This window comes from Ovis canadensis, chromosome 4 (genome assembly GCF_042477335.2).
Source record: "Ovis canadensis isolate MfBH-ARS-UI-01 breed Bighorn chromosome 4, ARS-UI_OviCan_v2, whole genome shotgun sequence".
NCBI lineage: Eukaryota > Metazoa > Chordata > Mammalia > Artiodactyla > Bovidae > Ovis > Ovis canadensis.
Genome location: NC_091248.1, coordinates 79674745 through 79818923, shown reverse-complemented (window position 1 = coordinate 79818923; position 144179 = coordinate 79674745). Strand labels below are relative to the sequence as shown.

General features: G+C 39.8%; 1 protein-coding gene across 1 annotated transcript; it reads left to right on the top strand.

Annotated features, from left to right (window-relative positions):
- Positions 1-29840: 29840 nt before the first annotated feature.
- Positions 29841-120867, top strand: ITPRID1 (ITPR interacting domain containing 1). The gene is made up of 13 exons (XM_069588891.2): positions 29841-29982; positions 31259-31307; positions 31630-31673; positions 46375-46426; positions 48933-49019; positions 51017-51219; positions 54994-55568; positions 63243-63300; positions 111780-111862; positions 112446-113741; positions 118767-118894; positions 119885-119996; positions 120454-120867. Exons 1-13 carry the CDS (start codon positions 29841-29843, stop codon positions 120754-120756), a joined length of 3132 nt encoding a protein of 1043 aa, XP_069444992.1. The 3' UTR covers positions 120757-120867.
- The last annotated feature ends 23312 nt before the right edge of the window (positions 120868-144179 follow it).

The following is a 144179-nucleotide window of genomic DNA, read 5'->3' as shown; positions in this document are numbered from 1 at the left end:
GTCCAAGAACATACTCCTCACTGCTTAACAGGCCAGTAAATTAAGAGGTAAGTTGTTGGGGCAAAGGATTAATGATTTTATTAGAGAAAGCAGCAGGCAGAGAAGGTGGTAGACTATTGAACCATCCCACCTGGGTTAGAAGTCAGGCTTCTTTTATACTAAAGGTGTGGCTGGTTATCTCAGACCTCTTGGTGCCCGCCAGACTCTGGAGGAGATGTGATAATTGTTCTTGCAGTTGTCGACATACATCTGATCATAACATTGCTGTAAACCTTCAAAAAGATGAGTGTTATTTTCTGTTATGCAACTTATCATCTTTATATGTATATGAAAAGAGTTATGCAATGCAGTAGACCTGGGTTCGATTCCTGGTTGAGAAGATTCCCTGGAGGAGGGCATAGCAACCCACTCCAGTATTCTTGCCTGGAGAATCCCCATGGACAGAGGAGCCTGGCAGGCTACAGTCCATAGGGTCGCAAAGATTCTTACATGACTGAGCAACTAAGCACATGCTGCTGCTGCTAAGTCGCTTCAGTCGTGTCCGACTCTGTGCAACCCCAGAGACGGCAGCCCACCAGGCTCCCCGTCCCTGGGATTCTCCAGGCAAGAACACTGGAGTGGGTTGCCATTTCCTTCTCCAATGCATGAAAGTGAAAAGTGAAAGTGAAGTCGCTCAGTCATGTCCGACCCTCAGAGACCCCATGGACTGTAGCCTATCAGGCTCCTCCGTCTACAGGATTTTCCAGGCAAGAGTACTGGAGTGGGCTGCCATTGCCTTCTCTGGACTAAGCACATACATGCCTTTAAATGTCAAGGCTGGAAGGCAGAGCTTTGAGAAAGTGTTGCTATAGGCAACATTAGTTTACTGTTTGATGAAATAAAGGTGCAGAGGCAGTATGACTAAGCATAGGCAACGGAGCACAAAGGTTAGAACTAAAGGAATAGATCAATATGGAGTCAGATTTGTTTTCTGTTACACATACACATTTAGAATTGCTGTGTCTTCTGGAGAATTTGGCTTCCCCAGTGGCTCAGTGGTAAAGCATCCACCTGCAATGCAGGAGATGCAGGTTCAATCCCTGGGTCGGGAAGATCCCTTGGAGGAAGGCAACCCACTCTAGTATTATTGCCTGGAAAATCCCATGGACAGAGGAGTCCAGTGGGCTACAGTCTATGGGGGTCACAAAGAGTCGGACACAACTGAGAACACACACGACCGACAACAACCAACTGGAGAATTTATACCTTTGTCATCACATAATGCCAAATTTAATCCCTGCTAATCTTCCTTTTCTAAAGTCAGCTTTGTTTGTAATGAATGTAACTAATCCAGTTTTGTTTTGATTATTGTGGTGTATGTTTCTCCATCCCCTTTACTTTTAATCTATTTGAGTGTTTGTATTTAAAAAGGATTTTTAATAAACATCAAATTTGGAGTTTTTTTAACCATTTTTTGAACCCACTCTGACAATCTGTCTTTTAATTACTGTATTTCAAGCAATTACATTTAAAGTGATTATTGATATAATTGGAATAATGTCTCCATGTTAGGCCTACTGTGTTTGCAATTGTTTTCTATTGTATTTGTGATTTGTTTCTTTTTTCCCCCTCTGTTATTTTTGTTGTTGTTGTTCTGGTTTTACTGTCAGCTTCTATGGCTCTATTCTCTTTTCTCTCTTAGCATGCCCTGTATACTTATTTGAAAACATACTGTGTGGTTTCCATAGTGTTTCTACTACTCATTTTTAACTAATCTAAGTTAAATGTATTCTTCATTTTTGTTATAATATTTGTTATTTCTAGACTTTCTTTATATTTTTCTTAGATTCCCTTTCTCTGCTTATATTACCCATCTTTTCTTGCATGATGTATACTTTTTCCATTAAACCTTTAACAATATTAGTTATGTTACATTTCTCATCTGATAATGCCAATATCTGTGTCATAGTTGAGTTTGGATCTGATAATTGTTTCACCTCTTTATACAGTATTTTCTCTTGCTTTGTAAATTTTTGTTGTTGAAAGTCACACATGTTGAATAAGGTAATAAGAACCGAAGCAAATGGCCTTTATTATAAGAATTTATGCTAATCTGACCAGAGATTGGTTTATATTAAATGTCAGCCATGGCTATGGATGCCAGAGGCTTTCAAATTCCTCTAGTGTCCTGGTTTTTATCTCCCATCTTCATCTTAACTTTGGTTTTCCCCAAGTACTCCTCAGAAAGAGAGAGAAAGAGAAGAGAGGGAAAAAGAGATTATAGATCTTTCAGCTGTAATCCACTACTATTATATCAGAACTCTGCTGGTGTGTGAGTAGAATGTGGGAAAGAGAATGCATTCTGCAATCTTTTGATTAGATCTCAGTGTTTTAGTGGGCCTCTAAAACACTGAGGCTGAGCTCAGTGGTTGGGGTTGAGACTTTCACAAATGTTTCTCCAGTCATATAGCTTCTTCCCTCCTGCCCTATTGTCATGCCTGGAAGAAGCATTCCCAATCTATTTCCTTGAAGTACTGCCCCCAACTGACCATGCTTTTTCTTAAATGAGACAAGAAATCTAAAGCGGTCTGTAATAGGAGGAATGTTCTTCCACAACTGGGGTAAGGTTCTGGCAAAACATTTTCTCTTGGAGAACAGCACTTTGTTATGGAGAAGGATCTGGTCATATTAATATTTCACAATCATTACTCTTGCCCTATGTCTCCTAAAGCCATGAGAGTCTCTTCCTTACATCTTCATTGTGAGGACCTATTGGGTTTCCTGAAAGTAAAGCTCTCAAAAATGGGAGAGATTCTCCTGGACTTCATTCTTGAAAGATCTTAGATGCTGCCCAAGTGTGCCATATTTACTCTGTTCGTAGTGTGGAATAGTAGAGCTTTTTACTTACTAACTCTATGAGGTTTTCTGACGTAAGTGGTAGCTGTAATTGTGTTGGTTCTTCTTGAACCACTGAGGAGCCCTTTGGATTAAAACAGCTTGGATCCATTAGCATAGGCAATACTGAGTAGTTTCTGGGTTAACAGATCCATGAAAGGGAAGTGACAAAGAACAGTCTAGGAAGTACATGTTAGTAATATAGTAACTATTCAGTAATGCCAAAATTGTTAAGTACCCACGACAGTGTATAGACAAGATGAGTACACTCACTGTTTTCAGTGAGATGTCGCGGGATATTAGATATTCTGTTTCCTAATCAAGGGGCTTCCCATGTGGTGCTAATAGTAAAGAGCCCGCCTGCCACTGCAGGAGACATAAGAGGTGCAGGTTTGATTCCTGGGTCGGGAAGATCCCCTGGAGGAGGAGAAGGCAGCCCACTCCAGTATTCTTGCCTGGACAATCCCACAGAGAAGCCTGGCGGATACCAATACATAGGATCGCCTAGAGTTGGACACGACTGAAGCAACCTTGCATGAACACACTTCCAATCCAAAGTGTGGTAGCGAAAGCAGAAAAGTCAGTGCCCACTACAACTGTCAAGGAATCCTGTTCAGTTTATCAGACATTTACTGAGCAGTTATTTCCTATGAACAAAGTAACTGGGAATACTGTCCAGCTACCTGAACTGTCCTAGATAACTTACCCCGAATATCACTCATTTGCATTCTGAGAACATTTTATACCTCAATTACAGCAATGAGCAGTTCACAATATATGCTACTGTTTTGAGTCTTGGCTAGTGGTCTCATTTCAGGATTAAAGATTAGAGAACTGCCTCCTTTTTGTTACTTTTCTATATAGTCAGATTTAATGTAATCATTGTTAAAAAGCAATTTCAGTTCCTTATTGACTTTTAGCTACTCTGTAGAGTGTGTAATCTAAGTCGTAAGAATGTATATTTTCCCCCATGGGGATCAGTAAAGAGAGGTAGTAAAGAAAGTTTTTTGTTGCCAGTACTAATGCAGCCCATAAACTTTAAAAATATATCTTGAATTGCTCTGCTTCTAAAAAACTTTATTCACCTATCCTCTGTTATCTTAGGTTATTTTACATGGTATTATAATTTTTGTTTATGACTCTATTTCCATCCTAAAATAGAGTCCCTTAATTCAAGGAGAATATCTCATTTTTATATCTATAGTACCTAGAAGAATGCCAGCCCAGAGATCCTGTGCAATAAATACTCATTGAGATGAAATTAAAATGAGTGAGATTCTGGTTCAATTTGAAATTCAGCCTAGATTTCATGACTGAGCTCTAGACCTATGTATCCAAATTGCCTGCACAGTTATTACTATTACAATCATCATTATAAATACAAGCTCAGTGCATCTAATGGCAATTGTATTCAGTCTATAGGCCATTTTTAAGGCATTATTGCTGTGAACCCTACTACATTTCTGTAAGGGGAGCATCTGTAAAATACATATCTATATTTTACTGATGAGAATATTCAGATTCAGAAATTAAGACCTGCCCAGTGTCTCATAGGTAGTAAATACCGGAGCCAGAGCTGAACTAAGCACCTGTGACTCTAAGTCTTAAGCAATTTATGTCTTTCCTTTGTCCTACAGAGTTTTTTCAGTCTCAATGCTCTTGAAGTTTGGGACTGAACAGTTCTTTGTATTACAACACGCACAACACTATCCTTGGCCTCTGCCCATGAGACAATAGTAGCATCCTTCATCCCACTGTGACAACTACAGATGTCTTCAGACATTGTCAAAGGTCCCCTTGGGGGCAAAGTCAGTTCCATTCGAGAATCAGAGGTCTAATAGCAGGCACATGATGATAGGTGCTCCGTGACAAGCATAAGCAAAATGAAAATAATATCGGGGAGTCCCATTTCTGGTGGAGACAGCATTTGATTTGGATCTTTACTAGAAAGACTGAATTGACCAGGGTTTGTTGTGATAAGAATAAATACCAATATTTGTGCACATGCAAGGTGTGACAAACCTAACTCAAAGGGTTAAATTACAGTATAAGCATAATTAGAGATCTCAGTAAGTAAAGTGCCATTTTAACGTCCATCTACTGGAAACTGAGAGTTATTTGGAACATGGAGCTATTTGGGGTCAGTTAATCTCATGATATGCATTTAGCATCTCAATTTATCATATTATCTACTAAAGATTATAGGAAAGAATTACCTCTCATTTATTTTTGTAGCTTATTAACCTATAAATCATCCTAATCATCATTTAGTTGAAGGGTACATGGAGCTTGTATTTTCTAGTACGTTTCTGGCTCATTGGGAATATTCAGAAAACATTGAGCCTGAGTGTCTTTGCATCAATGTAAATGGAAGGAAAGCCTACCTTTAGCTCTCATCTGTGTTTAGCTAGGGTTCTTGGACCTGCTGAGAAACTCTTGCAACACACATGGTAACCAGTTCTCTGACTTAAATTGCTGGACACAGAATAACTGGGCTAAATCTACTTCCTTTTTATTTAAAATAATTGGAAAACCAAGAAAGATTCTGACAGCTCTGGAAAAAAAAAATGCTCTCTTTTTCTGAACTAACCATTTGGAAAGTATATAGGAGCAATTTTTTTTGAGTGCTTAGAATATATTGTTAATCATATGGATTTGGAAGTCAGATAGGTTTAACTTTGCCTGACTCCTGGCTCTATTCATTATGACTTGTGTGACTGGGGACAAGTTGTTTAATATCTGTGAACATCAGTTTACTCATCTATGAAGTATAAATAATAATAACTTACACCAGGTAAGAAAATGTACAACTTTTAGTGTGGGATTTGGCACAAGTCAATGATAAAGGAGAGCTATCATTATCATCGTCTTATTTTTGTCACCATGGTTATGTACAGAATTCCTATATGGGAAGGACTCAGCTGAAATGAGAATGGGTATACCTTTGAATTCGTGCTGACATAATCCTTTTTAGAGGATCAGAAACACTCAATTAGTCCTAGTAAAGAATGTGGGTCTGATGAGATTCTAGGGAGGCTGAAGCTCTATCTCCGTCTCCCAGGGTGTGTCTCTGATCATTAAAAACCATCACCACCATCATCACTAACGTGTTCTCTGTAAGAGACATTTTCACAGGATATAAGTGGAAAAAGTAAAAGTGGGAACATTCCCAAAGAGCTGAAAACATACTAGAAAACACAAGCTCCATGTACAGTTCAACAATCAATATATCTTTTAATGTTTAGTAATAGAGGGTGAGTATTTGTGAGTAGAAGAGCAATGTCAAGAAGCACCAATCAGGAGAAAAGATGCACTAACCAGAAACGATGATTCTGAAATGCTGCCCTTTCGGACTCGCTACATCAGAGTTGCTTTGGAGAATTTAAAAGGGCAGATTTTCTCATCCCATCCCAGACCTACTGACTAAAATCTCTGGCACTAGAGACTTCCATGCACATTCAGGTTTGAGAACCCTTGAATCAAAAGTCTCAAATCTCTGTCCTGTCTCCCTTTAATATTCAATAGTTCAAACCCATTAGACATTTCAGCAATACAACTGACTCTAATCTACACTTATCAAGCAGCCTGATGATTATAGTTTGGCTTCTCACGTAGATCAAAGGTTTCAGTTCTCCAGCGCTTACAAGCCCACTTCCGATTTTGACACTCTTCTCGGTTTGGACCTCCTCTCACTCTGCACTCCTTCCTGTAGTGAACTCACCTGTCACTTTGGCTTCAATTAGAAGCTTTTTTGTGACTGAAGACGCACGTGAACGCAGACTTCATTACTGAACACTAGACTCATGTAGTTCAAACTGCATACTGATACTTTTCTTTGGTGTTTCCACAGGAACCCCAAACTCTACATTTGCAAAACAAAACACGCTAGATCCGTTTATAAACGTAAACGTCCTTCTGTAATCCCTGCTCACTATGTGAAATGACGCTGACCAGTTGACCAAGTTGGAAATCTGAGAAAAATCTTTGACCACTGTCTTTCCTCACTTTGTAGGACAGTTAATAAGACCTGCTGATTTTTTTTTTTTTCCTCCCACACGGTTCTAAAGTAACTCATGTCTTTATCTCTAACTCTGGGCCATGGCTGTGGTCATTAATATTTCTCACCTGGTCCCCAGCCTCATATCTTCATTCATGTTCCTTCCATTCATTCCATTCTCCATATCAAAACAAGAGGAACTTTTTATAATATAAATCTGATCGTGTCACTTCTCCACTACTCTCAGAATTAAGTGCAAACCTCTTAATAGAGTGCAAAATCCTTTATGATTTGGACACTCCTTTTCTCATCAGTATCACTTGACATTGACTCTATATGTTATTCAGTTGTTGTTGTCGTTCAGTCGCTAAGTTATGTCCAATTCTTTATGACCCCATGGACTGCAGTAGCCATACTTAGACTCTTGCAACTCTTCAATGATACTATTTTCTCTCTTGCCCCCAGACCGTTGCATATGCTGTTCCCTTTCCCTGGATCACCCTCCATCTCCCCTTACCGTGCAGAGTATAGGGGCTTGCATTTATTTACTGACACCCTTAAGAGGACTACTCCAGACAAATGGGACTATAAATGAATTCATTTAATTGGAGAGACATTAAACCTGTATCTCTTCTTTTAGCCTATTTTCCTAGGATGACATCTCAATGGTAGAAGAATTTAGGTAAGAAATTCCTGACACCTTCATTCTAATGTCTAATATATCAAAAAATCATTTTGTGATACTGTCAAATGACGTAGTTTTCTGGGTCTCACTTCCCCTGTCCCTGCCATTGTGTTACAGGATTTCCAAAGAGATCAAAGCTATGAGAATGATATATTTATTGAAAATACAGAAAATTCATGACATTAACTTTGTCAATCTCACTTTTTCCCCTACCCTCATCTCCCTACTAATTGGAACACCCCCTTTTGCTTCACTTCTTGTGAATACTGACTTGTATTCTCCCCTAGAATCAAGCTTAGACTCTATATTTTCCAGGATGGTTTTTTCCAAACCCTCAATGATGAGCTGAGGGTTCTAACTATGAGATCCCATAAAACCCTATGCTTTTACCCCTCTAAACTTAGTAACTCAATTGTCATTTTGATTTACTTTATTGCCTACTTCCTTAGACAGTGAGCTGATTCAGCTTTAACTATTTCTTTTTACTAAGGAAGATATTATTCGCATGCTGGGAAACAGAACTGGAAGGAAAGTGTTTATTTGGAAAACTGTTCTTAGAGTAGCAGTGTACTGGCTATCAATTTCCCACTGTTTCACATATTTTGATATAGTCTATGATATCTTCTCTTGTGTTGTTGGAAGAGGGTGTTTGCTATGACCAGTGCATTCTCTTGGCAAAATTCTATTAGCCTTTGCCCTGCTTCATTCCGTACTCCAAGACCAAATTTGCCTGTTACTCCAGGTGTTTTTTGACTTCCTAGTTTTGCATTCCAGTCCCCTATAATGAAAAGAACATCTTTTGGGGGTGTGAGTTCTAAAAGGTCTTGTAGGTCTTCATAGAACTGTTCAATTTCAGCTTCTTCAGCATTCCTTGTTGAGGCATAGGCTTGGATTACCATAATATTGGATGGTTTGCCTTGGAAACGAACAGAGATCATTCTGTCGTTTTTGAGATTGCATCCAAATACTGCATTTCAGACTCTTTTGTTGACCATGATGGCTATTCCATTTCTTCTAAGGGATTCCTGCCCACAGTAGTAGATATAATGGTCATATGAGCTAAATTCACCCATTCCAGTCCATTTTAGTTTGCTGATTCCTAGAATGTTGACGTTCACTCTTGCCATCTCCTGTTGACCACTTCCAAATTGCAAAGAAATAGAGGAAAACAACAGAATGGGAAAGACTAGAGATCTTTTCAAGAAAATTAGAGATCCCATGGGAAAATGTGGGCTCAAAAAAGGACAGAACTGGTATGGACCTAACAGAAGCAGAAGATATTAAGAAGAGGTGGCAAGAATACACAGAAGAACTGTACAAAAAAGAGCTTCATGACCCAGATAATCATGATGGTGTGATCACTCACCTAGAGCCAGATATCCTGGAATGTGAAGTCAAAAGGACCTTAGAAAGCATCACTACAAACAAAGCTAGTGGAGGTGATGGAATTCCAGTAGAGCTATTTCAAATCCTGAAAGATGATGCTCTCAAAGTGCTGCACTCAATATGCCAGCAAATTTAGAAAACCCAGCAGTGGTCACAGGACTGGAAAAAGTCAGTTTTCATTCCAATCCCAAAGAAAGGCAATGCCAAAGAATGCTCAAACTACCGCACAATTGCACTCATCTCACACGCTAGTAAAGTAATGCTCAAAATTCTCCAAGCCAGGCTTCAGCAATATATGAACCGTGAACTCCCAGATGTTCAAGCTGGTTTTAGAAAAGGCAGAGGAACCAGAGATCAAATTGCCAACATTTGCTGGATTATTGAAAAGGCAAGAGAGTTCCAGAGAAACATCTATTTCTGCTTTATTGACTATGCCAAAGCCTTTGACTGTATGGATCACAATAAACTGTGGAAAATTCTGAAAGAGATGGGCATACCAGACCACCTGACCTGCCTCTTGAGAAACCTATATGCAGGTCAGGAAGCAACAGTTAGAACTGGACATGGAACAACAGACTGGTTCCAACTAGGAAAAGGAGTGCGTCAAGGATGCATATTGTCACCCTGCTTTTTTAACTTATACGCAGAGTACATCATGAGAAGCACTGGGTGGAAGAAGCACAAGCTGGAATCAAGATTGCCGGGAGAAATATCAAGAAACTCAGATATGCAGATGACACCACCCTTATGGCAGAAAGTGAAGAGGAACTAAAAAGCCTCTTGATGAAAGTGAAAGAGGAGAGTGAAAAAGTTGGCTTAAAGCTCAACATTTAGAAAATGAAGATCATGGCATCTGGTTCCATCACTTCATGGGAAATAGGTGAGGAAACAGTGGAAACAGTGTCAGACTTTATTTTTTGGGCTCCAAAATCACTGCAGATTGTGTTTGTAGCCATGAAATTAAAAGACGCTTACTCCTTAGAAGGAAAGTTATGAGCAAACTAGATAGTATATTCAAAAGCAGAAACATTACTTTGCCAACAAAGGTCCGTCTAGTCAAGGCTATGCTTTTTCCAGTGGTCATGTATGGATGGGAGAGTTGGACTGTGAAGAAAGCTGAGTGCCGAAGAATCAATGCTTTTGAACTGTGGTGTTGGAGAAGACTGTTGAGAGTCCCTTGGACTGCAAGGAGATCCAACCAGTCCATTCTAAAGGAGATCAGTCCTGGGTGTTCATTGGAAGAACTGATGTTAAAGCTGAAATTCCAATACTTTGGTCACCTCATGCGAAGAGTTGACTCATTGGAAAAGACTCTGATGCTGGGAGGGATTGGGGGCAGGAGGAGAAGGGGATGACAGAGGATGAGATGGCTGGATGGCATCACCGACTCGATGGACATGAGTTTGAATGAACTCCGGGAGTTGGTGATGTGTCTACAGGGAGGTCTGACGTGCTGCGATCGTGGGGTCACAAAGAGTCAGACATGACTGAGCGAGTGAACTGAACTGATGATATCTTATTTAAATATCAATAACCTCCGATATGCAGATGACACCACCCTTATGGCAGAAAGAGAAGGGTAACTAAAGAGCCCCTTGATGAAAGTGAAAGAGGAGAGTGAAAAAGCTGGCTTAAAACTCAACATTCAAAAAACTAAGATCATGGCATCCGGTCCCATCACTTCATGACAAATAGCTGGGGAAATATTGGAAACAGTGACAGACTTCATTTTCTTGGGCTCCAAAATTCATGCAAAAGATGCTTTAAAAAATTCAGTGATGCACACATAATTTTTCTGAATTAACTGTGCCTCTGAAAAGGAACTGATTTTCCCAGGACCATTTTAGTAGCAGCTTGGTTAAGATCCAGTCCTAGCCTCCTAATTTCTAATGCAGATTTCAACGCATTTTGTACTTCAACCTCCCAATAAGTTATCTACGTAAACAATCCATATATAACTAATGGCTAACTAAAATATGAGTAATTGACTATTTCTTTGTGGATGCAATTACATGTCTACTTTTTTTTATTTTTTATTTTTATTTTTTATTTTTTTTAGTTTTTTATTTTTTAAATTTTAATATCTTTAATTCTTACATGCATTCCCAAACATGAACCCCCCTCCCGCCTCCCTCCCCATAACATCTCTCTGGGTCATCCCCATGCACCAGCCCCAAGCATGCTGCATCCTGCGTCAGACATAGACTGGCGATTCAAATCTTACATGATAGTATACATGTTAGAATGTCATTCTCCCAAATCATCCCACCCTCTCCCTCTCCCTCTGAGTCCAAAGGTCCGTTATACACATCTGTGTTTTCTTCCCTGTCTTGCATACAGGGTCGTCATTGCCATCTTCCTAAATTCCATATATATGTGTTAGTATACTGTATTGGTGTTTTTCTTTCTGGCTTACTTCACTCTGTATAATCGGCTCCAGTTTCATCCATCTCATCAGAACTGATTCAAATGAATTCTTTTTATTTAAAAATCACTTATATTAAAATGAGAACTTAAAATATGGACTTCATTTTCCAAGTGTAGTTCTGGATATGATAGTTCAGTTACAGTATGCCTTGCAAGTTAGCCTTTGTCAAAGACTATGTTTCTGGTCTTCTTAGGGTTAAATGGGTTGTGGATGCCCACAGGAGAAAAAGGAGGCTGTGGTATTATCTCAGGTCTCTAGAGACTCCTGAGCTTCTGAGAGTAAATATCTCAGATGCTGGTGGTAGAGTGGTGAGAGAACCTAAAGAGACAAGGGTTTCTCCTAGGGTAGGTTTCAGACCAGTTTATAGGGGTGTTCAGATTCTACTCACTGATACTAGGAGCTCTGCAGAGGAACCTCACTAGCTGTCATAGAGGGACAGGGAAGACTCGATGAGGCCCTGTCACCTTATTCTGTAACCTCAGCACTTTCCTTACCATATTGGGGCTCCTGTTTGTTTGAAATTAAATGTAATTAGAAATGCACATGGTCTTTTCCATCCCTTAAAACTCTGCTAATGCAGCTTTTCAAAATGAAGAATATTTGCTAGCAGGCATGACTCAAGGATAGAATAATTTTTCGGGAATGCTTTTAGCATTATGTCCTTCACAAGAATGCATGCTGAATGTGACTGTGAAATTTAATTTTTTAAAATGAGGCTGGTAATGTGCTTATTTACCTTTCAATAATGAAATTGTCTGATCTTTCAACTAAAGTACTTCATAGATACTGAAATACCATGGAGGATAAGACGGACTGTTAGCCCTTAGAATTTGGTCCTCTTCTTTATGGGTTTGGGAGGATGTGTGTATATTTATGTTCTGTTTGCTCTGAAAATTTCCAGTAGAAGTTCTTGAGAATTGAACCTCTCCACCCAGAATATCAAGTTCCACTGTCCTCATTTCCAATGATGGTTTGCAATGCAAATCATCAGGTTGTTAACACTCAGTACCATAACCATGGTAACCAAATGAAGACAAGTTTGCTTTACTTCCTCAGTGAAGTCCTTTCCAGTCCTATATTCAGACTTGATGTCACTGCCAGCAGGTCAGAGGGCATTAAAGGGACAGCAAGAGGAGTCATAGAAATAAAAACGCAGCAGGAACCATTGTATCTATTCCCCACACACTCTTTTGAGTCCAGGACATCTTACTAATAGCTCCTTTTACTCACTAGTACTTTCTTGCTGCTTTCTTTCCTTAGAGGGGAGAGTAAAGAGAATCACTATGTATCTTTATCCCCACCTTGATCATGGATCTTGGCAAGCAGACTGTCCTGGCTTTCTATGACTATTTTTAAATAGGCACAAATAGAAACCTAGCTCACAGTCCTGTGGTCACAAAGACTAGTTAGTGTTAGAAGCTGTGATGCTCAAGGAGCCAGGAAAGCATCCAAAACCTCTCCAAACACTTTTTGAGAATGACTACAGCAAGTTAACTCCAAGGGCCACTTCTCTGCTGAGACTCCTTTCTTCTGGTATAGTAACTTTCATAATTTATTTGTTTCCAGCCTGTGGGGGAGGGGATATTAGTTCTCTGTTCTCATTTTCTCTCAGTAGGAATTAAAGGGCAGCTGTGGCATGTTCTGAAACTTTTTTTTTTTTTTTCACCTGCAGCTGTGTGACTGGGTAATTCCTGGGAAGAAAGACTATTAGCAATAAGGTAAGCAATCTAATTGGCATGGTTTCTGGCCTGGATGATTTCTGCATCCCAGGGACTTCCTGGGTGGCTGCCATTAACACACAAAGGTCTAAAACACAGGGGATGGGAATGCTCTAGGCTCAAAATGGTTACCTTATTCTCCTGTATCATGAATATTGTTTCAAGCATGTTCATAAGATAAGATACAGAAATTATATTTCCTTCCTTTTGTATCTGTTGTCTGCATCTTGGATCTTTTGTCATTTTTACTGATTCTTTTCTTCCTTACTATGGTGAAGGAAATTTAATACATTAGGATAAAGCCAAAACCCTTTGGCTTTTATCTAATCAGTGAATTCAGTGAATATGAAAACTGAGCCTAATGTGCTCAGGCCATGCAACCTTTTTTTGGTATGGGTGGAAACTGCTTTAGAAGTGAAAACTTCTTTTGCAAGAGTAGAGAAAGTTGATTCAGGGATAGGCTTGCCAGACACCCTGTTATGCTTCAATTTTAAATAAATAGCAATTTGTTTTGGTATGAATATGTCCTAAATAATGCAGGATCCATTCTTAGGCTAAACATTATTTATTTTTAATCTGAAATTTAAATGTGACAAAACACCTTGTATATTTAGTTGCTAAGCCAGACTATTTGATTTAGGGATGAAAACTGAAGACTTATAAGGACAAGAAAAGAGTATTCATTTTTCTTACTACAAACCTTTTGCTCTAAAATTTCATTGAAAGATCACCTAATTATCATTTTCTTGCTATGTATACTATATTAGGAAATGATTTACTATTGGGATTCAAACCTTAATAGGAACAAGGAACAGTCAAAAACAATCATAATGAGGCAGGTATTCTCACTATAATGAATTCTGAGAGTCTAATATGGTAACTCATTCTCCTTTTAGTTTTTATTTTTCTTGAATATTAGTAAGATTTATTACCTTTATATTTTTAGTCACTCATAGAGTTTCTGTTTCTGAACTGCCTGATTATTATACTGCTTCTACTTCCGTGTATATATCTTTTGATTTCTAATTGCATGCCATACGCTAATGTTATGAAAACTCTTAATGTCACATATACTGCAACTATTTTTGCATTTGGTAAACATTTTGACATGTCTGCTATGTTTGATAGAGTAAACTTTAGATTTTTATCTGGTCAAACCCATCATGATTTCCCTTCATTGCCTTTGGTTTCATTTCTCTCTAGACTTTTACCACCTTAAGATTAGGAAAATGTTCACCAATAGTTTATTCTAGGACTCTTATTATTTCAGTTTTCACATTAAATCCTTAATGCTATTGAGATTTATTTTGATGACTTGTTTAGGACTGTATTTTTCTTTTGTTCATTGCTTTTTAATTAATATTTAATTTAGAAACAATTGTATATTGATATACAATTGTAGAAAATAATACAAAGGCTTCCTGCATTAATGCAGAATCTTTTTAACAATGAATACATAACTTATTTCTGCATGTGCACATTTTATCCAGGAAGATTTTGTCTTCCAAACATAGTCAATGGGTACAAAGTTGTAATATCACGATCATTTCTTAAGTCCATTTATAATGAATAGGATCTGCTCCCTTTGCTCCATTCCCTGAGATTCAATGGTTATGATCATGGTGGGAAAGGAAGAATGATGATGATCTCTATGATATCAGAAGAGTAAAGAATACTGCTAGAATTTGCCTCAGTAAATAGTCTGGAAGGAAAGGGAATTTAGACACAGGAGCTGGCTTAAATCTTGATGTCTTCACTACCAGCTCATTTATGTAATTAAGATCTTTACCATCATGATACTTTTCTAATGAAATATGAAATATGCAATAGGATGCAACTTTTATTGTATAACAATGTATTTTTAAATTTGAGATGTATGCACCTGAGGATCTTAAAGCAAACTGTGAGACTTGTCATTTTGCAAAGGTATTAAGAAAGGCAGTGCTTCCCTGATGGCTCATGGTTAAGTATCCGCCCGCCAATGCAGGAGACATGGGTTTAATCCCTGGTCCAGGAAGAGCCCACATACATGGAGCAACTAAGCCCATGTGCCACAACTATTGGGCCTGTGTCAATAGCCCGCAACTACAGAGCTCATGCACTGCAACTGCTGAAGCCCACATGCCCAAGAGCCCATACTCCATAAGAAAAGCCACCACCGTAAGTCTGTGCACAGCCGCTAGAGAGCAGCCTCCACTCACCACAACTAGGGAAAGCCCACGCAGCACTGAAGACACATCACAGCCAGAAACAGATAAAATTGTATACATATAAAAACAAGGTAGATGGAAGGAAAGTGTGATAGAGCCCAACTGAAACTACTCTTCAGAGAAATAAACATCTGCGTTGGTCAGAGATCTCCAGAGAAATGAAATGGAAGAGAGACAGAGAGATAGACAGATATACAGATACAGACATAGATACCTGTAGAGACAGAAATATCTGTGTCTGCATCTATCCATCTATCTACCAAGACATTTGTTATAAGGAATTGGCTCACACAATAATGGAACCTAAGAAGTGCCATAATCTATTGTCTGCCAGTTGGAGAGCCAGGAAAACCGGTGGTGAGATTCCAACCAGAGTCAGAAGCTTGTGATACAAGAGTGCCAATGGTGTCAATCCCAGCTCCCGAGCAGGAGTAGACTCATGTCCCAACTCAATCAATCGGGCAGAGAGAAAGAATTTTTTCTTTGCCTTTTCTATTCAGGCCCTCCACAGATTGACTGATACTCATCCACAGTGTGGAGAACAATCTGCATTTCTGTATCTACTGAGTCCATTGCTAATAGTCTCTTTTGGAAACACCTTCACAGACACACCTAGAAATAATAATTAGCTGAATATTTGGGCATCTTGTGTCCCAGTGAAGACAACACATAAACTTAATCATCATAGCATCGGATAAGACAACACAAAATTTCAGTAAGTTAACACTGAAGAACATCTGTTTAATTGTTGCAAAGGCACAAGGTAATTGCCCTTTGGTAAAATTTATGTTATTATTGTTTACATGTATTTTAAACCACTTGTCTGCAATGCTTGCCTACCCATTATCCCAGCTTCAAGAGCCAGAAGTAATATTTTCGCTTCAAAAAAGCCTTTTCTTATGCCCCTAAATGAACATTTTCCTCTTTTAATTTTTGTGAACAGCTGTATTGTACTTCTTTTAAAGTGCATTTTCTGCTTCATGATATTTAGTTAATAAATACTATATTTCTTATAGTATAAGTTCCTCAAAATTTCTTTGTACACAGTAGATAGCAAAATATTAAATTGAATTAGTAGATGTCATTATTGAATTTAACTTACAGTTCATTTATATCATGTGCCTGTATGAGCAACTGCTAGTGTATAGCACCTCACCTGAAATGATGGAGACTACAAAGATGAGTAAGTCACAATTCCCATGATTTTGAGCAAAGACAGAGTCCAGGGTCAGAAGTATTAATTCATTCAGTAAGTGGTTATTGCTCATTATCTATTATCCATGCTCTAGACTAAATATCATGGATACAAAAATGAGTAAGTCATGGTCTTTGTTTCCCAGAAGTCCATTTATCTGAGTGGGAAAGGCAGCAATGTAAATAAACTGCTTAAAAGAAGTATGAAGAGTGCTACAGTAAGGAGTTACACAGGTTGGTGTGAGTTTCAGAAGCAGGCTGGGTTGGGAGTGGAGAGCGATATAAGAAAAATTCTGCACAATAAGTTCTGCTCGAACTCAATGAGATGGTACCCATTAAAGAGAAGGGGCAGAACTGTAGAAGGATGTGCACCCAGTGGGACCAGAGACAAGGGCACCTTTGAGAACAGCAAGTAATTCTGTGCAACCAGAATATAACGCACGTGAAGGAACCTAGATTGCAATGGTGTTGTAATGGAAGCCCCGAGGCAGAGCATAGGTGCCCTACCTGCTCTCATTCTCCCTCCCTAGGATGAGGCAAAGCAAATGTTGAGAAGACAAGAATAGAAGTGATGAAAAAAGAGGGAATCACTGAGAAATGAAGACCTCTTTGAAGTTGAAAAGGGATTGGCACAGACAGAGCTAGCTGGAGGTGAATGATTTGATCCAACTTTACCAGCCTCAAAGTCTTTTCAGGTTTCCGGGAAGCTGTGTATATCATTCTGGAAATAATAATCTTTTTATTATTTTCCCCAACAAAAGAGGAAAACTCCAAGTCCAAGAGAACTGACTTTGGGTTCCAACTTGGGCACAACTGCCTTGTCTTTAAATCCAACTTGCTCCTAAATGGCAGGAGTGAACACCCTTCGCATATTTCATGGTGGGAGGAAACCACCCACAGAACAAGTCATCCACAGACTGCTTGTTCCTCCCAACAGAGTGTTGACAGAACACTCTCTTCCCCAGGCTCTGCCTCTACTTCACTGAATCATTTGAAATCTTTACAAGTGTTTGTGGGACTTTAATACTTGGATAGGGAGGAAGAGCAGAAGGGCATTCCTGGCTTGGGTTTGTTGTTTGAGTTTTTGAGTGGTCTTCCAAACTTATGAGTAATAGAAACAATGTTTTATTCTTCTCACTTTTATAGTTTTGATGAATATAGCTTTAAAATATTTTAAAAATGTGAGCTCCATTGGTCAAATATCAGTCTATGCAGAGGCTAGAAACTGAGTAATCAACTTAGGAAATTATCTCATCTCATCCAATTCTCTCATATTATGCAAGAAAAAGTTACATTCCAAGAAAACTTGAAACTACATGTCCAATATCATACACAAATTAACTATCTGTTGGTTAATTATAATTTTTATTTTCCTGGTGACGAATTAATATCTTTCATCTGCTTGTTAGCTGTTGGAAGGCTCATAAGAGAACATTAAAAAAGGGATCTACTCACATAATTTTGGTCAAAATGGCAGAAAGGGGCATCAAGCGATGACAGAAAATTCTGCTTCAAAATGGTGATGTTATATGTATGTATGTGTGTATATGTGTATTTTGAAGTAGGAAATGGCAATTCACTGCAGTATTCTTGCCTGGACAACTCATGGACAGAGGAGCCTGGTGGGCTACAGTCCATAGGGTCACAAAATAGTCGGACATGACTGATCATGCACACACGTGCACATATGTATGCACATGAATATACATTTAAAACTTTATCACTTTTAAAATTCAGATCCATAATGCACTATTACCTGATCATGTATGCCTATTTCTGATAAGTTGTTTAACTGCTAAACCATTCTTAATGATTTCATAACCAGATTTTCTCTGATATTGTCAGTGCCTTGTTGGCAGTCATTCATTCATTCATTCAACAAACATACACTGAGTATCTTTTTCACATAATTTTGATTTGAGAGATAAAATCTCTGTCCTGAAGAAAAACTCAAGGTGGTTAAACTGATGTGCAAGCAGACTTATAAAACAATGTAAAGACTTTAACAGTATTTACACTATGGAATTAACAAGCAGCTATTAAGGCCACACTCTTATAGGGAGAGCATATAGATGGAGAGGATAAGAGGAAGATGAGGATTGAGGTAAAGCCCACTCAAAATTTAGAGGCTGGAAAGGAGAAAACCAGCGAAAGAGTTTGGAAAAAGCTTTGAGTGAGATAGGTAATTTGGGAAATTGTGGTTCTAAAAAACAAATGAAAAGATCGCTTCCGTTAAGAGGAAGGGGTCAACTGTACCAAGTGCTGCTGAAAATTCCAAAAGGATAAGAACCGATAGTTGACCATTATTAAGCTGATCTGAGTGCATTATAAAGAGAATGGGAGGTGTGGGTGGGGATCATTACCTGCGCTCCAAGCAAAACTACAAGTTTTGTTTCACATCAGGTTGATAGCTGTGAAGGTCTGAGATATAAGGACTCCTTTGCCTGTCTGTCTGCCTTTCTTAGTTTTAGTGGCTTGATGTGAGATGTGAAAGGAACAGAGAAATCAAGGAAGACTCACAAGTTCTTGGCCTGAGCAACTACTTGAATAGTGGTACTATTTACTGAAATGAGCACTGTAATAGAGGCAGATATGTGGGAGGGTTATGTAGGAGTCAAAGAAAGAGTGAAGAATTCAGTGTGGTACATAATAAGTTAAAGACGCCTATAAGTTTGAGTGGCAGTTTAAGTGGCGATGTCAAGTAACTGGGATACCCCATTCTGAGTCTCAAGAATCTTATTCTGAACCTATGGACCTGAAATCTGCATTTGGGAATCACCACCAGTTTTCCCTCACAGCTCAGTGGTAAAGAATATGCCTGCCAATGCAGAAGACTCAGTTTTGATCCCTGAGTCAGGAAGATCTCATGAAGTAAAAAATGGCAACCCACTCCAGTATGCTTGCCTGGGAAATCCCATGCACAGAGGAGCCTGGCAGTCTGCAGCCCATGGGGTCACAAAAGAGTCGGACACCTCTTAGCAGCTAAACAACAAAGCTGATTGAGCAGCAAACTAGAGTAAAGAGAGAAAGGGTCAATGGAGAGTTATTTTAAGATGGGAACATTATAGCATGTTGTAAACTGAAGAGGATGATCCAATAATTGTGCCCAGGCAAAGATGTGAGTTGAATAAAGGTGAGCGGGGATGCTTGAAATTGGAATTTTGATGTTTTTTTACAGTGATGAAGTATTAGAATCAAGTAGAGGAAAGTATTGTTGAAAGTGGGCATATTTCTTAAAATTGAAGTATAGTTTATAATGTTGTGTTAGTTTCAGCTGTACAGAAAAGTAATTCAGTTACACATGCATATACATCTATTATTTTCAGATTTCTTTCCATTATAAATTATTACAAAACAGTGAGTATAGTTCTCTATGCTATACAGTAGGTTTTTTTTGGTTATGTATTTTATATATAGTAGAGTATGTATTTAATCCCAAACTCCTAATTTATCCCTCCCCTTCTTTCCTCTTTGGTAACCATCAGTTCAGTTCAGTTCACTTCAGTTACTCAGTCATGTCCAACTCTCTGCGACCCCATGAACTGCAGCACGCCAGGCCTCCCTGTCCATCACCAACTCCCAGAGTTCACTCAGACTCACGTCTATCAAGTCAGTGATGCCATCCAGCCGTCTCATCCTCTGTCGTCCCCCTCTCCTCCTGCCCTCAATCCCTCCCAGCATCAGAGTCTTTTCCAATGAGTCTAGTCTTCGCATGAGGTGGCCAAAGTACTGGAGTTTCAGCTTTAGCATCATTCCTTCCAAAGAAATCCCAGGGCTGATCTCCTTCAGAATGGACTGGTTGGATCTCCTTGCAGTCCAAGGGACTCTCAAGAGTCTTCTCCAACACCACAGTTCAAAAGCATCAATTCTTCGGCGCTCAGCCTTCTTCACAGTCCAACTCTCACATCCATACATGACTACTGGAAAAACCATAGCCTTGACTAGATGGACCTTAGTCGGAAAAGTAATAGTTTGTTTTATATATCTATGGGTCTGTTTCTGTTTTGTATAGCAATTCATTTGTATCTTTTTTTTAAGATTTTACATATAAGCGTCATCATACCATATTATTTGTCTTTGTCTGCCTTCCTTCACCTAGTATGATAATCTCTAGGTCCATCCAGGTTGCTGCAAATGACATGATTTCATTTTTATGGCTGAGTAGTATTCCTTTGTATGTATACACCACATCTTCTTTATCCATTCATCTGTTGATAAACATTTAGGTTGCTTCCATGTCTTGGCTATTGTACATAGAGCTGCAGTGAACATTGGGGTGCATGTATCTTTTTGAATTATGGTTTTCTTCGGACATAAAAAGTGGGCCGATTATTGAACTGAGTGTTCAGATGTTGATGAGTCATCTAGATTGAAATGAAATCTTCCAGGAAGATGACGGAAACACCATCTTAAAATCTCAGTAAATGAGGGCAAATGTCCTAGATGTTTTCTTGTATTGTCTGATAGCATGCTCTTCAAAGGACAGAGGAATGATGATTACCTTTTTGAGAGCATAAGGATCTCTGGGGGCTTCCTTTTCAAACTTCTTATGAATGGCATTACAGCTGGAGAGGGGGCAAGTCTTCCTGGAGCCCATGGCTCTGTGTAGACTTCTCTTAAATCCTGCTATTAGGGAAGACATTACATATGGAGAATGGAGGAGAGCAAGGCGAGCTTGAGATCCTATGAATGCTTGAACAGAGGCTGTGGTAACAAGTATCCATAGAGAGACAGAGATCATGAGGTCCCTTGTGGAACCAGAGTACCTTGCGGCTGTTCACTCACTATGAAGTCTTCTTCTTGACCACAGGGCTTATTCAGAAGTGGTGGCCAAGGCTAGAGCAACAGCCTGTAATTATAACAACCTTGAAATTAAATTCATAGTTAAAGGAATTTCTGAACTCTGATATGAGCCTCTAACTAATCTCAGGGAAGTCTTCATACTCATGGTCATATAATTATGTTATCCTCATACTCGTCAAATACATCTTCTTCTCAACTATACAAACTAAGTAGTCTAAAGATGACATGCCTTATCTACAAACTAAGGGTGTCAAATTTATATCCTATGAGAAAAACTACTGCATTGATTGGTGATTCATCTTCTTGACAGTTCTTGCCAAAACAATGAGAGGCAACATAGAAAAGAGAAGAAAAAAGAAAAAAAAAACTGACCAATATGGAAAATGATTATTCTGTATACATTCTTCATTAAATTTTCCCAACAACCCTATAAAGTTATTATTTCACACTCATTACAAAGATGAGGAAATAGATTATTGGAGGAATTTGAAAATTTCCCCAAGGAAATGTCAGAAAAGTAGCAGAGCTGATTAAAATCTGGAGTTATCTGACCTGAAGCACTTGCTCTTTTAACCGCATAGAACGTGAACTGAGAATGCTGGCAACACCAAGTGCATGTTCCTTTCCCAAATAACCAAGCAACAGGTAATGCTTAAAAGATTATTTACTCTGGGTAAAGTGCTGTGCTGGGATCTCTGAGGAATAGAGAGATTATATATATAAAAAAAAAGAAAGCGCAGTTCTTATTCCCCAGTATCAACAACCAGTTTGACAAGGCAAGATATTTCCACAGAGGTGCACAAGTTAAGTAACTTCAGAGAATAAGAATGTAATCATTACTGCTGCTCTGAGGATCAGATTATCTTATTTCACTGTGTGCTGAAGGCTTCACAGTGAAAACAGCCTGTATGGTTACATTTGCTCAAGTGAAAGAAAATGTGATGTAAAACAACTGTATTAGTAACAAAGCCAATTTTTTCTCATTTTAACCATTAAAAAATTTTTGAAACCCTGATAACATTTCAGCACTTTTTTTTGTCTCTTCAATTTTGTGTTTTGTTTTGTTTTGTTTTGTTTTGCTTTGTTCTTGCAAAATAGACTTCTTGATGCATATATAGCATCCTCTTGTTTGCATGTCGTTTTGTTGTTGTTGTTGTTAAATTTGATAATATTAGGAATTTCCTGTGTTATATACATACAGATTAATGACATAGTAATCAGAATATAAAGCTTCCCTGTGGTTCAGCAGTAAAGAATCTTCCTGCCAATGCAGGAGACATAGGTTTGATCACTGGGTCAGGAAGACGACCTGGAGAAGGAAATAATAGCCCACTCCAGTATTCCTGGGGCTTCCCATGTAGCTCAGTTGGTAAAGAATCTGCCTGCAATGCAGGAGACCCGGATTCAATCCCTGGATTGGGAAGAACCCCTGGAGAAGGAAATGGCAACCCACCCCAGTATTCTTGCCTGGAGAATCCCACGGACAGAGGAGCCTGGCAGGCTACAGTCCATAGGGTCACAAGAGTCAGACATGTCTTAACGACTAAACCAATATTCTTACCTGGGAAATCCCATGGAGAGAGGAGCCTGGCAAGTTGCCCACCAAGGGGTCACAGAAGAGTGAGAGGACCTAGAAACTAAACAACAACAGTGATCAGAACACAAGGGATCTGAAAAGAGAGAAGGATCTCTCAAGCACAAAAGACAAAACAATTTGGAATGAGAATTCACTTTGGGTAAGTCAGAATTGGAAAGACCTAGGTTTCAAGTGGTCCTGGGGACACAGGGTTAACTAGGGGAGTCAGCAGAGGCCAATGCCATAACTTCTACCCTGTCAGTCCACTGGACTATTTGAGCCTGTAACTTAATCTGTGGGGCTTCCTGGGTGGCTCAGCAGTAAAGAATCTGCCTGCAATGCAGAATGCACAGATTCCATCCTTGGGTAGGGAAGACCCCCCGGAGGAGGAAATGGCAACCTACTCCAGTATTCTTGCCTGGGAAATCCCATGGACAGAGGAGCCTGGCAAGTTACAGTCCATAGGGTGGCAAAGGGCTGGACACGACTGAAGCAAATAAGCACATTGTGCCTGATCTGTGTCCTTTTCCAAGAGACTGTCCTGGGGGTCAAGCCAGCGGATGATGCCAAAGCAAGGTCATTCAAGCATCAGAGAATACATTTCCAGAAGCAGATTTGTTTACTAACTGGGAAGGCATCCACTAAAACAGAGGGAACAAAAGAATTTTTCTTTACAAACCAGTCCCTGACCCTTGCTTTTAGCAAGAGTTCCCACTTTCCGTGGCAAGCTTTTTCCTACTCTAAGGCCAAGTACAATTGAGCTGGCAGGGAGCATATCCTCACTGGCTGTGCAAGGCTGGTGGCTGAGGTCACACATGTCATTGTAGAAAGGAAATTGGGGGACGCAAGTATAAAGCAGCACCTTGATCTAAAGTTTTGATGATTTTTACAGTATTAGGTTTGAAAGAGTAGTCGATAGGTGAAAATTCTACCTTATAGGACAGAAGCAGCTATTTGAGGTCAGAGCTGCTAACCACCTCCTGTTCCCACTACAAAGCAAAATCTTTTTGCTACGCAGAAACTGACTTTCTGCTAGGTCAATGAAGGAGCAAGATTACTTGGGGAATCTTACTGTTTTGTCATACATTATTCTTTTCTTCAAACCCTGATCATTTACTGAGTCTATTTCATGAATGTTGTAGAGCATGATTTGGGGGGTTTCCTCCTTGTGAGATTTTGCGGTGTCAAAGTTGATGCTTTTATTATAATTCACACATACAAAATGCAATTGCCAGAGAGAACTCTTTTACTCAAAAGTTAAATAACTAAAATTAAATGTAGTTTCTAAATTTTATTTTGTCATATTATGAGTTCTAGTGTATGAAATAATTCTATAAAGTTTAGAAATATAATCACCTCTGTATCACTTCTGTCTTATGTTATCATTGAAATTTTTATAAACATTTATTTGCTCCCAGAAGACATTTCTAAAGTTAACCTTCCAAAATTAGCTGGCTAAAAGGCCCACCATTAATATAGATATTAACTGTCCAACCTTTGCCTTTATTTTTAATTAATTGAGATTTCTTAATAATTGCCTTTTAAACATAAAGTTAGCAGTCATCCCAAATAATAATTTGCAACAATTTATTATTGCAACAGTTCAGTTCAGTCGCTCAGTCGTGTCTGACTCTTTGCAACCCCATGAATCGCAGCACGCCAGGCCTCCCTGTCTATCACCAACTCCCGCAGTTCACTCAGACTCATGTCCATCAAGTTGGTGATGCCATCCAGCCATCTCATCCTCTGTCGTCCCCTTCTCCTCCTGCCCCCAATCCCTCCCAGCATCAGTCTTTTCCAATGAGTCAACTCTTCGCACGAGGTGGCCAGATTACTAGAATTTCAGCTTCAGCATCATTCCTTCCAAAGAAATCCCAGGGCTGATCTCCTTCAGAATGGACTGGTTGGATCTCCTTGCAGTCCAAGGGACTCTCAAGAGTCTTCTCCAACACCACAGTTCAAAAGCATCAATTCTTCTGCGCTCAGCCTTCTTCGCAGTCCAACTCTCACATCCATACATGACCACTGGAAAAACCATAGCCTTGACTAGACGGACCTCTGTTGGCAAAGTAATGTCTCTGCTTTTGAATATACTATCTAGGTTGGTCATAACTTTTCTTCCAAGGAGTAAGCATCTTTTAATTTCATGGTTGCAGTCACGATCTGCAGTGATTTTGGAGCCCCCAAAAATAAAGTCTGACACTGTTTCCACTGTTTCCCCATCTATTTCCCATGAAGTGATGGGACTGGATGCCATGATCGTCATTTTCTGAATGTTGAGCTTTAAGCCAACTTCTTCACTCTCCACTTTCACTTTCATCAAGAGGCTTTTTAGTTCCTCTTCACTTTCTGTCATAAGGGTAGTGTCATCTGCATATCTGAGGTTATTGATATTTCTCCCGGCAATCTTGATTCCAGCTTGTGTTTCTTCCAGTCCAGCATTTCTCATGATGTACTCTGCATATAAGTTAAATAATTGTATATTTATACAAGTGAACAACAGAATTTTAGTATATAAAGCATGTAAGAAGACTCTTATTGCCAGTTGCTCGTAGAATGCTAACCTGTAATTAAATAAAAATATTCAAATGTTTATAATAATCTGAACAACTTGATTTGTTAAAACGCTGATTAGGAATGATTGTCTCCATGTCATATTACCAGTAATTGTGCAGAAGTTTAGGGATTTAAGACATTATGCTGAAGTAGGTATTTGACTATTTAGTCATTTCTTTAAACTTGAAGAATAAACTAACACAATTTCAGGTAGATGCCTAGAAAGAATGTAGTCAAGTTTAATGGTTTTGTACTCTAGCTTTGTTACTTTAACTTTTTTAACATTTTGTTTTGTATTAGGGCATAGCCAATTAGTAATGTTGTGATAATTTCAGGTGAGCAGTGCAGGGGTTCAGCCATACATGTACATGTATCCTTTCTCCCCTAAATTCCCCTCCTTTCAGGCTGCCACATAACGTTGAGCAGAGGTCCATATGCTATACAGGAGATTCTCTGTTGGTTATCCATTTTAAATAGCGCAGTGTGTACATGACCATCCCAAACTCCCTAACTATCCCTTTCCCCATCCTTCCTCATCCCCAGCAACCATAAGTTCATCCTCTAAGTCTATGAATCTTTTTCTGTTTTGTAAGGAATTTCATTTGTATCATTTATTTTTTGATTCCACATATAAGGGATGTCATGCTATATTTCTCCTTCTCTGTCTTTCTTCACTCAGTGTGACACGGAGTGAAGGTCCATTCATGTTGCTGCTAATGGCATTGTTTCATTCTTTTTAAGGGCTGAGTAATAGTCCACTGTATACACATACCATATCTTCTTTATCCATTCCTCTGTCAATGGACATTTTGGCTGCTTTTATGCCTTGACTATTGTAAACAGTGCTGCAATGAATATTAGGGTGCAAATATACTTTTGGATTATGTTTTTTTTGCAGAAATATGCCCAGGAGTGGGATTACAGGGTCATGCTGCTGCTGCTAAGTCACTTCAGTCGTGCCCAACTCTGTGCGACCCCATAGATGGCAGCCTACCAGGCTCCCCTGTCCCTGGGATTCTCCAGACAAGAACACTGGAGTGAGGTGCCATTGCCTTCTCCAACAGTGTCATATGGTAGTTCTATTTTTAGTTTTTTAAGGAACTTCCATACTGTTCTCCATAGTGGCTGTACCAATTTACATTCCAATCAAAAAGTGTAAAAGGATTCCCTTCTCTTCACACCCTCTCTAGCATTTATTTTTTGTGGAATTTTTTTTTATGATAGCCATTCTGGCTGCTGTGAGGCTATATCTCAATTGTAGTTTTGATTTGCATTCCTCTAATAATTGACAATGCCAAACGTCTTTTCATGTGCCCATTTACCATCTGTATGTCTTATTTGGAGAAATGTCTATTTAGATCTTCTGCCTACTTTTTTGAGTGTTTTGTTTGTTTTGATGCTGTTACAAACAGCCTCATGAGCTGTTTGTAAATTTTGGAGACTAATCCCTTATCAGTCAGGGCTTCCCAGGCAGCGCTAGTGGTAAAGAACCTGCCTGCAAATGCAGGAGACATAAGCAACATGGGTCCTATCCCTGGGTGGGAAAGATCCCCTGGAGAAGGAAATGGCAACCCACTCCAGTATTCTTGCCTGGAGAATCCCATGGACAGGAGCCTGGCAGGCTACAGTCCATAGAGTCACAAAAAGTCAGACACAACTGAAGCGACTTAGCACAGCACAGCACAGCACCTTTATTGGTCACATCATTTGCAAATATTTTCTCCAAACCTGTGGGCTGTGTTTTTGTTTTGTTTATTGTTTCCTTTGCTGTGCAAAAGCTTTTGAGTTTAAGCAGGTCCTATTTGTTTATTTTTGTTTTTATTTCCATTATTCTGGGACACAGATTGAAAAAGATATGGCTGTGGTTTATGTCAGAAAGTGTTCTACCTATGTTTTTATCCAAGAGTTCTATAGTCTCCAGTCTCACATTTAGGGCTTTACTCCATTTTGAGCTTATTTTTGTGTATGGAGTTAAAGAATGATCTAATTTCATGTTTTTTACATGCAGCTGTCCAGTTTTCCCAGCACCATTTGTGGAAGAGACTGTCTTCCCAACAGTGTGTAGTCTTGCCTGCTTTGTCATATATTAATTGACCAGAGGTGCATGGGCTTATTTCTGGGTGTTCTATCTTGTTCCCTTAATCTATGTTTCTATTTTTGTGTCAGAACTATACTGTTTTAATGACAGTAAGTTTGTAGAAAATCTGAAGTCAGAGAGCCTGATTCCTCCAGTTCTGTTTTTCTTTCTTGAGATTGTGTTGGCTATTAAGGGTCTTTTGTGTCTCTCTACAAATTTTGAGATTTTTTTTTGTTTGTTTCTAGTTCTGTGAAAAATGCCATTGGTAATTTGATAGGGATTGTATTGAATCTGTAGATTGCCTTGGGTAGGATAGTCATTTTGACAATATTGATTCTTCTAATCCACAAACATGGTATATCTTTCCATCTGTTTATGTCTTCTTTGATTTCTTTCAGCAGCATCTTATATTTTTCAGAGTACAGGTCTTTTGCCACCTTAGGTAGGTTTATTCTTAGGTATTTTATTCTTTTTGAGGTAATGGTAAATGGAATCATTCTTGAATTTCACTTTCTGATCTTTTGTTGTTGGTATATAGAAATACAACAGGTTTCTGTGTATTAATTATATAACCTGCAACCTTACCAAATTCATTGATGAGTTCTAGCAGTTTTCTGGTAGCATTTTTAGGATCTTCCATATGTGATATCTTATAATCTACAAACAGTGACAGTTTAACTTCTTCTTTTCCAATTTGGATTCCTTTTACTTCTTTTTCTTCTCTGATTGCTGCACTTGCTATTTTAATTTTGTACATATTTATTTAGCACCTACTATCTGCTGATAATTCAAATACAGACAACCAGCTAGTAAAGGAGGCCCTTGTTCTCAATGTGCTGATAGTCTGGGGATTTTAAACAATTTACACAACTGCCCTAGGCTTCTGTCTCCTTTCTTACGATAGGAGATATTAGCAAAGGTCACAATGATGTTAATAAAGGCCAAATGAGATGATGGGGGCAGGCTATATTTCTTGTGGCATGTGCATGCTGCTGCTGCTGCTGCTCAGTCCTTCAGTCGTGTCCGACTTTGTGTGACCCCATAGACGGCAGCCCACCGGGCTCCCCCATCCCTGGGATTCTCCAGGCAAGAACACTGGAGTGGGTTGCCATTTCCTTCTCCAATGCATGAAAGTGAAAAGTGAAAGTGAAGTCGCTCAGTCGTGTCCGACTCCCAGCGACCCCATGGACTGCAGCCCACCAGGCTCCTCCGTCCATGGGATTTTCCAGGCAAGCGTACTGGAGTGGGGTGCCATTGCCTACTCCCATCATGTGCATAATATATTTATTAATATCCCAGTTGTTTCACTATCCTTTCGGGCAGATGAGCATGAATCAGCATGCTCAGTTGTGTCTGACTCTTTGCATCCCTGTGGACTGTAGCCCTCCAGGCTCCTCTGTCCATGGGATTCTCCAGACAAAAATAATGGAGTGGGTTGCCATGTCCTCCTCCACAGGATCTTCATGACCTAGGGATAGAACCTGTGTCTCCTGCATTGCAGGCAGATTCTTAACCATTTCAGCCATCAGGGAAGCCTCATACACAGTTTAATAGTCATGGGAGCGTGTTTGGAGTACAGAACCTGGGTTTAAATCCTGTTTGTTGTGTGACTTTGGGTATGCAATTAACCCCACTGCTCTTAAATTTACTACAAAATTGTGACAATTAGATTACTTCTTTCATTGACAAATTAAATAACAGATTATAGAATTCAGCATAGTATCCAGCACATAATAAAGATTCTGCTGAGGTTAAAGGTTATTAAAATTCAGTACAATTTACCCCCAGTTAAAAATAAGGGAATGCAGAGAAATTATACAATTTGTACAAGCCCACACAGTAAGTTGCAGAGATGAGATTTAGCCAGGTTGATCTATTGCCAACGCCCTTCTCATTTTTTACATTTTGGGTCTCTAAACAACATTATAAATGTAACTATTGGGCAGATTTGTAGGATACTTATTATGTTAATCAATGCTTTTAAATTTTCTCCTTGGGGGCACTCTCCAGTCCAGTTTCTTTGCTTCTCATACACTACCAAGACCACTAGATTGAATCTTCCAGAGTGTGGATGTGGCTGGATAAAGGGTGAGGCCGTTAGTCCCTGGCCTCCAGCTGTGTCTCCATTCAAAAAGAAACAGTTCTCACACTGAGGCAGGGAACTTGCTTGGATATGAGCCAGGCTCCCAGAAATTGTGAAGCTGGATCCACTCATTGGATTGTGAGCCCTCTGGTCCTCTCCGTCTTACTGAACCAAGCCTGGAAGCTGAACTCGTTGTGTCTCATTTGTTTGTGTATGTGTGTTTTTAATTAGCATGCTGAATTACTCTCTTATGATGGAGGAGAAGTCACACCGAGGCCGGGAAAAGAGCAGAAGAGACATCCTGAAGTCCACCAAGCGGACATGGGCTCCCCTGGATGAGCAGCTGCCCCCTGGCTCTGAGGAGGAGAGCCGCAGTCTCACCAACCCCCTGCTGGGTGAGAACAGGCCATCAGGGTTATTTGAAACCAACCAATTATGAGTGGTGAGGGATGGGGAGCTTTGGGCTGGGGGCAAATGATTTTGGAACAGGGACTTGAATGTTAAGATGCCAGTGTTGCTGGTATGATAACCAAAAACTTTCATGAAATGGGCACATCTGACTTCACCTACAGACACTTAAAATACAAACCTTCTTAATGGAAACAGACCAACTAAAGAATAAACTTGGCTTCCTTTCCACTCCAATGTCCCCTCATTCTAAGTCCCCTAGGACCCCAAAACTGTGGCGTTCATGCCAGAGATATGAGACTTCTTGCAGGACATCAAACATCTTATTGAAAGGCTCTTATTTGCAGAGCCTTGTACAAGGTGTTGCTACTAATTTTAATTGTTTAAAGAGTAATAAGTAAGAAAATATTTGTCCTTTCACTATGATTTCTTATTTGTTTGTTTATAATGTTACTGTTTGATGGCTTTTCTTCCTTGCCACCACCAATTTATTCTATCCCTTCACAGTAACTCAGTTGAAGACTAAGCATCTCCCATGTCCCCTTGGCCTTTTTGGTTCACCAGACACCTTGTGAGGGAGTAATTCAGGTATCTTAACTGCTTCTTAGGATAAAGTCAGAGAAAATAAGCCCAGAGTAACCTGTAACCAACTGGAAAGGAAACAAATATTTACAGGAAAAACTGCTTTTATAACCTTTCCTTTTTGCCTCTTGACTAGTTTGTTGAGCCAGTGACAAAGATCCACCTTAAAAGACTGATGCTTTTATAACACAGGGTGCCTTTGGCAATTCTGGAACTGTAGTGCAATTTGCCCCTGGAATGAATGCAAATTTACTTTCTAACCTGGCAGAGAACTCCTTGCAAATAAACATCACTGGCTAGCTGCCTTAGGTAAATGTGATTCAGTAAGGAGAGGCTCCACGTGATTTATATTCAACAAGAGAAAGGCAAAAATCTCCCATGCTTTTTCAGCCTTTGTATCACACCAGGTAATTTAAAAATTATTCTAACATCTCTTGCTCTTTTTTCCTTTCCACATTTTATTTCTCTTTAAGTTATAGTCTTTTGGCAAGTTTATACTTTATTCTCAGGAAAAGCCAATTATGGAGAACAGGAAGTTTTGCCTTGGGGGAAAAATGACTCTGCTTATAGAAACATGTGATTAAATACTAGGAAATGGACCTATTGGGTAGTGGCTAACTAATGGGTGATATCTCTTCACCCAGTTATATTTTGACTGACTGGTCTGTTTCTCATTTGTAGAAGATTCGAAACAAGAAATTATTCAACAGTGGCTGGACTCTGGATTCTTGTAAGTGTTTCTTTATTCCCTTGCACATCCTTCTTGCAAAGATCCATGAAAACATGTGGGTAACCCTTCTGGGACAAGGTGTGACATGTAGGAATTTTCATTTTAACTGGGTGTTTGAAGGACTAAACTTTTATTGCAAAAGTTATATATCCACTTAAAAGTACAAAATAGAATAATACTATTTCAGTTCCTAGCTGTTCACTGATTTCCTAAAGTCCTCTTGTCATAAAGCTTAGCTCTTCATTTATTCTGGTCTGTTTAATTAAAAAGTAATTCAGCATAATTTTGTTGTTTGACTCACAATGCTTTTGTTTCTTTATAGTGTCTCTGTAAATGAAAACTTTCAGCCCGCCGTCGACCACATTGGTAAGACAAGCAAACCCAGAAGCAGTTATGCTTTGTGGACCTGAGTAGGGGATGTATTAAAATGTTTGTTTGACTAAATCTTTTTAAAATGAGAATTACCAGAGGTTCCTAAAAATGAAACAGATCTTGGAAACCATTCAGCTCAATCACTTTGTGTAATAGGTAAGCCAAGTTCAGAAAGGATAGGTGTTCTCAAGCAGCAGATTGGGAACTGGAAACCAGAACTCTTACCCATATCGTTAGCTCAGACTCGTAACAGAAAACTCACTGGGTCTGTAAAGACATTTTGCAAGGATGTGATTATGGAAATGAAACTGTTTAATATTTCCTTACACTGTATTGTGTTTTTATTTCTAAATCTAGTTTCTACCCTTCAGTCTTAAAATTATATCTTCTCTTCCTAATGATGCATTTGTTCTCAAAAGGAATGAATGACTGAATTCTATAGCAAACAGTGTACATATCAAGTATGTATTTCCGAGGCAGAAAATGTGGCACACTTGTTACACTGAGATTTGATCAGAACATTATAAGAAGGAAAAGAAATTTATCTACAGGTCTCACAGTTTCCATCTTCACTAAATCAAATATGGTATTTCCTAAAATGTAAGACTCCTCAATTGTAAAATGCACCCACAAGTACCCCTCAGATAAGAAAACAAAACAACCATCCATGTCGATTATAACTAGGCATTATAATAGACCACACTGACTACCAGACACATCTTGATTTCATAGTTGTTAAAATGTGAAAAAAAGTGTGTTTTTAAAGTTGATGAAATGCCCTAAATAATGTATGTAAAAATGACATAAAACAAGAATTTAATGACTAGAGGGAGAAGTATTAGTGTAATTGTTACTTACTTGTCTGGGTTTAATTATTTCACTTTCTTCACTGCCATTTAAATTAAGATTGACCATTTGCTACAAGCCAGTTTAAATTTAAGAATTTTTACTTTAAAATCTAGGTACATCATTAAAATTTCCTCCTTCACCAAGCTTATTTTTTTTTAATATGAAAGTTTCATGATGCCAAAATCTTTAAAGATGCTTGCCAATAAGCTGAATTTAAGAACCTTTGTTATTGATAGTTCATTCTCAAGAAAAGACAAGAAGTTAAGAAATATAGCCAGCATGTCAGATCCCTCCGATATTTCATCTTTCCCAGTTTATAGTGGGAGGTCTGGCAACCAGTTCTGGGGTTGTCAATAAGTGTATTAGAAACTTCACTTCCCAGGAATTAAGACAAATCATGGACCTTCCTCCTCTGAATCAAGTCAATGAAATAAAGGCATGAGGTGAAGACCTGGAGGAAAGAAGGAGTAACAAAATGACTCTGAGATCAGACACACATGGTTTCTATTTCCCAGGGTCTTTATCTTTAGTAAGGTTTTTAATAATAATGGAATAGCTTCTTACAAGTTTAATTGAGCCTTCACTTTTACAAGGCCCTTCCTCATGTATCATATTTTAAGCTCAGTAACCTAGCAAGGCTGGTGTTCATCTATGTTTCGCAGGTGAAGAATCTGAGTGGTCAGGTGCCACAATTTTTAGTCACAGCTGGTTAGAGGTGGGCAGAGGAGCCTGCAGGCAGGCATCCTCTCAGCCCCTCTGTGTTTTCACCACAATGAGCTCAAGGCATCCCAAGTCTGAAGCCAAACACTGCACTAAGATGTGGAAACGACAACAGTAGTAGCAGAAATTGGGGACTTGAAGGTCATGAGGGGTGTTGCAGAGAGAAAACTATGGTGAAACCAGAAGCAGCTGAAGTAGAGAGAGGAAAGGAGTCTCTGCTGGAGCGAAAATCATAAAAAACTCCCACAATCCCACTATGATGTAGAGTGGTGCATTCATTCTTAAGGCAGCCATAAATAATTACTACAGACTTGGTGGCTACGTCAAGGCTGTATACTGTCACCCTGCTTATTTAACTTATATGCAGAGTACATCTTGAGAAATACTGGGCTGGAAGAAGCACAAGCTGGAATCAAGATTGCCAGGAGGAATATCAATAACCTCAGATATGCAGATGACACCACCCTTAAGGCAGAAAGTGAAGAGGAACTAAAGAGCCTCTTGATGAAAGTGAAAGGGAGTGAAAAAGTTGGCTTAAAGCTCAACATTCAGGAAACTAAGATCATGGCATCTGGTCCCATCGCTTCATGGGAAATAGATGGGGAAACAGTGGAAACAGTGTCAGACTTTATTTTTGGGGGCTCCAAAATCACTGTAGATGGCTAATGCAGCCATGAAATTAAAAGACATTTATTCCTTGGAAGGAAAGTTATGACCAATCTAGACAGCATATTAAAAAGCAGAGACATTACTTTGCCAACAAAGGTCCGTCTAGTCAAGGCTATGGTTTTTCCAGTAGTCATGTATGGATGTGAGAGTTGGACTGTGAAGAAAGCTGAGTGCCGAAGAATTGATGCTTTTGAACTGTGGTGTTGGAGAAGACTCTTGAGAGTCCTTTGGACTGCAAGGAAATCCAACCAGTCTATCCCAAAGGAGATCAGTCCTGGGTGTTCATTGGAAGGACTGATGCTGAAGCTGAAACCAATACTTTGACCACCTCATGCGAAGAGTTGACTCATTGGAAAAGACCTTGATGCTGGGAGGGATTGGGGGCAGGAGGAGAAGGGGACAATAGAGGATAAGATGGCTGGATGGCATCACCAACTCGATGGACATGAGTTTGGGTAAATTCCAGGAGATGGTGATGGACAGGGAGGCCTGGCATGCTGCAATTCATGGGGTCGCAAAGAGTCAGACACAACTGAGCGACTGAACTGAATTGAACTGAACTGGTGGCTTAAAAACAGAAATTCATTCTCTCACAGTTGTGAAGGCTGAAGGTCTGAAATCAAGTGTCAGCAAGGTTATTCTCTCTGAAGGCTCTAGGGAAGAGGCCTGCCTGGTCTCTTTCTCGTGGCTCCCATCAACCCTGGCATCCCTTTCATCCTTGCGTCCTCCGCCTCTGTCTTCACATGGCTGACTTTCCCCACTGAGTCTTCTCTTCTCTTAAGGACACCAGTCATTGGATTTAGGGTTTAAGTCTCACCTTTACCCAGTATGACCTCACCTTTACTAATTATATCTGCAAAGACCCTGTTTCCAGATAAAGGATATATTTTGAAGTGAGATTTCAAATTCTGAAGTGAAATTTCAAATACTGAAGTGAAATTTGGGTGGATACTACTCAACCAACTACAAGTAGAAATCATTCTATTTGCTTCTCTTAGTGATAATTCTGAGGCTTTCTTCATTAAAGTAGCAACAACATCCAAGTGCCTGCTCATCTTTCACATGACCCTGTACCTCCCATGGAAAGCATTCTAGTGGGCGTCAGATAAAATGACGAGGTGGAACAAGGTTTCAGTGGCCCTGTTGCTGATTTCCTCCTCTGTTTTGAGCTAGCCAAGGTCAGATCTTGGCTTCTCGTGGTGATTCTTTGGAATGATGCTCTGTGGTTCCCTAAATTCTAATTTTTATTCAGCTGGAATCTGGTTAGTCCATCTTGTTCACCACAGTTATGCTGGGTAAAGCCCCCTAACCCTTGGCAGTTCAGTATCTTCAGTAAAACTCAGAGGGGAAAGAAATTAATACATGTCAAGAGCACACAGGCTAGGTACTCTATATGCATATTATCTCATTTATCAGAACCATCTTCTGAGGTGGATATCATCATTATTAACTTTTGCAAAGAGGTAAATGAAGCTCAGGAAGGTTAAGTAACTTGCCCAAAGTAACCAGTCAGGAGGAAAGTGAGTTGAGATTTGAACATGGGTCTATCTGACTCTGTAGCCACGTGGCCTCTCTAGACTATAGTATAAATTACTGTCCATGTTATGCATGGATGCCCCTGGGAGTATCCTGGGAGGAAAGCTCTGCATCAGCATCCCTGCTGGAAAAGTCAAAGCATGAGCAGAGTGGGTCAGCTCCCTGGCAACCACTTCCCCTTCTAGCTCTTCTGACTCTTGTACCAGCTTTCAGGGCCATAGCTCAGTTCTCTTGAATTTAATTCTTTTAAAGTGGGACAATGCTAATTTTTAAATGTCAATCAGGTATCGGTAGAAATACAAATTGACCACATCTGGATCTTAAAATTAAAAAAAAAAAAAGATGACTCAAAGAATTTTCTGGCAAATCATAAGTCATTCTACCTTAACTCTAGAAATTTTAAATTATAAGAAACTAAGCTCTTAGAAAATTGACATGACTAAGAAACTAATGCTTAATAGTTGGAAAATTCTGTTTTTTTCCTGAGGCTCACTAGGTTTCTGATCTCTATACATTTCAGTCTCAAAAGTTATAGTAATGCTGATTATGAGTAATAATTATCATATATTGAGGGCTTATTGCATATTTGAAAACTATTATGACGTACTCCTCAAACAAGGTGATTGATTAATTTCATTAAATACTGAAGAAACAGATACTCAGTACAGTTGAGAGATTTTCCCAAAGCCACATAAAGCCGAAGAGGTGGAAACGTGATTTGAACTCAAGTCTGTTTGATTTCGAAGTTTATGCTCTTCTTACCAGAAACCAGTATACCACATACTGGTGTAAATCTATGGCCGTTAATTTTCTCCCTAGACTTTCCTTACTTCTGTGAGCCAAGTTTGGATAGAAAAAAAGGGATAATTCCTTAATTTGGATAGCAAAAAGGGATAGTTCCTTATTTCTATGAGCCAAGTTTGGATAGCAAAAAGGGATACTTCCTAAATAAAGCAATAAAACCTTATTTCATTTATACTTGAGGTGCATAAAGGTTTTTAAATTATTAACCAAAAGAAGTATAGAGGGAGATATAAAAAGTTATTCTGAAATTAATCTATAAATAACTCCTATAACTCAAATTTGCCTCAGGTTTCTCCAAGCCTGTGGGTAAACATTACATTACAATGAAATTAGTCTACCAGTTCTGAGAGATTACTGCCTCTATCTTGGTCCACAGGGTCTATTGAAAAGTATCTCCTGTAAATACTAGTATTTCTGGGAGCCAACAGAAGGTGCCTCATATATTTTTATGAAAGAGTTGACTTTCACTGACACTGCTTCTACTCTAACAGAATTTCCTGGGTGTCAACAAATGGACAGTTCATGTCTCATCACTTTCTGAGTGTCCGTTCTTGTGTTCCTCTGGTGCTCCAGTTCTTAGAGAATTTATGGAGACGCTCTTTTCTATTATACTGCATGTGTGGATCTAGGTAGCATTACTAATGTGCTGGGTCACACAAAACTCGTGATGGGAATCAACTTTCAGCTTCTTCCTGCAACCCATATCTTTCTTTGAGTCTTAGACTTAGTCTGGAGACCAGAGAACAAATATGCTATCAACTCCATTTCCATGCCCATAAGTACACAAAACTTCTGACAGATTCCCTTTTATTCCATTCTCCAGTTATTTAACAAATATGCATAGACTGCCTCCTACAAACTGGATACCCCATTAAGATTGGAGATACTGAAGAAAAAAGATGCAGTGGAGACAGACACATTAACAAATAAATATATAATATGCCAGGAGTATAGACAGTGAGGTTAAATGTCTCAGATAAAGTACCTTTCAGCAGCTGCCTGAATGAAGTGAAGGGTTGTGGCATTTGCTTATTTGTAAGATGAACTGTTCCAGGCACATGAGACAGAATGTGCAAAGGCCCTGGGATGGGAATGGTCTCTCTGTATTCTAAGAATAGCAAGCCTAAATAGTTGCAGCTAAGTGAGCAAGGAATACAGCAAAGAGCTATGAGTTAAAGAACTATTCAGAGGTCACATAATTTAGGGCTATATCCCTGTAAAAATCTTTCTTTTACTCAGAGGGAAAATGTTATACAAAAACATTTGTATAATGTTTTATACAAAGTAGTGGCATAGCCTTGGTTCTTTTTAACAGGACAGCTGTAGTGGCTACTTGGAAAATAAATTCTGTTGGAGAAAATGTGGAACCAGGGAGCCCTGTTAGCAGGCTAAGGAAATAACTTATGGAAAAGAAGATGAGGGCATAGACCAGGGCAATAGCAAATGCTGCAGAGAGTAGTGTTAGATTCTGGATATATTTGGAATGTAGGTAGGAGAGGATATGCTTGTGGATGTAGAATATAAAAGAGAGAAAGAAAAGCCAAGGATAATCGCAGTGAATTTTGCCCAAGCATTTGGGCAGGGTGCATGGTCATTTATTGCAATGGGAAGAACATAGAAGAATCAGGCTTGAGGTAAGAGATGCAATTTTAGGCATGCTATGATTCAAATACCTAATAGAAACCTAAAGAGATACTAATAAATAGGGGTTAGTGTTAGTTGCTCAGTCGTGTCCAACTCTGCGACCCCATGGACTGCAGCCCACCAGGCTCCTCTGTCCATGAGATTTTCCAGGCAAGCATACTGGAGCGGGTTGTGATTTCCTTCTCCAGGGGATCTTCCCAACCCGGGGATCGAATCCAGGTCTCCTGCACTGCAGGCAGATCCTTTACCGACTGAGCTACAAGGGAAGCCCAAAATAGGGATATATTAGTACAAATTGGAAATACAAATCTCGAGTTCAGGGGGAAAGTCCAGGAATTAATAGATAACTGTTTGGGTCTAGATGGTATATAGATGATGATAACCCAGAAGTTCAAATAAGCTCACCAAGCAAGTGCATAGAGACAGAGAAGAAGCCTGAGAGATACGGAAAAACCAGCAAGGGAGGAAGAGGAGGAGAAGGTCATGAAGTAAAATGAGGACAAAGAGAAAAGTGTCTGGAAGATGAATAGAGTTAAGGTGTCAAGGAGGGAATGATCAACAATGTCACTGTCACTAACGGGGTAGGTATAATGAGGAATGAGAATTGTTTGGCGATTAGGTCACTGGTGACCTTGAAAAGAGCTATTTCAGAGGAATAGTTGGGGAGAAAGGCTGGTCACACGACCTTCAAGTGAGAAATGGGAGTAGAGGAAGTAGAGACAGAAAAGTATTTGGAGGAGTGATGAGGCCAAAGGGAGCAGTGACTAAAACGATAGCTGGACGAGAGGTGGAGACAGAGAAGATGTTTTTTCTGGGGATGCCAGCTGCTACAGCCAGGTGTATCGGCTGACGGGGATGATCAGTGGCCAAGATGTACTGAGGTGATTGTGGCACTTTCCCTGGCTTCCCAGAGCCATCAGCAGAGCCTGGATCTCCCTCCAGGGCCTTGTCTCTTGAGGCTTTGAAGTCTCTTTCATTGAAACACTGCTTACCCAGGTTCACTTACTGATAGAAATCATTTGGGCTGCTCCTTTTATGAAAATTACCTAAAGGCCCTTGCTCCTTCTTTCCATGTGAATATTAAGAATTACCAAAAGTTGGACATCTGCCCATACTACTTACATCCTGAGTCTTTGCAAGGGATGGTTTTGTACTTTCTGCCCTGTCTTCTGACAAACATTAGGGCATATTAGCGGAATGGTCCCACAGTCTCCTTTTTATGTATCTTCAGGGAACCTCTGATCAGGACACATGGATAACTCACAGGAAAGAGCCTCATGGGCATCCTTCAGTTTCTTTTTCTTTTTCCTTTCTAAGAACCGCCATCAACGGGTGCAGACTAACTCCTCTTGGTCACCAACTTCACAAGCAAACAAGTCAGATTCTTGGCTTGGGCTCCATAAGGATCCACAGACCTTCCTTTAACCACAGACGCAGTAGGACATTCAGAGCCTCTTTGGGGTCACTGGTAGTGCTACAGGGGATCATGGTCATGGATGTTAAGGGGTCCTCTTCTTAGGCTGCTGACTCACCCTTACTCCCAGATTCCACTGGAAAACTGTATAAGAAAGCTTGGAGGGAGGAGCTGGTGTGTGGCAAATCCAGGGCCACACAGAGAACAAATCCAGCATCAGCTCTGTCTGCCTGTGGAGCACGCCATCCTGATGCTACCAGGGCAGACACGTACACCAAAAGCATGAGCTGACATGCAGTTTTATATGTCACATTCTTGTTAAATAACACATCCACACATAACTGCAAGTGAAAAATCTAGAGCCAACTTCAACAGCATGAGACAGGTTCTGTCAAAGTTCTGCTCAGTGCCGTAGATTACATGATAGGTACTTAATTCATTTGTCATTTTTACTATTTAGACATTTCTTCACTGTTTCTCAGAGAGCTCCCTGAAGAGTAAACCTATCCGTTTCCAGAGGAATTTTTTTATAATAAGAACTTGCTAAATCAAGTTCTAAATTTGTGATCTATATTATAGGAATAGGTTAAAGTAAATCCAGTGTAACATGATAGATGTTCCTTTGAAAACATTGTTAGAAAATGTGTTAGAGATGAACATATTGAAAAATGATGCTTTTCAAATGAAAGCATTCAAAGCAGAGAATTGTGCAAGGTGAACGGTGCAAAGATGTAGAATATATGATTCCTGCTCTCAAGTATGTTATTCTGACTTTTCAGGGCCATTACAGCATGAATATAACCTATACCAATTTTCTACAAGACTGTCTAGTCTTATCTCCTCTCATTACATCCCTAGTCCATTCTCTTTCTTCATCCAGTTCTTCCTTTTTTAAAGTCTTTCCTGTTCTGTTTACCTCTCATTCTTTTGAGATCTTACCCAAGTCCCATGTCCTCTGTAAGGCCCTTCCTGACATCTGCCCTAAGAGACTCAAACTGCCTTCTGAACACCAGTCACATCCATTGTGGGTTCTATGCTTATGACACTTGGTCTGTATTGCCTCAAATTAGTAAGATATGATTGGTCTTATTAACAAAACTGTAAAGATCACCAAGGCAAGAATCATCTCTAACACAGCTGATTTCTCTAAACCTAGTCAACAAAAAGCTATCTTAGTAAAAACTGGTCCATAAGAAAGATGATTCATTCACATTGGGAAATCTCCAAGAGAAGGTGAGACTTGAGCTCGTCAGTCAAAGAGGGGTATAGTTTTGAAAAACTGAGACAAAGCATGATCATGTCATTTCCTGGAACCAACAGGAGCTTGAACAAAGGCACAGAATGAGACGCAAACTGAATGTGTGCCGGAAAGCATGCAGAAGATGGTACAACTAGAGAGAAGGTCCCGCGCTAGGAGCAAAGGGGGACACTTTTCTGTCAGATAAGGTGTGATCAGTTTATAGATGCCTTAAAATCCAGAAAGACAGTATCACCCTTTCTTAGCACAGACGTGGCAAAGAAGTATCATCTCAGGTTCCAGGGAAAGGACGGGTAGTGCAGCGGGGGTCTGTGTTGAGTAGAACTTGAAGCCATATCTTTGTTCACCTAAATAGAGGGTCATGAGTAATAACTAATAACTCCACTGGTGTTGCATTGGGGAACGGAAGCAGGTGTTTCACATTTGCCGTCTCTATTGTAATGAGTTATGAACGGTTTCTGGGAAGAGAAATGGCAGATTCCAGTGCTCATCCTGGCAATGGGAAGAGGGTGCAGGCTTTGGGAAGAAGCTGACCTCAGGCTTGAGGTGATGAGGGCTTGGGCTGGGTGTCAGCAGAGGAATAGAGAAGAAGAGTCCACCTGTAAAATAAACAACTCTCTGGTTGAAGAGAAGCAAAGCATCACAACTAGCTTTAAAGTTCTGAGCATGAGGGTCAGGGAGAATGCCAGAGTCTCTTCTTTGTAAGAAGATAGTTTAATAAATTGCCAGCTGAGGCAAACAAACCCTTTTAACTGCCTCTACTATCTTGGTCATGCAGGAGTTAAATACACAGAAAGCTGCAGAATGTTATTATTTTAGAGCCCTGTGAAAATGTAAGTTGATTAGTCTATTGGACGATATTCCAAAGAACCAAATGTCTTCCATGAATCAGTCAGAAATGCTTAGGAAAACCAAAATAAAAAATGCTTTCCAAGCCAATAAAGGTGCTAATTAGTGCCTTCTGCATATCTCGCTACATCTTCTCCAGTAATACATTTTGCAGGGTTAAGTGCAGTGTCTGCTGCTTCAGATGGCAGAAGTCCACCTGACAGTAGGGAGGATGGCTGGAGACTCAAGTATCCGAAAGGGAATCAGAACTGGCATTTTAACCCAGGCAGCGCGATGTATTCAGTAGAGCAGGGAAATTTTTTTTTCTCACTTTAATTTTCCTTCAGATCAGCCCTTAGGAATCTTGAAAATAGGACCTAAATTGTTTCTTTGTTGCCTCCATGACTTTAGAGAGTAAAATCTGGTTTTAAAAACCTAACAAGAGTACTATCTTGGAAGGGCAAAGACATGGAGAAAATACAGAACCAAACACCCAGAGGAAGAAGCCAGCGTGGAACTGAGGAGGTCTAGCAGTAAAAAAAAAGGGCTTTCCAGGTGGCACTAGTGATAAAGAACTCGCCTGCCAATGCAGGAGACATAAGAGACAGATGATGAGTCCCCGGGTCAGGAAGATCCTCTGGAGGAAGGCATGGCAACCCACTCCAGTATTCTTGCCCCCAGTATTCATGGAGAATCCCATGGACAGAGAAGCCTGGTGGGCTACAATCCATAAGGTTGCAAAGCACTGGACACAACTGAAGGGACTTAGCATTTCCTCTGGAGGAGGAAATGGCAACCCACTCCAGTATTCTCCCCTGGAGAATCCCCTGGACAGAGGGGCCTGGCGGGCTACAGTCCATGGGATCATAAGAGTCGGACAGAACTCAGCAACTAAACCACCAGCAGCAGCAGGCTTATGTGGTGAACGCAGGCCCATCTGTTCTTCTACCTGCAGAAGCTTGAGGAACAGTTTGTTTGTAACAGGAGCAGTTTGTTTGTCCCATGATGACATTCCCTGGGTGTCATGCTCTGATTAGAGATCCCAGACTCCAGTGCTTCCAGAAGCCAGGCAGGTGAGTGCTAACGAACCAGGCAGACTAGGAGAGGCTGCAGAGAACTGCAGAGCATGTCACCTAACAGAGGCTGCCCTGAAGAGAGCTGCACTGGGGCTGCTGGACCTTCTGGGTCTCAATGAAAGTCTAGGAATCCCAGTGCTGCTGAGAACGAGACTACCAGCTTCTGGCTAATTATTGAAAACAGGCAAAAATGCAAGGGGCTAACCCTAACAAGCTTGTCTTCAGGCTCCAGGAAATTTATTTTATAAATCAATGAAACAAAACTAAAACCGAAAAGCCCTCAAACAGGCATAGAATAATAGTCTCATGCTATCCTGTGTGTTTCAACTGTCTGGGTCCAAACACTGGGAAGGCCAGTTGCTGCTTCCACAGTCACCACAGGAAATAAACACATAACAACACTAAAAATGCCCCTTGGTCTCCTAGGACACTGGGAGCCCTGAAGCAACATGGAAATAAAACCGGTGAAGCTAATTAATTTCTGATCATTGTATTATAATTTTAAAAATCAGGCTTATCTAGTGGGTTTAAATCTGAGCTTGGCAGCAGAGAAGTCTACGCCTCTGAATATATTGGATAGAGATTGATGTTTGTGTCATTTTAAACTAGATCAAGACAAAAGAGGATGATGAGTCTAACAAAAGATGTAAAAGCTGTATCTGAACATTAGTGAGAGTGGGGTTCGGGTAAGGGGAGTCAAACATCTCGCCCAGCCCCTACTCATCAGCAGTGTCTGGGCCTTAAAGGGACCATAAAGTGGAAGGAGAGAAAGCCTTTCCCCTGCTGATGCTATAACTGTGTGAGGCTTTCATGTGTGTGTCATCAAACCATAAGACTCCCCCATTGTGAACTAGCAGGTCCACTTTGCACATTCCCTAGAAAATATGTTATCATCTGGGGCCCCTTTTCCCCTGTGGGGCTGCCCTGGGTTTCCTGGCAACCAGATCAGTCCTGAAGCTGGACAGCAGAGCTGCGGTGTGTGATCCATGGAACGTGACCACTAAATCTGTGTGGACACTAGAATCCCATGAGGAAGCCCTGGGTGCAGGGACGTGGTAGTTTCTGGATGACTTGGATATTCTACGGGGCTACGGCTTTTGAAAACGCAACAAGGCTGTGCTAACTCTTTTCATCAATACCTGAAAACGGGTCATTTCCCCTCTGACAGTTTGAGCAATTTTCCATGACCACAATGTCAGGCCCCTGGTCTGGATGTACACGTTCATTCACAAGTTCCAGGAAATCCAGCTCAGTAGCCAACAACCAGAAAAGACTGATGTGGCGGCAAGAGTGGTGGCGCTGGCAGAATGTGAAGCCAGATATTCTAGAACTCTAGAATATTTTATGTGAGAAATGCTGCTCAGAAACTCCGGAATGCTCTGGATAAGCTAATGAGGCGCAAACGGAGCCTGACTTTGTAAGATACATGCAAAGCAATAGAGGAGAAGGGGGGGAGAGAAATAGAAAAAAAAATAATTGCTTAAAATGATAAATATTTATTTTAACCTTTCATTTTGGACAACCTATTATTTAATTCATCAAGTCATTACAACATGACTGCCAAAAATTATACCGTGCTTGCGTCTATAACATGATTAATAAAGCGGCAAATAGGCTTTCTCTCCATGTGACAACTTCAATCAACTGGCATTGGTTTTATGATCTGAGAAGCTCTGAGGCTGAATTCAGCGAGCAAGAGTCCAGCAGTGGATTAGCACTGCCTTCCAGGTGGCTCTATCAGGACTTCCCTGATAGCTCAGTTGGTAAAGAATCTGCCTGCAATGCAGGAGACCCCGGTTTGATTCCTGGGTCAGGATGATCCACTGGAGAAGGGATACACTACCCATTCCAATATTCTTGGGATTCCCTTGTGGCTCTGCTGGTAAAGAATCCGCCTGCAATGTGGGAGACCTGGGTTCAGTCCCTGGGTTGGGAAGATCCTTTGGAGAAGGGAAAGGCTACCCACTCCAATATTTCAGCCTGGAGAATTCCATGGACTGTATAGAAAAGAGTCGCAGAGTCAGACATGACTTTAACTTCACTTTACTTCCAGGTGGCGCTAGTGGTAAAGGACTCTCCTGCCTATCCAGGAGACACAAGAGACAAGGATTTAATCCCTGGGCCTGGAAGATCTCCTGGAGGAGGGCATGGCAACCCACTCCAGTATTCTTGCCTGCAGAATCCCATGGGCAGAGGAGCCTGGGTGCTACAGTCCATGGGATCACAAAGACTCAGACAGAACTGAAGTGGCTTAGCATGCACACACACCGAAGTGAGAGATGTGAACAGATGATGTTTTTCAAACTGTGGATCTTGGTGGTGACTCACAGGGTGAAAGGAGCTAAATGGTAATCCACTTTGTCCAGAACAACACTCCTTTTACATAATTAAATTACTGGAAATTTGTAAAAGAATTCCTCTGCTAAAACCCATATTTTTAAAACTATAAATATAAGAGACAAAAAAGACAAATTTGGATTCTATGTTCATTTCTAATTTGGTTCATAAGTTTGAGTCACATAAAAAATGTCACATAGTTGTTATTATAATGGTCGTTCACCTTGAAAGCGCGGACGTCTGCTACAGGGTTATCTCACGAAACAGGTTCTGAGTACTGCATCGGCCCCTGAATAGACCTCTCTGGCATCCGACATGTAGCTCTTCTATCTGTCCTCAGCATCACTAACCAGGCAAATGGACTTTCAGCATCACCTTTCTTACATGTACTTGTTTGCTGAAAAACTCTTTGTGGTTTTCCGTGTTCTGACACATACATATAAACTCTCCTTTCTGACTTTCAGGTAAGCTACAAGACAGTCTGTTGACAGTGTAGTGTCTTGAAACAATAGCAACAAACAAAAATAAATTGTTGCATCCTACTGACCATGGGAAATTCACTTAATCTGAGCCTCAGTTTGCTTCTCTGTTAAGTGGGCATGAATGATACTTGTTTCATGGATAAACTTTGTGCATGTAACCTGCTTAGCACATTGCTTCACAAAAAGATAATGTTAAATAAATAGTAACTTATTATTGTTATAATGAGCTTCCCAGGTGGCTCAGTGGTAAAGAATCCACCTGCCAATGCAAGAGATGCAGGAGACAAGGGTTCTATCCCTTGGAGTAGGAAGTGGCAACCCACTCCAGTATTCTTGCCTGCAAAATTCCATGGACAGAGAAGCCTGGTAGGCTGCAGTCCTTGGGGTCACAAAAAGAGTCAGACACGACTAAGCATGCACCACTTATTATTGCTATAATATATAATAAAGGTAATGATGAATTCCTGGATCTGCTATTTTTGACTGTGTGATCATGGGCTCATTACTCAACTTTCTGTGAGTCTCAATTTTCTTATGTGAAAGATAAGAATAGGTGCTAAATCATAAGACTGTTGTAAGGATTAGGTGGTACAGATTATTGGAAGATAATCCAGGTATGCTGGGTCCTTCATGTATTGTCTGTCCTTGCTCCTCAGTCTTAAGTACCAGGAGAGAATACCCCAAAATGTCCTGTGATCTAATCAGCTTAGCCCTATCACTATGTTTGGCCTTGCTATAGACCCTCTTCTTTCATGACAACACTTCTTCCATTTATCAAATTATTCCCATTCTTAAAAATCTAAGACATGTACTTCTTCCTCCATGAAACCTTTGCTGACTACTTCATTCACCACCGACTTCCCTCTTCACTGAGCAAGTACCCCATTTCCTCAAGGGCTTGTCATACAATTTAGCCATTAATTAGATTCTGTCTTGTTTGCTACAGAGATACCTTGTATCTCATGTTGATAACAATCTTGGATATGGAAATCAATCCCATGTTAGTTCAGCTGAGGGTGAGAAAAGTATTCCATGAGAAAACAAGGAAATTAAGCTCATGTCCTCTTTTCTGTTGCAGTTCCTTCTTCTGAAAAAGGAATGGTCCAAATGACTGTGAAAGACTACATGAGGTAGGTGGCGGGATGGTTGTTTCACTCCAGGGTTTTACTGACACATCTTTCATAAGTGAAATGGAAGTGAGGAGGTCTCTTAGTAATGCCATGGGTCTTGGCATCTTGGCCCTGGTTCAGCCAGAGTGCCTAGACTATTTTCACCAGCCTTGAGAAAAATAGAGGTTCTTTAATTGTCCTAAAGGCGTGAACAGATTAAATCAGTAGATGCTGACTTAGGGGGAAATTTAGTGAAAATATATTCCTAAATGGTATTCTACCAAAATTCAACTATTCATGAGAACTTGTTCATAAAATAGTTACATTCATATTTTCATTGTCATTGATTATCATGCTATTAACTAGACAATATTACATATAATTTCCAGTGCTAGGTAGAAAGCAGTTTGAGTTTCCTAGGACTCAAAATGGTCCCAACAGCAGCAGCAATATCACCTGTGAACTTAATAGAATTCCAAGTCACTTCAGCACACTGCATCAGAAAATTTGGACCTAAGGGTCAGAAATCAATGTTTTTTGTAAGGCTTTCAAATATTCTGAAGCACACTGTAGTTTAAGAACCAATGCAGACCATGTGCATTGGAGAACTGGGAACTCTGCCTCCTCTGCTCTAGTCACTCTTGCATTTTCCAGATCATTCAAACTAGTAGAAAACCAAATATTCAATACTGTATTCTTCCAACTCGTATCAATTCACACCTAAAGTGCTACTTGGGCATAATTTTTCCCTCTTAGAAGATTATATGTTTTTGCTACTCACTGAACCATGTAGAAATAGGGACCACAAAAATTCTTCAGGCAACTCCTTTTGTGGAAGAGGAAAATGAGAGCCAAGGCCAAGGATGCACCCAGGCTCTTCCAGCTTCCTTAGGACTGTGACTATATGTGGCTTCCCCTGGATCCAAGTCCAGGCCAGTGACTGGGAAGCTCTGCTGAACATTACAAAGTAAGGTATGAATCTCAAACACGGAGTGAAACAAAAATCACGGCAGGCCTAGGGCACACCGAGAGGAGGCAGGAAGTGAAAGGTATCTTCTGCCTGTCTTCCAAGAAAAGTGAAAGTGTTAGTCGCTCAGTCGTGTCCATCTCTTTATACCCCATGGACTGCAGCTTACCAGGCTCCTCTGTCCATGGGATTCTCCAGGCAAGAATACTGGGGTAAGAAGACATTCCCTTCTCCAGGGGATCTTCCCCATCCAAGGATCAAACCCACATCTCCTGCATTGCAGCGGGATTATATGCTGTCTGAGCCCATGCATTGGAGAAGGAAATGGCAGCCCACTTCAGTGTTCTTGCCTGGAGAATCCCAGGTACAGAGGAGCCTGGTGGGCTGCCATCTATGGGGTCGCACAGAGTCAGACACAACTGAAGCAACTTAGCAGCAGCAGCAGAGCCACCAGGGAAGCCCCTCCAAGGCTCCCAGAAAGCTCAATCATCTATTAAAACAGAATCTTTATTTTTCAGAAATGTGCACTTTCTCAGCCTTAGGGCAGAGAAGCAGTTAAACAAAGATAGGTAGTGCCCAGCTATTCTTACCAAACATGGACAGGACTAAGGCAAATTCAGGAGCCCATGTAAGATAATTTGGTCTCCTTGGGATAATTGATATCAACATTGTATTCTTCAATAAATTATATTTTTTGCCAACTTATATTATATTTGATGAAACTAGATGAATTATAGTGTATTGAAGCTATATAAAAGTGAACTATAACAGTTCTATTCTGTTTGGAAACACTTTCAAGTGAGTTGTACTGCCTATTAGGATAGAGAGACACGCATTTTCGCTTTTACCATAGAAAAGGGAAGCCCAGGTGGCTCAGTGGTAAAGGAGCCACATGCCAGTGAAGGAGACACAGGTTCAGTCCCTGGGTCAGGAAGATCCCTTGGAGGAGGAAATGGCAACCCACTCCAGTATTCTTGCCTGGAGAATCCCATGGATAGGGGAGTCTTGAGGGCTACAGTCTATGGGGTCTCAAAAGAGTCGGGAACAACTCAGCAAACTGAGCACACACACAGAATAAAGGAGTTTGCTAGTGTTGCACACGGATGACAGCCCCTGGGGAGTATTAACTATGCGATATGAAATCCTCCCCCATCATGGGAAGATGCTTCAGTGGCCTCTGAAAGAGGTGCTTACTATACCTCTTTCATCCCATAATCTTAACTTCTTCCTGAAAGTTAGTGCCTTGCAAAGCTGTATTCCTGAAAGGTTCCCCAATGATTTGCCATCTGTCAAAAGTGAGACATTCTGTCACCTTTGTAATGAGCACTAGCGGGCACCTAACACCTAAATTCTCACACCTTCTGTAACACAACGCTCTTGAAGAGAGGAGCAATTCCTCCGCTGCATGCAGTCTCTTCTTCGAAGATGTGGCTGTTATGAGATGATGAGAAATGAAGAGGAAATGCAAGTGTTTGCTCTGGAAGGGAAAGAGTCACAGTGATCTCCCAGGGGACTCTCTAAATCAACACATCTCATCAGTGGTATTTCCCCCAACTGCAGATCCCTGCATCAGTTTTCAGAAACTCCCACTCTCTCCAGAGGGACCAGTTTCAACTCTTGCCATTCTGCTGCCAGTATACCACAAAGGTATGTGATTTCCAGGCACTTTTTATCTGGAGAAATCGTTCTGTGCAACAGTGGGTTTCATGAAATTACAAACAGGCACTTGAGAAATACTTGTTGAATGAATCGGTGAGAGAATGAATAAAGGATTTCCAAACTCCAGCCTGCAAGAACAATGTGAAAGTCAGTGAAGTTGGACTAAATATCTGTCATTGGGGAAATGGCCAGATAAACTATTGGCTCACCCATTTTATGGAATTCTATATAGTGATAAAAGGAATAGACAGAGACAACTTTACTAACTTAGAATGATCTTTAAGTAATATTTTAAGAAGAAAAAATCAAGATGCAGAAAGATATATAGACTATGTTACTGTTTATAAAGCCAACAAGTGAAAACTATAAAGCATATATGTAACTACATTTAAAAAATGCCTAGGAGGATACACATAAATTCAGTAGGAAGGGAGTCAGGATTGGTAGGGGTAATAAACAAGGGAAGAGAGACCCTTATGTAAGATATTACAATTTATAACAAGGTGAGTGTATTTTATGTTTTTCTTACATGGGTAAATATACATTAAAAGAGTTAATGATGTAGAAAATATTTTTTAATGACAAACCAATCAATACCTATATTCCTGGCCATGAGAATGTGAGCCACTAGAAAACAAGATTATGTTATTTTTGCTCTTTTTTGTCCCCTGGGTGCCTAGCTGAGAACCTAGAACACGACAGACATTCAATAAATGTTTGTGTAAGTGAGTAAGATAAAAATTTGTAGATGAAGTCAATAAATAAAAAATTAAATCTTTCATTCAAAATTTAGATTTTTTTTGCAGGAGTTTTTTCTCCCTCAAATTTTTTTCTATATCATGATATCAAATGTTTGGCACCCACAGTTCACCAGTTCTTTGCAGTGATTAAAAGATCCAGCCTGAGCCATTTAAGCCCCACAGTAGCAGTTCTTGGCTTATCTTTTCTTCCTTGGTAGAATCAGGAGGCAAAGCACAAGATCTCTATGTCACATAAGAAAGTGTGAACTTGATGTTGGAACATGATGCTGTGTGGCCTGCCGACTGAGACTAGAGGTGGCTATTGTTGAATGTGTGGATGGCTAAATAAATGAATTATAGTTAATCCAATTTAAATGCTCTCATTATGAAAATAAAATTATCCAAGCTATCTCAAATAAGCTCCCTAGACTTGCATGTAAAGGTAAACAGAAACTTTTAAAGATGATCCTAGGAAAACCTGATTAAAAGTTCTGGTTCCCATGGAGTCCATGAGTTTTAAAGTCATTTGCATAGTCACTAAAAAGTTCAGTGATTAGAAAGTGAGGTGGTATATATAAATATAATTTCCATATAACTGAAGGGTATCATTTTAAGTGCCAACACTGAATAGAACAACTTGAAAAAATACTTCTTTTCAGACAAGTCCAAAAAAACACAGAACATATTTTAACCCCACCTAGGGACTTAAACTCATTATTTGTGATCAGTCTTGCAGTGTCCATTTAGTGATATCCTCAACAAATTTGTATGACTAAGGATGCCCCAGACTGATACTCTTTTTAATTATTATATTTTAATATTTAATAATTAAATATTCTTTCAAAATATCTCCCTTTTAAAATATTCTACTGTTTTCAGGATTTTTTTCCTTCTATTTCATATTGACATCATCTACCATTTTTTGTGGGTATCACTCCACTGATTCTGGTTTTTGTCCCACAATCTCCTTGCTCCATCTAATTTAACATTTCCATGTTGTGAAATGGAAAACCTGTTAAGTAAATTCATTGTAAAGTACAGACAAGCAGTCCCTGAGTGGGGGTAATGGACTATCCTTTGAGGAAGTATATATGAGCTCTAGTAAATACACCATCTGTTTTTGTCTATTCAGATTCCTCTTTTACTTAATATCTGGAAGACTGAGTGAGTGAAGTGACTAGGAAAAAAATGGCTTTTGGTTAAATGAACTGTTACTGGATAAAGATATTCATATTTTCACTGCAGCATTCCGGAATGGCTGGAATTTTGGGAAAAAGATCCAGTGGAGATTCTCTTGGATCTGGGGTTTGGTGCTAATGAGCCAGACATCTGCACTCGAATCCCAGCCAGATTCCTGGGTTGTGGCTCAGCAGCCAGAGGAATCAACATCCCTGTTTTTCTTGAAGCTCAAAAGCAGCGAATGGACACTGAGAACCCTAACTTGTACAGTAAGTGAGGACCACTTGGCATCAGAATCTCAGCAGTGGCTATGAGAAGTCAGATGAACCACAGTACTAAGAGGGAGGGATGGGCCAGGAGATCTGTGCAGTAGCAATCAACCCCCCAGAGCTCAGTGGCTTCAGACAGAAACAGGCTTATGTCTTGATAACTCTCCGTGTTCACTGGATTGCTATATACATGAGGGGGAATATGGGCTTCCCTGATGGCTCAGATGGTAAAGAATCTGCCTGCAATGTGGGAGCCTCAGTTTCAGTCCCTGGGTCAGGAAGATCCTCTGGAGAAGGAAATGGCTACCCACTCCAGTATTCTTGCCTGGAGAATCCTATGGACAGATGAGCCTGGCTGGCTACAGTCTATGAGGAGGAAGAGACATCTGTTCCATGATGTTTTCCTTATCCATGGACTTGACTCCACTGTCTGGAACATACTGGCTGGTGATAACAGGGAAAAGGTGGAAATAGAGAACCATTTGTTGTTGTTCAGTTGGTAAGTTGCATCCAACTCTTTGCTACCCTATCAACTGCAGCACACCTGGCACTAGGCCTTAAAGCCTCCTGCTCAGAACTTACACATATCAAGTGTGTTCAGATTTCATTGTCCAGAATAAATCATGTGGCCACGCTTAACTCCAAAAGGGTGACATTGTGCAATCCTACTACATGCAGAGAAGATAATACTATACTGGTAAATAGCACTAAGACAAACTGTAGCCACATACCCAGAGGTCAGAGAAACCAGAATCTGGCAAAGCTTATCATGGGTCACTAAGTGAAACCTTAATTTTCTCATCTATGAGGCTTAGAACACTCTTATTCCACCATGAGCTGTGATTGGTAGTTATAAATATGTCATATCTTCAGATCTGTGGATTAACTAGACTTCCCTGGTGACTCAGACAGTAAAGAATCTGCCTGCAATTCAGGAGACCCGGGTTCAATCCTGTTGCTGAGAAGATCCCCTGGAGAAAGGGATGTCTACCCACTCCAGAATTCTTGCCCAGAGAATTTCATGGACAGAGGAGCCTGGAGGGCTACAGTCCATGGAATCTCAAAGAGTAGGACATGACTGAGTGACTGATGCATGCTTAAATCTTATAGTTATCATGCACGCTACAATTTTTTTCCAACTGGTGGTCAGTAAAATATTACTGTCTAGGACACGACTGAGGTTATTCTTGGGGTTTGTGTACTGTGCTCAAACAATCTCGGAGAAAGATGGCTTGCTGTTAAACAAGTTTATTTACTACAAGATTTGTTTAATATGCTGAGTTGCACTCTCAGTTTCCTGGAGGGAGTGCAATACAGTGTTTTCAAAATCATTTCGTGTAGAACCTCTCTTAGAGGAGCCTTGAAGAATATCTCCTCCATGGAATAGTTCACAGAATTCTGGACTGGGAACATGCCAAGTTTCTATTAATGAAATAAACTCTTCTAAATAAATTCACTGAAAGAAAAGTCAAGAGAAATGAAGTGTTTCTCTCAAATAGATATGTGGAACAGAGGTTTTGCTTAGATTTTTCATCTGTTTCCTCTGTTTTCATATGGGTGAAATGGGTGTCAGAAATCTCAGCAATAACATTTTTTAAAAAGAGTATGCAAAACTGCAGGTGTTGCAGACTAATGGTTCTTTACCTTTAGAAGAAATTAATATCATTCTTTGTTGTCTCCTTCTCCAAGCTGCACAGAGATGCAAAATTCTTGATCTATTCTTTATTTGGGGAGAATAGCAACACTTACCGATATTTGAGGACTGTTTGAGCTGATCCATGAAGTAAATATTTCACAGATGAAATTGACACATGGATTATAGGGAAACGAGAAGTTGGCCCCTGATCCTGTAACTGCTGGCCCCCTCTTATTTCCACCACTTAGCCCTGTGCTAACAGTGCATGGTAACTATTCTCACTCAGCACTTACTAATAGACTTTCAACTCAAGAAAGCTGAGAAGATCAAATGCAAAATAAGCAATAATAAAATTAGTTGGTTGTCCCAAAGACAGAATGGAAAAGTATGTCTCATTCGAAGTCAGTACAAAAAGTTCAAACTTGAAGGATGAGACTGGTTCATTGTTCAGTGTACCCCAAAGCAAAACACACACACAAACAAAAATCCTCCGACACTTCACGCTGTTATGTTCTCTGAATTACCTGAACCAATTAAAATTGACAGGCTTTGTCTAAGTATTAAAATCTTCTATAGAATGGATGCTAACACAATCATAAAAAGTGGAATGATGATTCAATCATGTTCTTAAGCTTACAACTAAATTTAAGTGGGAAGTGTAATCAGAATGTTTCTGAAAACATCTGGAACCCAAGAGTTTCTCTAGGTCTCAACAGAATCATCATCCTCCATAAGAAGCCCATCATATTGGACTAGAGGGATGAATAGTCAGTATCTCCATTTTCAGGTGAAGGACACAAATAGGCACAATGATTTCCTAATGGAGAAGTCTGTACCATTGCTACGATAGTGCAAACAGAACAGAGAACAGTTTCTACACCAACGGGGCCTTTGACCACTGCTGAGCTATGCAACCCTGCATGTACCACTGGTGTTGAGAGAAGGTTCTGTAATTTAAAAAAAAAAAAAAGTGTTCCATTTCCATTACTGTGGTTTTATTATCTGGAGATACAAAAATATTTTTTACAATTTTTTTCTAAGGAGCCCCAAAATAGCCCTTGTTACATTAGATCTCTCTCATACTAATTAAGCCAGTTCTTACATATTGCCTGGATGAGTGAGGACAGATCATCCAGAAAAGCTTATAAGTTGAGGAGCTGGCTTGCTTGGGAAGGTAAATGGATTTTCACCTTAATGACTATCTTCTGTTAGAAGACTAAAGACAAATATTCCCTTTCTGAGCTGAGCACATTTGTAATTTTAGCTGATATCTATTTAGCATTGTGCTTTTCACAACAGATGTGAGAGACACATAAGACTGGTACTGTTACTTCATTCTCCAGATAAGAAACTGGCCGTTTATACGTGCCAGGCACAGGGCTAAACACCATGAATCTGTTAATTCATTTATTTGTGGTCATACTTCCAGTGATTGGTTGATCTGGAATTTGGATCCAGGCCTTCTGACTCCGTATGTCATGATGCTTCCATGCTCTCAGGTGAAGGGTGTAGAATTCAGTGCTCCCCGATCTTTTTGACACCAGGAACCAGTTTTGTGGAAGACAGTTTTTCCTCATACCAAGGCAGGGGAGGGGGATGGTTTCAGGATGATTCAAGCACATTATATTTATCGTGTACTTTATTTCTATTATTAATACCTCAGATCATCAGACATTAGATCCCAGAAGTTGGGGACCCCTGATGTAGCTGGAGATGATGGAGGTAATAATGATGATAGTGAGTGTCTCAAGCTATAGAAGAATCTTCACACTTACTTCATACGAAGGAAATGAGTTTATTCTTTGCCATTTACTTAAACACATGAGATTAATCTCAAGATTCAACCTTGTCTGTAGTTTTTATAGTTTAACACATAGGTATTATTTGCATCTATATAGTTATGCATATTCAACTAAATATAAAAGGTATTCGCTTTCCCTATAACACAGTGACACTTTGTTATATAGGGGAATCTTGTCCACAGTAACCAGTGATATATATACTAAGGGAAAACTTGAGTTTCAGAAATGTAAACTCCTTCCCATCTTGAAAATCAAGTGTGTTCATTCTCTTCAGTTTTTACTACATTAATGCAGTTTCACTGAAACTAAAATGTGTGTGTTTCTTTAATTATTCAGGTCGTTTCCGACAGCTAGAAATACTGGACCACGTGGCCAGTGCTTTCTCGTCTTTGCTGAACAATGTTAACATCCTGCAGAGCAAAGCTGAAGAGGAAGGTGAAGGGAGAGGTGTGCAAAGAACCTCAGTGAGTGAAGCCAAAGAACATCGAAGAAGAATAGGTGAACTTTTTAGGAAAGGTTCAAAGCAGAACATTAGAAAGGATTATAACCCGGGAGCATCAGAGTCACTGGAGACAATAGACAAATTTTCTATCGCCTCTACAGACCCAAGGGAGCGTGGAGCACAGGTATCAGCTGTGACAAAGGAATATGCCCGAAGTCATTTGTCTCCTTCGGCAGAGCATTGGTCTCCTCGAGCCTGTGACAGCTTAACACCTCATCATCCTCCCCAAGCTCTTCCGAGCAAACAGGGGCCTCAGTCATCCATGCTGACCAAGCAGGTTCCTCCTTCCTGTGTGGCTGAGGGGTCAGTCAAGGACAGAACTCGAAAGGAGAATTCAATTCAGACTAATAAACTCAAGAGCTTGTCCCGTCTTTCAGGCAAAGCACCAGACTCCTTCGAAATGGAAGAGGTCAGTGTGTTCACGTCTAAGTGAAGTAACTCTCTCCATGGCTTCTTTCACCTTCCAGCCCTCATGTAACCCTTTCATCTTTCAGCCCCTCAGCAGTACATGCTATCATTCCAAACTTCTATCTGGTCTAAGACATTTAAGGTCATTCTTGTTGCTTCGGTCAGAACTCAACTAGAGTGAAACCAGCCTTTGCTTTCTCCTATTTCTTTTCCTTTTCTTGCTCACAATTGAATTCACAGGTTATTTTTGGCTTTACTTTTCCTCAGTGTCTTATTATGTGTCTCAGTATGCTTTTATCTGCTCTCTAACTTTCCATGTTTCACCTTCTTTGAAGGTCAGTTCAACTACTTCCCACTCAGTGAAGCTTGCCCACCAATCCTCGTCTGCATTCTTACAGCCTTGGCAGGGAGAGATTGTTACAGTAAATATTCTGTGTGTGTGTGCGTGTGTGTGTGTGTGCATGTGTGTGGGTGTTGATGACATCTCCCCTGTTGGACTAAAATCTCCTTCAGGACAAGGTTTTATTCTCAAGAGAGTATGTCTTAAAAATACTTCCTCTGCAATGCCTATTGCAGAGCCTTGGACAAAAGAAGTAGGGACTTGGGTTTAATAGTATTTTGTTTGCTTGCTTTGGGATTTAATACTGACATAGCTTCATTCCCATTTCATACATATTCTTTGCCCCTTCATCCCATATTCATTCACACGTGCTAATTTTCATCATTTAGATGGCCTACCCAAATGTACTTCTAAGTCTTTTTACAGATATATACATATTTTTCACTCACTTCTCTGCTCTTTAATAATTACAAAGAAAGTAGAGAAGAGCAAGTCTTTCCCCCCTTTTCATGTAAATTGTTTGGAAGTGGGGTAGAATGTTTATATGGCAGTCCTAATGTCAGCCAGCTTTCTACAAGCCCTCTGAGTGTGAGACACTCTACCTGTGAGCCCATTGCACATGATGCTCTGGGGCACAGACTCTGCCCTCAAGGCAGCCGCAGTGCCAGGCAGGGATGGCCACAGAAACCAACAACATGGTGGGGGTGGAGACAGCTCTGTTGCCAAAGCGACAAGTTTGAACCTGCCATGGGGCAGAGACAACCAAGGAAACTGTAGGATGTTGAAACTTGACAATAACTTTAAAAGAAGACTGGGTTACGTGAATGAATATGCCTATTGGTAAGTCTCCCCATCCCACAGGGAGATAGAAATTGCCTCAGTTTATAACTGTTAATGATTCTAGTATCTATCTATATTTTTGTATGCATACATCTTATGTCAAAAATTATTTTAAGAACCTTAAAATATTAATCTCATTTTAAAACAGTAGCAGAGAGACTTCCCTGGTGGCCCAGTGGTTAAGACATTACCTTCCAATGCGGGAAATTGGGTTTGATCCCTGATTGGGAAGCTAAGATCCCATATGGCTCATGGCCACAAAACCAAAACATAAAACAGAAGTAATATGGTAACAAATTCAATAAAGATTTTTTAAATGGCCTGTATCAAAACATCTTTTAAAAAACCCCATAGCATAAAAATGAATACAAATTATAAACGGAGAAAAAAACAGCTTTGGTAAAATACCCTAATTTGAGTATAACTAAGATCACTCTGAAAAGAGTATGTTGTTTTATTTCATCTTGCAATACTTATTTAATTACCAAGCTAATAGTTAAATTACTATAAAGGAAATCAAGACAGTCTGCAAGTCGTTAGTCAGTCTGCTGCCTAATTCGTAGGATCTAAAAGGGAAATTTCACCAAACTCCAGCCTCTTTTTTTTTTTAATTTTTATTTTTACTTTATTTTGCGTTACAATACTGTATTGGTTTTGCCATACATTGACATGAATCCACCACGGGTGTACATGTGTTCCCAAACTTGAACCCACCTCCCACATCCCTCCCCATAACATCTCTCTGGGTCATCACCATGCACCAGCCCCAAGCATGCTGTATCCTGCGACGGACATAGACTGGCGATTCGATTCTTACATGATAGTATACCTGTTACAATGCCATTCTCCCAAATTATCCCACCCTTTCCCTCTCCCTCTGAGTCCAAAAGTCCGTTATACACATCTGTGTCTCCTTTGCTGTCCTGCATACAGGGTCGTCATTGCCATCTTCCTAAATTCCATATATATATGTGTTAGTATACTGTATTGGCGTTTTTCTTTCTGGCTTACTTCACTCTGTATAATCGGCTCCAGTTTCATCCATCTCATCAGAACTGATTCAAACGAATTCTTTTTAATGGCTGCGTAATACTCCATTGTGTATATGTACCACAGCTTTCTTATCCATTCATCTGCTGATGGACATCTAGGTTGTTTCCATGTCCTGGCTATTATAAACAGTGCTGCGATGAACGTTGGGGTACATGTGTCTCTTCAAAATCCATCCTCTTGACAAGCCCCATTACACTCTACTGTCCCCTTCCTAAGTTTCTTCTGCTTCAGACTAGATTGACTTAGAAAGAAACAAAATTCATTGTATATTATCTAGTGTGAGAGCACAGGCAGAAATGAATACCATCGTTGTCAACGTAAAGAATTAAGAAAAGAATGTTAGTCCCTGCATGCCATACTTTCAAATATTCATTTATGACAATTACTCAAGGAAAAGATATATATATATATAGATAGATAGATAGAGAAGTAGATATAAGTATATATAGGTATGGGAAGGGAGAACACACTAGGACACTAACAAAAGCCTAAATTAAAAAAAAAAACTCACATATTTTTTGGTAGATACTGGGAACTTGGTAAACATTTGTAGATGAGTAAAATTAATATTAGAAGTATTTGATAATATTAATTTAGTCTATGAGTGGCTTCTGTATAAAGACAGAATATCCTGTTGAACTTTGAAGCCAACTTTGTTTTTGATATTTCTGTAATATTTACCCAGATTTGTGTAAAAGGGTGTATGTATATGCAAAGCAGAGAGATCCTTCAAAATGATATTAAAAAACTCACTATTTGAATTTTGTTTTCTTAAAAAATATATCTAAAATACTACATCTTCATCACACAGGCTGGTAAAAAATATATTTGTTTCACTCAACACCAATATGTCATTAAATGAAGCTTGAGTAGATTGTAGCTTAAACAGGAGCTAATGCCAGATTTAATAGTCATTTTTAATGGCAAATTAAAAAATCTAATTATGAAAAATGTGTGCAAAATTGGCAGATTTTCATGGCATTTAAAACATGAGCCAATGTACTTAAATATCTACCTATCAGAATTGCAACTCTGATTAGCCAAATTGCCTCCAGATCAATCTTTGATGTTTTCATTAAAGTACTACTAGAGACTGAATATGGCAATATTTGGCTCACTTCTCAAAATTATGATTCCAACAAAGTTGTATGTAGATAATTTTAATGCAAAAATCAACATATTTTTGTGTTTAATTTTACCTAAACTAAGTCTGTTCCTTTCTTTCTTAATTCCCAAATATATGAAGAGAATTTAACACTTATGAAACTTCTGTAATTGTAGACTCTCTTAGGGTGCTTCTTTGTATCTGCAATATAACATCTTTAACCTTCCCTCTTGCTTATATACAAGGATACTTCTCTCTGGAACTCATGTGAGAATGTTACCCATATTATTAAATAATGCCAGTCAGCATCTTGTTTAGATGGGAAATGTTTCCAAAGCAATCATTATTTCTTTGTTTTATTTTTTTAATTTATTAGTAAGTTTGGCCCAGGTAGAATGACCCAGGAATATACCTGGTTTCCACTTGAAGTTATTGGGACTTTTTTTGTTGTTGTTCTTTTATTTAATAGATGAATAGATAATTTACATTGCATTAAGTGGATTTTCTCCAGGGTAATGCTTACAGCAAAACATTTTCTTATTATACTAAACAATGTACATGGTATACACTGGTTTGAGTTAAAAAACCAATAAAATTAGTGTTAAGACATATGTCTACTCGATTACAAGTGTAAAGTAACTTCTCTGAAAAAAGGATATGAAAGATTAAGTTCAGTTGCTCAGTTGTGTCCAACTCTTTGCAACCCCATGAATTGCAGCACGCCAGGCCTCCCTGTCCGTCACCAACTCCCAGAGTTCACTCAGACTCGTGTCCATCGAGTCAGTGATGCCATCCAGCCATCTCATACTCTGTCGTCCCCTTCTCCTCCTGCCCCCAATCCCTCCCCGCATCAGAGTCTTTTCCAATGAGTCAACTCTTTGCATGAGGTGGCCAAAGTACTGGAGTTTCAGCTTTAGCATCATTCCTTCCAAAGAAATCCCAGGGCTGATCTCCTTCAGAATGGACTGGTTGGATCTCCTTGCAGTCCAAGGGACTCTCAAGAGTCTTCTCCAACACCACAGTTCAAAAGCATCAATTCTTCTGCGCTCAGCCTTCTTCACAGTCCAACTCTCACATCCATACATGACTACTGGAAAAACCATAGCCTTGACTAGAAGGACCTTAGTCGGCCAAGTAATGTCTCTGCTTTTGAATATACTATCTAGGTTGCTCATAACTTTTCTTCCAAGGAGTAAGCGTCTTTTAATTTCATGGCTGCAGTCACCATCTGCAGTGATTTTGGAGCCCAAAAAAATAGTCTGGCACTGTTTCCACTGTTTCTCCATCTATTTCCCATGGAGTGATGGGACCGGATGCCATGATCTTCGTTTTCTGAATGTTGAGCTTTAAGCCAACTTTTTCACTCTCCTCTTTTACTTTCATCAAGAGGCTTTTTAGTTCCTCTTCACTTTCTGCTATAAGGGTGGTATCATCTGCATATCTGAGATAGAAAAGAAATGCAAAAAAGCAAAATGGCTGTCTGGGGAAGCCTTACAAATAGCTGTGAAAAGAAGAGAGGCGAAAAGCCAAGGAGAAAAGGAAAGCTATACGCATCAGAATGCAGAGTTCCAAAGAATAGCAAGAAGAGATAAGAAAGCCTTCTTCAGCGAACAGTGCAAAGAAATAGAGGAAAACAACAGAATGGGAAAGACTAGAGATCTCTTCAAGAAAATTAGAGATACCAAGGGAACATTTCATGCAAAGATGGGCTCGATAAAGGACAGAAATGGTATGGACCTAACAGAAGCAGAAGATATTAAGAAGAGGTGGCAAGAATACACGGAAGAACTGTACAAAAAGGATCTTCATGACCCGGATAATCACGATGGTGTGATCACTCATCTAGAGGCAGACATCCTGGAATGTGAAGTCAAGTGGGCCTTAGAAAGCATCACTACGAACACAGCTAGTGGAGGTGATGGAATTCCAGTTGAGCTATTTCAAATCCTGAAAGATGATGCTGTCAAAGTGCTGCACTCAATATGCCAACAAATTTGGAAAACTCAGCAGTGGCCGCAGGACTGGAAAAGGGCAGTTTTCATTCCAATCCCAAAGAAAGGCAATGCCAAAGAATGCTCGAACTACCACACAATTGCACTCATCTCACGTGCCAGTAAAGTAATGCTCAAAATTCTCCAAGCCAGGCTTCAGCAATATGTGAACCGTGAACTTCCTGATGTTCAAGCTGGTTTTAGAAAAGGCAAAGAAACCAGCGATCAAATTGCCAACATCCGCTGGATCATGGGAAAAGCAAGAGAGTTCCAGAAAAACATCTATTTCTGCTTATTGACTATGCCAAAGCCTTTCACTGTGAGGATCACAATAAACTGTGGAAAATTCTGAAAGAGATGGGGAATACCAGACCACCTAACCTGCCTCTTGAGAAATCTGTATGCAGGCCAGGAAGCAGCAGTTAGAACTGGACATGGAACAACAGACTGGTTTCAAATAAGAAAAGGAGTATGTCAAGGCTGTATGTTGTAACCCTGCTTATTTAACTTATAAGCAGAGTACATCACGAGAAATGCTGGACTGGAAGAAACACAAGCTGGAATCAAGATTGCCGGGAGAAATATCAATAACTTCAGATATGAAAGATTAAAACAGAAGGAATAAATATTTCTTCTTGCATTGCTGAGCCATTTTCTCATGTCCTATTTATTCATGGGTTAAAGGTAAACCACAATGTTTAAAATGTTCATATCATTTGATTCAGCCCTCGATATTCATAAATCAATCCCATATAAATAATATGAAATGTAGAAATAGATTTTAGCTGCTAAGTCATGTTGAACTGTTTTGCGACCCCATGTACTGTTGCCCGCCAGTTTCCTCTATCCATGGATTTTTCCAGACAAGAATATTGGAGTGTGTTGCTATTTCCTTCTCCAAGGGATCTTCCAGACCCAGGGATTGAACCCATGGCTTTTGTGTCTCTGCATCAGCAGGTGGATTAGATTTAGGTACAAGGATACTCATCTCAGCAGCAGTTCTGTTTGCAAAATTCAGAAAACATTCCATCATTAAGAGAAACATTAAGTAAATCAGTGTATCTCAAAATATAGCCTATTGTGTACTCATTAAAGGGGGTATTTTCAAAGAAATTTTATAATACGAGGGGAAAAGGTCCTTCCAAATTTTGAATGAAAAAATTTGAGTACATTACTCTATCCAGAATAAATGTAGAAAGCCTGCAAAGACACACTCCAAAATATTAACACTAACCATTTTTTAACCTTCTTTGACTTTTTATATTTATCAAGTTTCAGTAGTGAACTGTTATTATTTTTAAAGAAATAATTATTAGTTAGTTTTAGCAATGATTTATTCTCATTAAAGAGTAGTATTCATTAATTTCTTTTTTTATAAATTTATTTATTTTAATTGGAGGTTAATTACTTAACAATATTGTATTGGTTTTGCCATATATCAACATGAATCCACCACAGGTATACAAGAATTTTTAAAATAAATTCAACCTTGTTAATTTGGAAATCAGATTTTCTTTTAGCTTTCTAAGATTTACATAGCAACTGAGTTATGAATTTCCTAAATTGCTCTCTACAAATTTACCAAACTGTAAATAAATCTCTTAGAGAGCTAAAATTAAATATGGGAAATAACTTGCTTTATCCAAATATAGTTAATGCTCTTTAGGAGCAAAAAAAATAAAACCTTCCTAGCCTGGTGGGCTGCCGTCTATGGGGTCGCACAGAGTCAGACACGACTGAAGCGACTTAGCAGCAGCAGCAGCAGCAGCAGGTTAATAGTAATAATATTATGTAAGTTTAGCTCAAATGTCACATCTTCACATCTTTAGGCAGGGTCTCTATTCCTCTCACCCAGACATAATCTTTCTCTTTCCCCCCTCTTTTTTTCTTTTGAATAAAGCTTTATTGACATAAGAGACTTGATTGAATGGAGTAATGGATTCTGTAGCTATCAATGTGAAAACATTGTAAACATGCAAGTGCTTCCCAAATTTATTTGAACGTTTATCCCAATTCCAATTATTTATTTCTTTGATAACCTTTGGCCAAGCATGAGGTCAGGGATGGAACCCACACCTCCTATAGTGGAAGTGCTGCATCTTAACCACTGGACCACCTGGGAGGCCCCTCTTTCCCTCATCTTATCTCCCTTAGTTCTTTGAATCTTTGATGAGTGCCTTGTACATGTCACTTGCCTGCAGCAGCCTGCTAGCTTTTTGAAGTCAGATATTATGTTTAATCCTCTTAGTAGGAGCCAGTCGATATTCATTATATGTTGATTAAACAAATTAAGTGAATTTATTATGAAAGCATTTCTAATAAGGTTGATACATTTTGGTGTCACAGGTCCAGAGCTTTGAAGAAGAGACCAGCAATCCTGTTGACATGACTTCTGGAACCATAGGTAAGACTTCATCAAGGTGTACAACTTCATCTTTCAGAAAGAAAATGTAATGAACTAGTACTCAACTTTCTTAATATGTAGAGCTTAAATTATGTTTAGGAGATGCGATATGTACCATTACTACTACTTGCACCTACTACTATTAAACACTTACTAGCAATGTACGTGTACATTTCAAAATAATTACTACAGAAATGTTCAATATTCCTGGGGTGATATAGTTTGTGTTCAGTCTAGCAAAAACACTATATGACCTGAATAGGCTAGTGGAACGGATTTCACACAGAACTGGGACTGAGTGAATACGTTCTTACTCCTGCTGACAGTTGCCTGCTGTTGCACAAGTCATACCAATTTAGTGGACCTTAGTTTTTCCATCTGTGATAAAGAGAGAAGTGTAGATAATTTTAAGTTCTCTGCTGGCACTTATAATCTAAATTAAGTGATTCTACAACGGTCATATTATACTCTCAATGAAAACAAGTTGCCTAGATGTAACTTTCCAAGTCATCTCTTGGGTTGATGTTATATCATCCCAGACAACAGAGAAGGAAGTCTTTCTCTACTGCTGAGTCTTACGCTGCCATTCAGCCATCACTATGATTCAGCATTTCCATGATCCTATAACAGAACTAAAAGTAGACAGGGTTTAGTGAAGCAAAATAAAACAGATGAAGCTTGTGCATTTCCTGGAAGAAAATATGCAAATTTTAAATTTAATTTAGTATGGTGTCAAACACATCTTTTTCATTACAAAGTGTATGTATGGGCCTCATTTTGCTAAATGCTGTTTAGAAATTATGCATTAGTAATTATAGGGTCCTGCTGATTACATAAATTGTTATCCTGCTCTTCGAAGTAATTACCACCTAACCTACATTGAGGTTTATAAGACAGAAATAAGCATCTGTTTTCCATCTAATTGAATGATTCTCAGTGAAGCTGGAGGTCCCCTTGCTGATAAGAACTGCCTTCCTTGACATTCAATTAAGAGGTCTGCTGATACCATGTAAGTCACCTCAGTCATTCTGAAAAATGCTGAAAGTTAGGCAAAAGCACTAATCTACATTTAATCTCAGATTCAGAGAGCAAATTAAGATGGGTGAAAGTTAACCTAATGGAGAAAATATTAATTCTAGTAAAGCAAATGTGATTTTATTACTTTCAGAACCAATGTTGTTAACCCAAGAAAAATAGGGCTGAGAAGAAATAAGTAAAACTAGCTTGATTAATGGGGAAAGAGGAAGCTATTACTTATATATATATATATATATATATATATTATTACTTATATATATATATATATGGATTCAGTTCAGTTCAGTCACTCAGTCTTGTCCGACTCTTTGAGGCCCCATGAATTGCAGCACGCCAGACCTCCCTGTCCATCACCAACTCCCAGAGTTTACCCAAACTCATGCCTATCGAGTCGGTGATGCCATCCAGCCATCTCCTCTGTCGTCCCCTTCTCCTCCTGCTCCCAATCCCTCCCAGCATCAGGGTCTTTTCCAATGAGTCAACTCTTCGCATGAGGTAGCCAAAGTATTGAATGGATTATATGTACATAAATTGTATATGCACATATAATATATATATATATATGCACATATGAAATAATGAATATTGACACAAAGTTCAAAAGATTACTTTACACAAAAGATGAAGGCACATGGGCTGTTTGACCAATAGGATGTAGAAGAAGTGATGCTGTGCCTCTTCCATGCATAGCCCTTAATCCATCTGATTGCCTCCTGGCTCTTGAGATACCTGCTCTTGGAACATTTCTTCTGAGAACCTGGTCCTCATGCTGTGTGAAAAGTGCAACACATAGGTATGCCACATGTGTGACCACTTTGAATGAGTATCGCGTACACCGTCCTTGTTACCCAGTCCAGTCAGACTTTCAAATGGCTCCAGCCCAGATGCTATCTGACTGCAGCTGAGACAATCCAAGCAACAAATGCATAGCTGAGCTGAATCAGTCCATGGAACTGTGAAAGTAATAATAAATTGTAGTTTTAAGCCACATGTGTGAAAGTGAAAGTGTTTGTCCCTCAGTTGTGGCCAAGTCTTTGTGACCCCTTGGATTGTAACTCACCAGGCTCCTCTGTCCATGGAATTCCCCAGGCAAGAATTCTGGAGCAGGTTGCCATTTCCTTCTCCAGGGAGTCTTCCTGACCCAGAGACTGAACCTGGGACTCCCACATTGCAGGCAGATTCTTTACTGTCTGAGCCAACAGGGAAGCAACAATAAATTATAGTTTTAAGCCACACAGATACACACAAATAGATGAAGGCATGTAATGAACTCTTCAAATACCTTTAACACTTAAAGACATTTTATACTTCATCTACCCATGTACAATGCTCTGAACATTAGCAGAAAAAGTGTATTTAAGCATTTCCCTAAATAAATGAGCAAAACTTCTTAAGAAAGTTTAGGACCCAAGGCCACAAATGCACCATCCTCCCTTTATCACTGAAAAATTATCACTGGAATGACAAAGATTATAAATATAAGAAGGAAACAGATAACAGTGTAATTAGAACAAAATCATTCATATTCTAGAATCCTTGAAGAGTGTGTTTGAGATATATTGTGACTGAAGTTGCAGACAAATCTATATTAAGAGCTCACCTAGGTTTTAAAGAGTTAAGTGTACATGTTATAGTCATAATTTTCAAAAGAATCTAAGTTAACTCTCAAATTAGGCAAGGTATACCTTTCCTGTCGCTTTTTAATATCGGCAAACACAGAAAAATTACCACAATATCTAGTAGTTCACAATTACAGGCTATTTCAAGAAATGCCCACAAATGAAAGAATGACTACAAAGAATCGTTAAGAATCCTCAGAAATGAATCTCCTCAGTGAGATGTATGAAGACACTGCTTCTATGTAAGAGAACAACCTCTAGTAAGTGACCATTCGTTTCACGTAAAATACACAGTGTTTGGTCCTGTTTTTGGTAATGACTAAGCACCTCCGATGGCCAACCCTCCCACAGATAACTGAACTCTCAACAAAGCAACCTGAAGTCACTAGAGGGTGACCAGAAGCAGGCAGACTGCGCAGAAGGCTTCAACACTTGGGATAAAACAATGCCAGAGTGAATTTCCTGTTTTATTGTTTTGGTTTTTTTTCTTTTTTTAAGTCATTTAGCCTAAAGCAAGAGTTTATTTACACCGCTCTAAAACTTTTTATAGAAATTATCAGTCTCACTAGCTAGAAAACCCCACTCCAGTACTCTTGCCCAGAAAATCCCATGGATGGAGGAGCCTGGTGGGCTGCAGTCCATGGGGTCTCGAAGAGTCGGACACGACTGAGCGACTTCCCTTTCACTTTTCACTTTCATGCATTGGAGAAGGAAATGGCAACCCACTCCAATGTTCTTGCCTGGAGAATCCCAGGGACGGGGGAGCCTGGTGGGCTACCGTCTATGGGGTCGTACAGAGTCGGACACGACTGAAGCGACTTAGCAGCAGCAGCAGCAGCAGCTAGAAAAATCAGAAGACAGAGTTTAGGGCAGTAACAAAAATTGGAAAGTGAGGGGAGAAATCTCATAAAAGAAGAGTCTAGAGGACAATCTTCAGAGTCCAACTAGGAAATCTACTCACATCGTTAGTCAAACTAAACAGGCATGAGGAAGACTCTAAGAATCTCAGCTAAAGCTAAAAGACTGAAATTATTTTCCAATTGGACTTTGGTTCTAGCCAGTTTTCCTGACTGCTAAAACATCATATCATTTACAACTTCTGGGTACAATTTTTAAAGTTACTAGAAAATAGAAGAAAAAATAAGAAAATATAACTTATGCTCAAGAAATAGGCAATTAATGGAGACAAACTATGAGAAAACCAAGATGTTGGAATCAGCAGAAAAAGTATCTTAAAGAGCTTATTCTAATCATGCTGAAGGATGCAAAGAAAAAATGTGCTCACAATTAATGAAACAAGAGAAAATCCAAAAAGCAAAATAGAAATTATAATAAAAATGAAATGGAAATCCTATAAGTGAAAATCTATAATTTCTGAAATACAAAACTTACTGGATGGGCTAAACAGCTGATGAGCTTTATTTTAAATGAGAAAATAAAGACTTGGGAACTTGATACCAATAGAAAGTATCCAATAAACTGAAGAACAGGAGAAAAAAGACATTAAAAATTACAGGAAAAAAATTACCCGAGTCTTAGGAGCCTGTGGGACAACATCAAAAGTTCAAATATACATGAAATTGCAGTCAGAGAAGGAGAGAATGGAGAGAACTGGGCAGGAATAAAATCTGAAGAAGTAATTATGGAAAATTTCCCAAATTCACTCAAAGATTCACATTTACAGACTCAAGAAGCTCACCAATTCCCACGTATGAAAAGTACACAGAAAACTATACTTAGTGTCAAAATTATAAGGAGAAAATATTCAAACAGGGACATAAAAATTACATGGTGTATATAAGGGAATAAAATGTGAATGACTGAAAACTTTTCATTAGAAATGATGGAGATCAGCAGGCAGTAACTGTCAACCAGATTCTGTACACAGCAAAAATGTCCTTCCGGAAGGAAAATAAAGATAAAAGAAAGTTTAGAAAAAAAGAAAGCTAACCTTATCACCATACCTGTACTGTAAACAATGCTAAAGGAAGCTCTTCAGACTAATGATAGACAGTGAACTATGATGTTTATACCAAACACCAACATAATACCTATGACAATTTTAGCTTGGAGGATGGGGAGGCTGATAAATGGAACAATACAGCTCAGAGTTTTTACATCTTATGTGAAATGGTACGATATTAAATTTAAGTACACTGTGTAAATTTGAGGTTATAAAGCGACCATTTAAAAATATAGTTAAAGCAAAATGCTAACAGAAAAATTAAAATATAATTCAAAAAATACAATGAAGACAGTAGGTGACAGATTGAATACTATAGAAAAATAGCTGAATAAAAAGTAGGAGACATGTGTGAAAAATTGTTTAAGAGTAAAGTGGAAAAATGGAATGGATATAATAAACAAAATGTCAAGGAAGACAGATCCAAGGAGTGTATTATATAGACGTAACAGGTGGTTAGAACTGGACTCGTCCTGTCTTAGTTTTGACTGAGGTTCTAAAAAAGATAGATATCAGATACAAAGTCAGTATGTGACAAATTTATATATGCAACTTTTCTAAGGAAATTGTAGGACCCAATTACACAGCTTGTGAACCCACATGTATTTTAAGAGGGGCCAAATCACAGAGAGAGAAAAGACTGATGAAGATATTTCACTGGGAAACAGTAAGGTCCTGCTCTGTGCCCCTCCATCATTTGGAGGAGGACTGGAGATGCTACTCTGAGTGCCAAGCAGCAAGAGACCCCTGAAGGAGACCACTCACAGAGCACTTCCATTAAATTTAAGGAAGACAGTCACAGTGTGACAGGTACTGTCCTGGGTATTTCATGTGCATTACATCTTTTAATTCTCAAAATAACCACTGAGTTGGGCATTATTACTACTTCTAATTATTTGATGAAGAAACTGTAAGACAGAGATATTAAGTATCTTTCCATAGCCCCATAGTAAAAAGGGGTTCCAGGTTTCAAATTCAGGTCAGCTAGTACCAGAGTCTGTACTCTTAAATACTGTACCATACAACTTTGGAATGACTCCTCTGCGGTTGGAAGACACATGGTTGGTGCATGAGAATAATAACAACAGACTGTAAAACGGATTGTGACTCGGGGCTGAAAGCTGCTCAACAACCAGTCAAGAAGACAAGAGAAGAGTTGACCAGAATACTTTCTCAATTTCAAGATGAACAATTTTTCATTAAAATCAAGATATATTTTACAATTGATGGCAGGTCATAATTTAATTGGCAGATGACTCTTTTTCTTTTTCAGTAGTATATAAAAAATAGAAGTCTTAAAATTAATAGTATATAATGCCATTTGGTGGCAATGGGCATAGAGAAAAGTAAACGCCACCTGACCAAACTACAGACTGCAGTGAATCATGTTTACACAGCCATAGCAGTATCAACGCTGTGGATGGGTTTTCAGCTTTGAGAATCAACAAATAGGCAAACACGGAGGCTTAATTCTGGCGCATAACAAGTTGGAAATATCAAACTGAACATTTTGAAGGTAGAATTATATCTGTTGGGAAGCGGTCAATGAAAAGTCTGAAGACAAGGCGGAGGAAAGAATATGGACTTTCCTCTAAAAACAAAACAGATGGCACCTAACCTAGGTGACTGAGAAGTGGTTTCTATAAACATATGAGCAAGCTTAAAACCAGCAATGAATGGTGCCAAATTCTAGGTTTAGAAATTTTAGGGAGAAATTACCACTATCAGGACTACAAGGGCAGGGGAAAGAGTAGTGACTAACACCTAGGACGAAGAGTTACACAGAAAGCTGTGGCTCTTTTTAGAGGGAGGCAACCAAACGAAGGGTGACCCAGGAGGGAGGCAGGAGGGAAAATAAACACTCCAAACTCCTTCCTTTGCCGTTCTCCCATCTCCAGGGCCAAACTCAAGATGATAGCAGATATCAAGGAAGCTCATTGATTCAGTCCATATGGGACACACAGAGTAGGGTGGAAAAGAAAAGATACTAGACCTGGGGAAGCAAATAGAAAACATTAAGCACAGTGCACTAATGTCTTTACCTTAAGTCAAAATCTGGCAAGATACGGAATAAAGCTGGTAGACTGAGCAAGGAAAGTTTAGATAGGTGATAGGCAGATAGATAGTTATACACGTACACATGTAAGGACAGAGGGGGTGGAGTAGCAGTGTAAATTAGCTAAACCTTATCGTTTATAGTGGAATCAGAAGGACTTGGATTCACATTCTACCTATTTCCCTGCTTAAAATGGCTCTCCTAAAGCAAGTCAATCAAACTCCGTGCTTCAATTTCCTTAAAAGCAAACTAATAGCAATATAATTTATAGAGGTGTCGTGAAGATCAAATGAGTTAATCCATGTGAGGGAACTGGAATATGTTAAGCACTCAATAATATGTTATTGAAAATGAGTCAAAAATAGAGATGAAGTATACTATTTAGAAAGAAACTGTATAACGAAAAGAATCACACATAGAAAGTGTTAAAAGCAATTAAACTTTGGGGAATTTCATTATATGGTTTTGGGTACTATCTGATTTTTTTAAATGTGAAAGTCATGTATGCGTGCTTAGGTGCTCAGTTGTGTCTGACTCTTTGTGACCCCATGGATTGCAGCCCACTAGGTTCCTCTGGTCCATGGGGATTCTCCAGGCAAGAATACTGGACTGTTGCCATGCCTTCCTCCAGGGGATCTTCCCAACACAGGGATCAAACGCAGGTCTCTCACATTGCAGGTGGACTCTTTACCATCTGAGCCACCAGGGAAGCCCAAGAATCCTGGAATGGGTAGCCTATCCCTTCTCCAGGGGCTCTTCCTAACCGAGGAATCAAACTGGGGTCTCCTGCATTACAGACGCATTCTTTATCAGCTGAGCTACCAGGGAAGCCAATGTGTAAGTCGTACTTTGATTTAAATAAGCCAAGTACACAAATGAAGTGAGAACACCTAAATATCACAGTGAAATGTGTGAAGTACAAAGATAAGCTAGGGAAGGGTTTATCCACAAATTCTCAGACAGGAAAATACAGATTACTTACACAGTAAAAAATTTCTATGACATTAGCACCCTAAATAATAGATAGTAATAAACTAACATACATTTAATTTAGAAGCTAAAAAATGTGAACCTATTTTTTATACCCATTCATATGTTTTCTATATGCAAGAGCAACATAAAGTCATTGTCAAAGAAGGGCTTCCCTTCTAGGACAATGTTCTAACTGATTAAGATGTTACTCAAAATAATATACTCTAGAATAATTCACATACAGTATGGAAAAAATGAACTCAAGTTAAAACCAACTAAACATACCAAGTTAATTATTGATAAATTTTTGGAAAGACAAAAATTACAAAGTAACTTGGGATAAAAATAAAATCTACCATAATGTTTAGCTTAAATTCTATTTTGATCACAACAAACTATAGGGAAAGGTTGAAAATAGGATAAAAGAGAAATAAAGACAAATGCTATCAAGATTTATAATATTAAAATCTAATAAAGTATACTTCAAGGTAAGATAGAATTAAAAAGAGGATTTTAAAAATTAACCAAAACGATAAACCTCATTTAAGATTTAACAGTAATGAATCATGACATATCAAATAATTGACATATATAAAGACTGATTTTATAATTTGTGAAAAGCCCCTACAAATAAATTAGAATGACAATAAAATCATAGATTAATAAGGGAAGGAAATAAATAGGACATTCAGGGCAGAAATATACAAGCTCCATAAAAATGGTAAGTTCAATGTCTCCTATAACTAAAGAAACACAAATTTAGTCAATAATAATAACATGTGTTTTTTACCTATCATATTATCAAATATTAATATTTAAAGATTTGTTGGGTTTCCCAGGTAGTTCATTTGTAAAGAATCTGCCTGCCAATGCAGGAGATATGAGTACGATCCCTGTGCCAGGAAGATCCCTTGGAGAAGGAAATGGCAATCCACTCCAGTATTCTTGCCTGGAGAATCCCATAGACATGGGCTACAGTGAGTGCATGGAGTTGCAAAAGAGTTGGATATGACTTAGCAACTAAACAAAACAACAACAAATATTTATCAGTGCCTAATGATAGTAATGGCACCCCACTCCAGCACTCTTGCCTGGAAGGTCCCATGGACAGAGGAGCCTGGTGGGCCTCAGTCCAGGGGGTCGCTGGGAGTCAGACACGACTGAGTGACTTCACTTTCACTTTTCACTTTCATGCATTGGAGAAGGAAACGGCAACCCACTCCAGTATTCTTGCCTGGAGAATCCCAGGGACGGGGAAGCCTCATGGGCTGCCGTCTATGGGGTCGCACAGAGTCGGACACGACTGAGGCGACTTAGCAGCAGCAGCAATGATAGTAAAAATTTAAAACAAACACTCAATGTTGGTTGAAAGTTAAGTTGTCATTACTTAGAGTATAATCTGTTCATGTTGCACAGTTTTAAATGTATGTAACTTTCATGTGACTATTATAGTTCTGAAGCTTGACCTACCAATAGACTCAAATGTACACACAAGGATTTTTACTATAAAACTGTTTATAAGAACAAACAACTAGAGGCAGCCTAAATGCTGAAAATACGTTTGCATTAAATAATTATTGTACATCCTTATGTTAAAATCTGTGCAGATAGTGTTTTATTTAATGAGGCATGTGTTTATGTGTTGATACAGAGAGGTCTCTGAGATATACAGTTGTTAAAGGAGGGGGGAAGATATGTGCAAAGGAGTCTATATAAATACTTCTTTGCATTAAGACCATGTCTATTTCTATTGAGGGAGCAGAGCATGTGCGGGATGCTTCTGGAAGAATGCGTGAGGGACTGCCAATGGCAGTACCTTACCAGAAGGAAAACTAACATGTTTTAAATTAATTGGCATCTTTTATTATGTTACCATGTGCATATGTTATTTTCATAACACTACTTAGCAAAAGAACTCTGCAACACTATAGGAAATTGACACAATAAAAATGGGAGATTTTGTTTTATCAAAAATTATATATATTAAGGTATACAGCATGATAATTTGATGCACATGTACATGTGAAATAATTCCCATAGTCAAGCTAATTAACATATCATCTCTTCACATAATTAACTTTGTGTGTGTGTGTGTACTAAATGAACCTGAAGTCTCTCTTAGCAAATTTCTAATATTCAATATAGTATTATTGATGATACTCATCAGACTGTACCTTAGATCTCTAGACTTACTCCTCCAGCATAACTGCAGTTTTGTACGTTTCGACCAACATTTCCACTCTAATTGAGAGATTTTAATATTCTCATCTTTTAAGGTCAAGCATGAAGTAAAATATGAAAAAGATATTAACATTATAATTTATAATAAGCACTTAATAGCAAAATATTTAATTAAATATTCTTTGTCAATGTTCTTGGAATATTTATTAAGCTATCTAAGAAATAGTTATGTATTTGTTAGATATCTACAGGGGCTTCTCTTGTAGCTCAGTCGGTAAAGAATCTGCCTGAAATACAGGAGACCTGTGTTTGATTCCTGGGTCGAGAAGGTCCCCTGGAGAAAGAAATGGCAACCCACTCCAGCATTCTTGCCTGGAGAATCCCATGAACAGAGGAGCCTGGCAGACTACAGTCCATGGAGTCGCAGGAGTCAGACACGACCTAGCGACTAAACCACCACCAGCATCTATAAATCACATGGCAAGAGTATTTCATTGATATCGTATATACACACATACTCACAAATACTGTATAGACCACTGCCATAGACATAAATGCAGTAATGTCTGATTCAATAATAAAAGTATAAGTGACACTTTTCTCCAAACAAACAAAACTCCAGATCTAAGACTTGGGGACTAAGTCTTCCATCTTAAAGAAAAGTACAGAAAATGAAACGTTAAAACTATAAATTCACATAATTTGAATAATAATGGAGAACATTTCATATAAAATTGGAGAATTGGAACAAAAGCACTGATCTGAGGCTAATTCATAGTACTAATTGCTTTCACAATCAAACAATAAAAAACTAAAAGTAAGCATTTGTCTCAAGATATAATCATACAAGCAATAAGGTAAGCGTAATTAGAGATCAATGGACAGGTAGAAATGAGTAATGTGCGAAGCAAAGAACAAATGATTTGATAAGTGAAACCCAAACCCTAGTTTTAATTTTTGGGGGGAAAAAGAAAAAAGCAACACTGTCAAAAAAAATAAAAGAGAATAATGCATACAAACAAAATTAAATAATCTAAGTAAAATTAGAGAAAAGACACATGATCTCTCATATAAAAAATAAACTGTGTAATATGCAAACCCTTTTCTAAATTATGAAGATACACAAGTACTATTAGTGAGACTAAAACCACAGATAATTAACAAGGATGATATTTTAGGAAAAAATATATTTATATCATTAAATTTTATGCTAGTATTATTTACCAACACATATGAATACATACATATATATATGTGCATACATATATGTACATATATATATATATATATACATGTGTTGCTGCTGCTGCTGCTGCTGCTAAGTCGCTTCAGCCGTGTCCGACTCTGTGCAACCCCAGACACGGCAGCCCACCAGGCTCCCCCGTCCCTGGGATTCTCCAGGCAAGAACACTGGAGTGGGTTGCCATTTCCTTCTCCAATGAGTGAAAGTGAAAAGTGAAAGTGAAGTCACTCAGTCGTGTCTGACTCCTAGCGACCCCATGGACTTCAGCCTTCCAGGCTCCTCCGTCCACAGCATTTTCCAGGCAAGAGTACTGGAGTGAGGTGCCATTGCCTTCTCCAATATACATGTGTGTGTGTGTGTGTGTGTATATATATATATATATATATATATATATATATATATATATATATATATATAATTGGGCTTCCCTGGTGGCTCAGACAGTAAAGAATCTGCCTGCAATGCAGGAGACCTAGGTTCAATCTCTGGGTCAGGAAGATCCCCTGGAGAAGGGAATGGCTACCATTCTAGTATTCTTGCCTGGAAAATTCCATGGACAGAGGAGCCTGGTGCGCTATAGTCCATGCGGATGCAAAGAGATGGACATGACAGAGCAATTAACACTTACACTTTTCGTATATAAAATTAACAAAATAACCTAGCTACATAAACAATACATAGAGAGAAACAAAAAAATTAAGTTTATCTAAAAGTATCTCTTAGAATGGCCATGAACTGCAATCCTATAAAAAAAAATTATGTGATTTTCTGCACTTCAGATAATGTAAACATTTATAAATCTTTCCAGTTCCTTACAGACGTTTTAAAAACCTGATATCAAAATATGACTAAAATAATTCACAAAATTGATAAATTCTACCTGTGAATACACATGCAAAATATTTTAATAACATAGTGATGACTTAAGTTCAATAAAATATAAAAGAATACCAATCCTTGAACAACTCTCTTTTATTCTGAAATTTCTATAGTGTTTCAGCAATTGAAAAACTAATACAGCTTATCATTGACTACTATAATAAATTATGAAAATAAATATTACAACTTGATGAAAAAAAGTGTATGTTTATAAAATATTTCATTCTATCAACATAAATTTCAGATTGATGAAATTTAAGATAGACAATTAAATGCAAAAAAGAAAAGCAAATTATGAAAGGGCTAGAGGGAATTCTGTGGTGGTCCAATGGTTAGGGCTCTGAGCTTCCATTGCAAGAGACACAACTCTGACCTCTGGTTGGAGAACTAAGATCCCATATGCCTCATAACACTGCCAATAAATAAATAAATCCATTAAAAAAAATAAAAGGGTTACAAATAAATGTAGATGAATATTTACATCATTTGAAATAGAGAATGATTTTAAAAGCTTTACTTAATGGGGTATTGGGATTAACATATGTACACTGTGTTCAGTTGCTTCAGTCATGTCCGGCTCTTTGTGACCCCACGGACTGCAGCTTGTCAGGCCTCTCTGTCCATGGGATTTTCCAGGCAAGAATATTGGAGTAGGTTGCCATGCCCTCCTTCAGTGGATTTTCCCGACCCAAGAATTGAACTTGCATCTCCTGCATTGCAGAAGGGTTCTTTACCGCTGAGTTACAGGGGAAGCCCATATATATACCACTCTGTATAAAACAGATAACTAATGAGAACCTATTGCTTAACACAGGGAACTCTGCTTGATGTGTGGAGACCTAAATGGAAAGGAAATCTAAAAAAGGGTGGATATATGTATACATATAGCTAATTCATTTTTCTGTACAGCAGAAACTAACATAACAATGTAAAGCAACTATATACCAATAAAATTTTTAAAGTAATTAATTAATTCGAAATTTTGTTAAGTTTTACTTAAAATACAAGGACAATTAAATTAATAATTTTTTCTACCCAAAATGAAAACCTATATGTGAAAAACAACCATAAAGAATAAAAAGGTAAATGACAAGCTTGGAGCATATTTTCATCATAAAGAAAAAAGATTGTGATTTTTTACTATATAAATATTATTACATATCAAACATCCAACAATAATAATAATATCTTTCCATAAATTTAAAAATGGACCATCATCAGTAATGTCACTTAGAGCATATTCCATTAAAAGTTCCAAAAGCAAATAATCTCAAAATATGCAGGGAAGAAAATAACAAAATATAAAAGTAATTATTAAATGTCAGAGCAAAGAAATAAAAACTCTTTGCAAGGGAAGGAAAGTTTCTTAACCTAAGGTTATCTGTGAAATCTCGATAACAAATATCAATCCTAACAAAGAAACCTTAGAAGAAATTTCACTAAACCAGGAACAAAATCTGTTAACATTGCTTTTATTCAACATTGAACTAAAAGTCAAAGCAGAATGACAACACTATGAAGTAAGTAGTGTATAAGCTTAAAAACTCTTCACATTTGCAGGCAAGATGACTGTCTATATAGAAATCTCAAGGGAATAGATAGATGTATTATTAGAATAATAAGATTTATCAAGCTTATTGAATTCTAGAGCAAAAAGCAAAAATCAGTATTATTCCCATGCATCAGCAATAACCAAAGGAGATCATTAAAGGAAAAAAATAAGAATTTCTTTCATAATTTGACAAAAACAATAAGCCTATAAAAGTGCCTTGGAATATATCTAAATGAAGACTCAGAATATTTATTAAAAATTATACTTTATTACCATATTTCATAATGAAGACATAAATAAAAACAGAGTTATGTTCATGAATGGGAAAATTCAATGTCATAAATTAACTCTTTACCAATTAATCTAGAAATGTAACACAGCTTCAGTAAAATTTCTGATAGGGTTTTTGTAGGTAGGACTTGCAAAATTGTCCTAAAGTTCATATATACCAGTAAAGGGCAAAGAAAAGCTAAGATAATTATTAGGATCATGGAGGATGAATTTGCCCTATGGGCTTCCCTGATAGCTCAGTTGGTAAAGAATCTGCCTACAATGCAGGAGACCCCAGTTCGATTCCTGGGTCGGGAAATCCCCTGGAGAAGGGATAGGCTACCCACTCCAGTATTCTTGGGCTTTCCTTGTGGCTCAGCTGGTGAAGAATCCATCCACAATGCTGGAGACCTGGGTTTGATCCCTGGGTTGGGAAGATCCCTTGGAGAAGGGAAAGGCTACCTACTCCGATATTCTCGCCTGGAGAATTCCATGGACTGTATAGACCGTGGGGCCACAAAGGGTCCTATACGACTGAACGATTTTCACTTTCACAATTGTAATTGTCTCTGTGCCATTGCTAAAATAAAATGAATGACCAACAAAACAGATCAGAAACAGATCCGACCCCTATATACATGGAAATAATAAGTCAGACAGAGCTTTTCAAAATCAGTGGAGAAAGGATGAACTGAATTGGCCATTCATATGGAAAATATAGAAAATTAAACCCTTGGCTTGCCTTGGCTTGCCTCACGCTGCTGCTGCTGCTAAGTCACTTCAGTCATGTCCGACTCTGTGCGACCCCATAGATGGCAGCCCACCAGGCTCCACCGTCCCTGGGATTCTCCAGGCAAGAACCCTGGAGTGGGTTGCCATTTCCTTCTCCAATGCATGAAAGTGAAAAGTGAAAGTGAAGTCGCTCAGTCGTGTCCAACCCTCAGCGACCCCATGGACTGCAGCCTTCCAGGCTCCTCCATCCATGGGATTTTCCAGGCAGAAGTACTGGAGTGGGGTGCCATTGCCTACTCCGGGCTTGCCTCATACACAAAGATAAATCCCAAGTGGAACAAAGGTCTAAATGTGAAAGACAAAACTGGTACTTACAGAAGAATTTACAGAAGAAAATACAGAGGGTTACATTTATGACCTCACAATAAGAAACAATTTCCTCAACAGGACACTCAAAAAGTATATACTATATCACCCTATAAATAGAAACATTGATAACTGCTTCCTTATAATTACTATTGGCCCACCAAAGATAGCATAGCCAAAGTTCAAGGACCAGTCATGAAGTAGAAGATATTTGCAACTTATATACAACAAAATATTCATTCCCAGATTTAATAATGTCTAAAAGTCAATAAGAAAAAGGCAAATGACTAAACAAAAATGGACAAAGCATATAAATATATATTCACAGAAAAGTTGGCCAATAAAGAAAAAATGCTTCATCCCATTATAATCAGGAGTAGATAAATTTAAATAAGATATGTTTTTAGATCCAAAATATTGGCAAAATTTTTAGATTTTGATACTACTAAATGTTGATAAGCCTGTAGAGAAAGGGGAGGACATACCGCCAGTGAGATTATGAATTGGTACAAACATTTTGCAAAGCAGTTTTCAAAGCAGTTTAGCAAAATCTAGTAAAGTTTAAGACACAGAGTCTCTGATTCATCCATTTCATTTTTAGTAGATGCCCTAGAGTGATCTTCACATATATGCAGAAGAATGAAAGTATAAGAATATTTTTTTCGCAACACAAAGAATAAGAAACTGAAAACAATGTAAAGGCAATCAAATCAATAACAAGAATGTTAAAAGTAATATAGTCATATAGTACAATAATACACAGCAGTGATAATAAGCAAGTTATCCACACGGGAAAATATCACAAATATAAGGCGGAGGCAAACAAATCACAATTGGGTGTATAAATACATAAAAAAATATAGTGACCTTAGTAACATTCGTTATGTACTAGTGCATTTGAAATAAAAACATAAAAATATGCAAGGAAAAATTTAACACCAAATTCAGGATCTTGGTTAACTGACAAGCAAGGAAGGACTGAGGAAATGGAATCAGGACAAGATAAACCCAGGGCTTCCACCTTATCAGTGGTGTTTCCTTTAAAAGAAAAATCTGGATTATGAATAACTATGGCAAAATGTTTCACTTTAATAGACCTGAACGAGGGTTACAAGGAATAGACATTTGCTGTTATTTTTTTAAACCCTCGTGTTTGAAATATTTCCCAATGTGAGAAAATTTAACAAAAACCAAAGGTGGGACTTCGTTGGTGGCACAGTGGACAAGAATCCGCCTGCCAATCAGGAGACACAGGTTCAGGCCCTGGGCTGGGAAGATTCCACATACCACAGAGCAACTAAGCCCACGCACTACAAGTACTGAGCCTCAGTGCTGCAACTACTGAAGCCCAAGAGCCTAGAGCCTGTGCTCTGCAGCAAGAGGAGCCACCACCATGAGAAGCCCACACATCGCCACGAAGAGTAGCCCCGCTTGCCGAAACTACAGAAAGCCCAAGCAAAGCAGCAAAGACTCAGCACAGCCAAAAAAAAATTAATTAGTTAATTTAAAAAAAACCTAAAGGTTTCCGTAGGAATTTTGTTAGACAAAATAATGTAAATGAAGCCATTTTCAACCTCAGTAGTGATTTAAGAAATAGAAATTTAAATTACACTAAAATAGACATGTATGGACATGAGAGTTGGACTATAGAGAAAGCTGAGCACAGAAAAATTGATGCTTTTGAACTGTGGTGTTGGAGAAGACGCTTGAGAGTCCTTTGGACTGCAAGGAGATCCAACCAATCCATCCTAAAGGAGAGCAGTCCTGGGTGTTCATTGGAAGGACTGATGTTGAAGCTGAAACTCCAATACTTTGGCCACCCAATGCAAAGAGCTGACTCATTGGAAAAGACCCTGATGCTGGGAAAAATTGAGGGCAGGAAGAGAAGGGGATGACAGAGGATGAGATAGTTGGATGGAATCACCAACTCAATGGACATTAGTCTGGGTAAACTGCAGGAGGTGGTGATGGACAGGGAGGCCTGGCGTGTTGCAGTTCATAGGGTCACAAAGAGTAGGACATGACTGAGCAACTGAACTGAACTGAAAATAGACAAATGAGTTACTAAACTAATGGAGGTATAAGAAATCATAATGATCTAATATTGGCAAGAATACTCATTGTTTTCTGATGGCAATAAAACAATACATATCAGAAATAATGCAAATGGTTTACCTTCTAAGCTGTGTGTACTGTCTAGAATGTCATCCTAAAACAAGAAATGTGAAAAAATAGAACTAGTCTAGATATCCAACATAGAAAATAGTTTAAATAAATAATTCCGGGTGTCATGCAGTGATAAATTAGAATACAACTGGTATTTTATACCACAGTGGTTACAGACTTAGAGTTAGGAGACAAAAACAAATGTGGTAGTCACTCAGTTGTGTCCCATTCTTTGTGACCCCATGGACTGTAGCCCGCCAGGCCCATCTGTCCATGGCATTCACCAGACGAGAATATGGAGTGGCCAGCCATTCCCTTCACCAGGGGATCTTCCCACCCAGATCTCCCATATTATAGGCAGATTGCATGTTCCTACAGGAAAGTGAAAGAGAAGAATGAAAAAGCTGGCTTAAAACTCAACATTCAGCAAACAAAGATGATGGTATCCAGTCCCATCACTTCATGCTAAATAGATGGGAAAACAATAGAAACGGTGACAGACTTTATTTTTTGGATCTCCAAAATCACTGCAGATGATGACTGCAGCCATGAAATTAAAAGACGCTTGCTCCTTGGAAGAAAAGCTATGACCAACCTAGACAGCATATTAAAAAGCAGAGACATTACTTTGCTGACAAAGGTCTGTTTAGTCAAAGCTAAGGTTTTTCCAGTAGTCATATACGGATGTGAGATTTGGACCATAAAGAAAGCTGAGCGCCAAAGAATCAGTGCTTATGAACTGTGGTGTTGTTAGAGAAGACTCTTAAGAGAGTCCCTTGGACTGTAAGGAGATCCAACCAGTCCATCCTAAAGGAGATCAGTCCTGAATATTCATTGGATGGACTGATGCTGGAGCTGAAACTCCAATAGTTTGGCCACCTGATGTGAAGAACCGACTGATTGGAAAAGACCCTGATAGTGGGAAAGATTGAAGGCGGGAGGAGAAGGGGACGACGGAGGATGAGATGGTTGGATGGCATCAGTTTGACTAGGCTCCAGGAGTTGGTGAGGGACAGGGAGGCCTGATGTGCTGCAGTCCATGGGGTCACAAGAGTTGGACATGACTGAGGGACTGAATTGAACTGAACTGAACAGAAAAGTATCTCAATTTGCTCATATAAAATTATGTGTTTAAACCATAAAATGCACATAAAAATTACATATGAGATAAACTACAAGTGATAGTTTGGTGACTATCTCATGGTGATGAGTTTCAGGTAATATTTGTTTTCTGTACCTTTTTTACCTTTTATATCATACAAATTTAAATGCTTTAAGCAAGTTTCTAACCCTTAGCCCTCTGACAACAACAATAATAAAAAGTCAATCTATTGATCCATCAAGAGACAGAGAGGGAGAGATCACAGTACCAACAGTGGCAGTCTCTAGATGATAGAATTACATGTGGCTTTTCCTTCTTTTGCTCATCCATATTTTCTAATTTGACTATGCAGAATGATTATTCAACAAAGATAATCCTAAATGTTAATGTTTACAACTTAAATATATTGGGGGACTTAGAGAAAACTAAATTATTCATGTTTTGCTAGTAGAATTTTTGCTCCAAAGCAGATTTGGAAAAGGTAACTTTCATATCCTATATCCTGATTGGTCTTCGTTCTCATCAGTTACCACCAAACTAGAATCTGTCTATTCTCTCTCAGGTTTTCCCTTCCCTCTGGTCACCTCCTTTCCTTTCCTCTTTCTCTCCCTCTTCCCTTCCCCTTTTTCTCTCTCTTCCTCTACCTGTGTTATTTCTAAGAGGCTAGAATTCTAATTTAGAAATAAGCAAAAATGGCTCATTTTCTTCTTTAGGCAGACAAATTCCACAGTCCCTGCTATCTTCCTCTTTTTTTTTTTCCTCTACCAATAACCACTTCCCCTTGTTGTTATTGCCCTTGATGAATGACACCTCCACACTGAAGAATGTGGACGAAACGGCAACCACTTGCTCTCTTGTGCTAAACTGTGTTCTTCTTAGGAATAGGAATTTTGTCCTATTTACCCAGTATTCCCAAGCCTAGCACAGTGCCTGACCTGTTGTGGAATCCCACACATACATGTTGCCTCTCCACAATGGTCTTTACCATCCAGGCTTCTCCTGCTTGAGCCAAAAGAGTTTCCAGTTCTAATTCATGGAGACTTAATGTTGCAGCAGTGCCTTATGGGCAGAGTATAATGACTTATAATGTAATACATCTTAAAATGAAATACATGGTACTTTTAATGATTTGACTTGTATGGGTTTCAGTATTTTATATTAATATATCCAATTTGTACATTCTTTTTAAATGTATAAATTGTTCTTTCAATCTTTTCAAGTTGCATTTAGTACTAAGTAATGTAGACAATTTAATTTGCTTTTGTACACATTGCAGAAACATGTCTCAGAGAGCTGGTTTACCTGAATATATGTGGAATCAGTTGCTGAACTTTATATTCCAGTTAATTGCAATTACTATTAAGAAGCAGTTCCTTGTTAATTAACAATTACATCAACACACAGATTTTCAATGTCCCAACCCCACTCCAGTACTCTTGCCTGGAAAATCCTATGGATGGAGGAGTCTGGTGGGCTACAGTCCATGGGGTCGCTAAGAGTCAGACACAACTTCACTTTCACTTTTCACTTTCCTGCATTGGAGAAGGAAATGGCAACCCACTCCAGTGTCCTTGCCTGAAGAATCCCAGCGATGGGGGAGCCTGGTGGGCTGCTGTCTATGGGGTCACACAAAGTCGGACACGACTGAAGCGACTTAGCAAGCAGTTTTAATTACATTCCAATTCCAAAGAAAGGCAATGCCAAAGAATGCTCAAACTACCGCACAATTGCACTCATCTCACATGCTAGTAAAGTAATGCTCAAAATTTTCCAAGCCAGGCTTCAGCAATACGTGAACCGTGAACTTGCTGATGTTCAAGCTGGTTTTAGAAAAGGCAGAGGAACCAGAGATCAAATTGCCAACATCCGCTGGATCATGGAAAAAGCAAGAGTTCCAGAAAAACATCTATTTCTGCTTATTGACTATGCCAAAGCCTTTGACTGTGTGGATCACAATAAACTGTGGAAAATTCTGAAAGAGATGGGAATACCAGACCACCTGACCTGCCTCTTGAGAAACCTATATGCAGATCAGGAAGCAGCAGTTAGAACTGGACATGGAACAACAGACTGGTTCCAAATAGGAAAAGGTATACGTCAAGGCTGTATATTGTCACCCTGCTTATTTAACTTCTATACAGAGTATGAGAAACGCTGGACTGGAAGAAACACAAGCTGGAATCAAGATTGCCGGGAGAAATATCAATAACCTCAGATATGCAGATGACACCACCCTTATGGCAGAAATTGAAGAGGAACTAAAAAGCCTCTTGATGAAAGTGAAAGAGGAGAGTGAAAAGGTTGGCTTAAAGCTCAACATTCAGAAAACAAAGATCATGGCATCCTGTCCCAACACTTCATGGGAAATAGATGGGGAAACAGTGGAAACAGTGTCAGACTTTATTTTTCTGGGCTCCAACATTACTGCAGATGGTGATTGCAGCCATAAAATTAAAAGACACTTACTCCTTGGAAGAAAAGTTATGACCAACCTAGATAGTATATTCAAAAGCAGAGCCATTGCTTTGCCGACCAAGGTCCCTCTAGTCAAGGCTATGGTTTTTCCAGTAGTCATGTATAGATGAGAGAGTTGGACTGTGAAGAAGGCTGAGCACCAAAGAATTGATGCTTTTGAACTATGGTGTTGGAGAAGACTCTTGAGAGTCCCTTGGACTGCAAGGAGATCCAACCAGTCCATTCTGAAGGAGATCAGCCCTGGGATTTCTTTGGAAGGAATGATGCTGAAGCTGAAACTCCAGTGCTTTGGCCACCTCATGCGAAGAGTTGACTCATTGGAAAAGACTCTAGTGCTGGGAGGGATCGGGGGCAGGAGGGGAAGGGGACGACCGAGTATGAGATGGCTGGATGGTGTCACGGACTCGGTGGACGTGGGTCTGAAGGGACTTCAGGAGTTGGTGATGAACAGGGAGGCCTGGCGTGCTGCGATTCATGAGGTCACAGAGTCGGACACGACTGAGTGACTGAACTGAACTGAACTGATTGCAATTATCACACTATTCTTCCCTCTTTTAAAAAACGTTTATTTGCTTATTACTTATATTTGGCTGTCCTGGGTCTTTGTCGCTGTGCGGGCTTTTCTCTGGTTGCGCTGTGTGGGCTTCTCACTGCAGCGGCTTCTCTTGGTGCAGAGTACAGGCTCCAGGGCACATGGCTTCAGTACTTGCGGCTCCCGAGTCTAGAGCGCATGCTCAATAGTTGTGTCACATGAACTAGTTGCCCCAAGGCACGTGGATCTTCCTGGCCCAGAGATCAAACCCGCGTCTCCTGCATTGGCAGGTGGATTCTTTACCACTGAGCCACCAGGGAAGCCCCTATTCTTTCCTCTTTAGAAATAAGATGTCAAGAAATTAAGTACCTAGACTAAGCTTTTGGGAAGGACCAAAAGTCAAGGCAGGATCTTTTTAATTCAGATCTACTCCTCCTTCCATACTAAATTCATTCAACAAATATTCAGTGAGTACTTATACATACAAGAACCTGCTCTTGGTACTGGGGATACAAATGGAACCCAAAGAGAACTTAGTCTCATAGAGCTTTCAAATTGTGCTAAGTGTCAAAAGCAAAAAACAAAAAATGAATTGAAAGCTACTCACGTCCCAGCAACAGCCAAGCACAGATCTGAGTGCATTGATAAAGCATCATTTTAACTTCTTGGCAACATTTCAGGGCTGACTCTGTGTCAGGCACACTTCCAGGGACTTTCCATCAATTAATTCATGGACTCCTCCCTTGGAGGCAGATTCTGTCATTATCATTCCCATTACACAGATGGGTTAACTGATACAGAGAGACTGTGTGGCTGCCCACGGCCACACATCTCAGAGCCCCTGACTGTCTCTTATTTCTGGTTGCCTTCTAAATTGCCTTTGACAGAACCCCTGTGATGATAAGCTCTTAGTTCTTGCCTTAAATCCTAGTTCAGAAAGTCTACTGAAACAAAGTTGCTCAAGATAAAACTTAGATCATGACACTTGGAAGATATTGATTTCTATGATAACCTCCTATATGAGAACCAACTTTGGCATCCATACTTTCATACCTGGATTATTATCATTGTCTTCCCCAATGCTGTGATTTGCTAACTTGAAGGTAAAAATGGACCCTGTTGGCCCTGAGAAGAGGGGCTGGAGTGCCCATCTCTTTTGTTGTTTGCTTGGCTAGGTGGTCTTATCTTTTTGGTGGGGCTGGGGGCGGAATCAGTGCACAGGGAAGAGAATAGCCAGAATGGAGGGAACGGATTGCTGGCGACCGCCTGTTCACCAGACAGATTAGGATCAGGACACTGGTGCAGCACAAGTCTCAGTGGCTCTGTCCCTTGGCTCAGTCGCCTGGCCTCAATTTGAGTCCAATTGCTTAATTTTCTGCACACCCCATGAAAGCCAATTCCCATGCTGCTCTGTGTCTTCTTTATATTTCTCCATAATGCCGTCTCTGGCTGTTTAACTGCGGCAGGCTTTATGATAAGGGTTACTGTTTGTTTTTTTCTTCGTTGGCAGTAGGCAAAGACTTAATTTTAAGAGGCACACTCAAACTCAAACAGCCCTGAACGACTTACACAGAAAGCAGGGTGTTTTCTAGGCTTGTTTTTGAAATATTACAATTTTTTTATTAGGCAATTTTATCATTGTTATAAATAAGTAATTGTACTGGGGAGAAGGGATAATCCTTATTTAATTAAATTCATCTATACTCCCAGGTTGGCAGCAACAAGACATATGTGAGACTAATACCCACAGCCTGCCTCTTTGCATGTGCAATTAAAAATTCACTCTACAGTAGCACTGCCAGCTTCGTGTTGCTTTTGGCATTTACAAATTCTTTTATTTTGTGACTTTTTTTTTTACCATACACATATGCTGGAGCAGATGTTGCTTATTTGTTGTTTATTCAAATCTGTAGGCTCTGGCAGCTAACTCCATTGTTCTGTAATGAAGCTTTATTCACTGTCCTGTATTAGGACCCAGCGCCTGCACGAGAGGCTGCGTTAGCTCCCAGTAGGACACCACAGTTATTGCCCTTGTAGTTGGCTGTTTATAGTCGGAAGCTTGCAATGGGGAGAAAAATCAACAACAACAAAGGGCTGGGTGGTTACGTTCGGGATGAATGGAAAGGAACGGAACAGGCGGGAAGGTCACCCTGCATTACTCTGCTCCGTAGTTCTGCCTGGTGGCCTCGGCCTGGCATACAGGCTCATCTGTTGTGGGGATTTGGGGTCTGAGCCTGGGAAGCAGTCCCTCCCTGCTCTTTCTCTTCTTTTTCTTTCTTTTCATCTCTCTAGCTGTTTAATTTGTTCACAAGCAGGGTGTCTAGTGCATCTTCCCACCCCCTCCTCCACCCCCCTTCTTCCCAGCGCATACACATATTCATTAGCAGCCACGCTTAGTCCAGCACAAAACTCTTCCTTCCATATATCACACCCTCATCACATCCTTCCTCATCCACATACTGTTTCTGGCTGCCTGTGTCTTGGGGTAGCCACACTTCATAAAGTCGAGAATGTCAGGTCCACGTTGACCAAAATAAAGACCTGCTGATCCCTAGAGCTCCAATGCCAATTTGGAGACATTCGCCTTCTGGAAAACCCCTGTCTTGGCCAGGAGGCAATCAATCAGAGATGTAACCACCTCCATCTGGCACATTATGACATGGAACCTCACTATTAACACATTTGTGATTCATCTTGTCCCAACGAGTGGTGCCAGGGATCAAACCACATCCTCCCTCCCCGTGGCAGCTGGGAGCACTCTAGCTTCCCAGCATGCAGAGTTAACACATTGGCTCCTGTGACATCGCAAGTAACAATTCTTTTAATTATCACACCTTCCCTCCCCCTCCCCACCTACTCCACAGACATTTTGGCACCATGGGGATATTTTGCAGCCGGCAATCAGTACTTTTCTTAATTGACTGAGTATGTTCCAATAGCATGGAAGCTGTTATTATCCACTATCATATGAAAGGGGCAGTTGCTTGATGCTAAGTTCTGTAGCTATAACCCTACATTTGTTTGGGAGCTTTTACTTCCATAAGGATGCTCTAGTGTTCATTCACGCTTCCGTAAGGATGCTCTAATGTTCGTTAAAAAAAAAATTCATTTCTCCTAATTGTCCATACATTCATATGTCCTTAGGATTGAATTCAAGGTCTTTCCCATTCTGGCCTCAGTCTCAACTCCTTTCCCACAGCCCAGATTGCATATATTGGGGTTTCTCTGCATCCCCTAGCATTCCCCACTTCCAATTTTCTTTTCCACCTGCAAAAGTCATCCACACTTCAAGGTCTTAGTTCTGTTATTGCCTCTTCTATCGTCTCTTCCAAGAACCATATTCCCTGGAGTACTCCTTCTGTAGTGCTCCCATAAACTTTGATATGCCTTTGCCATAGGCCTGAACATAGTTTGCCTTGAATTGTAATTAGTTGGTGCAAAACATATGTCCCTAACTAAGCTTCTATTTATTTTGAGCATTCTTTGCCTACATCTCTGTAGCCATGTCTTGACTAGCGCTTGATATCACATCTGTGGAGTGGTTAGCATTGGAAATAAGTTTAAGGAATGGGGATAAACCTGTATTGAGTATTCTATGTGCTGAACATCACACACAGCACTTCACATTCTTAACTCACCCTTAAAACTACTATCGGAATAAGTGGATTTTACTCTCATTTTACAGATGAGGGAACTGAGTCTCAGAGAAGATAAGTAATTGGATCAAGATAACCTAACTATTGAATGGCTGAACTAGGATTCACAGATCTATCTGATTCAAAAACTTTTATTCCTGCCAAAACATTCCTCTATTTCCCTAGCAAAATCTTTAACATTATGTTAGAATAAAGATACAACCCTAATATTAAAATGTAGATAGAATTAGATTTATAATTCATGAAAGCACCACTCTCCTTCTAAGGAAATATTAAAATCAAAGTATATTAATATGATTGACATGATCCACACCAAAAAAGGGGGGGGGGCAAACCAAAGTTTATGAATTAACCAGGGTTAATTGAGTTTATTTAAATCCAGGCTTATTAATAATAATAATTAGTAGTAGTATCACTATATAAAATGTCATAGAACTGTGCTAGATGAAAATAAACAAGAGTATGCTCTTTGATACCCCTTTTAAAACTTAATTTTTTGTTTATCAAAACAAATGATACATTTTGGGGTGTTTTCAGAGGATAGCTTGTGTCATATATGAAACCAGCAATCATTTATTTAGACTGCTGCTGCTGCTACTAAGTCGCTTCAGTCATGTCCGACTCTGTGCGACCCCATAGATGGCAGCCCACCAGGCTCCGCCGTCCCTGGGATTCTCCAGGCAAGAACACTGCAGTGGGTTGCCATTTCCTTCTCCAATGCATGACAGTGAAAAGTGAAAGTGAAGTCGCTCAGTCGTGTCCGACTCTTAGCGACACCGTGGACTGCAGCCCACCAGGCTCCTCCGTCCATGGGACTTCCCAGGCAAGAGTACTGGAGTGGGGTGCCATTGTATGAGGTTGTTTTTAAAGAGAATTAGAAAATCAATCTTTCACAGGCCTTTTTTCTGAGCCTGGAAAGGTGATTATGGAAGGAATGGAGGGTGTAGCTAAGAGAAAATAAAAGAGAAAGAGGATACATTTCAGATTTTTTTTTTAAATCACATGATTTATGCCCTATTCTTGGGCTTCCCAGGTGACTCAGTGGGTAAAGAATCCACCTACAATGCAGGAGACATAAGAGATGTGGGTTTGATTCCCTGGGTCAGGAAGATCTCCTGGAGGAAGAAATGGCAACCCACTCCAGTATTCTTTCCTGGAGGATCCCATGGACACAGGAGCCTGGCAGGCTATAGTCTATAGGGTAGCAAAGAGATGGACGTGACTGAAGCAACTGGGCACATGCATATCCATGCCCTATTTGCCCCAGGTCAACCTCACCACCTTCCCCCACTCCTTTCACGGTCCCTTTAATTACTGACCAAGTCCTAGTATAAAACCATACAAGGTGAATATTGCATTAGGAAACTAGGCCATTAATAAGGGAGTTTGTGTTTTGCCAGAAGTCCAAGGTGGTGTGAAATCAATGTGAAGATCAATGGGTTGGGGGAGTGCATGGGGAAAAGCATAGCTTCCCACCTTCTTTTCAGGAATCTGTTGGGAAGAAGATCCCAGTTCCTGTCTTGTGTAGCAAACATTTGCCTGTATGATAAGCACAAAGCTCCAGAAGTTTGAGGAAATGAAAAGGAAACCGGTGCTAGAAGAGGCTTTGAATATTAGGGTTTTTCCTCTCATATCTGATCTTTTTTTCTAATTAATTTTTTTTTATTGAAGGATGATTGCTTTACAGAATTTTGTTGTTTTCTGTCAAACCTAAACGTGAATCAGCCATAGGTATACATATATCCCCTCCCTTTTGAAACTCCCTCCCACCTCCCTCCCCATCCCACTCTAGGTTGATACAGAGCCGCTATTTGAGTTTCCTGAGCCATACAGCAAATTCCCGTTGGCTAACTATGTATTTTGAGTGTTCACCCCACTTTGGAAAGAGAGTTGGCATTTTCCCCTCTTAGTCTTCCCTGGGAAAGTTGAAGCCAGAGGTGAGACTGGTTCTTCTCCCTAGGAAGAGAGGTTAGAGCGCGGCTCCAAGCCAGAGCAGCTGAGAATTTGATTGGTTTCTTCTGCTGCCAACTCTAGTCTGCTCTGATGCCCACACAGACTTCAACGATGATATCTGACATGGTCTATTTCCTTCAGCATGTGCAATTTGCCCACCTGCATGGCAATCACACAAGTTTAACCTTGGTTACGGTCTGATGCATTAACCGATAAGATTTAGTTACAGTTTATTTTTAAAAAGATAACATGCTACGAATCTATAAATATTCTACTTTCATTAAATGACTTTCTTTTAAAAATGTAGAGTCTACAAATTCAAAGCTCTGTTTCAATAACTACTGTTCCTATTGTATTAATAGATGATATTATTAGTGTAAATCCTTGCCTCCTGAACAATATGACTATTTCAAAAACCAACGTTTGCTCTTTGCTAACTGTGAAGTGAACAAATTATGATTTCCTAGCTGTCCAAAAGCCCTGAGATGCATACCCTGGTAATCTAGTGGGGGACCTGACACTTATTTGAAACTCAAAAAGTATTTATTTAATGGGTGAGTGAGACAACAAAGATTTCTCAAGAGGGCTGTATGTCTGCCTATGATGAAAAGACGAAATCAAGCCCCTTTGTAAATGTCTTCATAGTGCAATGACATGGCAAATGAGAGACAGAGAAACTCATGATGGCCAAGCTCTAAAGGCTTAAATAAAACCAAGGCCACTTAAATAAAATTTTGCAAACATAAGGCAGTGCAGTACCAAGGATTTCTGTTGACTTGACTTGATAATGATAAAAAGCTTTGAATTTAGAAGAATAAAAAAATGTTATGCCCATCAAACTATTACTTTCAAATATTAATATCAAATAATGCATCAGCTGGGGATTTCATCTGAAAAATTATAAATTTACATGGAGATATCAAATGAAAGAATGAACCAAAATATTTTTGACAAAGTACATCTTTTTCTGTTTATTTTCCTTCATACATATTACAACTCTTCCTATACTTTCCAATGCCTTAATATATTTTTTCACAAAATAAAATTTTACATCAGATAAACTAACAAATCTAATAAGTTCAGTTTACTCTTGGCAGCTACCCTGATGGTAATTTCTGTCCTTGGTTTCCTCTGGATAGAATGATTTCTAAGCTTGCTATGAAACTGTCATCCTCAGAGATTTTCCTTTACCTTTTTTTTAACCTCTACATCTTTTTTGGGTTAGATTATCCTTTTCCTGGAGCTCATTTCCTTCTTTGGGTACCCCCTTTTCTCAGAGAACCTCCTCTAGTGATTTCATTAGATAAAAAAGATGTTTAATCAGAAAACAAAGCTCTGTTCTCAGTGTGTCTTTCTAATCAACTGGATGGCACCCCTTAATGCCTGATGCCCAGTGGTCACTTTAGGATGTCTTAGTGTAACCACCTCTTTATGCTCTTTTCACTTCCTCTTGAAGGACCTCCACTAGTTTTTCTCATAGGGCAGGTATGCTAGTGACGCTGTTGTTCAGTTACTCAATTTTGTCTGACTCTTTGCAACTCTGTGGACTGCAGCACACCAGGCTTCCCTGTCCTTCACCATCTCCCGAGTTTGCTCAAACTCATGTCCATTGAGTCAGTGATGCCATCCACCCATCTCATCCTCTGTCGTCCCCTTGACTTCCTGCCTTCAATCTTTCCAAGCATCAGGGTCTTTTCCAATGAGTCAACTCTTCGTATCAAGGGGCCAAATTATTGGTTTCAGCTTCAGCATCAGTGAATATTCAGGGTTGATTTCCTTTAGGGTTGACTGATTTGATCTTCTTGCTGTCTAAGGGACTCTCAGGAGTCTTCTCTAGCACAACAGTTCAAAAATATCAGTTCTTCAGCATGCAGTCTTCTTTATGGTCCAGCTCTCAAATCCATACATGACTACTGGAAAAACTATAGCTTTGACTATGCAGACCTTTGTTGGCAGGGTAATGTCTCTGCTTTTTAATATGCTGTTTAGGTTTGTCATAGCTTTCCTTCCATGGAGCAACCATCTTTTAATTTCACTGTTGCAGTCACTGTCCACAGTGACTTTGGAGCCCAAGAAAAATAAAATCTGTCACTGCTTCTACCTTTTCCTCTTCTATTTGCCATGAAGTGATGGGATCAGATACTGTGATCTTAGTTTTTTTAATATTGAGTTTTAAGCCATATGTATGGCCTTCCAGATCCATAGGAATATATTGGAGGTTTTCAACATCTTCTGTGGATATTAGTCAGCTTCATGTTTGCCCCAAGTGGAATCACCATCTCAGGTAACTGCAATGTTAAACAATTATCGTTGGTTGTTTTTGACAGATACCCTGTTAATGTGACTTTTCCTCACTTAAGGATCTGTGAGTAAGATCAAATAAAAACAGCTTTACTGAATGGAGCTCTACCAGAGAGCTGCCAGCCAGGTCAACTAGTGACAATTCTCTAGGAAGGGGGCTTTTTTGGGAATTTCACCCTTTTTATGCTTCCTCTAGTAACTACTAAGGCTTCTGGTTTTCACAGCTCATTTGTTGCTGGTTTTCAAGGCTAATACAGACCTGGGGAAAATGATGAGATTAGGGTAAGTGAAAATGCCACAAAATTCATTATTCTTATTTATATCCAGGTTTTTTTTCCCCTTGAATAAATGCTCCTTAAGCTGTTACATAATTTCTAGAGTTCTGAAAAAGTTAATTTTGAAAAATTTTGCCAGTGTTCTTGTGCTTTTACATAGAAATGGGGTTTGAGAGTCTATTTTTCCATCACTCCAGAAGTACTTCTCTTTATGTCTTTGCAATAAAACAAGTCTCTTTACTATAGTTTTCACAAGATATTTGTAAAGAAAAAAATTGTATGGATTCGTTCTACCATTTTAGTCCAGAGTTTACGTTTTTTGAATTATTCTGTGACAGTGGATTGAAACATTTCTACTAGTAGAATATCAGGTAGTAAGATACACCAGAAGGAAAGATATTCTTGGTTAAGGCCATCCTTCTTTTAAATCCCCATATGATCAGCAGTCTGTTTTGTTTCAGTCTAAAGCCAGATTCAGTGGTTATGTTTATATTTATGTTGTATCTGCAACAGCATTCTGGACCTTCCTGAATTTGAGATAGCTTTTCAACAATGCAGATATAATTTTGAACTCTTCATTGCTTTTAGTGCAGTATAATGACATTAAGTTACATTTGGGTTATTCTTGCCATTGATAAGAGCTTCAGATTTGTCTAGTTCATAAGTTTTTCCTTACTGTTACCAGTACAATAGCTTAAGCAGTCAGGCTTATACACATTTTTTCAGATGCTAAATTATTTTGGCTCAGAGGATTTAAGTGACTGCTATAAACCAACTGACTAGTAGGCACCAAGGTTAGAAGTTGAATTCAGGTCATCTAAAGTCCCTTGGACTGCAAGGAGATCCAACCAGTCCATTCTGAAGGAGATCAGCCCTGGGTGTTCTTTGGAAGGGATGATGCTAAACCTGAAACTCCAATACTTTGGCCACTTCATGCGAACAGTTGACTCATTGGAAAAAAGTCTGATGCTGGGAGGGATTTGGGGGCAGGAGGAGAAGGGGACGACAGAGGATGAGATGGCTGGATGGCATCACTGACTCGATGGGCGTGAGTCTGAGTGAACTCCGGGAGTTGGCGATGGACAGGGAGGCCTGGCGTGTTGCGATACACGGGGTCGCAAAGAGTTGGACATGACTGAGTGACTGAACTGAACTGAATTGATGTTATAATTTAGAGACCTCTTCACTATATCATCCAATGTCCTCGACTCCAGGTATGATGGCCTTTCAGATTGTTATTTAGTCCAAACCATCCAGTGCTTAAAATACCTATGTAATCTCCAATATTTTCTTAAGCACCTAAAATGAGGAGGATGGATAAGTCATTTCATCAATATTTCCAATAAAATTATGCTTTATAAAGGAAGATTAGAGCTAGCAATCTTTGTTTTTCATGGAGAGCAGGGTGTGGAAGAAAAGAGAGATTCAACTTTAGCTCATTAGCTTATTTTTAACCTGCATGCAGGTTTGCAGATTTATACTTTTTCTAGTAATTTAACAAATATTTATTCAACACCTATTATGTGTTCAGAGCTATAAATAATACAAAGTCTCCACAAAAGGAAGAGATGACATACAATTAATAGATGTATACATCTCATCTTATAAATAAAACAATTTTCTGTTTTGTCAAATACTGTATGCCCAGATCCTTAGGACATACCCAGATCCTGATACATAATGAGTGTTCAATAAACATTTTTTTAAAGGTTATAAAAAAATAAAATGGAGTAATAGAGTATAGAGTGTTCTGGCACATTACATTAGGTGGTTAGGAAAGATTCTTTGAAGACAGGGAATTGGACATGTTTGTTATCTGATTTTAGAACAATCATTGCTCATTAAAAAAAAAAAAACCTATTTCAGAAACAAACACTGAGAAAACTCTTGACTCAGAAATTCCATTTATCCTTTCTCCTGCATTGCAGGTGGATTCTTTATCGCTGAACTACCAAGGAAGCCCCCTTCAGATCACAAGGAACCCTGGAATGTCATTTCTTATTCCCCAAAGTAGAATGCCAGGACCTCACTTCAGGTCCATTGCTAATGTTTTGTATCACCATCAGCCAAGGGACTAAACAGATATTTCTTTTTAAATATAAGCTGTAGGCTTATATTTAGTTTAGGTTAATTTTTATTAATTTTTATTAATTTTTATTAATTTCCTTAAGAAGCATTAGAGTGACTTCCAGAAAGTATATATTGTTTAGCAAAACTCTAGAAATTACCATAATCCAGAATTTAGCTCTTAGAAAATAAAGTGATACAGATTCATATGTTGCCAATATGTTCTCCTTTCTTCTTTGGACATGGGTACAAGACTGATTGGTGGAATACCAAAGATTTAATATGTGTGCTTTCATAGGAAAAGCATGAACATAAGGTCAGATCACATTGTTTGTGTGATCTATGGAAAGTTACTTAAGGTCCGCACACCCCAGTGTTTCCATTTTTTGATGGGCTGATGAGATCTAACCAAGTTGGGCAGTTGTAAGGGTCGGAAACAATATGTACAGAACATCACGAACAGTTGCTGCTAAGTCACTTCAGTCATGTCTGACTCTGTGCGACCCCATAGACGGCAGCCTACCAGGCTCCCCCGTCCCTAGGATTCTCCAGGCAAGAATACTGGAGTGGGTTACCGTTTCCTTCTCCAATGCATGAAAGTGAAAAGTGGAAGTGAAGTCCCTCAGTTGCGTCCGACTCTTAGCGACCCATGGACTTCAGCCCACCAGCCTCCTCCGTCCATGGGATTTTCCAGGCAAGAGTACTGGAGTGGGGTGCCATTGCCTTCTCCGTCATGAACAGTAGTGGCACACAATAAATAGTGGCTATTAGTACTGTTATTACTATGGATTCATCCTGAAAGTCATTTGTAAATACTCTTCTGTCATTTCTATGGACAAAGATATGTAGACATGCTAAGTGACTATCAAGAGACAGTCCTTAGCACTCTCTTAAGCAAAATGAGACATTAACTGATTAAAACAAATGGAAGTCTTCCCTTTGATTTTTATAAGCAAAGTATGTGTAATTACATAGACTTTCATTTTCAGATATGATCCAGATTATTACTAGTAATATGCTAAGTTACTAATTAAGGAATAATGCAAGCCGTGCATTAGAGTTTACTGAGAATTCTAATTCAGTTTTCTATAAAGAGGCCTAGCTGCTACACAGTGCTTTGACAATATTATAAGATACCTACTGTACATACAAACATGGAAATTATTATAATTCTTACAATTTTCAAAAATTATGGTTTGTTATCAATGTATGTTAGTTGAGATGGTAAAGAATCTGCTTGCAAAGCAATAGACCCAGGTTCAGTCCCTGGGTCAGAAAGATCCCCTGGAGAAGGGCATAGCAACCTACTTCAGAATTATTGCCTGGAGAATTCAAAGATAGAAGAGTCTGGTGGGCTAGTCCATGGGGTAGCAAAGAGTAAGACACAACTGAGTGACTATCAATATATTATTAATAGTAACAGTATCTTGAACTGATCAGGATTTTCAGTTGTGACTCTTTCTTGATTTTTGTAATGTAAATTATTGTCAATTTACTTTTTTCATTTATACTATTTATGATTAGCTCTTAATATCCTGCTGCTGCTGCTGCTGCTGCTGCTGCTAAGTCGCTTCAGTCATGTCCAACTCTGTGCGGCCCCATAGACAGCAGCCCACCAGGCTCCCCCATCCCTGGGATTCTCCAGGCAAGAACACTGGAGTGAATTGCCATTTCCTTCTCCAATGCAGGAAAGTGAAAAGTGAAAGTGAAGTCGCTCAGTCGTGTCCAACTCCTAGCGACCCCATGGACTGCAGCCTACCAGGTGCCTCCCTCCATGGCATTTTCCAGGCAAGAGTACTGGAGTGGGTTGCCATTGCCTTCTCCAACTTAACATCCTAGTTGTGAATATTTGTAAATTTGGCCTATTGCCTTCAATAATTAGATTTTTAACATTAGGCGCTAGCATTTGTTCATGAATCATTCCTACCATTTATATTAGATTAGGTTCCCCAGGACCAGTCTTTGTAAAAGGTTTGCGTTAGACTGATTTATTAGGAAGTATTCTTTGGAGAAGGAAATGGCAACCCACTCCAGTATTCTTGCCTAGAGAATCCCATGGACGGAGGAGCCTGGTGGGCCACGGTCCATGGGGTCGCAAAGAATCAGACACAACTGAGCAACTTCACTTCACTTATTCCCTGAAAAAACAGTAGAGGGATGTGAAGTACGACTGGGAACAGAAGAAGTGAATTCACTTTTTAACACACTCTTCCACACACTGATAAAGATCTAATTTTTTTCATCATCCCTGATTCCACAGGCACTATCTGTTATTTTAGCTTTGAAAAGAGCTATGACCTTAAATCACAAAGTAGATTCCCTAGATAGCTGGGAGAGTAGTTTTCATGTTTTTTCTTCTGATTTCCTCTGTGCCCAAAGCAAGAAACAGCATGAGAATCAGTACATGTGAATGAGACAAAAACCACAAGTCCAAAAAGATTTCTCAAATGCATATGTTGGCAGTGTAAAAACATTAGCTTGTCTTTTAAACAACTGTCAGACTCTCAAACCTTTCCTGCCTACCTTTTGCCTTTCCAAATCTGAGTACTTCATTAATAAAAAAGAATGATTTTAATCTTGGTAGTTTGCATATATAGTGTGTCTGTCCTGGTCACATTCCAATCTAGATAATTATATCTTCTCTTCCTCAAACTCCCTGTTGCTTATATTCCAAGTGGCATTCTTCTTTCCTTTTTAACCAAGGGCTTCCAGGCATCACCCTGAGATGGTAAACAGCTGGAGGGAGCTACCCCAGAGATAGCTGCACATCAGTGGCAATTGTGCTCATCCCAGTATAATTTATCTATCAACTTGTTCAATTTTTAAATTCCTTGGCCTGCTTCAGGGAGAAAAGCCTAGAGAAGGGAAAGTCCTATTGTTACTCCTATAACCTCAGTAGATTTGAAGCACTGCTCTAATTAAAATGGAGACAACACCAGCAATTAAAAAGTGATAGGCCTGTGCAGAGAGGATGATTAATATTGAGTTTTTCAATATCAAGTATTTCCTTGATAACCTATAATAAAATTAGCCTTAAGTTTTAGATGTCAAGGTATCATACCTCAATGCAACATTAAGCATTTCTAAGTTACACAAGAGGGGTGTTGAGATATAGCCAAATATCTTTAGTAATTTACTTAAAATCTATATCAACATAAAATCAAAACTATCTTGACTTTTGTGAATAACACTGCACTGTAAATGGAAAGAACAGAGTTCAGACAAATTATTTCAGAGGAAACATATTCTGATTGGTCTCCTCCATTAACAATCACTCTTTAGACAAGTCCCTTACCTTTCACATCATTCGATGCGCCGTTTCTAAAGAAAAAATATCGCTATATTCTCTTGTAATTTTCTGGTTTATGTTTTTGCCCCATTCCTGCTCTCACAATACTTTAGAGACAGTGCTTTACCTAAAATAAATTCAGTAAATTTGACTGACAAAGTGAACATTAAGTATTTGAATTTCAGATGAGAATATTTGACTTCAGAAGAAAGGCACTTAAACATACTTCTAACACAAGTCACTGCAGGAAAAGAAAATAAATTCCCTCTTTTATTTGTATGATAACAAGGGAAGGGCTTCCCAGGTATCTCAGTGGTAAAGAATCCACCTGCTAATGCAGGAGACACTAGAAACTTGGGTTCAATCTCTGGATCAGGAAGATCCCCTGGAGGAGGAAATGGCAACCCACTCCAGTATTCTTGCCTGGAAAACCCCATGGACAGAGGAGCCTAGCAGCCCATGGGGTCACAAAGAGTTAGATACAGCTTAGCAACTGAGCACATACATGTGTCAGGGGAATGGCAGGGGAAACAATTTCAGTAGTGTCATTATTCATTGATATTAGAGAAATTGTTCAGGCTCTTCAGACATTCCCTGGGATACTAAGGAAGGCTAGAGAAGACAGAAGCCAACTGGTTCACGTGCCTTTTTGGTACCCATTAGTGTCATGAGAGCAAAGACTTTGATGTCTGAATCCAGATCAAAGGTATAACCATGTCTCAAACCTAAGAACTTTTCAACTTTGTGTGTATCTCTCCAGTCACCACCCAGTTTGCCCCTGTTCCCAATGTAAACAATATCCCATAACAAATAATTAGGGTTGTCTATAGGAAAATAGAAAGAAGGCAAGTTTACATTATTCTTTGGGAGATCCTGCTCATGTCCTTTGCTTTTAATAAACAACACTACTAAAGAGATGTGGGTTTTGCTAACTCTTGGTACCCATGTTTCACAAATAGTTGTTTCTTTGTTGATCCGTAGCCTAATTCCAAGACAAAATGCCTCTGCAGAGTCTTTCCTTTTCCTTGGAGAAGGTAGAGATGATGCCAGAAAAGGCTTTGAGCCAAGAAAGTAAAAGGCAGTCAAAAAGGCCAAGGCAGATTTCAGGAACTTCCCTTCCTTAATTTGGTTACAATGTAGAACTCCATAATTAAAGTTGAGTATAAAGACTTGCCAACAATTATTTCTAATCTGTGAATGAGGAAACCAAGACTCATAAAAGTCAAGTAACTTGGTCAAGTTCACCCAGGTGGCAAGTGTTGGCTAACCCTAACCCAGATCTCTGTGACTCCAAATGGAGTGCCCTGCCCAAATTCTGTGTGGCAAATAACTTACTGGATGTAACTTTATTGCAAAATGAGTTTTTCTGATGCAGATTGAATTTTATTAGAAGCCAAAGCAGATAAAATGTTTTATCACATGTGTCATGATGGAGTGTTTGATGCAAAGCATTTCAATATTCATGCTGTTAGACCTGATTACTCACTATCTTGTAGTATGTCTGAGAGAGGAAATCCTCTCTACTCTTCTCCCTATTCACTTTCATCTTCTTATAATTTCTAAAATATATACCCTCATTATCTTTAATATGGATATATTATTAACCATAAATATCTTTAAAAATAGATTTAGACCTGCCTCCTCTTCTTTGTCTATAAATACGTGCAGGTTATCTTCTTCATGTCTTGGTAGGCTTTAGTGGAACATATTGAGCCAATATGTACTCAGATATTTAGGGGTAGGCATAAGTTTATAGTGATTTCAGGCAACCAAATTGTTGTCACTTACTGACTACATTTCTAGGCCGCCCCTCATACTTTACATATGAGGAGAGAAAGGCCCACAAGGTTAGTGACTCATTTTGAAGCCAGTGATGATTAGTGACAAATCCAGACCCAAGACTCTTCTAAATCAATTCTGAGTATTTTATGTTCAACCATGTGCAGCATGTTCCCCAATTATTCTTTTTTTAAATGATATCTGTAAAGGCAAATTTAAGCAGGTAATAGAATTTGATGGCAGGAAAAATGTCTGATTCTTTTCAATCCCCAAAATTTACCTTATGTGCCCAGTACAGAGCAAACATTCATGCTGCTGGGAAAACCAATGATCAAGTAGTTTTTTAAACAAAGCAACCTCTTCTTCAAACAGTTAAAAATTTGAGTAAGCTTTCCTTAGAATTTTTTTTAATATTTTCTTTATAAAGTTATTTTTATAAATGTTTAATTGAAAATAAAATGGTTTCACCTTAAATTCAAACATGACATATATTTCAGATTAAGTTACACTGGATGTATTAAGAAGGTTTTTAATTACATATACTTGGTGATGATAAAAAATCTTGAGTAAACTTTGTTAAGACTTCTTTATAGCAAAATCTGTAATTTTTCCAATGTTAAAAGGAACCCAAGTTTATTCTAAAATCAAAGAACAAACAGAAGTTCAAGTGGGTTGCAAACTTGGCAAAAACATGTACTACCAAGGAAAATAGAATTCAGCCTCAAAATCTGTTACTGCTGTATGTATCTTCTGGTTTTTCTTTTGTAAAAACAAAGGCCAGGAAAAAAAGACTCATAACATCACACAAAGCAATGGAAGTCACTTTGTGTAACAAAAGACATTAAAATTGCTTGCTTGAAATTAAGCCAGTTGTATAATTCCTTTTGAAAAGTCAATTCGAAATAGGCCATCTTGTGACCAGGCTTCCCAGATGGTGCAGTGGTAAAGAATCTGCCAGCCAATACAGGGTTCGATCCCTAGCTGGGGAAGATCCCAAGGAGGAGGAAATGGTAACCCACTCTAGTATTCTTGCCTAGAAAATCCAGTGACAGGGGAGCCTGGCATGGGGTTGCATGGAGTTGCAAAGAGCTGGACACTGAGCGTGCACACACACAGCTTATGACCACAATCATGCTTTAGGTTTGGGTGAAAGTGAAAGTGAAGTCACTCAGTCGTGTCTGACTCTTTGTGACCCGTGGGCTGTAGCCCACCAAGCTCCTCCATCCATGGGATTCTCCAAGCAAGAATACTGGAGTGGGTTGCCATTTCCTTTTCCAGGGGATTTTCCTGACCCAGGGATCGAACCCAGGTCTCCCACATTGCAGAAGGGAAGCAAAATCTCCCATAGAGACACAGAACTTCAGATTCAAAGATTTCAAAGGGAGGAAAGGAAGCCAGGTTGAAAGAAGAAGGGGGAGGAGGCAGTAGAGGGGAGGCGAAAGGGGTGGCCTTACAGACGTCTCCTGCCACCTACAGGTACCCAGGCGTTATGGGACTTTTCCCTGGGCCTCCAGAGAAGGGAGGACTGGAGCTCGGCCCTACCAGAAATCAGAACCAGAATTCGAGTTCTCTGCCAAGAGGAGATGACCAGTCTCCAATCCTCAGCTTAGGCTGAGGGCCCTTCAACCAGATTTCTCATCCAGGACTGGGGGACTAGAAAAACAGGGAAAGATAGGAAGGGTTAAGGAGAGGAAAGAGAGAGGGAAGGGGAGAGAGGTCAAAAAAGTCTCTTGTTCCTTACTGGTCGGGGCACTCTGGCCAGTCATCCTCATCAGGAGGAGACCAGGGACAAAAGGGTCCCAGTTGCGGCCACTGGATCTGGTCCATTGGCAGGCAAGCTGGCCCCTGAGTACCCTGAGTGGTCAGGATGTCAGTCTCAGTGAAGAAGAGTCCCCAGCAGAGTCACTATTTGTTGCAGGAAGGTGGACCCCTTCCAGGGCCCAAAACTGAGCTCTTGTCTAACACTCGGAAATGAATTGTCTGAGGAGACACATCTGCTGACAAAGCAAGAGATTTTATTGGGAAAGGGCACCCGGGTGGAGAGCAGTAGGGTAAGGAAACCCTGTAACCTTATTCTGAGCAATATGATTAATGACATTCCAATTATCTGGTGCTACTAGGTAGAAATAAGATTTTCTAATATACTTGTGTTTGCATTTTACTATTTATAGATTCGTGATTATCTTTCTTCTTTGCTATTATGCCTTCCTTTGCTATCATGAATATCACAAAAATACCTACAACAGCTTCATTTGATTTTTTCCCCCTGTGATAGGTATTCACAATTTCTGTTCTGAATAGTTTTTAGATTTGAATCTAAATAGTTTACTCATGTCAGTGAAATTATGCTTTAAGGGGGAAGACAGTGTTGCTGAAACCCCAGATAAAGGGACTTAGTTTCAAAAGTGTCCAAAGACTCTTGTGAGAAGGACATTTTTACTCTTAAAAGTCCGTCTAGTCAAGGCTATGGTTTTTCCAGTAGTCATGTATGGATGTGAGAGTTGGACTGTGAAGAAAGCTGAGCATTGAAGAACTGATGATTTTGAACTGTGGTGTTGGAGAAGACTCTTGAGAGTCCCTTGGACTGCAAGGAGATCCAACCAGTCCATCCTAAAGGAGATTAGTCCTGGGTGTTCTTTGGAAGGAATGATGCTAAAGCTGAAACTCCAGTACTTTGGCCATCTCATGCGAAGAGTTGACTCATTGGAAAAGACTCTGATGCTGGGAGGGATTGGGGTCAGGAGCAGAAGGGGACGACAGAGGATGAGACGGCTGGATGACATCACTGACTCGATGGACATGAGTCTGAGTGAACTCCGGGAGATGGTGATGGACAGGGAGGCCTGGCGTGCTGCAATTCATGGGGTCGCAAAGAGCTGGACACAACTGAGCGACTGAACTGAACTGAACTGAAGGGCTACTGACATCATCAGAGTTCATTCTCAGAACATTAGACTGTGAACTTCTGCAGAGGAGAGACACAATGTTATTTACATGGTATCCCCTAAATCTAGAACATTGCCTACCTCACAGTAAGCACTCAATAGATATTTCTGGAATGAATGAATAAATACAGCAAGCTATTTATTTTTTTCCTAGACAGTGGCTAGTCATCAGCTTTAAAATTACTTTATTTCATCGGTTAGGAGGCATGCCTTGTGAATTATGTGTTCCTAAAACATATGTTGAAAAAGATGTTCTAGTGTATTTTTATTGTTATTAAATTAAAAGACACTTTAGTAATTTTTCTTACCATCTATTTTACCCGTAATCTCTGCCTTGTCCACTAAACAAGTTCCTCACAGGCTGGACTGTGTCTTTCAACTCTCTTCATTCCATCAGTGCCTGGCACAGAGTAGCAAATTAGTAACATAGTTGTTAAATAAATGAATGGGAATACATAAAATAATTTTATCAGACTTTAAAATGACTTGGAAGTAATAAAAAATAATATTGATAGTGCAAAAATAAGAAAGTGATATGAAATACATTCTTTAGACAAACATCAAAATGAACAGGACAGAGAGGTGAAAGAGATTAAATATGACAGATATGGAGGTTAGTGTCCAGTCCTCTGTCGATCTTTTCTCCAAACTTGGGTGGGTTCAGGTCCCTAAAAACCCAAATCCCCTTTCTATTAAAAGGAAACTAATTAGGATTAAAATAAAAAGATACAATGTTATGTATTTTATACTAGATTTGCAAGCTATTTTTAGCTGTCTGGTTGATTGTACAGGATGTTACACTCAGACAAAAAGGCAATAACATATTCAAAAGAGCCTAACTGAAGAGATCTTTGAAAAAAAAACTATTTGCTGAGGTGAGCTGAATTCAGGGCACCTCTAAGATATGGGGAAGCACCCCTAGGTTAGCAATAGCAGAAAGCCGTGACCACTCCTAGGTCTGAAAATACAGTGGGAAAGAATCATGTTGCTGGAGCCTGGTAAAAGTGGAAGCCTTGGAAGGAAAACATCTTCCCTGGAGATTTCGTCATAAAGCAGTGCAGCTATTTTCAAATGGGTCCCTGCAGGAGGTGGTGGTAGATAGGTACTCAGTATTCTTTCTCCCTCCCTTCAGTCTCTACTGGCGTCTCCCACTTAGCACAAGTGAAAACCTGGAGTGCGTGCATGGGTGCTCAGTAACTTCAGTTCTGTCCAACTCTCTGCAACCCCATGGACTGTAGCCCACCAGGCTGCTCTGTCCATGGGATTCTCCAGGCAAGAATACTGGAGTGGGTTACTATGCCCTGCTCCAGGGGATCTTCCCAACCCAGGAATCAAACCTGCAACTCCTGCATTGCAGTAAGATACTTTAACCACTGAATCACCCTGGAAGCCCCAACCTGGAGTTTAGAAAGAGCAAAAAACTGGAGTAGTGACAATACAAGCCAGGGAGGGAAAACGGAGGGTAGCCAACACAACAACTGGATTCCCTGAGAGTTTCCCCTTTGTCCTCAGCACAGCCATAAGTTTTCCATCTGTCCCCTAGAATGCAGTTAGACAAAAATTGTAACCCTGATTCTTGATGAAAATTTTAGTTCTCCAGCTTGGTAAACCCAAACTTTTTTTTTTTCCCTTTCTCATCCTGGATTATTACTTTTTCGAAAATTATATTTTTAACAAAGAGTTTTTTCTTATAAGTGTAAGAAAATTAGACCTAATTTGGATTGTTGTTCAGTTGCTAAATTGTGTCCAACTCTTTGTGACCCCATGGACCATAGCCCACCAGGCTCCTCTGTCCATGGAATTCTCCAGGCAAGAATACTGGAATGGGTAGCCATTCTCTTCTCCGGCAGATCTTTCCAGCCCAGGGATCAAACCTGGGTCTCCTGCATTTACCATATGAGCTAGGGAAGCCCAAAACACACTATATGCCTTTGAATTATGGGAATGGGCTGCCATTTCCTTCTCCAGGGGATCTTCTCTACCCAGGAATCAAACCCAGGTCCCCCCCCTCCCCACTCATTGCAGGCAGATTCTTTACTATTTGAGCCACCAGGGAAACCTTTATGAATTACATGAAGGCAAAAAGCAGTCTAAGAAATTATAGTCCAACTAGCAAAAGAATAATCATTGAAAATTAATCATATTAATGATACTAACAAATATTGAGTGCCAGGCACTAGGCTAAGTATTTTACATTATCTCCTTAAATCCCCAATTATGTCTCTGAGAAAGCTATATATGATGCAGGTCAAAAGCAGTTCAGCTTAAATGTGAAATTATGTTCTTTATTAATACAATAATAGAATAGCAAACAGATTGTAACTTATGTTACAATTCTCATTGATTAGTATTAGCCTTTAATAATGTTGAACTGATAAATATTCTGAGGCTGAATCCCAGCTCATCAGAAAAGAACAGCATGGAATATTAGTGATGCTTATTTTTTAAATAAAAGAGAGAAAGAAGATTTGTATCAAGTACACCATGTGCGTATTACATCAATCACATTATAAAATTAGATAACATAAAATTATAAACAATAAGACCAAGTGCATATTTTATGAAATAGCTATAGATATAATAAATGAATCCAAGAAGGAAAAGATTGAAAGGTCATTAAAAAATTAACCACACTTAAAATAAAGAATCACAGAAAAGTTTAAAGAAAAATGAATGGGCAAAAATAGGCCAAAAAGTACACTAATACAAACCAAAAGAAAATGAAAATTCCAACATTATTATTATTAGAGTAGAATTCAAGTAGAAAAAAGTATATACTAAAACTAATGAAATAAGGCAAAAGCTATGACGAGAAGCAGAAACTTAATCTTTCTTTAGAGACTTCAGAATGAAAATAAATGATTTATTTGACTGATGACACTAGAAAATAAGTAAGAAAAAGAAAGTATTTCCATTAATTCAAGAAGTAGGAATTTTAAAATGTCAGTAGCTATTGTAGATATTAAAAGGTGTCAAAGAATTTCATCTTTTAAGATGCTCCATGATTAGTGGTTTTATGGCTGAGCACTTTTAAAAGTTTAAGGAAGTGATACCACTTAAACTTTCTAAGCTGATTAGAAAGCATAGAAAGAAAAAGAAAAAAGAGAAACCTATCTGGTGATTCTTTATACGAGTGGCACAATTATAATACCAAAATCTGAAAAAGAAATTCATGTGCTTACGAACACACACATGAACAAACACATTCACACACACAAATTATAAAGAATTTTTGATAAAGAAAAATTCACAGTACATTATGTGAAAAGAAGCAAAATATATACTGTATATGTTACGATTATTCCTTTATAAAACATATAGAGGAGACTCTTGAGAGTCCCTTCAACTGCAAGGAGATCCAACTAGTCCATCCTAAAGGAAATCAGTCCTGAATATTCATTGGAAGGACTGATTCTGAAGCTGAAACTCCAATACTTTGGCAACCTGATGCAAAGAACTGACTCATTGGAAAAGATCCTGATGCTGTGAAAGATCGAAGGCTGGGGAGAGAGGGATGACAGAGGATGAGACGGTTGGATGGCATCACCAAATCAATGGACATGAGTTTGAGCAAGTTCCAGGAGTTGGTGATGGACAGGGAAGCCTGCCGTGCTACAGTCCATGGGATCGTAAAGAGTCAGACACTACTGAATAACTGAACTGAACTGATACATGTGCACAAACAAAATATAATGGATTGAAATAGATATACATTACTTTCCTGAATGGTTAGATTAGATATAATTTTTATTTTCTTTTGTATGCTTTTTCACTTTCCAAATTTTTTTACCATTATGTATTACTTTTATAATGTTTCTATAATGGTATTAATCCGAAAAGATTATAGAGAAACAGCTCTTTTTATTGACAGCTCTTTTAATGATAAAGGAAGGTTAGTCTGAGTAAAGAACAAAGGAGAAATTGCTCAACGTGGAGCAGCAAACAAACAAACAAACAAAAAACAGAAAAAAAAAGGAGGAAGAGAAGGAGAGGGAGCGGAGAAGGGGGAAAAGGCAAAAGGAAAAGGAAGGATTCCCAGGTGCAAGAAAGAGATTAAAACAAAAATATCAGCGGGGTGCTAATGGAAGTTACCAAATCCTTAGGTATTGGGTTGGCCAAAGTGTGAGTTTTTCCCTAACACTTTATGGAAAACCCCTAACAAATGTTTTGGCCAACCCAATATAAATCTTCATATGATAAAACTCCTCTGCCTCCAGCCTTCTGGCATAGAAGGAAGAATTAAATCACTTCAAGTATATTTGCCACAATCACAAATATTCTCAACTTTTGTTCATTCTATACTCCAGTCAATATAAATATAAGCTCTCTGAAAGTGTTAGTCACTCAGTCATGTCCAATTCTTTGTGACCCCATGTACTGTAGCCCACCAGGCTCCTCTATCAGTGGGATTTTCCTGTCAAGAATACTGGAGTGGGTTGCCATTTCCTTCTCCAAGGGATCTTCCCAATCCAGGGATCGAACATGGGTCTCTTGTATTGCTGGAAGATTCTTTACCATCTGAGCTGTACTTTTGTTGATGTGTCTTTGGAGTTTCTAGAGCAGTGTAGGATCCTGCAAGATCCAGTGAACATTCATTAAATAAAAGAATGGAGCCTGCAATTGAGCACCGCTCAGGCCCTGTCTCATGGCCTGTTCTCATCAGAATGTTAACACAGACTTGGCCCACAGCAAGAGTGTGTTTCAAACCTGTAGATATCACAGAGCTTTCAGAATGAAGGTCAAAATCATCCTTGACAGGATGGAACCGTGGTCCCAGATTAGCTAGGTCAAATTTTGTAAGAATACAAAATAGGGACTAATCTCAGTACAACTCAACGTTGCAAACACAGTCTCTGACTAGACTAACCTTAGGCTGTGTGTGTAGAAATGAAATATCGAGAGGAGGGAAAGGCAGTCCTGCTCCACTCTGTACTGGTCAGACCATGTCTCAATCACTGAGTCTAGTTCTGGGTGCCCAGTTTTATAGCAAATATTTTTAAGTAAGTGCTTGTTAAGAAGTACAAAACACAAATGGCCTGGAGACCCTGCCCTCTGAGGGCTGATTTAAGGGGGTCTGAAGAGATTAAAGGTGAAGATCAAAGTCTGTACATGAGAGCTGCCTTGAGGAAAATGGGTCAAACACTTTCAGTATAACTCCACAGAGTGAACTCTGACTAACAAATGGAAAGTGCTAAAGTAAAGTTGGCTCAATATAAAGAGGTATTTTCTATAAGGTATGAGACACTCTGACTATACAGGAGTAGGTCTCTGTCACCACAAGTGGGCAAGCACCAGCTAGATGACCATCTATAAGGAATATTCTGGAAGGGACTCTTGCACTGAATGGTAGGTGGCACCATGAAGGCTTCCAACCTGGGGGACCGACTGGCCCATAGAGACTTGTTCTTTGCTTGTTCTACAAGTGAATTTTTATAAATGCCTTTGGGAGACAAAAACTCTGAAGTCCAAACCATCCACACTGCTCGCTATTGTCTTGAATCTTGCTGTTTCACATACTTTCTTGAACTGCTCAGCTTCCACGGGCATTTGAGTTTGCATCATCTGAAAGGCACAGTCCAGTTTGAAGATAATTTGCCTCTGAGATGCAACTTCACCATGGAGCTGTCATGGAATTGTCTACCATTGTGCAATGGAAGAGAAAAGAACTTAACAAAGAGATAGGTAAAGTAGAATAGATCCGTGAAGATGGGAACCCCAAGCAGCCTAAGGTTGAACCATTTCTTTTGCTCTGCACAACAAAGTGTACATCATACCTTGAAAGTGAACGTGAAAGTGAAAGTCACTCAGTTGTGTCCAACTCTTTGCGACCCCATGGACTGAATTCTCCAGGCCAGAATACTGAAGTGGGTAGCCTTTCCCTTCTCCAGGGGATCATACCAACCCAGGGATCAAACCCAGGTCTCCCCGTAGTGCAGGCAGATTCTTTACTAGCTGAGCCACCTTAAAGACTCCTTTCTCTCCCATCCCTTATTTATGTTTCAATTCCATAGGCTTCTTTCTTCCTGAGCCTCTAGGATTCAGAGTTTTTATCACTAACTCAGCTCAGAAAAGCAGCTTCTTCTTGTTGACTTGAACTTCCCACGTGGCACTGGTGGTAAAGAACTCCTCTACCAGAGCAGGAGACATAAGAGACACAGGTTCCATCCTTGGATCGGGACGATCTCCTGGAAGAAGGCATGGCAACCCACTCCAGTATTCTTGCCTGGAGAATCCCATGGACAGAGGAGCCCAGAGGGCTACAGTCCATAGTGTTGCAAAGAGTTGGATATGACTTAGCAAGCACTCATGTTGACTTATCTGTTTAAGCCATTCAGACACTCTTGTCAAACCCTGACTCTTCTGTGCTGTGGTTGATGTAATGCTGCCACCTGGTGATTATTTGGACAAAGTGCCTGAGGCATCAGTCTCTCGGGCAGAAATGTTTCACACTCCTGAGTTGGTGAAGCAATCTTGCCCGGGCAGATTCTACCTAACTGGAAGGGTAAAATCTTAATTCTGTGAGGACAGCTTTGTGCTGGAAAAGATAATTTCTAATAAATATTAATAATGGAGCTCATTAATGATATTTAATAATGACATTAGTAATGATTTAGCCAACTCATTGGAAAAGACCCTGATGCTGGGAAAGATTGAAGGCAAAAGGAGAAGGGGGCAACAGAGGATGAAATCATTAGATAGCATCACCGACTCAGTGGACAGGAATTTGAGCAAACTCCAGAAGATAGTAGAGGACAGGGAAGCTTGGTGTGCTGCAGTCCATGGGGTCGAAGTGTCGGACGCAACTTAGTGACTGAACAACAGCAATGATTGAGTTGTGATAGAGAATATAATATCAAGATATGTCCTGCAGTAAAACTGTGCGTATAATTACATCATCTTTTCCATGTCCATAAATTCTTCATGTATATATTACTGGAGAGTATCCTCTTTGCAACCCCAGAAGCAACATTATCAACAAATTTTTTTCCCCATGAGGAAACAGAGAGAGTAAGTGGCATACCCAAGACCACACTGCTAGTAAATAAAGAGAGTCAGAATCTTAACACAGTCGATCTGAATCCAGGTTTTCTAGAGGACTCAGTTATGGGGGCAAATTAGATCTTTGTACATTGTAAAGAATTCAAGCCCCTTCCCACCCTCACCCCCAGCACTATGGGACTGGCAGAGTGGGAGAATCAGCAGTCTAAGGGCACAACAAGCCCACTATGGGGTTGGTGGTGGTTTGAAATAGGATCCACCCAGTAGGAGAGGATTTGAATAATAACGGGGAAAGGACTGGTAGGGGTAAGGGATAAGCAATAAGTAAGTCAAGGCCCCAGTCTAGTGGAGTAAGGAAGAGCTATGACTCCCTGGGCTTATTAAGTGCATAGGGAAAATCCTATTGGAGATGATGAGGCTTCTAAAGTTCCACCTGTCTTGGCCTCAGTAGTTTCAGGAACTGGGTTGAGTTCACGTGCTAATTCCATTACTCTTGCCAGAGAGTAATGGAATATATAGTCTTCTAAGTCATGCCCTCCCTCATATTACATACTGGGTGTAAGGGTGGGGGGAGTGCTAAATGATACACATTTGTCTTTGTCTGTTTGCTTAATCATCCATTATAGCCATCCTGGACTAGGCAATTTCTCATTCTCGGTATCAAGTAATTCCTACCACTCTAAAAATATTCAGAAATCACAAACCCAGTTTTGAGATGTTTATCATCAAGTTGTCAAAAAAGGGTGGGTTATAGGTAGATAGATTTTTAGTCTCCTGAAGAAACTAAACTGTTAGTAAATTGAATCACATTTTCTTGTTGACTTGCTCAAAATGATTCAGATTCATGTATTTGACTTCTAAAATACAAGATAAATAAAGCTCTACCCTAGATAGAGGGGGCTTTCCTGGTGGCTCAGAGAGTAAACAATTTGCCTGCAATACAAGAGACGCAGGTTTGATCCCTGGGCAGGGAAGATCCCCTGGAGAAGGGAATGTCAGCCCACTCCAGTATTCTTACCTGGAGAATTCCATGGACAGAGGAGCCTGGTGGGCTATGATCCAAAGGGTCTAAAAGAGTTGGATGTGACTGAGCAACTAATACACACATCGGCCAGAACTATGCCTAATTCCACCATCAAAGAGAAGTTCTAATTCACTTAAATCCGTTTCAGAGGTTATTTTTGCTTATTATGGGTGTTTGTGCTTTACACAAGTACAGTTAACTAAACCTAATAGTTATATAAATATATCCCTTTTAAAGGAAATTAGTCTCTACTCTTTAGGGACCCTTCATGTTTGCAGGCTTTTGGACCAGATTGTCTTGAACCTACCAGCATGTAGATGGATGGGCTCTAACCTATAATTCTGTTCTAGTGCTCTAATATATCATTTCATCCAAGAGTTATGAGAAAGGGAAAGAATGGCAACCATTTTATATGGAGCTTATATTCTAGAATAACAATTGCTTAGGCATTATCTGGAAAGTTTAAAAAATAATGATGTACCAGGAGTCCTTCACAGATTGCGGCACAAATCTTGAGCCAAAACAAATATAGCAAAAGCGAAAAGTTGCAGAGTCTGTTTTGGCCATTCTTCAGCAAGTTTCAACTATCCTGTTGAATATCTTTGGGTCTCCTAATGTTTATATAGCATGGTGGAAGGGAGATGTAACATTCAGTCCTTTGCAATATATATACACAAATATATAAATTGGGGTGTTTTTGTCTCGTCAATGTGGCATTTAAGGCTGCATTTCCTTCTGGGTTTTCTTCCCCTTAGTAAATTTGCATCTCACAATCAGATTGCTATTTAGTTTTAAGAGATGTTAGTTCCTCTTTCTTTGTTTCATGCTTTAGTCTTTGTAACAGGAAACCAGTGACACAGTTTTACATGGACCCTCTGATCATTGAGGGAAAAATTCTTGAAATTCCCTCATGCCTTTATACTTCACACAGTGGACATCTCTTGAGGCTCTATGGTGTGTCAGGCACAGAGAGGATTTGACCTCAGTCTGGGTGCCTGTCTGTTTTCCCTTCACTCACCGGAGGTCTCTTCATCCCTTTCTGCAGGAGCCATGGTGAACAGAGCAAACAGCTGCCAGTCTGACAGCAGCGGGTTCCTGGAGGAGCCGCCGGAGCCACCAGCCCTGCAGGTAGAGGGCCCCTGGAGGGCTGAAGTAGTGATAGAAGGACTGATAAGATTAACGTGTGTTACCACAGTTGGAAAGAGCAACCAATGCTTAGAAGACATGCAACAGGCACCCAAGGGACAGGGGAGAGTGGAGTCACCGTGGGCAAGTGCAGAAAGCTCAGTGCTCCTTTCCTTTTTATTTTCTTTTGATTTTTCTGAAGCAAGTAACTGAGCCCCATTGAAAGGTCCCAGGTAAAGTGCTTCCCAGGTGGCCCAGCGGTCAGCCTGCCATTACATTTGATCCCTGGGTCGGGAAGATCCCCTGGAGAAGGGAATGGCAACCCACTCCAGTATTCTTGCCTGGAGAATCCCATGGACAGAGGGGCCTGGTGGCTACGGTCCTTGGGATCGCAAAGAGTCAGACACGACTGAGCAATTAAACAGCAACAAAGTAGTAAACTCACATAAACCTGATTTTGTAATCTTTGTCTCATGATTCCTAAGTCAATGATAATGGGGAAAAAATGTAAAATGAAGCATTTCTTAAACCTAGTACCTCTCCCTCGTTTCACACCCATTTGCCTTTATTCCCATTTCTCCCACAGATGCCCCCCTTGTCAAGCAGCCCGAGTCCTGCTGAGAACGGATATGAAACACCAAGGGCTCAGAGCCACAGCTTAGAGTCCTGTCAGCAAGAGTCAGATGAGTCTGATTCCAAGAGTATAGTGAGCACATCTTTTTCAAGTCAAGACTGGAGTGTCTTGGAAGAGAAAGCCTCAGCCTCTATGGTGGAGAAAGAGTCTCAGTCAGAGGGCATGGGGTCAACCCCAGAGCTGTGGACCCAAGATCTGGCCCTTGATAAGAGCATCCCTGGGGGAGAACTCCCAAGGAGAGGTGGCCAGCTGCACCAACTCCCACCCATGCCCCAAACTGAATACGAGGCCACTGCAGGCACAGTTACCTTCAAAGATGGTAGCTCTATGGGTGTTAGGATGACACACATCACAGATGCAAAGGACGGGCTTCTGTGGCCTGAGCGAGCTGGGGAAGTATATGTGCACAACCACCCCTGTGAGTCTGTGAGACCACCCAGAACTGATCCTGCTCCAGACAAGTCCCCTCATGATGACTCAGAGGCCCCAAGAGGAACAGAAGGCAGTAAACTCTGTCCTTCCATCAACAATGCCTTACTGATGCAAAACAGTGTCTCGCAGCATGTCCCCAAGCCCAGGGCAGCCACGTCCTATACAAGGGATCTTGTTCAAACTTCTGGAATGTCCATTCTCCATCTAGATAAGGTGGCTGGAGATAGTCCCCGAGGGAGACCAGTGTGTAGAGCTTTGGGTCAAATACCACCTAGGGAAGAATCTGAGATGGGAGACCTTCCTCCAGATACTAACTTACATGCTGCTAGCCCCATGTCTGTGACAATCCAGCTGTCCTCCAAACTGGCATCACCTGCTCAGAATGCTGTGGTCTTGGAAACAGATTCTAGAGGAGCGATTTTAGAATGCACTGTGTGTGACCCTGTTACTGCAGCAGAACCAGGACTGGGGTCAGAAGCAAGACAGTTCAATGATGTTTCTGTTCAGACTGACGCATGGGAGCCTCCGCCCTGGCACTGCTGTTCAGCTCCAGGTAAAAAGGCCCCGCCCCTCACCAAATCTGTCTCTTTAGACACAGGCTTCCCCAGGAACTACCCAGGGGTCATCTGCCAAGCTGCGCCCGCCCACTGCTGTATCTACTGCCATCACCACCTCCACTGCCCCGCAGAGAGGCGAAGCCCCAGCTCCATGTCTCCAACTTGTTGGCACTGCTTATGCTTACAAAACCATCTGGAAGCCCAGTTCATGAAGACTTTGAAATTCCTTCAGGACACCACAGTGAGAGAGCTGTATTCTGTAAGTATTTGCCTTCACAAAGTGGGGAAGCAGACGCAGCAACAATACACACCTCAGGGAGGATGCTCAGCCTCCCTTTCTGAATGTGAGCCCTCAGGATATACCTTTCCATTGCAAATAATGAGTGATAGCTGTAGCGTGCTTTATCGCTTATAACATACTCTCGCAAATGTCTTTTTTTTAATGTAGCCATTGACTTAGTTCTTAAATGCTCCGATTTAACACCTATAGAAATTTATTTGATATTGTCTTAAGCAGCAGGCACTGTCAATAGTTTTTATTTATTTACTTATTTTTATTTATTTATTTTTGGCCATGTGGCTTGTGGGATTTTAGTTCTCGACCAAGGATAGAACCCAAGTCCCTTGCAGTGGAAGCATGGAGCTCTAACCATTGGACAACCAGGAAATTCCCACAGATTTCTTCTTATTTGATATTTCCAATCACCTTATGAAGGAAGGAAAACAAATTTTATTATTAACCCCCATTTTACACTGGGATATAAAACAGTATGTTCATAGGTAAGGTTCTAGGCATTCATGCATCATGTATCTCCTCTTCAGTTCAGTTTAACTGAAACTTCTCTTATATTCACTTACCTGTATAATTGTGAGGAAGACATGTCAACTCTCTGAGGGAGATTATTTATGTCACTGACACAGGATTGTTTTAGGATTACATGAGAGCAAACTTGTAAGGCACTCAGCACAGTCAGACACTCAGTGCAGAGCACATAGAAAGCCCTTATTTTTTTTATTGTTCAGGTCTTGAATTATCGACCTTCTCATGTCAAATATAGGAATTTTGGTTTACTTTTGCTAAGTTTGTTTAAAAGTGGACATTGAGATTACTGAGAACTGAAGGACCCTCCGCCCCGTTCAGTCCCTGATAAATCAACAAGCATTTAGCAAGTCCTTCCAATGACTTTAGCAGTTCTCAAGGTCAGAAATAATCTGGGCTGTCAAGGTTAGCCACTAATTTAAAAAATTACAAGTATGACACATGAAAGTGTTTTCCCACAGGTGGGAAAAAAGATAGCACATATAATGTAGGACTACAGCCGTTCAGAGGAGAATGGAAGGCAGCTATAGTTAACTGAGTTCCTGCTATTTGGTGCCTTCTGTGTTACCTTCCCATTCTTTTAATTCCACAAATACTTACTGAGTGCTATGCTAAGCATTTTATTTATGCCGTGTCAAATAACCCTCATTTTCATCCATACCATAAATTTTTATTGATTCCCTAGTATGTGTCAAGTCTTCTCTCTATTACAGATGAGAAAGTAAGAATTGAGAGAGTTTAAGTAATTTTTCAGCTTCCCGCAACTACTGAGTACTAAGTCCAGATTCAAATTCAGACTTAGCTGACACCAAATTCTTGGACAATACATTCCAAAGTCCAACTTCAAGATATGTCCATCTATGTAAGTGAAATAGTAACATAAGAAAGTGATTGTTTGAAAGATACAGCAAATTATTACATGGTCCTTCAACATAGAAAAATCTGTATAAATGTAATATAAACATAGAAAGTGATTATATAAAAGATAAAATAATTTGCTACATTTTTTTCAGATTGTAAAACTCTCAGGTATTTGTAATATTTTAAAATGAGTCATTAGTGAGGGCTGAACTAGTAAAACAAGGTGTCAAAATCAGTTCTAGGTATAATGTTATTCTGAAGCTCAGTGGGAGCAAAGAACTGAGGCTAGTGTGTAGCTGGGGTCCTTTGGAATAAAGAGACCAAGGTTCAAGTTCTGAAGGATAGTAGGATTCATTGTCACTGTCATCATCAGCGTTAATGAGAGACTGTAAATGCTGTATAGCAGTGATTTTCAATTGGAAATAATTTGCCTCCAGCCCTGGTGTCATTTGGCAATAATGGGAAGCATATTTGGTTGTCATAACTGGGGTAGGTGCTACTTGAATTTCGTGGGTGGAGGTCAGGGATGGTGCTAAGCATCCTACAGTACATAAGTTGGTGCCTTAAAACAGAGAACCATCTGACCTAAAATGTCAACAATGTCAAAGTTTAAAAACTTAGCTCTAAAGGAATAAACTGTACCATATAGTTCATGTAGGAAAATGTTAGAGATGAAAGATGGCTGGAGAAGGTGATATTTTAAGAGGCTATAAGGGAAAAATATTAAATCCTACAGTGAGATACTCCAGTTTCCATGGTAAAAACCAGATTGTTGGTCTAACATATATTATACTGAAAAAATATTTTCTCTAACTTACATTTTTAAGATGTTTTACAGGAATATATAAATTAAGTCATATTTGGCTTTATATTTTGTTTCCAATAATAAACCATGAAAATCAAATCTGTGTTTAAGACTTCGGAACAAAGGCCCAGATAGAATGTACTCTTGTGGGTTACCTAAGATAATGGTTTGTTGATATGATTAAATCTTAGAAAGATGCGAATTACTCACAATAATCTGCTAATTCAATAAATTTTTTTCAGACAAGAAAATTAGACATATACAGAATAATAATTTTGGATATTAGAAGATTCATCTATAATGTTTATGATTTAGATTTGAAGAAAAAAGTCTTATGAATTTTTAAAAGTAATATGAGCCATTGGAAGAATTGATGCTGAAGCAGAAGCTCCAATACTTTGGCCACCTAATGCAAAGAGCTGACTCACTGGCAAAGACCCTGTTGCTGGGAAAAATTAAGAGCAATAGGCGAAGGGAGCAACATAAGATGAGATAGTTGGATGGTATCACCGACTCACTGGATGTGAGTTTGAGCAAATTCCAGGAGATGGTGAAGGGCAGGGATGCCTGGCGTGCTGCAGTCCATGGGGTTGAAAAGAGCTGGACATGACTGAGCAACTGAACAACAATGAGCCAATCAAACATGAAGGGTCAATATTGTTGCTCTTACTGTTGAAGTTAAAGTTTGTTTTAAGGCCCAGTTTGAGTCAGAGACTGGGGCTTCCCTGGTGGCTCAGATGGTAAAGAATCTGCCTATAATTCAGGAAACTCAGGTTTGATCCCTGGGTCAGGAAGATTTCCTGGAGAAGGGAATGGCAACCCACTCTGTTTATTCTTGCCACTCTTAATATTCTTGCCTAAAGAATTCCATGGCCACGGGGTTGCAGTCAGACGTAACTAACACTTTCACTTTTGGGGGAATCAGAGAGTAGAACTGCATTGTATTTGAATTAAAACCTAGTCGTTGTATTGGATAAAAAAAGTTCAAAACAGTCTCCTTTTTTTCCCCCTTTTGCCTAAAGAAAAGTTGAAGTGTTGGTTGTTCTGTTCTGTCTGACTCTCTGTCCCTCGAATTCCCCAGGCAAGAATACTGGAGTGGGTAGCCATTCTCTTCTCCAGGGGATCTTCCCTACCCAGGGATCAAACCCAGGGCTCCCATATGACTGGCAAATTCTTTACCATCTGAGCCACCTAAGGGTTCCTTTTTGTCTGAAACTATTTTTTGTCTGTCGGAGAAAGCAATGGCACCCCACTCCAGTACTCTCGCCTGGAAAATCCCATGGACGGAGGAGCCTGGTAGGCTGCAGTCCATGGGGTCGTGAGGAGTTGGACACGACTGAGCGACTTCACTTTCACTTTTCACTTTCCTGCATTGGAGAAGGAAATGGCAACCCACTCCAGTGTTCTTGCCTGGAGAATCCCAGGGACGGAGGAGCCTGGTGGGCTGCCGTCTATGGGGTCGCACAGAGTCGGACACGACTGACGTGACTTAGCTTAGCATTTTTTGTCTGTTGTAGAGTGGAAATGCAGTTTCAGTGTTCCCAAATGACCAGGAGATGGCAGCATTTCAGAATGTTCCACATCACTCCCTTCACAGGGCGCACTCACGCCATCAATTATTCCTAAATCCCAGCCCCCATGCCTTCCAGTCACAAAGGTGATTGGATATCTAGGTGAAGCATAAAATTCCTTTCTAATGTTCAGCCTACTTGAGCACCATAGTTCCGTTGCCCTGGCCTCACTGTTTCTAGAACTCAGTCACCTTGTAAGAATTCACTGCCTGATCGGCTCACTCCTAAGGGACAAATAACTTCATGCGACCAGCTACACTGTAGCTCACAAATCGACTGGGCTTGGTGGCTGCAAAAGAACATTCAAATAGGGAAACCAAGGCAACAGCCTTGTCATACAGAGCGTAAGGTTTAAACAGTGATTCACATCAGCAACGATGGGGGGCAGAATTGGAAGGGCAGACAGTTCAATGCTAGACTCCAGCCCATGGAGGATGGGATGCCTAGTCTATGCCTGCCTCACTGTGAATGAGCTTGTGAACTGGTGGTGCTGATTCTGCAGATTTCAACCACCAGACACTGTGGTTAAGCAGCTGTCATCTAGTCGCTAAGTTGTGTCCAGATTTTTTGCAACCTCACGGACTGTAGCCCTCCAGGCTCCTCTGTCTGTGGGATTTCCCAGGCGCGAATACTAGAGTGGGTTGCCATTTCCTTCTCCAGGAGATGTTCCCAACCCAGGAATCAAACCTTCATATCCTGCATTGACAAGAAGATTCTTTACCCATGAGCCACTAGGAAAGCCCTTGGCTAAGCAGAGCTAAGACTAGTAAAAACTATTCAAGCAGACTCTCTAATGAAGCATGTATCATTCAATAGATGTGTTCAATATCACTGAGATTCAGAGTGAGGCAGGACTCGGCACCAAAGTAAAACAAGATTATACAAGACTCAACTTTTCTAAGCACAAGCCTGCATTATGCTGGCCCTACCTCTCTGATCCTGTCTACATCCTTTCACCCTATATTACCTAGGTTTCCAGACTGACTTTTTGTCCCTGGAACATAATGTCTCCAAGGGTCACCCAATAGTCACCGCTCTCTTGTGCCAGCCACGTATGTCTCTATTTGCCTGAAAAAGCCGAAGTATAGGCTTTTCTCTCTTCAGCACATTAGCAGCAGGGCTGCATTGCACAACAGAAAGCCCAGGTGGGAAGGCAGATGCCACTGCGGTGAACCTTACAGTGACTCAGAAAGCCCTTGCTTCCCAGCTCTCTCTAATTGTTCGTAGTGCACAGTCCATGAGATGGAAACAATGAAGACAGTGTGCCAGAGTTTCCGGGAGCATTTAGAAGAAATTGAGCAGCACCTCAGAGGACAACAGGCACTCCTTTCCAGGGACATGACAGAGGAGGAAAGGTAATTATCTAAGAGAGCCATAAAAGTAAGTACCAGCCCACATACCTGGAGCAAGGAAAGGTAATCAGGGCAGGACAGATGTGCAGCAGGGAGCAAGGCTAATGAGAAATTGGCCAATTTTTCCTTGCTTTCCTGTTCCAGGTCTTACTTTCTCAGTGGGAGTCTGTGAGAGCCATTTACTGGATAGCAACACTTACTTTTCAAGGCCAGGGCTCCTTGAGGTCAGAAAACAGGCAGCCGCTGGGAAGAGGCCGCTAGCCAGCAGGGTATCTTTAATCATCATGAATGGAGCTCTCACAAATGCAATATTGGCAGTTGTTAGAATTTTGAAAATCTGCACTATTTTCACATAGATGAAAAGCATATGTCCCAAAAGTAGATTAGGCATTGCCAGGGGCTGGGGATAGGAATAGGGATTAACTTATAGCAGGGCATGAGGCTTCTTACTGGTGAAATGGAAGTGTTCCAAAATTGAATGATGGTGATAGTTACACACTTGGCAGATTTACTAGAAATCATTGAATTATTTTCTTAAAATAGGTAAACTTTATGGTACATAGACCAGGTGTCACTAGCGGTAAAGAACCCACCTGCCGATGTAAGAGACTTTTAGGAGATGCAGAATTGGTCCCTGGTCTGGAAGATCCCCTGGGGGAGGGCATGGCAACCCGCTCCAGTATTTTTGCCTGGAAAATCCCATGGACAAAGGAGCCTGGAGGGCTACAGTCCATAGGGTCACAAAGAGTCAGACACGACTGAAGCAACTTAGCACACACATATATGGTACGTTAATTATTCTGCAAAGAGTTGTTTAAAAAAAAGAAAGGAAATTTGCCCTAATATAAACCCATGCCTGCAACTAAGACAAATAAAGATGGTGACTCTCTCTTTTAAGATGTGTCAAAGGTGTGACCTACATTTTGAGAGGGATGGAAAACTGTACTTGGAGGTGACTGTGAAATCTGGTTATTTTCTCTTGTTTACCCACAGGGAGGAGGCTGAGCAATTGCAGACATTACGGGAAGCCCTACGGCAGGAGGTGGAGGAGCTAGAGTTTCAACTGGGAGACCGGGCTCAGCAAATCCGAGAAGGGATGCTATTGGTACAGGCCAAGGGGTGTGGGGTTTACTAGATCCCACCCACTGTAGCAGGGGTAAATCAAATGATAAACCTGATTGTGCAGCCATTCCAGACTCTAAGATTAGATGCCAACACCTTGATTTTAAGTACAAAGAAATGGAAGCCCAGAGAAGCATGTTGCCTTGCTCAGGGCCACACAGCTGGCTGGTGGTGATTCAGGACCAGAACTCAAGTCAGCTAACCTCCATGCCAGTCTTTTCTTCTGCCCTGTAAGCAATATATAAGTATTAGTGGCCCATTTCCCAGATGAGAATAGGAAACCGCTTTTGACCTCATGTGGGCTAAGTCATTGCCGAAATCACACCGAACCCACCCTAGAGAATTCACCAAACGTCAATGCCTTTCCCACCAGTCTGAGTTAGCTACTTCATGTAAATGTGGGAAGTGGTCCACACATTTTGTTCTTGTTTTCTTTTTAGCAGCTTGAGCTTCTCACAGGGGAACCACCTGAAAACGACACAAATCTACATCCATATAACTGGACAGGAGAAAAGAGTGGCCGGACTCCAGCTGCTAAGATCCACTCTGCCATGCATCCTGGCGCTGCCTTTGCTCCTGGTGATGGCCAGCAGCCTCCCTGCTCAGGGACCCATTTAGCTGCCTTTACTCAACCCTTCTTGGGCAGCAGTACCAGGATGTCTCCTCCATCGTGGGCAGAATTAGATCCAGGCCCTCCATCAAATTGTCCTGTTGGAGAAGAGGATACAGATGTCTTCCTCTAGGTCGGAGCAGGTTTGATGACCTTCCTACAAAATGTAAAAGCACATGCTAGCCAGAGCAAGCATATCTAAATTTTCCCTAAGGAGAAATACCTATCAACCCTTCATCAGCCGCTGTTTTTTGAATATTCTACTCTACGGTTAAACCTGGGAGGAATATGTTAATATTCATTTGATATAGGATAAGTGAGCACCTACTATGTGCCTGGCATAGAGTGCAGTAGCCAAGATAACTAGATACACCTCAAGGTGCATGTGGTGTCCAGTCTTTGCCCTGCTGAAACTTGGAGTATGCTGGGGGAGACAGAATGTAAACATATACATAGGTAGGAATCTGAAAACTGTGAACGTGCTTTGAAGGAACTATATTAACAGGGTTTCGTGAAAGAGTGTACCAGGGAGTCTGAGTTAACCTCAGCGTATCAGGAGGGTCTGCTTGAAGATCCAGGTCTCAGAGGTACCAGACTGTCCTAAAGCCTTGAGTCAGTCAGCGAGCCAGACTTACAGAGGAGGCTCCCACCAGGTGCCAGGGCCTCCTCTTGTGCTGCAGACAGAGCTGTGAGCAAGAAACAGTTTCTACTCACAAAGAATTGGAGGAGGAGTGAGAAGCAGCAACCACAGCAACAAACAAGTAAATAAGATAGTGTCCGGTCTGCACCGTGGCGAAGACTCTGTGAGGATATTGGAGAAGATGATGTGAGATGAATAATGTGCCTTGTACACCAGAGCGGTCGGCCTGGCTAAGGGGAAGCTATATGGGCGAGGCCTGAATGGTGGGGATGAGGAAGCCATGTGAAATCCTGGGGAAAAGAACGTTTAAAGCAGAAGGAAGGGAAAGTTTAAAGGCTCCGAGACACAGACCGCCTTCACTGTTGAGCAAAGGAGTGAGAGGGGCGTGGAGGGAGGGCAGGTCTGAGAGGTGGCCTTCAGGATGACTGCAGGCTGGCGTCTGAGAGCCCGAGTGTTTTCCAAGTGTGATGGAAGGCCACGGTGGGTTTTAAGAAGGATTGTCATATGATCTGCCTTATATTTACCATTCACCCTAACAGCCTTGTGGAGAAGGCACCATTGGAGACTCACCACTGGGCAGGGTTCCCAGTTAGAATAGAGCTCCCACTTGGAAGGCAGCTGGTGTCACCCCCAAAGGGGAGAAGCAAAGCTGTCACGTTGCTTCCGTCCAGCTGGGGAGGCTGGGGAGCCCCCACCCCCGCCACCCCAGGGAAAGGCCGGGAGCTGAGCAGAGGGTGTGCACTGGCAGCCTCTAATGCGGCGGACCATCCAAGGAGGGGAAATGCATGAAGAATGGAGCCGCCAGCAAAAGCTTCACGGAAAATAGCCCCTTGAGGGAAGTTCATAATTTATGTAAAATGGGCAAGTGCAAGGACTCCGAGAAGTTATTTCATTGGAAAATATCTATTACTAGACCCTAACTCCGGAGAAGGCAATGGCACCCCACTCCAGTACTCTTGCATGGAAAATCCCATGGACGAAGGAGCCTGGTAGGCTGCAGTCCATGGGGTCCCTAAGAGTCGGACACGACTGAGCGACTTCACTTTCACTCTTCACTTTCATGCATTGGAGAAGGAAATGGCAACCCACTCCAATGTTCTTGCCTGGAGAATCCCAGGGACGGGGGAGCCTGGTGGGCTGCCGTCTATGGGGTCGCACAGAGTTGGACACGACTGAAGCGACTTAGCAGCGGCAGCAGCAGACCCTAACTCATAGCCTGTTTCCATTCTTCATCCCCCTTGTGTTTTGAAAACCCTTTGGCTTCAGTGAAGCCCTTCTACCCTTCTGGCCACCCTGCAGTTTCCTCTGTTGACTATACTTCCTCAGAGTGTGGACATCCCCTTCCATCCTCAATTGTCTTCTTTGTCTTTCTCCATACTTCGTCTTTCTCAATATACACACTCACTCTAGAGACCCAGTCCCCAGCTCCCTCCAGAATTCCTCTCCAGCTTTGTCTACTCTCTACAAGATGGTTTCATCTGGAAGAACTGTCTCCTTGTCTCACTCGATATCAATCTTTTTGTTTCTGTGTGAAACACAGCACCCCATGCCAAGAGCTTGTATAACAATCTCTTATTCTCAAAAGCAGCCCACAGCAAAACTGCTCATTAGACATAGAAAAATACTTTTTCTGAGAATCTATATCAAAGCTAAAAAAGTTCTGTTTGGAAGTTTGGAATATTGATAAAGCTCAGACGTGTTTTTGAACTGAGTTGCTTCCACATGAAACAGGTGGAAATGATATTTAATGGTTGTGAGTTTATACAATCAAATTGCATAAAAGGGACCAACCCTGTAAGTTGCCATATAAAAATAGAAGTCTCTTACCTGTGATGAGACAGACTTCCCCTCTTTGAAGCCTCTCAGTGCTAAGGGAAGCATGCCCCATGTGAATGAGGAGGAGGCTAAGATATGGAGAGAATGATCTATACAGGTACACACCGAGTCCTGCAATGTATTACTAATGAGAAGCACCTGCACACTGGGATTAAGGGTTCAAGCTGTAAATTTAAATCGAGAAGCTCAAATCCAGCTCCACTATCAATGGATAAATTGCTTACCCCTAGTGCCTTCATCTGTACATTATTAGAGTTAATGCACGTTTAGTCCTTTAGAACAAGCCTGCAACATTGTTCCCATATGATTCCATACAGAGTATAGCTCAGTATGATTACTATGCTGCTGCTGATGAGAATAAGAGTAGAGGCAGTTTTTGAATATCTTCTTACGTGCACAGTACTGGGCTAAGCACTTTATATGCATTATCACCTATCTTATCACCTAGAGGCAAAAATTAATACACACACACACACACATACATGTGCACACACATACTCAAAAAAACTATGAATTGTCTCAGTTCTGACAACTAGTAAGGTGTTGAGCTGACTCTCTGATTCCAAGTTTTGCCAGTGGTTCACCATTATGGCTCTACCAAGCCATAGGGCTTGTGTGGAGCCTATAGGTGTGTCCACATCAACCAAGTAGCCCTGCTTCTGTCTGTGATATTTATTTAGCTTTAGCAGAGATTTTCCTTTAAAAACAAAATTTCATTCTATATAAAAGTTTGAAAACACAGCACTATGTTAATGGCATATGACTCTTGTAGCCAAACACAGGTTCTGAGTTGCTTTCTTAAAAAGTGATGACTTCCTCCACAAAGACTCATTGGGAACCTACCATCCTAGCAACTCTTAGCTTACTCTGACTTATCCCATTGCCCAGAATATTGGCAAGAGTTCCTGGTAGTCCCTGAATGATTTTCTGGGAAATCTCATTGTTCTGTCTTCAAGTTCCAAGAACCTTCATTCTCTCTTTTTTATGAAGTTAAATCTATCCAAGTTGACTTTATTCAGGGAAATCCAGGCCACATATTTGAAATCAGAAATCATTGCAGTAAATATTTGTACAAAGTTAAAACACAGAAAATCTTTTAATTATAAAACACAACTGAGGGTTGGAATGATTCCATTTCAATGAAAAAGAAGAAAAAAATATAAACCACACTGCCTGATCATTTTCAAATTTAGAAGTTGTCAAGGGAACAATTTAACTTCTTTTATATGGCAGGACAGGGGTCCTTTCCTGTATTAATTTTCTTCCATCTAGATTCCATTTCAATATTCGAAGCCAAAGATTTGAATAGAGAAAACTGAGTTAGAAACAATAATTGGAAAACCAGGTCACATATTTCCCTTTGTTTTGTTATGCATGAGTGAAGACCCAAGTTGCACAATGAAGACAAAAGATAAAACACTGAAGGTTGCTCTGAACCTCAGCACATGCATACGCTATGGAGATTTGTATAAGGAAATCTTCCTTTCAGTCCACAGAAAAGCATGCTCACAAAATTCCATTAGATTTTGCTTAACAGATATACTTTTACATGTGCATTTTTGTCTGCAAGGCCAAGAGTTACCTTATCTTCAAAAATAATTTTGCTAAAATGGAAAAAATAAAATCAGAAGGCTTTCTAATGACTTGAAAACCTAGTCTACCTATTTCTTTGTTGAGAAATGATTTCTGATGTATAGTCAAGTCAGTTCAGTTCAGTCACTCAGTCGTATCTGACTCTTTGTGACCGCATGAATCGCAGCATGCCAGGCCTCCCTGTCCATCACCAACTCCCGGAGTTCACTCAGACTCACGTCGAGTCATTGATGCCATCCAGCCATCTCATCCTCTGTCATCCCCTTCTCCTCCTGCCCCCAGTCCCTCCCAGCATCAGAGTCTTTTCCAATGAGTCAGCTCTTCGCATGAGGTGTCCAAAGTACTGGAGTTTCAGCTTCAGCATCATTCCCTCCAAAGAAGAGGCACAAGCTGGAATCAAGATTGCTGGGAGAAATATCAATAACCTCAGATATGCAGATGACACCACCCTTATGGCAGAAAGTGAAGAGGAATTAACAAGCCTCTTGATGAAAGTGAAAGTGGAGAGTGAAAAAGTTGGCTTAAAGCTCAACATTCAGAAAACGAAGATCATGGCATCTGGTCCCATCGCTTCATGGGAAATAGATGGGGAAACAGTGGAAACAGTGTCAGACTTTATTTTTTTGGGCTCCCAAATCACTGCAGATGGTGACTGCAGCCATGAAATTAAAAGATGCTTACTCCTTGGAAGAAAAGTTATGACCAACCTAGATAGCATATTGAAAAGCAGAGACATTACTTTGCCGAATAAGGTCCGTCTAGTCAAGGCTATGGTTTTTCCAGTGGTCATGTATGGGTGTGAGAGTTGGACTGTGAAGAAAGCTGAGCGCCAAAGAATTGATGCTTTTGAGCTGCGGTGTTGGAGAAGACTCTTGGGAGTCCCTTGGACTGCAAGGAGATCCAACCGGTCCATTCTGATGTATAATACAGGTCATAAAATAGGATATTTGTACAGAGATTAAAGGATAAAAGTTTTCTGTGTGGGAGGAGAGAAGTTTTGAAATGTTTTATTGTAAATTGACGTGCTGCATTTCTAATTTCAGATTTTAATGCAAACAGCAAAGAACACTCATAATTTGCAAAGATTATAGGTTATTTGAAATGATGTCAAATTGTCTTGCAAATGAGAGAAGGTGAACAGAACCCAAAATATTGGTGGCATTTTTCTTTAACCCAAACTCAGGCTCTACTAGTCTAATTTTCCAACGTTAATAGACCAGTAGTTTAGTATGAGATGCTCCCTTTCTAAGTCAACCGAATTTTGTAAAGACAGAAACTTGCACATCAAGAATGATTTCTTATCATTAGATTCAATTTGAAGACTTTTCCCTTTTGAGTGCTTAAAGAGCTCAGTGCTATCCTATGCTGGTAACCCTTTAGCCCTCAGGCCAGTCCTTCTCTATTCATTCAACAGGAGAATGAAAGTAAAAGAAATGTATTTACTTCCTAAATACACCCACAATTTCTTCATTATCCTTCCCATTATCATTCAATAATTGCTTATTTGCTAACGACAATGTACCAGAGCCACAAGACATCTCTATTTTTCTTTTTTAAAGCAAATATTTCAGGGTATTTAAAAGTATATAATTTTTAACACTTTAAATATAATAAGTATAGTAAGTCTTTACCCATAGAAAAAAAAGTTAAATGTTTCTTTTGGACTGTCTATATTCTTCTATGGAGACGGGTGGGCATTTGTCAAATATATTTCTCTGTTGCATTTTTTTATAAATAAAATAAAATTTACTTTTTTATTATCTATTGACACAGTTTTCTTGAACCGTTGAAAACTGTTAAATCTCATGAACTTCCCATTGCTTTAACGAGTACATAACCCTGATGCATTACAGAGGAAAGTTCCCTGCCCTGTTCAACTCTCATTCTTGCCCAGTTTTTCATTTATCTGTTCTTTACAGTCTCAACCTCCGGCAATCCCTTTACCACTTCTTCCATCCATAGTGGAAGTTCCAAGTGGTAGCGTAGGATATTTGTCTGACACTTGGTCACTTTTTGTGTAAGCTCTTATATTTTCTTAACCCTCTACTGTCTGTTTAATCTGAATGACTGTCGAGTGATGGATCATACATTTGCCTTCTGAAAACTCTTAATTAAAATAAGCATGGTCTTTGAAATTTAGAAAGGTAATGGTTTTCCTTTCTTGTGTTTGAGTGGTCTGCTTTCTGAAAAACTGTAGCTTTCAAGAATATTTCATGCTTTCTTTTGTAAAACATTCAAGTCATTTAAAATTACAGCAAGAACTTCTAATCCAATCTTACTCACTCTTGTATCTTTCACATCTGATAACAGTGTCTTGCTCATAGTCACCTCTTTATAGATTCTTATTGAAATAAATTAAGGAGAACTGCTTTGCTTTGTGTAAAACAAGGTTTAGGGATCTCTCTTCATTTATGCTCAAGGTGAGACTTACTTATACATGTACCTATGTAAAGTCATAGACCACTACAACATGTGACACTCTCTTTATAAGGACACATTGTAGACTGAATTGTGTCCCCCAGAATTCATCATCTTAGAGCCCTAACCCCCAAGTGACTGTATTTGGAGATGGGGTTGTTAAGGAGGTAATTAAGATTAACTGTAGTGGTCCCATAAGGGTGCGACCCAATCCATGTGCTCATGGACAAGGCCATGTGAAAATGCAGAGAAAAAGGAAGCCATTTACAAGTCAGGAAGAGAGTCCTCACCAGAAACCAACCCTGACAACACTGGGAGCTTGGACTTCTAGCAGAACTCAGAAAAAAATAAATGAAATGTCTGTTGTTTAAGCCACCCAATATTTTGTTATGGCAGCCCAAGCAGACTAGTACAGATTTTGGTGCCAGGAAGTGGGGTGCTGCTGTAACAAATAAAATGTGGGAGTGACATTGGAACTGGGTGGTGAGGAGAGGCTGGAAGAGTTTGGAGGTACATGTTGTCTTCAAAGCAAACTTTCTCGTTTTTGCAATAAGGATGGACTGAGACTTTCCCAAATCTTTATGTCTGATTCCTTTTTGCTTAACAGTCCTGTTGATTTATCTCCCTCCTCTTGTGTTTTATTATAAGCAGTAAGAAGAAAGCAGGATGTACCTTCAATACTTGGCTTAGAATCCTCAGCTAAATATCCAGTTTCATTGCTCAGATGTTCTACTTTGCACAAAACACAAGAACTCAATTTAGTCAAGTTCTTTGCCATTTTATAATGAGGGTCAAATTTTCTCTAGTTTCTAATAGCATACTCCTCATTTCTGTCTGAGGCCTGAGACCCCACCAGAATTGTTTTAATGTTCATACTTCTACCAGCAGTCTGCTAATGATGATTATATATATATATATATATGTATATATATGTAAATGTGTGGTCAGTCACTTCAGTCATGTCCGACTCTCTATGACCCCCATGGACCATGGCCCGCCAGGCTCTTCAGTCCATGGGATTCTTCAGGCAAGAATACTGAAGTGGGTTGCCATTTCCTTCTCCAGTGATAAAGTATGAAGTGAGTGAAGTGAAGTCACTCAGTCATGTCTGACTCTGCGACCCCATGGACTGTAGCCCACCAGGCTCCCCTGTCCATGGGATTTTCCAGGCAAGTGCACTGTAGTGGGGTGCCATTGCCTTCTCCAGATATATATGTATGAAACAAACAAACAAAAAAAAATATATATATATATGCGTATTCTCTAAGACAATAGAAGCTTTCTCTCCAGCTCTCCTCTTTTCTTCCCAAGCCCTCACCAGAATTGCCTTTAACATGTTTCTACCAACGGTCCCTTCAAGGAAATATAAGCTTTTTCTACCATGCTCCTAAAAAGAACTATGCTGCTCAAAGTCATGCTTCCTTTCTCAGGGCAACCTGCATCTAATGACTGGTTGATATGAAGGAATGGAAGCCAAGACCCCTCACCTCAACTTAGGACAACTCTCAAGAATCACTCTGGCTTCCAAACTCACCTTGGAGTTGCTTGAGACTTTTGTTGGAACTGCAGCCCAAGTCTTTTCTTTGTCCAGGACTGCTTTCTTATCTCACAGATGTTAATTACAAGAGTGTGGTAAGTCCCTTCAGTTGTGTCCGACTCTTTGCAACTCTATGGACCATAGCCGGCTGGCTTCTCTGTCCATGGGATTCTCCAGGAAAGAATACTGGAGTGGGTTGCCATGCCCTCCTCCAGGAGATCTTCCCAACCCAGGGATCAAACCTGCGTCTCTTACATCTCCTGCATTGGCAGGTGGGTTGTTTACCACTAGTGCTACCAGGAAACCCAATTACAAGAGCACTCTTAACAAATTCTAAATCTCCATTTCAAAGCCTGCTTCCTTGGAAACCTAATCTGTGATGCCATTTTAGTTTGAGTTTTCTTAGAATTAGGTCCTGAGACAAGGATACAAATTCAAATCGTTTGTTTGAGAAGTCATCCCTAAAAACATTACTAAGGCAAGTGGGGAAGTAGGAGAGGCAGTGAGTGAAAATCAATAATGTATGCATTGTCAAGCAAGTTCACTAAGAGTGGGCAAACAGAACTTAATTCCACCGGTGAAATCTGAGACCTCAGTGCTTCAGAGTTATCCTGTTCAAGGGATATGGGAGCTGGGGTATTTATCCCTCAACTTTCATCAGTCATTGGTTGAAAAATGCCCCTCGAGCATTAATTCCCCAGTATTATCAGATAGCTCTGTATAGAGGAAGAATTGGAGAAGGCAATGGCACCTCACTCCAGTACTCTTGCCTGGAAAATCCCATGGGCGGAGAAGCCTGATGGGCTGCAGTCCATGGGGTCGCTAAGAGTCGGACACGACTGAGCGACTTCACTTTCACTTTTCACTTTCATGCATTGGAGAAGGAAATGGCAACCCACTCCAGTGTTCTTGCCTGGAGAATCCCAGGGACGGGAGAGCCTAGTGGGCTGCCGTCTATGGGGTCGCACAGAGTCGGACACGACTGAAGCGACTTAGCAGCTTAGCAGCAGCAGAGGAAGAATTAGATCCATTGATCAATGTTCTATATGAACTGGAAGTTGGAAATTTTATCAGAGTGAAAAATAAGTGTCGAGAGGTATATACACTATATAACTAAAAAATTAAACGTTACCCATATATACCAATAAACCATTGCACACTGTACTCATGTTTCTCCGTTGTAGTCGACTGCACAGATTTCTGAACCCTTTGGTATATACCTTTGAATATTCAAATCAAACATAACCTCCTCTCAACAGTATGCCTGGTTCTTTCTTTTTACTTGAATAGAGATGACTACCTCTTCCTTTGTGTCACCAGAGTCCCTTCTATGGACTTCATCCTTAATCCCAATATGACAACTTCAGAGTAAGTTTCTTGATGGGAAAGCTGAGTCTTGATCTTCCTGAAATCACTTGTACTGAGCACCGTATCTTAAACATAGTGGGAATGTTTGGTGAAAAAAAAAAATTGAAATACAAGACTAGTCTCAAAACTAAATTCCTGAGTGCTGTTTCCACTGGTCGTGAAAATATGCTTTGACAGTATTTTTCTTCCAACATTTAAAAAATGTTATTCCACTGGTGTCCTGTTGTTGCTTTTGTTTTTTGCCTGCATGGTTTCTGATGAGAATATCTGCCATCATTTGAGTCACAGATTCTTTCTTTAATGTATTGGTTTTCTACGGCCTTTTCAAGATTTCTTGCTTTGTTTTGGTTTTTACTCTTTGATTATGATGAGTAAGAGCATGTTTTCTTTGAGTGTATTCTATTTGAAGTTTGCTGAATTTCGTGCATCTGCAAATACATGATGCATGATTTCCTTTACCAAATTTGGAAAATTTTCAGACATGATTTCTTTAAATATGTTTGTGCACAAATTTCTTTCTCCTCTTCTTCCAGGACTATAATCATAGTCTATAAGCACTTATGATATTGTCCCACAGGTCTTTGAGACTCTGTTCATTTTTTATCAAACTTTTTTTTTCTTCTGTGCTCTCCAGATTGGATAATTTTTATTGATTGACCTTCAAGTTCATTGGCCCTTTTGTTTTTTTTTTTTCTCTCACCTCCATTCGGTTTTTGAGGTCCTCTAGTAGACATTCTTGTTCTGTTACTGTATCTATCAATTCAAAAGTTTCCACTTGGTTCTTTGGCATGCCTTCTATTTCTCTGCTGAAAATGTCTATCTTCATTCATTTTGAGAATGTTCACCCTTAATGCATGAATAATCATTATAAGACGTGCTTTTAAATATTGGACAATTCCTACATCTAGGTCATTTTAGAGTTTGCATTTGTTGATTACTTTTTCCCTTGCAGGTTATTTACATCTTCCTGGTCCTTTTTATGTTGAGTAACTTTGGATTGTATCCTGGACAATTTATTATGTTTTGAGACTGACTGTGGGATCTGTTAAAATTTTCTGAGGAGTGTTAATTTCTTTTGTTTTGTGTTTTCTTTAGTAGCCGGTTAACCTAGTCAGGCTCAGACCACAGTCCTGACCTAGCCTCAGGTTGTGGCTCTATTGTCAATTTAGTTTTCATGGTTGTTCTGTACTATCTGGCCTACCTGTTCACGCATCATCCAGGACTCCGTCCAGGACTGGATGGTGGTCTACACTGTAGTTCAATCTCAAAGGGTTTTCCATGTTGCTTATGATAAAGTTCTACACATGCATGACTCATGATGAGCCCAATACTTTATACTCCAATTTAAAGGATTCCTTTCTCCAGCTAACTTCTCTTTGTAAATCCCCCCACATTCTCCGACTCCTATTGACTCCGTTGCATGGCTCTGCCTAGAAAACCATGGTTTTAGCATTCATGTACTGTAATGAACTTACTGAAACTGGATTTGTGTGTGTGCTCAGTTGCTAAGTCATATCCCACTCTTTGTGACCCCCATGGACTATATCCCGCCAGTCTCCTCTGTCCATGGGATTTCCCAGGCAAGCATACTGAGTGGGCTGCCATTTCCTCCTCCAGGGAATCTTCCCAACCCAGGGCTGGAACGAGCATCTCCTGCATTACCACTGAGTCACCTGGAAAGCCTGAAACTGAATCTACCTCAGGGCAAAGTAACAAGAGAAAGGAGCTTGCAGAACCCCTGCTGCTGCAGCTGCTGCCCACGATGCCACTTCCACCGTTGCTGCAATTGGCACTGTCATAGGAATGCCACTTTATTACTGAAGTGGGGCCAAGAGAAGCAAAAGACCTTTCTTCCCCAGGGTCCCCATTCCCAGCCCTCTGTCCCATGAGAGAGGACTTTTCGTGCAGCTTTTTCTGTTAACACTCGTAGAGTCTCAAGATTCAGGGGGTCCTAGAATCTATGCTGGGAAATATGGGAAGAGAGAAGAAGCAGGAAGTCATTTTCATAAGTGTTGCTCGTTAAGGCTTTTGTTCTCCTTGGTTAACTTGCCATTATATACTTTTCAGAGTCCTGAGATTGTTGATTTGTGTATTCTGTCCAGGACTTCTAGTTGTAATCAGTGGGAGAGGGTACATGCATTTACCCCACGTTATCCAGAACTGAAATTTTTCAACCTAATTGTTTTTGATATTATCTTATTATAGTAAAAAATGCTAACATTTGCTTACCATGTGCAAAATACTGTGCTAAGCCCTTTACGTACATGATTTACATATGGAAAATCAACAAATATTTATGATAAACATCACTATCCCCATTTTGAAGATGAGGAAATAGAGACTTAACAGCGGCTAAGTGAATCCCTCAGTGTCACCCCACTGGAAAACCTGGTATGACCCTTGACTGGTCTGACTGCAGAGTCACTCTGAATCATTCTGCAACATAGTCATGAGTGGGGACAGAGCCCCAGATGCTCTGATTACATGTGAGGGCCAGGAAGCGGTCTTCTCTGAGACCTATGTTTTCCTAGCTTTCAGCATTGACTAGGTCAAGTTGAAAGATGTACTTATGCACAAGGCAGGTTGAGATTTAATATTGCTTTGTGTTGGTTATTGGGCAGGTGTTTGTTTAAAGGAAGTGGAAACAGGTGTGTGGGCCCTGATTCAATTACATGATGGAGAGGAACACGCTGATCCATGGCCCTTTTCAAGGAGAGATGCTGATTGTGCTAATTAATCATTCGTCTGTCAGAACAAAATAGAACATAATAGAAAATGATGTTCCAGCTACCATAGGTATGGAATACAGACTCACGTGTCTGTCTCTCCAGCAACCAGATGCAACTGTTGATGATGACAGCAATTAAGATGCAGTACCTGAGTCCTCCTGTATTACCATGTCTGAGATGATTTGAAGGAAAGGTGTTTAATAAACTCTTGCCAATAACATGGAACATCATCCAATAGGAATTGTCTCTCAAAGGAAATTTTCTCTTCAAAGAGATTAATTGAGTCCTTTTAGATCATTATGACATCCAAGGGATATGGTTGAATGGGATATTTTTCCATTCTGTGTCTTGAAACACTCAATTTACCTTACCTAACCAAGACTTGCATGCTCATAATGGAGCATAATAATATTTAATTCTCTTCTTGAAATTATCCACTTACCACCCAATGACCAGAGTAGTCTTTTAAAAACATAAATCAGATGGATTGCTTCATTGTTAATAATTTCCAGTGGCCTTTCATATATTTTCAGTTATATCCCTAACTCCTTACCAAGATCTACAAAACTCTGCACAACCCAGCCCTACATACCTCTATGACCTCATTTCATACTACTCTCTGTCTCTATCACTGTGATCCAACTTCATGAATCTTTTTGCTAATTCTTGAACACACCAAGGATCATTCTCATTTCAAGGGTATTTCCCTTGCTGTTCCCTCTTTGCATTTGCTAGTTCGCTTTCCCCAGATATTCATATGGCTGGCACCTTCTTTAAATCTCTGTTCAAATGCAAGCTCTTCAGAAAGTCTCTTCATGACAACTCTATCCAAAAGAGCTTCTTCCTATACTCATCTCTGTATATTCTCTATCTGCTTACCTTTGTTTTCTTCTTAACATTTTGTTATCTGGATTTTTATTAACTTATTTGTTTATTTATTTAGTGGCTATTTCTCTTATCAGAATGTAGCTTTGTGAGGAAGAGACTCGTCTGGCATCTTTCCATGTCCTATCTCCAGGCCTAACACACTTTCTGGCAAGTTATCAGTTCATAAAATGATTTTATGAGTGAACAGACAGGAGAATTAATTAGATAATTAGCTAAATCAATATACCAACACTAATAAACATTAGATAAACTAAGATGAGATGTAATCTAATCCATCAAGAAATTTTTGATTTGGGGAGGAAAACACATACAACTAATCACCTGTCTATGTTATTTATTTATATACTTTTGAAAAATTCCCTATGAACATCAGGGTTTCTGGGCCTGGGATCATCATTTGTACCAGACAGCAGGAAAACTGAGGAAAATATATCAGGACAACATAGCAAGTCTTTAATAAAATTAATACAACACTGTTAATGTAACAGTGTTCTTCCTCTTATTTCAGGGCTATATCTCCTTTTAAATTAGAGGAACTGCCTCTTGGTATGTGTTAGGTAAAAGACCAGGTACACCAAAAATCTCTAACAGGCTTTAATAGCGAAGCGCTCCCGGGCGGGGTTCCCGGACCCGAACGGGGCAGGTCGAGGAAATCCGCGCGCCCAGACCGCGTTGGAAGTTTGTTTATATATGCAGGTTGCGAGGGATGGCTGGGCTAGCAGATGGGGGTTTGGATAGGGTGCTGGTTCGCGGCTTCGCGAGCTGATAGGTCTCTCTACGCGGCAGGGGCGGGGCGGCTTTAGCTGGCGGAGTGTGCTGTCATTGGTCCCTGGCATCTGGGAGGATCCTCTGTTAGGGACTTTCTCGCGGTTGGGAGGGAGAGGAGGGGCGGCCCATCATGGCCCCCGGGGTCCGACCTTACAGTATGGACAAGCACAAATCTAACTCCAAATTATATCATCCACCTCAAAGATTCTCCTCCACTCCAGGCCTCTGCTTGCTTCACCAGCACATGGAATTCATTACCTTATTGTAAAGCTACTTCCTCCCAAGGGCCTGCTTTGAATCAGAATTTAGTATGGACAGTTTTCCTTTACTTTTGAACCCCATGCTTACATGAGATTTTCAGATTATGGTAAATCATCTAGGTCAGTGATTCTCATATCTGAAGTCCTATTAAAATAATCTAGAATTTTCAAAAAGTTGCCTTTGCCTACAGAAAGGGGTAAGTTGGGACTATTGGGGTGAGGGAAATGTTCTACACCTCATAGTGATAGACTATGACCAAATGTATTTGTGAAAATTCATAGAATTGCATACCATACAAGGGTGAATTTACTGTATATAAATTATATCTTAACAAGCTTCCACTAAAAAGCAATCAGTGTTTTTCAAAAGGGCTTCCCAGGAGGCACTAGTGGTAAAGAACCCACCTGCAGTGCAAGAGACATAATGAGATGCGGGTTCAATCCTTGAGTCTGAAAGATCCCCTGGAGGAGGGCCTGGCAACCCACTCCAGTATTCTTGCCTGGAGAATCTCATGGACAGAGGAGAGACTGGCAGGCTATAGTCCATAGGGTCACAAAGAGTCGGACACCACTAAAGCAGCTTAGCACACATGCCTGCAGTGTCTTTCCAAAGAACCAAATCAGGTCTGTATACCAAACTTGATTTTCCCCTAGTGCAATCAAATATATCCATACAAACTCGTCTTAAGTTAGTGTGTGAACTATGTAATTTTCCAAATGATTATAGAAAAAAGACATAATCCATTCAAATACATAATGAAAACTTTTGAACTCATTAAAGGGGGAACTAGTAAGATGCCAGAGTTTATTTAAATAATAACATGAGAAATGTTTTGTTTATGTAATGAGTGTATAACAAATGCTTGATAAAAATTTCTACTGTAAATAAATGTCTTACAGAGCAATAAATCCTATTTGGGGGGTGGTGGTTTTCCATATTGGATAAATATTATTTGCAATTGTTATTGAATATAAAATAATTTGTATCTTATCATATTTTGACAAACACATCTAACTGTAGGGAGTCCTTAAATCCCAACAAGTGTTCTTCTGCTCAAGATTCAGATGATCTTCATATGGGTTGAGTGAGCAGCACCCTAGCATGACAAAGAAGGTCCTAAAACTACAAACAAGGCTCACCCTATCCAAGTGTTTTGAGCGTCCCAGGTGACACAGTGGTAAAGAATCCACACCTGCCAATACAGAAGAGGTAAGGGTTCGATCCTTGGGTCAAGAAGATCCCCTGGAGTAGGAAATGGCAACTCAGTCTAGTATTCTTGCCTGGAAAATGCCAGGGACAGAGAAGCCAGGCAGGCTACAGTCTATGGGGTCACAAAAGAGTCAGACGTGACTGATCCCACATGCACTTATCCAAGGGTTTTTGTCCCCAGATACAGTAGTGGAGGTGGTAGGCAAGGATTCTCATCTGAGCCTGCTCTCATTTGTCTGAATCCTCCACAGAGGTAAGTTATGTGTCAGAGTTTTCACTTCACCTACTCACTCACTGTGGGACAGCTGATTTGTTTACATCACATGAAAGGGCTTCTTGAGCGGGAGTATGTGTCATTTAGAATGGACAGTGAACACGTAAACAAATAAGCAGAAACAATGACGTTTCAAATAATAAGTATTGCTATATAATCAATAAATCAAACAATATGAAAATGAACTACTGATATATGATGTAACAAGGATAAACCTCAAAAACATCACACTAAGTGTTAGGTAGGTAGAACAGGGAAAAGGAGTCCAAAACGGCGGTGGCTACAAGACAAGGAAGGGAAAAGCCCTCGAAAATAGAACAAAAGAAGGTCCGAGGACCAGAGTGAGGACCTCAGGTAAAACAAACAACTCTCCTGGCTGGCCCAATTTACACAGGACAGGCCCAGGGAGAGATAAACATATAAATAGAGGAGCCAAAACCAGCTCTCTCTCTCTCTCTCTCTCTCTCTCTCTCTCTCTCTCTCTCTCTCTCTCTCTCTTGCTCACTCTCTCGCGCATGCACTGGGGTGCTCTTCTCCTCGTGTCTTTAGGTCGATGTGCCCTCACGCCTCGAAGATGGATTTTCCTGCTATCTTCTAAATAAAATAGAGCTGTAACACTGAGCTGTAACACTGATCTGTCTAAGAGCTATAACACTGTCCTTTTGAGACCTGAGAGCTATAACACAGTCTATCCAAGACCTGAGAGCTGTGACACGCCGATGGGGCTTTAATGTCCGACACTCCAAATCTTTGTTGTGACGAGACAAAGAATCGAGGAACATACACTCGCGTGACACTAAGTGTTAGTCACTCAGTCGTGTTCGACTCTTTGTGACCCCATGGACTGTAGCCCACCAGGCTCCTCTGTCCATGGAATTCTCCAGGCAAGAATACTGGAGTGGGTTGCTATTTCCTTCTCCAGGGGATCTTTCTGACCCAGGGACTGAACCCGGGTCTCCCTCATTGCAAGCAGACTCTTTACCAACTGAGCCACCAGGGAAGACCCTAAGTGAAAGAAGCACAAAAGACTATATATTTTATTCTGTATTTTATTCTCGTGCATGCAAATTGTCCAGAATTATTGAATCTATAGACACAGAAAGTAGATTAGTGGTTGTCTAAAGCTGGAGAATGAGGTATGGAAATGAAAGTGGCTGCTAATGGGTATAAGATTTCTTTGGGGGGTGATGAAAATATTCTGAAATTAGATTATGTATGCATGCATGCTCAGTCACTCAGTTGTGTCTGACTCTTTGTGTGCCCATGGACTGTAGCCCACCAGGCACCTCTGTCCACTTTCCAGGCAAGAATATTGGAGTGGGTTGCCATTTCCTACTCCAGGGGATCTTCCCCACCCAGGGATTGAAACCCGCATCTCCTGCATTGCAGGGGGATTCTTTACCCCTGTGCCACCTGGAAAGCCCCCAGATTATGGTGAACAATTCTATAAATATATTCAATGCCATTAAATTTTTCACTTCAAATGTACATAAATTATATCTCAGTGAAGTGGTAAAAAATAGCAAAGCAAAATCAATAAAAACAAAGCAATCATAAAACACTTGAGGCATTGTTTCCAAGGAGGTAACAGCAAGAACACCACCTGAGCTGGGGATGAGTTCACCCTATATAAAGAACAGAGAGTAAGGCTGGAGCAGTCGAAGAGGGAGAAGTAAGTAGGGAACAGGTCAGAAGGGTCTCAAGCCATGGTAGGATCTTTTTGAGTTTAATTTCGAGTGAATGAAAAGCCATCGAAGGATTTGAAATAGGATAGTGACCAAATGCAATGCATACTAAGAAGATTAGTCTGACTATCTTGTGGGTTATTGACTCATGGGGAATGAAAGGAAGCAGACAGAGCTGCCAGGACCTATTATAGTAGTTTGGGCAACACTCAGAAAAGTCATAGATTCCTTCCTTTTCCTTCCTTTCAGTTCCCTTTCCTTCCTTTCTTTTCTCTGCTCTTTATCATAAACAAACAGCAAGGTGACTTTATATTTAGCAGAACAATTCTCATGAGTTGCCCCAGAAAAGGACTACTTAGCCAGAATATTTGACCCACTGTTAACCTTTAGTACTTCAAAAAATTATACATCACTCCACAAGAGAACAATCTATTTATAATGAAAAGTGTAAACTCTTATATAATTAATTCTCATTAAGAAGGTATTATCCCAATTTAGTATCAAAACCTACCTTTCACTCCAAATAGCACTGTCAAAGTAAAACATAGGTCACTTAATTTGTCCATGACAACTCTTTCCACACCAGTTTTCTAGCTCACAGCAGCTAAATGATTTTCCTGCATCACAAACTGCAGTCTTCAGTGCTATATTTGGCAAAGGAACAATAAGGCATCTGTAGAAAAACAGTGTTTGCGTTTGACTCCTCTTCTTGCCTAAGGGGTTATTTCCATGGTGCAAGCTCAAGTGGGTGGCAAAGAATAGGCAGGCTTTGTGAGACCATTACTCACATAATGAGATCTGAGGTCTGCTATTCAACACAATTTTCAATGGGCACTTTCCCCAGGGCTAAATTGCAGCCTACAGATGTTTTGATTAGCAAATATAATTTAAAAATAAAAGCGTACAAAACGCCTCCAGCCCCCATCCTTTCAAATTCGTTCATTTTTCTCCTAGAAGAGGTTTGCTCAGCAGTGTACTGTGCTCAATCTTGGAATGTGTCACTCTCCTCTGGGACTCCTCCAGCCCTCCTCCCATCTCGTGACAGGTCCCAGGGTATCTCTTCACTTGACCCAGTTATTTCTATGTCAGGAGCCAATCCACCTTGAAAGTATGAGTGATCTGATACCTTGTGTTTCAGCCAGCTCCAGGCATTCATATACCACATGCCCACTTCTCCATAAAACTGAGCTACACCCATGCACTGGTGATCTTATCAGTCATTTCAGAGCTTGTTTATCAGTTCTAAACCTGCCCCTGCTTCGGTGCAGTTTTCTTCCAGCTTTTCTTCTTTGTGATACTGTGCATCCTCCTGTGAAATTTGTTTTGCTCCTGATCTCTCTAACTGGCAACTCTTGTCTCCTAATAGCGTAGATTCTAGGAAAGTCAAATTATGCTTTAAAGTAGACTGGTAGGTAACTTTAGAACTTCAGGTTCAAGCCCTGCCTATGGCTGCTATGGGATTATCCAACCACCTGTGTTACAAAGTCTCATTGTCCCTCACTGGTCACTTATTGCCCTGTTCCATGGTGATAGCTTCACATGTCTTCTGGGTCCCTAATGGACAGCTAACTGCTGTGCATTCCCCACGCCACACCTCTACCCTCATCTCCGGACTGGGGCACAGTGGAAGGTCTGACTCTCCTCAACATCATACCCAGGCTGTGGGGAACCCTGGAACCCTGTCTCAGACCCTCTCTCCACCAAGATCCACCATGCCAGCACTTCTGATGTGCCCACACCATATAGCCACATGGTAGACGCAGAGGTGCTCAACCAGAAGATCACATAGGAAGCGTGGTATAATTCCCCTGAGCTCTGGGATTCCCATACATCTGTCAGGGAATCCCAGAGATCTCACAGGGCTCTAGTAGCACAGCAGAAACAAGACACAAAACCCACTGAATCTGAAATTATTTTTCCCCTTTTATCTCTTTCCTAGCTTCTCCTACTCCTGACTCTGCAAGGGCTTTTGTGCTTGTGTGGCGAGAATGTTCCTTTTATCATAACTTTACGTTATTTCATGGTCCAAAGATTGGTTCTTGACTTGTGGAAGAAAAAAAAAAAAAAGTTTTGGAATTTTCTAGAAAATTATCTTTTTTCTTTCCCAAAGCCCTGTTTTTATGATTTTTATCTTGATAGGGATGTTACAGTGCTCAAAGCTGAGCTATGACTTCTACAATTCTAAACACTATCAGTTCTCCCCTCGCCTGGGGCAAGAATCCTCAAAGTCAGGACCAAGTGTTTATGTCAAAAAAGAAAAAAAAAAAATGTGTGGCAAGGGGGCAGGAGGTAAACTTTACCAAGAATACATTAAATGAGCTTTCAAAATATTACACAAATGCAGACATGAACATCATTTCGTGACTGCAGCAGTCATTATAATTGTTTTCCAATACTGGTAATTTCCCCTGTTGACACATAGATAGCTTCTCATGCTTCCTTCTTATTAACAATGAAAAAATATCTTTGAACACAGGCCAGACAGTTTTGGTAGATTAAATTAATAAAAGTGGGATATCTGGACCAAAATGTGAACATTTTTAAAGCTTTAGAAACATATTGCCAACCTATCCCCATTTCAAAATAAACTCACCAGCAATGACCTTTATTACATACTCTTCATAAATCATTATCATTCAACTCCACCAATCTGATAAATGAGTTTGGTTTGCATTATCTGAATATCAGTGAGATCAAACATATTTACATACATTTCTGACTCATTTTTTCCTTTATTCTTTTTTCATTTCAATTGTTTATTCATATTCTTAGCATGTTTTGGAATGTGGAAATAAGTTAAGATCACTCAAATGAGAACAAGCAGAGACTATTCACTTCAGAGCTTCCTATAATGATGGAGTCGACCAGCAGCACTGCGTTTGGCAGTGGCTCTAGGGCAAGCAGGGGAGTGGGAAAGCTTTGTAGTGAAATGAGCGGAGGCCTTCCAGAACACTGTGATTGAAAGTTGTTGGCGTGGGGAAGTTGGAAATGAGCTAACCGGAAAGGAACTAGTTTGGATGATTGGTTTGGGGAGCATAGTTAATTTTTCTGGTTGGTCCTAAGTTGGAACTGGGGTAAAAATTAAGGAAGATGGCAGTAATTATCTACTTAGGGCCATTTGGGGCTGATTATTGCAGGAACTGTGAGTCAGAATTCCTTTTTTTTTTTTAACATATGTTGTTGGTTTGTATATTCAGTCTTTGGGGAGGGGAAAATATCTGTTTCTCTTTGATATGTAAGAGTTCTTTATAGGATAAGGAGATTCGATCTTTGACATAAATGTTACACATCAATCATGAGTTTTGAATTTGTTTAAATGTGTTTATATCAATTTTTAAATTTTATATAAACTATTACTTTTCATAACCTCTGTTTTAGTTAGCTAGGAAGATTCTTCACATTCAGATATTATGCAATATTCACTGACATGTTCTTTTAATATTTGTACTATCTTTTTAAACTTTTAATGTATTTGGAATTTATATTGGCATAAGATGGGTGGTAGAAAACTAGTTTTTCTCCAAATTGATATGTAGTTGCCTCAATGTCACTTATTAATAAATTCATTTGGTGCCCATCAATAGATTTCCCACCAATAGTTTTGGTTTTGATTAAATTATAGTATCAGCCTGTAAGTTTTTAATTAAATTCTAAGCTTATGAACTGCCTCACAGAGCTTTAAATGGCAAGAGTCTAATATGGGGGAAGGGCAGGGAATAAACACCATTGTGGGCAATTTAAAAGAAAATCCAGAACTAATTGTTGTAGGAGTGTGCGTCTCATTCACAAGAGCTGTGTTCACAGTTGTTTTTTTTTTTCCTTTAAACATAAAATGAAATGTACCAATCTTAAATATATCATTCAACAGCTTTTGACAAATGGGTACACCTGTGCAACTCAAGATACTATCAAAATAACGAACATCACATCACTTCAGAAGTTCCCTCATGTTCTTCACCAGTCAGCTCTGCCTCGCCTTACAGAGGCCAACCCTGCTCTGATTTTCCCCATCATTCATCTGTTTTCCCTGTTATCCTCTACAACATACTTTGAAATACATCAAAAATTAAAAGATAGAAGAATGAGTAGATGGATAGCTATACAATAAGCAAATATAGTAAAGTGTTAATGATTAAAACTGGGTTGTAGTTATACATTTATTCCCTGTAAAATACTTGCAACATTTTATGGTTGGATATTTACATAATACAATGTTAGGGGAAAAAAAGCAAAAATTCAAGGTCTGAAACACTTCTGCAGAAGATCAAGATCAAGGAATACTGATAAATATCCAGAAAAATATAAAGAAATATTAATCAATACAATGTGGTGTTACAGAGATTTAAAAACTAACCAACAACAGAATAGAGAACTGCAAACAAGCTCATAAGTAGGCAGAAACTTTACTCATGGAAACAGCATCTTGGATTGGTGGAGGAAGAGCAAACTTTTCAAGAAATAGTACTTGGACAATCAGTTATCCATCTGGAAAAATAAAGCAAGATTCTTTCCTGACAGCATAATACCAAATGGATGAAGGACTTAACACAAAGCTGTAATAGTTTTAGAGGAGGTGTTAGATGCAGTTGACCAATGCTCAGAAACCATTCCTACTTTCTTCTGATGTATATCCCTGCACTGCAGAAATCTTTTAAAAAAAAAAGACATTTCTTAAACTCCCAGTAGCTAAGACCCAGGATGCAAATTAGGTCTCATCAAATAGGTGTGCTCACATGAGATTTAGAAGGTGGCAATGAGGCCAAGGCCACCCACCTGCTGCTTTAGGCTCTTTTCTGCTCAAGCAAGACCATGGCAAAGGGAGCAGGCCTCCTGCCCACCTAGTGGAGGGCCACTTGCATGGCAGCAGTAGCTGGGCTCTGCCCCAGCCTTCAGTCACCAGTTTCAGAGCTGTTGAGATGTGGCTGATTTGGTGGCCATGACAGCTATGTGACTATGACTTCTTCCTCTTACATCATGGATTTCATTTTGATCCTGGATCTGGATTTTATTAGAACTCCCTCTTTTGAACACTTCTCTGTTAAAATACTTGTATTATTGTTGCCTGGATTCAACCCTAGCTGACACATAATACAATATTAGAAAATACCCTATTGCCTTTTGTGTGTGTGTGTGTGTGTGTGGCAAAGTATTTCTTAAAGATGTACTAAACAAGCCATAAATCAAGGTATTGGGTTGGCCAAAAAGTTCATTTGGATTCTTCCATAAGATGCTATGGAAAGACCTAAACAAACTTTTTGACTAATCCAATAACTCATGTTTAATTTCTGTTCAACAAAAGACATCATAAGTAGAGGAAAAAATTCACAACAGAGTTGATAGTATTTGCTACACATATTCTTGGTACAGATTATAATCAAAAATAGATTTTTTTAACTAATATGAATCAATAATAGAAAGCAAGAGGGTTAAAAATGCAGAAACAAGAGGAAAGTCTAATTAATATCATGTACAGATTTGAGAGTTGGACCATAAAGCAGGCTGAGCACCCAAGAATTGATGCTTTCAAAGTGTGGTGCTGGAGAAGACTCTTGAGAGTCCCTTGGACAGCAAGGAAATCAAACCAGTCAATCCTAAAGGAAATCAATTCTGAATATTCACTGGAAGGACTAATGCTGAAGCTGAAGCACCAATACTTTGGCCATTTGATGTGAAGAGTCAACTCACTGGAAAAGATGCTGGGAAAGATTGAGGGTAGGAGAAAAAGCAGGTGACAGAGGATGAGATGGCTGAATGACATCACCAACTCAATGGAGATGAGTTTGAGCAAACTCTGGGAGATAGTCAAGGACAGGGAAGCCTGGCAGGCTGCAGTTCATGGGGTTGCAAATAGCCAGACACAAATTAGTGACTGAACAACAACAACAACAAAACACATAAACTATGTTTAACCTCACTGGAAATCAACAAAATCCATATTAAAACCACAAGATAAAATCTCATCAGATTGGTAAACATTTAAAAAGTGAATAATACAAAATTATATTGCTCAGTCAATAACTCGTGTCCAACTCTTTGCAACCCCATAGACTACAGCATGCCGTGCTCCCCATCCTCCACTGTCTCCTCTAGTTTGCTCAGATTCATGTCCACTGAGTCAGATTCTATCTAATCATCTCATCCTCTACTGCCCCCTTCTCCTTTTGCCTTCAATCTTCCCTAGCAAGGGTCTTTTCCAATGTGTCGACCCTTCATGTCAAGTAGCCAAAGTATTGAAGCTTTAGCTTCAGCATATTAGGATATGGAAAAAACAGAATTCTAAGATGACCCTAATAAGAATATATTTTGCTGCAGCCACTTTGGAAAAGAGTCTGGATTACCTACAATAATTC

What these genes read in the sequence shown, in the direction of transcription:
- ITPRID1 (XM_069588891.2), top strand. Translation starts at nt 29,841, where the DNA reads ATGGAGGAGAAGTCACACCGAGGCCGGGAAAAGAGCAGAAGAGACATC. An exon ending in CGGAGCCACCAGCCCTGCAG is followed by an intron (nt 111,863 to 112,445) that starts GTAGAGGGCCCC and finishes TTTCTCCCACAG; the next exon opens with ATGCCCCCCTTGTCAAGCAG. An exon ending in CAGTGAGAGAGCTGTATTCT is followed by an intron (nt 113,742 to 118,766) that starts GTAAGTATTTGC and finishes AATTGTTCGTAG; the next exon opens with TGCACAGTCCATGAGATGGA.